The following is a 141296-nucleotide window of genomic DNA, read 5'->3' as shown; positions in this document are numbered from 1 at the left end:
CAATCAGGTTATAGTGTGACATGATAGATTTTTACAAGAATTTGAAGAAATCACCCTTGGCCATCTTAAGGGTGGGATCCCAAGGTGAAATATTGATGGTGGAAAACAGCTTCTGGCTCAGCATCTCAAAATTCAGCTGTGTTGGGACAGATGCTGAACCTTCCTCAGGGTATTGCTTTATGAAGGACCATAATCCATGGAGGACCATAATCCAGAGTTTCCCTCCCAGAACCCCAAATAGTTCTTTTGAGTTCAATGACATTTTCATCACTGATGGAAATCTGTGATGGGAGCAGTAAGACAACTGCTAAAAATAGAAATAGTGTCAGAATATGAACTGTCAGAACAATATTGCAGTGTTTATTCTACTGCATAACCTGAAACACTTGTCCTCAGTTGTTTTATTCAGTCTGTTTTGGGAAAATTGAAGTGTAATTGAAGTGTAATCTTACTCCACCAAATAGGAAAGCAAGGTTACAGGCATAGTAACTGAATTTTAATCCAGAACTGTTATAGGTGATGTAACAGGCAGTGACTGCAGCTCACCCTGCCTTCATCTGCCTACATAAAACTCTGCATTCTTGCAGTTGTGTTTGTCTGGTGGGCAGAGAGCAGGCATGGAACACTCAGAAGGTGTTTTTAGACACTCCATGGAGCTATTTTTAGAAAAGTACAATTCACCAACCCTCTTTTATGCCCAGTCAGAATGTTAATGCCTTGTCTTCAAAGACAAGTTTAAAAAGACTGTTTTACATGTCAGTAGCTCCCACGTGCTGTAACTGTGTAGGAGCTCCCAAGGTTAACCCTGGGGAGGGAGGGTGGCATCTCCTGTGACATTTGCTGTCACTTCTGCTCTCCAGGAGCAGTGCCACAAGTGGAGCACAGCCAAACAGCCGAGGGGAACCTTTTTACAGGGATGGAGAAAGGGATTTTTAAATTCCCAGGGATAGAGAAAGGGATTTTGAAATTCACAGCAGGTTTTTGCTGTGAGATCAGCAAGGTGTTAATTGGGGAGATTAGAGGCCACCTGAACATCCAGGAAGCTGAGAAATCTGGGAGGACAAGCAGCAGGGAGAGGTTTGTGTGTATTCCCAGGAGATTTAATGAATGATGGAAAAGAGAATGAGGCAGAACATGGATTTGAGTGAGGGGTTACCAGAGCCATTCCAATCTGTCAGGCAGCCTGAAAAAGCATTCAGTGCTCAATCAATATGTGATTAATGGGACCAGCAGCACTGCAAAGCCTCTCTCTCTCCCACTCCTGTTATCCTGCAATTTGAAGCATATGATTTTTATATACTGAGCACTACAAATGTGTGGATTAAAGGGTGCTGCCACTGATTAAAATTCTCTTGTTGCTACACATTTGCATTTTCTCCAGAGTACCAAAAGGGATAAAGAGGGTTTTTTTTCCCAAATAGGGAATTACTGAATTTTTTTTTTTTCCTCCAAACCCTGTTCTCCCCATCACCTTAATGAGAGCAAAAAGACTTGAAAGTTCACAAGGAGCAGTTTGGGGAAAAAAAAATTATTTTTGGATCTTGTGGTGATGAGTAACTTGTAAATGCTTTTTAAACAATGTCATTTAATTGTAAGTAGGTTATGGCTCTCATGAGGTTGCTTTTTAAATTGACCCCTTTTAATAGTGAACTTCTGTGATGTTCATTTGCCATATAAGAATTATATGAACTATTTTATTAGAAATTTAAAGTGCTAAGTTTATGTAGTTTCAAAAAGCATTTTGAAACCAACTCAGAGGGACACTAATGAACAAGGACTTGTGGGTTTTCAGTACCTCTGTGAATCTGATGCTTTACTTTTTTCTTTTGCTCTGTTCTGGTCTGACTCAGATAATCTTAGAAGACTGCTCAGAACTATTTATAGGGTCATTAAAGGGAAGTTATTATTAAAGGGAAGTATTATTGCTCTGTGACAAGATTTACAAGAAATCATGGCACTCTCCCAGCTGCATCATGGATAGCTATTCTTTTTTACAATTAACTATCTAAGTATTGCTTTGACATTTGATCTGAAGAGAGAGGCCTCAGTTATTCAGGCTGCTGATGACATATGATTGCTTTTCACTTACTCATATTTCTTTAATATGCCAAGAGGTGAAAGATCCTCTCCAATGTACACATCTGTTCATTTGGTTGAAATTTTTGGTGTAGCAATATAAAGAACAGTAACACTGACATCCATTTATGATTCCATCTCTTAATCTGTTAATCAGTGTTTACCAACCATGAGGCTGCAGCCTCTTCATTTCACCTCAGTGGCCTTTGAGCAATTTCATGTTAATCTGAATTGGGAGCTCACCATTAAATAAAGAGGGATTTGAAAAGAAGGATTTTGCTTTATCTGTGGGTTTGTTTTATATTATAGATTTCATCTTTATAAGCAAATTATACATGAAGTTGCTTTGGTTTATTAAAAAGTCCTCTTTCATTTTTTTTCCCTCATTCTTTTAGGGTGTTACTAAGGTTTAATATCTTGATTTAATATCACATCCTCATGTTTTTCAAGCAAATGCTAAACAGGAAATGAAAACAGCTTTTCTTGACAACTGAGTGCCAAATAAACTGCTACAAATTAGTCTTCAATGAATCTCATATAAACATACCTGTATTTTGTCTTGCCAGTTGGTTTTCATTTTGATACATGGATGCATGGACTGAGAATTTCCAGAACTGTGGACTTCCTTCCTAATTAATGATGTGGTTTTACTGTTGTGCAATTTAATTACTTTTGTGTTAATTTAATTAGGTACAATCCATGTTAGCAAGTCGAGATAAATTAGAGAACCATTTATAAAATAATTTTTTAAAATTAATTCTAATCTATAATTTTGTGCAGGTACTGCCAAACTCTTAAGGGGTATAAAAAAAATCCCAAACAACCAGAACCCCCAAAAATCCTTAACCAAGGTCCCTATCTTAGCAGAAACCCTTCTGTGGTACAGTTACAAGAAACAAGAAATCTTGGGCTGGTGAGTTCTTTGAATGTTTGTGACCATTTTAAAATATACTGGAGAGAGAACTTCCTGGTGGGGTTTGCTGTGATTTATGGAAAAATAATTCAAGTGTACAAGGCCATAAGTTCAGGACCACTGAGCTAATCAAAGTTCCTCTGGACCTTCTTGGAATTCCACAGGTTTGCTTCAGCTGATGAATGTGCTTCCCTGGCCTCCAGCCTAAGTGCCAGCAATTAATGCACAGAGGGGTGAGTGAGCAGAGCACTACATTCTGTATTTTAGGGCAGACATGAATTGTTTGCTGTCAGTATAAATAGGAAATGCAATGTTCAGCATCGTGCCAGCAGCCACAACACCCACCCTGGACCCAAACTGTGCAAGTGTGTTAGTCAAGGCACGACCTCACCATCACAACCATTAATTTTCCTGGTGAAATGTGTGTTTGAAGGCTTTATCCACACCTCTGTTTTCCTTGGAGACCCACAAATGTTAATTAAATGGCAGCAGCAGTTAATGCCATGTTTTCCTTGATCCCTGTCTAACATGCAGGTAGAAATAATAAAAGTTAGGATGATTTAGAGATGGAGCTGAACTGGGAAGTTTGCTGCTTTACAAGGACCTTGCCCTTCTGATATGACCATGCTGGTTCAAAAGCAAGATTGAGACTCGTGATTATCATGGATAAATTCAGAATGGTGCCTTAATAAATTTATTTTCAGAGGTTGAGTTAGTACCACAGAGAAGCACCAATAAGAGTGGGGAAAACTCCCTTAAAATGCAATAAAAAGCAAATCTGGAAGTGAGAATTAGTCTCAGTGGGCACATGAAGGGGGTGCTTTGTTCAATTTGTGCATTAGAAATTGAGATTTCTATTTAATTCATACTGCCTCTGTTAAATTGGTTATCTCAGCTGCTGAGAGTCTTCCTCCAGGCTCTCCTTTCTCTTTTATTTACATTTTGACACTGTGCAGAACTCTAGATGATGGCAACTTTTTTACCTTTAAAAGGTAGGTCCTTAGGCTGATAATTGGTGATAATTGGGAGCAGGCTCGCACAGTGATTATCCCTAATGGAACTCTGATTTCCAGTGAGTGTACCGACTCTTCCTTTCATGGTCACAGGCACGCAAATAAAAGCGAATTACAGACATTGTTTTTGTTAATAGGCTCGTTAAGTGGTCGGGATTGCTCTTGTCACTGTTATAGGAGAGGGGACAGTCTCAAGGATGGCTCTGGAAGTGCTTTCTAAGAGCCAGCTCAGGGAAATGCAGTGGTTGGTTTAGGGCTAAGTAGCCCTTTGGAAATGCTTCATTCTGGCTTAGACACACCAGTGAAGTGTCTCAGGGAAACCAGTGGCTGCTTCACCTTAGCCTGTTCCCTTGTCCTGTCTGAAAGCCCATCCTAAGGAAACCCATGATCTTGTTGAGAAGTGTCTAAATGTTGGTTTGGGGCTATTTTTTTGTTTGTTTCCTCTCCCAGTATCCTTTTCCACCATTTCAGTTACTTTCCTTTTAACTCGAGTGGTCTGGTCAGAAAGACTTCAGAAAATCAATCAGAATTGTGGAGTGCTTGTGTCCTGTTTATCTAAATTTAAATGTGGCTGGGGAGGGCTTTGTCCAGGCTCAAAGTCAGGATTCAGTGCAGGCTCCATCCTGCAACTGAGGGGAATGGAGTGAGCAGCAGGGAACAGCCTTGTGGTGTTTGTGAGGGTCTCCAGGACAAGGTGAGAAATGAGAATTTGACTCCATGTTCTCAGAAGGCTATATTATATTATATTATATTATATTATATTATATTATATTATATTATATTATATTATATTATATTATATTATATTATATTATATTATATTATATTATATTATAATATATGTTATACTCCATTATATTTATATTATATTTATATTATATTTATATTATATTATGTACTAAAACTATACTAAAGAAAGAGAAAGGGATCCATCACAAGGCTAGAAAAGAATGAATAATAAAATGACAGACACAGAGAGTCTGATACAGCTGGCTGTGATTGGCCATTAATTCAAAACAATTCACATGTTTGGATAAACAATCTCCAGACCACGTTCCAGAGCAGCAAAACATGGAGAAGCTGAGGCTTCTCATCTTCCCAGGAGAAGAAATCCTGGCAAAGGGATTTTTCAGAAAATATCATGGTGACAGCTGCCTCTCATTTGGCTGGGTAATGCATGAAATAATTCAATTGCAGAGGTGAAGATGCTCAGGGTAACAAGGAGGAGGCCAGTACAGATGAATTCTGCCTGCTGCAGTTTTCCCTCTAGACTCAGTAATTTGCAGATGGGCCAAAATCCACTGTGGTTTCACCAGTGTGATCTTTGGATGGCCTTGGCATTCTGATTTCTGAGGGGAAGAATCTGTATTCAATACCTGACTGTACAATCCTCAACGTGAACAAATAGAAAAGAACCTTGCAGGTTAACTTTTGCTGTGCACAGCCCTTTGAGTCTTGGATGAAAGGAGATTCAGGAGTTTGCACTTCAAAGTTAATCATGAAGGGAGGAAAAAAAATAGAAGGTTTGTGCCTTAAGTGAAAAAAAAAATTAGTCATTCTGTCACATGAAAAGGAAATTGCTATTTAAGGTCACTTAGTGAAATTAGCTTCAATTAAGCGTCCTTTCTAAATGCAGTGCTTGTTGTCAGAGCCACTCATCTTGTGGTAATGCCTGACCTGCTGAGTTTATGATTATTAATCTGTGTAAAAAAAAAACAACTAAAACACCTAAAACCAAACAGGTTATTATCTGTGTAATCAGCTGTTGAAAGGAGCTTTGCCACCATACATCACTATTTGTTTTGTGCTCACAAAATTGTGACTGACAGAGCATTTGTTTCACAGCTCCAGAGCTGAGTGATAGTGCTGAGGAGGTGTTTCCTCAGCTGGAAATAACTCTGAGCTGAGTTTTTGGGCTGAAATCAGAGGAGTGGAGAGAATCAGAAGCTGCTGGAGTGTCCCTGCTCTGTTCCCAGCATGTGCCTGATGGAGGAAAGCACAGCAGGGAGTGCTCAGCTTTTTCCTCACTGCAATTTCTCCAAATGCTCATTTAAAATTTGCAGGCCAAACTTCTTAAACAGCCTTTTTTCCCATTATACCTATTCCTATAAAATACCTGTAAAAAATCCAGCACTGTGGTGTCACTGTGCTCAGCCTGACACAGGGCACACCCAGCACGTTCAGCTGCTGCTCCCATCTCAGTGTTTTCTCTGTGTGTAGGTGACCCAACCATGGAATTGGCTGCTCTTCCTCCCTGCAGGGCTGGGATTCAACAGGCACCTGTGCTGTAATTGGAAGTTTTGGAGAAAATAGGACACGAGTGAGCCTGAAAAATGAGTGTTCCAGTGCTTGCATTCATCTGCCACCCTTACCCCGCTGCAAGTGAAAGAGCACAGCGATCACAGGCACATCTTGATGGCATTTATGGGTAATTATAATAATTATACTTGACAAGAGCCTAATTCTGCTGATTCTCAGAGGTGTCAGTGAGACACGAAGCGCTGCCCTTGGCAGGGAGAGGCAGGGACAGGGCTGAGCACCAGTGAGTGTTCAGTGGGATCAGTGTGGGACTGTCCCTGCCCACACTCCCAGTGGCACGACACAGGTGTCAGGGTTTGAACAGCCAGGTGTCTGCTAGGGAAGGCAGGAGCCTCCCTTGAAATGGAAAATGTAAACCTCCTCCCTCTGAATTATTATAATTTTGAAATTAAGGGGCTCTCAGGCAAAGATATGGGAGTAGGAATAGCAGTTCTGTACTAGGAAAATTAAAAATAACAAAGGCAATAGTACAAAAACCAGAAACCAAGCCACTGCCAGAGTCAGAGCAGTCCCTGTCCCCCTGTGTGTCAGGGGTGGCACAGCCCCATCCCATGGGGGCTCAGCCCTCCTGCAGTGCCAGCTGTGGCTCTGCTGGAGCAGGGATCCTGCACAAGGGGGGAGTTTTCCTCTGCAGCTCCAGGGCTGCTGCAGATGGGCCTGGGCTCCCTCTGGCAATGCAGGGCAGCAGAAGCTGCTCCTCTGGCAATGCACTGGGCAAAGGCTGCTGGGCTGTGCCAGCACCTCAGATTGGATCCAGGTAGGAATGCTTGGCTCCTGCCCTGGGCAATGCAGCATCTCCCCATGGGATGCTGGAATTGGATCAGCCCTGCAGGGACACTCAGTGGCCATGGACAGCAGAGATCTCCTGCAGGGAGGGTTGGCTGGGGGAGAGATAAAGAAAAAACTGCCCCATGGACAGAGAGAACTGCCCCAGCTCTGACACATGGCAAATAGAATACACACATATCTTACAACCCAGGACAACCAGAAGGAAAATGACTCCAAGGGAAGGAGAGGGCATTATGCATGCTGGGCTTTACTTCATGCAGAAAGCAATTGGATTTTAAGTTTGTTGGCTGTAGAAATGTTTATGATGTTGTGCAGCAAACAAATAAACCACCAGTGGTGGGGATTGTGAGGGGAAGATGCCTTAAAATGATTCAAGGCTGAAAAGTGAATGTTCAAGAGTTCTTCTTTCCTGGATCAAACAGCTTTGTGCTGAAGCACATCCTGGTGTGTTTGTAATGCTCTTAGTGAAGGTGCTTGTTTGGGAACCCTGTGCCCTTGCTGGGGGTGGTGCTGCCTCAGGTGTTGGGCAGCTCAACCTGCCTTGGCAGCCAGGTGTGCTTGGGGAGCCCAGTGGCTCTGCTGAGGATGGAACTCCAGGCTTATGGATGCACTCCTGGGGCTGGCACAAGGCCATGGACACCCAGACACTTCTTTTACCCACTCTGAGCTTTTTCTTTCACCAGGCAGGGGAGGTTTTGCTTGGCATTGGTGACTGGGCTGGTGAAAGGGTTCTGAGGGCATAAACTGGGCAGTTTTACACACCTCAGTCTGAACTGTGATGGAAAAAATATATTTGCATGTATTTATGTATTTTCTTTCTTGGCTTTCCAACAGCAGCTCACCCCCACTGTGGGTGTGGATTCACTGGAGGATCAAAGCCAAAGATTCCAGTTTGTGAGGGAGCCCAAGGCTGCAGCAACCTGTGGTCAGGAGAGGTTGGTAACAAGGCAGGTGAGAAGCAGAGGGGAGTGCTAAAATATGTAGGAGGAAAACACGAGGATTATTTTTCATATTCAGGCCACCAGGAGTTGTGAAATGATGATGTGTTGATAGGTAGCAACAGTGAGGGATCAGCAAAGCTTGGGTTCTGCTTTCTGTGGGGATGAACCTGTGAGCTGGCCCTGTGCAGAGCACAGAAGGAGCTCCCTGTGTCTTCACTGCCTTTTGAACTCACAGCATGTCATGGTGTGGTTTGGTTTCCCTCTGTGGGAACATGTGTCACTTCATTTGGAGGGGAAAGAAAGGTCATGTTGCTCCATTAAAAATTAAACTTCTTTTCAGCTGGTGGTGAAGCAGTAAGGTGACAGGTGCTCAGGCTGTGGAATAAAGGAGTGGGAATGCCCTGGGTAGTTTTAAACAGCTGAAAGTGCAGTTTGATGGTCAATATTTTCCTGAAGGGCTACATTTAGCAAGAATGATAATGTTCCCAACTCATTGACTGAAACTCTCAAATGGACTTGTTTTGTTTCTGGTGCAATTAAAGGCTTAAGATATTGATAATACTTAGATGTGGAAACTGGTCAATATTTTCTACTGGAAAGCACTGCTGGAGAATATTTGATTTGTTTTTTCCTCTATTAATATATTCCTTCCCCCTCCAAAAAAAAAAAAAAAACTTCATGCAGGAAATAAATATTGCAGAAGAGGAGAATTTTGAAGCAGAAAGGCAGTGGTTGTGCCTAAGGCAAGGAGCAGCCTCAGAGGAGGAGCCGGCATTAGCAGCTGGCTGCCCCCAGCTAATCCAGTTTGTAAATCCCCAGTCCTGGGAGCTGTGAACAGCCTGGGGCTCTCCATCCCAACCCCAGAGCAGGTCCAGGCTGTGCCTGTGGCTGCAGAGGGTGCTCTCTGCTTGTGTGCAGGCTGTGCCCACCCTCTGCCACCCTCCAGGGAGCCTCCCCAAGGTGCCCTTTGGATCTTGTTCCAACTGGCTCCCAATTAAATCCAGCTCAGGTCAGCTCTTGACAAGCAGCCTCCCTTGTAACTCAGGGAGGTTACCAGCCAGCAGATTCTTGAAATGCATCTTAAAAAGAGAAAGGTTTGGGCTGGGAGCCAAGATGATTTTTGGTCTTTCGTTATATTTTTTTTCCTGTCTCCTGCTTCCTTCTCTCCAGCAAAGCTTTTGGCAGAGCTGTGGCTCAGCTGGGAGGTTGTGGGGACCAAGAGCACAATGTTAATTAGCTGTTGTACCTTCCAGCTTGTAAAACCCTGATAGACACCCAGTTGTCATAATTAATGACCACAGAAATAGCAGAAGGGCTCTCAGACCTTGTGCTGAGGGATGTGAGCCAATTCCTCAGTACTGGGAACCAGGAAGAGGCTTGAGTGAGGGCAGGTTGTCCTGGGTGTGTGCACAGGGTGTCCTGCATCCTCCTGAAGTGCCCAGAATGGGATTTTTAGTGGGACACAGCTGCTCCCAAACACAAGCTGCTCTGGGGGAGTTTCTGAAGTTACCTCTGTGTCAATAATTATAATTGTTTTCCATTTATAAGTTGTTTGGTGTGGCACAGCACAGATGGAAGATGGGTTTAGTTTATAATTGAGTTCTCTGTAGTGTGTTTTGTACAGAGCAAAGGAAAGGAATGAAGTGATGTTGTTTGCTTTGAGGCTCCAAGTGTGAACAGTCCTGTTCTGCTGTGACAGGACACAGAGCAGGTGTCACTGTCACATTTTCTGGAAAAATCCCTTGGCCCAGGATTCTTCTCCTGGGAAGCTGAGAGGCCTCAGAGAAAAAGGAAAACTGTGTTATCTCATTTGCTTCTCCTGTGTTTTGCTGCTTTGGAATGTGGTTTGGACATTGATTACCAACAGGTGATTGTTTAATGGGTTTCATGTGAATTGTTTTTACTTAATGACCAATCACAGACAGCTGTGTCAGGGCTCTGGAGAGAGTAATGAGTTTTTCATTATTATCTTTTTAGTCTTCTGTCCATATCATTTTTCTATTCTTTAGTATAGTTTAGTATAGCATTCTTTAATATAATATAGATCATAAAATGATAAATTAGCCTTCTGAGAATATGGAGTCAGATTCATCATCTCCTCCCTACGACTGGGGTCTCTGAAAATACCAGCAGCAGGAATTGCTGCTGGGCTGGGAGAGGAGCTCCCTGTGAGGAGCAAATGCAGCTGCAGCAGCAGCCAGGTGTGTGCAGGTAACTCATTGCTCCACTGAGAGCCAGCAGGAGCTGCTGTCCCTCTCTGAATGGTTGTGGAGACTGCAGGTGCTGGATTTGGGGTCAGCTTGGGTGGGACACCATGGGAGGAGCTGGGAGAGCTGTGGGGCTGACCTGCTCTCTGCTGGATTTTGGAGCAAATCCTCCCAGCTGTGAGGACATGTTTGGAGAGGAAAAGTGTAAGAAGAACAGAGAAAGGATGGGGAGATGTTGTGGCTTTGGGGAGGAGTTCATGGCCAGCTGGAAAGGGATCAGTGGGCACGAAACTGCTCTGATTGGGCATTTGAGGATGTCTTAGGTTGGAAATGCAAGATGTGGATGTGTATTATATCAATCACCATCTGTCAGAGCTGGGGCAGTTCTCTGCTGTTCATGGGGCAGTTTTTTCTTTCTCTCTCCCACAGCCAACCCTCCCTGCAGGAGATCTCTGCTGTCCATGGCCACTGAGTGTCCCTGCAGGGCTGATCCAATTCCAGCATCCCATGGGGAGATGCTGCATTGCCCAGGGCAGGAGCCAAGCATTCCTACCTGGATCCAATCTGAGCCTGGCACAGCACTGCAGCCTTTGCCCAGTGCATTCCCAGAGGAGCAGCTTCTGCTGCCCTGCATGGCAAGAGGGAGCCCAGGCCCATCTGCAGCAGCCCTGGAGCTGCAGAGGAAAACTCCCCCCTTGTGCAGGATCCCTGCTCCAGCAGAGCCACAGCTGGCACTGCAGGAGGGCTGAGCCCCCATGGGATGGGGCTGTGCCACCCCCTGACACACAGGGGACAGGGCATGGTCTGACTCTGGCAGTGGCTTGGTTTCTGTTTTGTACTATTGCATTTGTATTTTTAATTTTCCTAGTACAGAACTGTTATTCCTACTCCCATATCTTTGCCTGAGAGCTCTGTAATTTCAGAATTTTAATAATTCAGAGGGAGAGGACTTACCTCTTCCATTTCAAGGGAGGCTCCTGCCTTCCTTAGCAGACACCTGTCTGTTCAAACCAAGACAGAAGCCTCTTCTCACTGGCTGCTCCTGGCAATTAAACCCAAGGAATTGTGTTCCACCCAAGCCAGAGCCATGGCTGGGCTGGCTGAGCACACAGCACTGGTGTCATCCCAGCAAGGCTGGCTTTAACAGCACTTGCTGGCAGAGTTCATTCCCCTCTTGGGCACATACAGCTCCTGAAGCAGCATTTGGTTCTCCTTTATCTACAGGAAAGACAATTCCAGCCTCTGTAATTAATGGCTCTGTCCTGCCAGGCTGTGGGGTGAAGCATCAGCACAGGAAATTGGCTGGGCTAAGCTGGCCTGTGCCTGGATCTGGGCTGCAGAGGCAGCCCTCAGCCAGCTGAGATGAATTGTGGCTGAGCTGCTGAGTTCATTTTTCATCCTTGGGTCTGACTGGGACACAGGCAGAGCTCCAGTGCAGCCTCATCTGTTGCAGATACCCCACGAGCTGCTGGAGATCCAGGGCTTGTTGGGCTCTGTCCCTGGGGTTACCTGTGCTGGGGTTTTGCAAAGGCATTCAGGGACAGACAGTCCAACACCACTCCCCAGGGAGATCAGGGTACAGGACAAGGGGTTAATTCTCAGGGAGCTGCTAAAAGGCAGCACAGCTGCTCTGGTCTCACCTAGCACTTGGTGGATCTCTCAGAATGTGGGTTCTGAGGTGCTCTCAGGCTCCCACACATGGTGTGCTCTGTATCCTTCCTCTCAGAAAAAGCTAATTTATTTCACTTGTGGTGAAGCATAGCCATGTACCAGGAGGCTCCTGTTCCTGTACCCCCGTGCTCACCTGCTTTTCTCTCTCTTCTTTATTTTCCTTGCTCCTTATCTCCCTCCTCCTTCAGTTTATCTCTCCTTCCCTCACCCTTCCTTCCCCTGTAGTTCCTGCTTGGCAGGGAGCTGTGGTCACCCCCATCCCCAAGGTTCAGCAGTGTCACCTTGGGCTGTGTCCCTGTATGGTCCAGCTGAGTCACTCTGGTGAGCTGAGCTTTGGATTTCTAATCCTGCCTCCTTTGCTGCCTTAGGAGAGGTTTTGGCTTCCTCACCTGCAGGGTGGGATTGCTGCTAAAACAGCCCATGGGGCAGTGTGAGGTGGATCAGATTCAGGGGAAAATAGGTAAAAATGGTGTGAAAAGTGCATATCATATGGCTCTATGCAGATATTTACCATGTGTATTTTGATGTATTGATTAGTAGTGCTGTATTAACATTTTAATAATATGATAAACGTGGTCTTGTAATTAAAAGGTAACTTTGGTAGTTAAAATAAGAACTATATTAGTGGGATTTTTTAGGAAGGGAATGAGGCACTTGCACCAGATAGCAGCCCCAGGACATGTAAATCTTTCAGAGAAAGAGAATTTATTGCCCTCTTATCAGAAGAAATGAACTTCCCGCCTCGAAGGCACTGTTAGGATTAGAAGGAAGAAGTTGATGATGACCAGACAGAATCCTGTATTTGAATGGAATTTATGCATCATGTATGAGGTGTATGAATATGCAACAGGCCATTGCTTTTAATGGTTAATCCTCTGTTAATGGGGGTCCTTTTTCGGGCTTATTTTGCCCAGAAAAGGTACTTGAACCATCTGTAACTCTTTGTATTTATTGTCTCATATTGTCCTAATTCAAATTGTCCAAATTATTATTACTCTAATTGTATTACTATTTTTATAACCATTTTATTACTCTTCAACTTTTAAAATTTTAAAAACAAGTGATTGGCGTTTTTCACAAATGGGTTATTCAGACTTGCTGGCCAGCAACCTGTTCTTGAGTTTCAGTACCTTCCCTGGGCTGGGAGTGATCCCTGCAGGAACAGCCCAGCCTCAGGCTGCAGATGGATGCACTGGGGGCCAGGTAGGGCTTCCAGAGGTGACCCCTGGCTCCAGGCAGCCCAAATGATCTGCCTTGCACCCAGGAGGGGACTGTGTGTCCATGCCCTGAAGCACAGCTGGGAGCAGGTGATGCTGCTGGGAGCTCTCAGTTATTTTTGGAGGCTGTAGGTGAGTGGGGAGCATCCAGCTCCTTTCCAGAAGCTGAGCCAGAGGCTGGCCTGCCAGTCAGACCAGCTGCAACACCTCCCTGGGGGTGTTAAACCCAGTCATTGCCCTCTCACAGACACCTTTGGAGCTCCTGTCTCCTCCCCAGCCCCTGTTGGGGAAGAGCTGGGAGCCTGAGCCTGTTGCCAAGAGCAGCCAGGAGGAGTTTGGCCCTGGGGAAATGTGATGGTGTTCACAGGGGTCTGAGGATGAGGGAAGAGATGAGGATCTGACTCCATGTTTCAGAAGGCTTGATTTATTATTTTATGATATATATTATATTAAAGCTATACTAAAAGAATAGAAGAAAGCATTTCATCAGAAGGCTGGCTAAGAATAGAAAAAGAAAGAATGATAACAAAGGCTTGTGTGTCAGACAGAGAGCCTGAGCCAGCTGACTGTGATTGGCCATTAATTAGAAACAACCACATGAGCCCAATCCCAGATGCACCTGTTGCATTCCACAGCAGCAGATAACCATTGGTTACATTTTGTTCCTGAGGCCTCTCAGCTTCTCAGGAGAAAAAATCCTAAGGAAAGGATTTTTCAGAAAATGTGTCTGTGACAGGAAAAGGCTGTGGCAGCGCTGGGGATAAGCTGCACCTCCCCAGGTTCATTTTCCTTGCTTTTAAGGCACTTATATTTGCTGTTGTTGGCACATAAGGGCTTTTTGGAGGCTGCTGAGTGCCTGAGGAAGGACAGCAGCATTTTCCCATTGCTCTGGTGAAAGAGCAGCGGAGAGGGAAGGAGCAGAGCTGCTGGAGGGGTGAAGGATGCTGAGTGCTCCCACATGGGGTGGCTTTCAGCCTGTGCACATGAGAGGGGAAGTGCATTTTACAGGAGCAGCTTTTCCTGGCACTGCACTTCATCTTGTTAATAAATCTCTTGTAACGCCTCCCTGCAGAGCCCCTCAAGGAACTGGCTAAGCTGGAGAAAGTGGAGATCCAAGAAAAGCCTCCTAATCCATTATCAGCAAATGCAATCAGGCTCTCTCCATCTGCTGTCCCAGGCCCCTGCAGCCCCACAGCTGGGAGCCAGCCCCTGCTGCCTCCTGCACAGATGTTTGGTCACCGTGTGCCTTCATGCCTCCACTCTGGTCCAGCCTGCTGTCACCTCAGATTAGTGGCTGATGCTCAGAGCCTGTACCTGCCCTCAGGAGGAGCCAGGTGGGGCTGACAGGCTGAGGCAAGCACACCTTGGCTGGAAAAGAAGTGTATGAGCTGGAGGTTTGCACAAATGAGGCAGGACTGCTGGGAAACATTCCTTGAGCTTGAGAGGAATGGTGGATTTGTCTTTACAAACCAGCTATGGGTCTGCTGGTAGATAAAACCAGCACTGGGAGATAAAAGGAACAATGGGAAGGATTCCACTGATTGATGAATGGAAAAAGATATTTGCTTTTACAAATAAACTTTAGGTTTGCTAATAAATGAAATTAGGCATTGAAAGATGAAAGAAACAATGGGGAAGAAAAACCTCTAAATTCCATAAGAATTAAAATTGAAAAGGGAGTGTTGTACATTAGAGGGAAATCTCAGGTATCAGGAATTTAAGGAAGTCTGAACCTCTCAAGTACCTCAGCCATGGGGAAAGAGAAGGGAAATGTAGCCAGGAAATTGGGATAAAAAGGAGGCTGAGCCCTCCAAAAATTCAAAAGACCTCAGGGGAATGCCCCACAGCCTCTCCCTTTATTCAAATAAAGCCAGAAAGGACTCCTCTGTCTCCTTTTTGGACACAAACCTCGGGTGTTTGTGGGTTAATTTTCCTAACAAGCTGTACAGCAGCATCAGCCTCATTGCATGGCTGAGACAGCTGAAAGATGACAGCAGCTCACGTGTTACCAGCAGCAGCCAAAGATTTCTTTGTTATAGAGCATCTTAAAAACTTTCTAGCCAATAACATATTGCTAAAACTTACAGATAATTTGTTGTAGTAGCTCTCTGGTCACAGAGAGCAACAACAGCAATGCCTTCCCAGGCATTGTTCTGGAAAAGGCTGTGAGAAGATCAGAAAAAAAAATTTAAAAAATTCTTATCTTAAGTTGCTGTACCTGGTGTTGTGAACATGTGGAATGTGTTATGGAGATTTGTTTACCAAAGGGTGGTTTCTTAATTAACCAACCAATGGTGATAGTGTTTTAATTAAAGGCTCAATCAAGTCCACCTGTAACAAAGTAGGGTATAAAAACATGGGCTTCTTAATAAAGATTATTATTAGCCTTCTGTAAATGCATAGAGTTTATGTCATTTATTACCTTTTCCTGGCCTGTTGCAGTAACAATAATTGTTTAAGCCCATCCCTAAAAACACGTGTACACTTCAAACAATGCTTGCTTGTCTGCTTTCTATTAACAATACACAATACTCCATTATTAAGCTTAAAACCTTCTACTGTCTTGCTAAACATATTTTTCTTAAAGTCTATCTAAGCCAAGTCTAAAACTCAAACTATTGTTTCATGTCCTTACTTGCTGTACTCGTGTAACTTTTCTACTTTCAGGCCTTGCAGCTACAGCTAACTCTAAGTTCTGTGCTCTTCCTGTTTCTGAGGCCTATTTTCACAGCTTTCTGAAAGTCTTCTTCCCTTTACTATTTCCCACACTGGGTGGTTCATGGAGCCACGTTAAATTTAGTGCTGCGTGCTCCAGTGTGGGAATGAGGGCCTTGTCTTGGCCAGGGCTGCATTGGAGAGAGTCTGCAGAGGAAGAGACAGAAAGAACCTCCTGTGATGGATGGGTGTGAAGGACACTGCTGGGAGTGCTGGGTTTTCCTCCCCCTGCCTCTGAATCACAGAATGATTTGGGTTGGAGGGACCTTAAAGAGAATTTCATTCCTGCCCTGGGCAGGGACCCTCCAGCAGTCCAGGCTGTGCAGGGCCCCATCCAGACTGTGCTTGGACACTGAGCTCAGGCCTGACACAGGGGCAGCATCTGGGAAACCTCAGGGTGTGTGTCAGGTCTGCAGGTGGTCACCAAGGGGACAGTCCCACCTTGGAGGAATCTGTGATCTCAGCTGGGGACCCTGCTTTGCAAGGAGGGTACAAAGATGAGACCTGACTGCTCGATGGCACCTGAGCGTGGAGCCCAGGTTTGCATGCAGGGCTGGTGGGATCCTACATCTTAGGCTGGAGCTGGGGGTGTGTGTTCTATCCCCACCTGTCACAGCTGGGGCAGTTCTCTCTGTTCATGGGGCAGTTTTTCCTTTCTCTCTCCCACAGCCAACCCTCCCTGCAGGAGATCTCTGCTGTCCATGGCCACTGAGTGTCCCTGCAGGGCTGATCCAATTCCAGCATCCCATGGGGAGATGCTGCATTGCCCAGGGCAGGAGCCAAGCATTCCTACCTGGATCCAATCTGAGCCTGGCACAGCACAGCAGCCTTTGCCCAGTGCATTGCCAGAGGAGCAGCTTCTGCTGCCCTGCATGGCCAGAGGGAGCCCAGGCCCATCTGCAGCAGCCCTGGAGCTGCAGAGGAAAACTCCCCCCTTGTGCAGGATCCCTGCTCCAGCAGAGCCACAGCTGGCACTGCAGGAGGGCTGAGCCCCCATGGGATGGGGCTGTGCCACCCCCTGACACACAGGGGACAGGGCATGGTCTGACCCTGGCAGTGGTTTGGTTTCTGTTTTGTACTATTGCATTTGTATTTTTAATTTTCCTAGTACAGAACTGTTATTCCTATTCCCATATCTTTGCCTGAGAGCCCCTTAATTTCAAAATTATAATAATTCAGAGGGAGGGGATTTGCATTTTCCATTTCAAGGGAGGCTCCTGCCTTAGCAGACACCTGGCTGTTCCAACCACATCATCCTACACCACCATACCTCCTGCTCCTCAGCTTGGACCCCACAGAACCCCACAGGGGCTGAGGTTGGAAAGGACCTCTGGGTGTTTTCTGGTCCAACCCTCTCCTCCAGCAAGGCCACCACCAGCAGCTGTCCCAGGACTGTTCCAGCTGGATTTCAGACACCTCCAAGGATGGAAACACCACCTGTGTCCCCTCAGGGGATGGCTTCACTCCATGCACAGCACAGCAGTGGGGCTCATGGGGCTGGGCCACCTCTGTCCCCAAGCTGGTGGCCCTGGTTTGCCCTGGTGGCAGTGCTGGGGCAGCAGAGGGTGCTGGGATGGAGATCTGCCAGCACAGCACCCATTTCAGTCTGTGCCAGCCAAGCCATGCTTTGTCCACCAGCCCCATGTTAACACTTGGGCACCTGCTAGCATTTCCTACTTTTCCTATTTTTTCCTGTGTCCTTTGAAATATTCATTATCCAGGATAAAAATCTGTCCCAGGTAATTTCAGGATTCAACTACACAAAAATGAGAAAAAGAGCCAAAGTAACAGCAGGTAAAGAATGGTTTAATTTAGTAACTAATTTTCTATAAAGTAATTATTTCTTTAAAAACCTGGGATTTGCTTGAAGTATCCCAATTACTTTTTTCATTATGGCTACAGAATTAAGTGCTTGTTTAATTAGTAAACATTTGGCATGCCTTTAAATAGGTTTTTAATTACATTAAAGGGACACTGTCAAGGTGTCTTTCATAATTTTTAATAGACCTGGATTTCTTTTTTCCCCTCACAGTTGGATGCAACTCCTTGGGTTTCATTGGCTGTTCCAGACAAAACCTGGAGAAACCATTTCCATGGAAAAGATTAAAAAGAGAGGCTCATTTTTGGGTTTGGAGCTGAGTTATGGTCTCCCCACCTCCCATTTTTTTAACAGCTACCAGGGCTTGTAGCCTCCTTTGCAGTCCTGAGGGTGACCCTGTGCTGACCCTCAGAGCTAAACCAGCAGCTTTTTCTCCCAAAATCTCCCTGTGCTGCTCCCGGTGCAGCAGATGCCTGTTCTGCAGCCTCACAGCTGCTCTGCTAATAAATCCCCAGTGCTCTGACTGAGCTTGATGGGAGCTCCTGGAGGAAATTGGCTCTGGGTGAGCCCCCAGGCTCCTGCTTGCCTTTGGATCCACAGCCTGCTCCTTCCCTGGGCTGGGAGGTGCTGCTGGCAGAGGCCAACCCTGAGGGAGCTTTTGTAAATTAATGGTGAGCCCCGTGGCAGGGAAGAACAATGCATCTGACTCCATGCTCTCAGAAGGCTAATTTATTATTTTATTATACTCAATGTTATATTAAAGTATATAATATAGATAATATACTTAATATATATTATCTATATTATATAGATAACAGATATTATATATATATTTATAATATATATTATATACTTTATATATATACTTTATATAATTATATATGTTATACATATAATTATATATATTAAAATATATATTATATTTTAATTATATTTTATTTTGCTCGATGTTATATTAAAGACTACTATATTATACTAAAGAACACAGAAAGGATACTTACTGAATGCTAAAAAGATAATAATGAAAACTCGTGACTCTTTCCAGAGTCCTGACACAGCTTGGCACTGATTGGGCAATGAGTGAAAACAACTCCCAGCAGAATCCAATGGAACAATCACCTGTGGGTAAACAATCTCCAAACACATTCCACACATGAGCACAACACAGGAGAAGCAAATGAGATCAGAATTGTTTTGCTTTTCTCTGAGGCCTCTCTCGCTGCCTTTCAGCTTCCCAGGAGAAAAAAACCCTGGGTGAAGGAATCATAGAATGTGAATTTGAATAGAATTTGTGACTAGAATGTGAGTTTGAGTCATAGAATGTGAATGACACAGTGGAGCTGCTGGTGCTGCTCGTGCCCTGCCCAGTGTGGGGACAGCTGGACGTGCCCATGGTCAGTGTGAGCTGGGTCAGGCTCAGAGCAGCCTCCCCCATGTGGCAGGGGATGTTTGTCTGTGTCCCCCCTCTCTGCTCACAGGAGCTGGGGCCCCTGGTGCATTTTTGGGGAAGGTTCATTAATTGGGATGGATGGGAATTGCTGCAGGCAGAGGCAGCTGGAATTGAGCAAAGGCTTCCCCTGGGTGTCCCCAAAGGGAGAGCAAGCAGAACCAGTGTGGGGTGTGTGACACAGGGGCTGCCTGGGGACATGTGCCAGTCCTTTCTGTCCCCTCTGAGCCTGTCCCTGCTCTGCTTCCCCGTGTTTTACAGGCTGAACAAGCACTAAAGTGCCTCTGGCTGAATTTCTGCCTGCATTTCAGACATCCTCGCTCTCCTCTGAGGAGCAGGAGCTGCAGGGAATGAAAATATCCAGTGTCTTTGCTGTAGTATCATTGACTTTCTGCTCTGCTGGGTCCTGGCAGGCTTCCCTGAGGCCACATCCTCCTCCAGCACTCTCTGAGCACCTCTTCTTGGTTTCCTCAAATTTTCCCCTTAATCCCATCTGTTCTCCTCCTCCTTGTCCACCTCCTGCTCCTTCTTCCTCCTGCTCTGTTGGCTCTCCACAAAGTCCTTTGCTTTTCCTGCACTGACTGTGTGCCCCCCATGTGGCCTTGAATCCAGGCCCTGATCCCTCCTGACCCCAAGCAGCTGGAGATGTGTGTCAGAACCCAGGACATCCCTCTGGCTGTCCTGGAGTGCCAGGACCCCTGCCAGGGGGCTCAGAGACCCTGGCACAGAGCCCAGGATGCCTGTGGTTTGGATTATGACCCATGGAGCAAGTTAGCAGCCTTGGATGAAGATCTGCAAGCCATGACAAATTAAGTAGAATGATAGTGAACTTATCATGGGGAGAAAAAGTAGATTTTGGGGTTTTGTAGAATGGGGGTTCAGGAGGCAAGATGGAGGGACCTGGGCGTGTCCAGCCTTTCTCCTCCTTCTTCTTCTTGGCTTCCATCTTCTGCTGTGATGTTGGCACTTACAGATTGGTCTAGAGTAGAAGCTCACTGTCTAACATAGGTGATAGGTATTGGGAAGTAATTGTAAATATTGTACATGTAGTTTTTAGTATAAAGACATAACACTGCCTGGGGGGAGGTGTGGGAATGGCTCCTGCCCCTCCACAGCCTGGAGAATCCCTGGGAAAGAAAGGTCCTGCCTGACACATCTGGAGCTGGGCAGCAGAGGAGCTACAGCCTTTCATCCATGCCCCTTCCTGGAAGGAATTGCTGCACCCACCTTTCCCAAAGGGAAGTGATGCCCTTTCCTGCTTCCATTTTCCAGGGAGACAGCTGCTGGGGAAGCACTGGAAGTGCTGGAGCTGGCAGGGATGCCCAGGCCACCATCAGGCAGTGGCAGCCCAGGGGCCCCTCTGCCCCAGGCTGTGTCCCACCCATCAGGGGACAGAGGGACCCTGGGAGCAGCTCCTGCCCATTTGTCCTGCTCAGCATCACTGTGTGGCAGCTCCCTGGGCACAGGGGATGGTGCTGTGGGCACTGACCCTTTCCCAAGTCCCTCCATGGGACCACAGAGCCTCTTTGCTTTGGGGAGTCAGGGCTGGGGAGGGCTGTGAGGAGTGGGGTCGTGGTGGGAGCCTTGCTGCTGTGCCAGTGTCCCCATGTCCCCAGGAGGTACTGGGGGATGCATGCTGGGGTGGAGGGGCACAACCCAGCCCTGGGAATGTGGCTGCCCTGATCAGCTCCGTGCCCTGTCCCCAGTGCCACAGGGAGCTGAGGTCCCTGAGCTGTAATTTCCACTCCAGCTCCCAGCACCCCTCACTGATGGAGATTTCTGGAAGGGAGCAAATGGTTGTGAACATCCACGGCTTTGCAAGACTTCCATAAAATATGAATGCATGACAGCATCTGCATAAATTATTCAAGATAATCAGGATGGAGGATATTTCCCTGGCAATTTCATGGGGGCTCCTGGAGCTTGATTGTCCCACTCGTGGGGTGTGTGCCAAGCCCCCCTAAGGCAGAAAGGGAAAGTCCTGAGCATCCCAGGTCTCCCTGTTCCTCCCCTCCCTCTCCTCACATTGCCAATGCTCTCCCTCCTGCCTCCATGTGCTTTCCCCCAGCTCCCAGTGCTATTAACACCTCTAATTAGAGCTGCTTATTGATGTGCTGCTGTTTATCTAAGTGCAGCTGATCAAGGCAGAGGAGCCGTGGAGCTGAAGTGATTCACACCCTCCTGCAGCCTGCACAGCCAGCACAGCCTTCCTGGGGCTGGGGAACCAGGAGAGAAAAATCCAGGCAGGAACCAGGGTGTGCTGCCAGCCTGCTTGGCTGGGCCTGCTCCTGTGCAAGTTACTCCAGGGAATGCTGGAATTTTCCTACAGGAGCAGCCCTCAGGAGAGGGGTGTCCCTTGTGTCCCTGCCTGCAGTCAGTGCTGTCCCATCCAGACTGCCCTGTATCAGGAAAACCTCACTGGAACTGGGGCTTCTCCAAGGAGGAGGCGTTTTCTTCTTCCTGAGGGGTCAAACAGAGCAGATCCTGGGTGAGGGGATGGGTGGATGGATGGATGGATGGATGGATGGATGGATGGATGGATGGATGGACAGGGATGGATGGATGGATGGATGGATGATGGATGGATGGATGGATGGATGGATGGATGGATGGATGGATGGATGGAGGGATGGATGGACAGGGATGGAGGGATGGATGATGGATGGATGGATGGATGGATAAGGGATGGATGGATGGATGGATGATGGATGGATGGATGGATGGATGGATGATGGATGGATGAGGGAGGGAGGGATGATGGATGGATGGACAGGGATGGATGGATGGATGATGGATGGAGGGATGGATGATGGATGGATGGATGGATGGAGGGATGGATGGATGGATGGATGGATGGATGGATGGATGGACAGGGATGGAGGGATGGATGATGGATGGATGGATGGATGGATAAGGGATGGATGGATGGATGGATGGAGGGAGGGATGGATGGATGGATGATGGATGGAGGGATGGATGGATGGATGGATGGATGGATGGATGGATGGATGATGGATGGATGGACAGGGATGGATGGATGATGGATGGATGGATGGATGGATGGATGGATGGATGGATGATGGATGGATGGATGGATGGATGATGGATGGATGATGGATGGATGGATGATGGATGGATGGATAAGGGATGGATGGATGGAGGGATGGATGGATGGATGGATGGATGGATGGATGGATGGATGGATGATGGATGGATGGATGGACAGGGATGGATGGATGGATGATGGATGGATGGATGGATGGATGGATGATGGATGGATGGATGATGGATGGATGGATGGATGGATGGACAGGGATGGATGGATGGATGATGGATGGATGGACAGGGATGGATGGACGGACGGACAGGGATGGATGGATGGATGGATGGATGGATGGATGGATGGATGGATGGATGATGGATGGATGGATGGATGATGGATGGATGCTCACCACAGGACACTCACGAACACAGGCACCATGTGGGTTTGAGCACTGAGGCAGGATCCAAACCCCCAAAACCAGCTGGACACGGGGTTTTACCCCACACTGGGGTGCTGGGGGGCACAATCCTGCTCTCTCCTCCCAGGGCAGGGATCTGGGGGTCCTGTGTGTCTGCACTCCATAAAGCCACCCCCAGGTGAGAGCAATTCCTGATGCTGAGGCAGCGCTCCAGGCACCACCTGCTCCTGCTGTGAGCAGAGAGAGGAAGGATTAGCACAGCTCTGTGAAAACACACCCTTGGACTCTGCCAGGGGCTGTGCAGTGACCTGTGTGTGCTGAGCCAGCTTTCCTGCCTCCCTCACTTGGTCTGAACTCAGCATCTCCTCCTGGGCCACCAGCACTGACACAGGCTGGGGACACTCGCCTGCAGGAGGCAGATTTGGCTGTCCCTAAAGCATGGCAGCCCCCTGGCACCTCTAACAGCCATCCCAGGGACAAGAGGAGAGGCTGATGTGCACCAGGATTGCTTCCCTTCCCCCTTGCCATCAGGGTTCATTAATTCCTCACTCGGTGAAGTCTCTATTAATAATGGCTGCAGGATCTGGCTGGGAAGCTGCGTAATGAGATCCTCTGCTGGCTGTTCCTGAGCTGCTGTGATTGTGTTTGGAGGACAAAATTCTATGTGGATTAATTAAAATGAAAAACAAAAGGGGAAAGGAAAAAAAAAAAAAGAAGCAGGGTTGTTTGAATTATTTACTAGTTTCCAGGAGACAAAGCAGTAATTGCAAGTGTCTTATTGCAGGTGTTTGGAGAAGGAATGCTCCCACCTCTGGGCAAGGAGCAAAGGCTGGTTATTTACTGGTGTGGAGGAGACTTATCAATCCTCTTTAAGCCCAAGTGCAGCTCCAATTGCTCCTCAGTTTGCTGATTCTGATTTTCTCCTTTTCCTTTTGGAAATCCAGAAGACAGAGGCTCTGAGAGAGCTTTGATGTGGGTAAATGTGGGAACAAGCTCTGCCAGCCATGTGCTCTTCCCTCCTGAGCTAGGAAATGGAGAGAGAAAACCTGAAACCATCCTTCCCTGAGGAACTGCCTGTCCTCTGATGGCTTTTCCCCCTGCCAGGGCCCCTCTGGGTGACACAAATGCCACCATGTGCTCCTTGTGGTGCCCCTTTCTGGATGCCTGTTGTGCCAGGGGGATGCTGAAGGAGTGGAACCACCCCATTTTGGGGCAAAATGCCCTTTGGGAACGAGGTCTTGTCCCTAATGGACACATCTGGGCTAGATCCAAGCCCGGGGAGAAGCCACCACGTGCTGTGTCCCAGCTGTCCCACGGCACTGGGGTGGCTTTGGCCGTGCCCTGGGAAGGAGGGCTGGTTCAAAACCAGCTGTTCCAACCCTGGCTTCCTTCACAGAGCCTCTTAGCTGATGGATCAGCAGCATTTTAGGGAATTGCTCTGTGCTTTTACTGCTCTTTTACTCAAGTGCTGCTCCCCTTGATTGCCTCCGTCCGTCTCCTTTCAACCCAGGGCCTCGGGAGCCGCCTAATTGATTTCAAAGGGATCAGGACTTGCTGGAAATTGAGTTTTGCATTCCTCCCTGCCTCTGTGACAGAGCACCTGGCAGCTCCAGCCTCGGCTCCTGCAGCAGTTCACCTTCACTGCCTTGTCTGCAGGAGAAGAAATATAGAAAAGAAAGAAAAATGAAGGAAAGAGGTACAAAAAATTCCATTTAGCAATATAGGGCGTGATCAATATTCCTTTGTCTCCATATTTAAATTGTGATCCTGCTGAGCAGAAACAAGTGGAGCTGCCTTGCTGCAGATGAGAAGTTAATCTTTAAAGCCAATAAAGATTTAGGGCAGTGTAATTGCTTTAAGATTTGATGATTAAGGCTATTCAAACTTTAAGTTTTTAACCAAAGGACCTGGATCCTTGGCAATGGAGATGAGATGAGGAGGGAACCCACGGTGTTGCTGTGTGGCCTGGGATGGGGGACCCTCAGGAGGGGACAGCTGGATGCTGCCTGTCCCCAAAAGCACCCCAGTGAGTGGAGAAGGTGAAGAGGAGTGGGATGGGAAGAGGAGATGATGCTCTGTAGGAAAAGGGGACCAGCCCTAATGGGGGATCCAAAGCACAGCACCCCATTCCCTCCCCTGCTGGATGGAGGGCAGAATTAAACCCCAATCTTTTCCACTGTTGTGATTTTACAGTGTTGTTGTTACAGGAAGGGAGCACATAAGGGATGAGGTAGATCATTATGTGCTTATATTATCAGCAGTGAAGCAAAGTCTCTTAATTCCTAATTCTACCATTGTCTGACACATTTCTTTGTGCATTTCCTATTCATCCATATTTTCCCCCCTTGGTCTCCACTAATAGAAATTGCTTTGTTGTTCAACTCAATTTCACTCTTGACTGGATTGAAATATGCTTATTTCCTTTCTAAAATAATAATAATAATAATAAAAATCTAAAATTATTTCCACTCATTGTATGTGAAAAGTGAACATTTTTCTTCATGAAGTCTCTCAGGTTTGAATGTCTGAGGGTTTAGAGGTTTATTTTCTCACAGTCTAATTGCATGATCCCAGCCATAGCTGGGGGCTTTCCATTTGTTTCACCATGAATTTGAATAACTCAGGACAGTTTAGGATTTCCTGGATTCATTTTGAAGTCTTTTGGCAGAGAGGTGGCTGCAAAATGAGACTTCTCCCACTCTCAGCCTCCTGACACAGCAACAGGGCTGTGAGTGCTGTGCAGCAGCCCCGACCCTCCTGCAGTAATTAAAAGGCTGGAGGCTTCTTCTCACCCCTGACCTGATTTTCTTTAATTACAGCTGAAGCTTGATATATCTTGTCCCTCTTAATTTGGCTGAACCTTCCTCCTGCTCCAGCACTGGCTGCTCACTGCAGGGACTCACAGCCCCTTGCAGGGGGCTCAGTGCCCTGCTGGGCTCATTTTGGGCTGTTGGAGTGAGCCCTGGGTGGCTGGGGAAGTCCTTGTGGATACAGGAGCCTCTTGGGGGGGTTACAGCTCTCCCTTCTCCCCTTCTTCAGCCCCATGTGAAGCACTTTTCACCTTGAGCTCCACCCTGTGCACGGTGATGCCCCCAGGTCAGTGGGTTTGTTCCCCAGGGGATAAAATCTATCCTCATCCTGTGGGGTGGCTGGGGGAGCTCCTGGACTCTGCTGGGTCAGGACTTGTTATCCAGGGGATAAAATTCATTCTTAATCCTGGGGAATGCTGGGGGAGCTCCTGGACTCTCCCATGTTTGTTCTACAGGGCATAAAATCCATCCTCATCCCATGGGAGGGCTGGGGGAGGTCCTGGACCCTACTGGGTTTGTTCCCCAGGGGATGAAATCCATCCTCATCCTGTGGAATACTGGGGGAGCTTCTGGACTCTCCCAGGCTTGTTCTGCAGGGGATAAAATCCATTCTCATCCTGTGGAATACTGGGGGAGCTCCTGGACTCTCCTGGGTTTATTCCCCAGGGGATAAAATCCATCCTCACCCTGTGGAATACTGGGGGAGCTTCTGGACTCTCCCAGGCTTGTTCTGCAGGGGATAAAATCCATCCTCATCCCATGGGATGGCTGGAGGAGCTCCTGGACTCTGCTGGGCCAGGGTTTATTCCCCAGGGGATAAAATCCATCCTGTGGGATGGCAGGGGGAGCTCCTGGACCCTGCTGGGCTTGTTCTGCAGGGGATAAAATCCATCCTCATCCTGTGGGGTGGCTGGAGGAGCTCCTGGACTCTCCCTCTCTGGGCAGGCAGCACTTGCTGCAGGAGCTCAGGATAACGTGCTAACAAGCCTGGGAGGCTCCTCCAGAGTGTTTTTCTTGTCCTTTCGATGCTAATCCAATGGCTGAGCAATGCATTGTCCTCCTGGGACCGCACCGGGCTGGGAAATGTGCTCAGCTGAGTGTGACAGAGAGGCGGGGGGGAGAGGCAAACCTGAGCTGGCAGCTCTGAGAATCTGCCTGGCCAAGGGGCACATCCAGCCCTCGGGGATGACTTTCCCTGCTCCCCTTCCCGGTGAGGGCTCTCGGGGGTGTTTAGCCTCAAACAACCCCAGCCAAAGGGAGGAAGGATGCTCTGTCCTCTTCAGGAGCAATGGTTCAGCGTTTCCCACCCTGCCCTGCTGCTCTCCTTTCCCCTGGGCTCTGTCCCTTCCTTGCTGCCTCCTCCCTGCCTGGATGGAGCTGGGCAGAGCTGCCCAGTGGGGGAATTGTGCTCCCCAGGGGGATCAGGAGCTGTCCCTTAATGCGATCCCACTGCACCTCCCTTCTCTGCTGCGCACATCCTCCTCTCTCTTTAATTTTTAATTGCTGCTCGTGTTTCCTCAGAGCGTCTCCCTTTGCAGCCGGGGAGCCAGGAGCCCTTTGTGACCGATAAAGCTGCTTCAGGTTTTCCTTTCACCTTTTGTGTTTGCTTCTCGGTGATGCCGGGGTCGTTGCTGGGTTTAATTAACATAGTGAGAGAAATGCATGAGTTTATTTAAGCAGGAGGAGAAAGGGAAATTCAGCTTCCCCGCTGCTCTCAGAACACATAATCCTATTGGGAGCTGAGGAGTGATCCCTACATCGATTATTCTCCTCTGCTGAATTAGCGAATTAGCAGCTAATGGAAGTGAAGGATTCACAGTGCTGACAGGCTGCAGGAGCAGGAGCTGCCCAAATTCCCCTGCAAGGCAGCGCTGACAGCCCTGAGCTGTCGGGAGCTGCAGAATCCCGGGTTCTACTCCTGACCTGGCTCTGCTCCTCCAGCAGAACCTGAGCACAGGACGGGTCCTGGCTGTGCCACCAGCGCTGGGGCTGCAGCACCCCTGGGGATCCCGGGCTGGGATGCTCCTCCTGCTCCCCAGTGATGCTGAGAGCCCATCTGCTGGGGAAGATGAAACAGGAAAGCCTTATAAATATGATTGCCTGGCAAAAGATTTTGAGAATATAGAAACTATAATTGAGATTGAAATGAAAGCAAGCTTTGAGATACCTCAGTTACTGAACAACTGGAAAACAATGGTGTGGCCAGCTGAAGGTAATCCCCTTTTGATGGAACAACACCCTCTGCTTGCAGACAGCTCCAGGGGTCAGAGCAGACCCTGCCAGCTTGGCAGAAGGGCCCAAAGAGGAGTTTTTAGAGTTTAAAATGTAACACAGTATGGTAATGTAGTGATTCTTATAAGCTGTATGTAAATGCTATAGGATTTGTATCTTGTACTAGATTGGTTAGTGAGAATTAGAATATTCAGCACAGAAGAAGATTTATGGTATTGTAACGGGAACTTTGCTCTCTTCTGCTTTTACTCTCTCCCCCTCTCATCCTCTCTCCCCCTCTCTCCTCTCAGTCCTGCTCTGAGCTGTGGCTGGCAGCTCCCAGCAGGGCCCTGCCCCCAGGCCCTTTGCAATAAACCCCAAGTTCCAGTCCTGGCTGCAGAGATCTCTCATCTCTGTCCATCCTGACTGCCCCACCCCCTGACACTCCCACACCCATCCTGAGTGCTGGGGGCTGCAGCACCCCTGGGATCCAGGGCTGGAATGCTCCCCCTGCTCCCCTCAGGATGCTCCCATGGGCTGGGGGCTGCACCCGGCCTCAGCCCTGCTGGGTCTGCCCCCGGGGATGCCTTCAGGCAGTGCAGAAGTGCTGAACATCACCCCTGGGCTCCCAGCTGCTGCCCCTGGGCAGGAGGGGACAGAGATCGGTGTCTGTCTGGTGGTACAGCCCACTGGGACCCAGCCATGCAGCTCCAGGGAACAGAGAGCAACTCCAGAAAACAGCTCCAGGATCAGAGAACAGCTCCAGAAAACAGCTCAGAGGCCAGAGAACAACTCCAGGGAGCAGAGAACAGCTCCAGAGAACAGAGAACAGATCCAGGGAACAGCTCCAGGGACCAAAGGACAGATCCAGGGAGCAAAGAACAGCTCAGGGGACCAGAAAACAGCTCCAGTGAACAGCTCTGGGGACCAGAGAACATCCCCAGGGACAAGAAAACATAGAAAACAGCTCCAGAAACCAGAGAACAGCTCCAGGGATCAGAGAAGAGATCAAGAGACCAGGGAACAGCTCCAGAGAACAGCTCTGGGGACCACAGAGCAGCTCCAGAGGTCAGAGAACAGCTCCAGCGATGAAAGAACAGATCAATGGAACAGAGAACATCTCTGGGGACCAGAAAACATAGAGAACAGCTGCAGGGACCAGAGAACAGCTCCAGAGACATGAAAACATGGAGAACAGCTCCAGGGAATAGCTCCAGAGAACAGCTCCAGTGACCAAAACACAGATCAAGAAACCAGAGAACAGCTCCAGAGAACAGCTCCAGTGACCAAGGAGCAGCTCCAGGGGTCAGAGAACAGGCCTGTGAACTGGAGAACAGCCCTGGGGAACAGAGAGCAGCCCCATGGACCAGAGGGCAGGTTCTGGCACCCTCGTGGTTGGTGAATCTCCCCGGGGCAGTGTCAGGTGCCCTCTCTCTGCTGCCTGTCAGCTGAGCAGTGTTCCTGCATTTCAGGTGTTGAGGGAAATGTTGCATCTTCTGCAGGCTGCAGTCAGAGGGACTTCAGGCTGGTGGGTGGATCCTCAGCACCCACATTTCCTGCTCTGACAGCAGCAAGGCCACCCCTGCCCAGGGGTTTTGCTGCCTTCCCCTGGTCCCTTTCAGCAGTCTCGGGGAGCATCCCGTGTTTGGGGATGCAAAGGTGGCTTTAGGACACTGCCATGCCCTCCCTGCTCTTTGCCAGTGCTCTGAGGAGCAAATGGAGGGGTTTGTTTTGGCTGCCTCTGGCTGGTGATGCTCAGTGGCACAGGAGATCCCTCGGAGCCTCTCTGCCCCGTTGAGCAGAGCTGGGCAGGGGCGTGAATGCAGCAAAGAGGCTGAGCCAGCGGTGGAGCCGAGCTGTTTGTGTCAACAGCAGAGCTCCCTGTCCCCAGCAGGGTCGCCTGGGGGGACAGGGGATTACAGTGCCTAAGTGATGCTAATGCCCAAAGCACTTGGGCACGGCAGCTCCTGCAATCGAATTATCTCCGTTATCTCAAGGGCAAGGCTGTGTGCCGGCAGAACTTAGGGAAGTGCCTTGTCACAGCACATTACAGCTCCAGGGCCTGCTGGCATTGTCCTGCTCTGGGATCACTGCTTGTCCACGAAGACCCAGCAGCCTGAGGCTGGAGAGGGGGCTCCAGGATGGAACATGGGCAGAGCCAGCCCCAGGCTTTGGGAAGTGCTGAGAAGGGTCCTGGGCTGGAGTGGGGAGGCTCTGGAGGGTCCTGGGCTGCTTTTGGACCCCCAGCACATGGGCACTGCTCACAAAAGCCCAGATGAATCTGTCACTGTGGCTTGTCTGGAGGTGCCCCAGGTCCAGAGAACAGCTCCAGGGAACAGAGAGCAGCTCCAGGGAGCAAAGAACATCCCCAGGGATGGTCCCTCCTCCCCTCAGTGTCACTCAGCGTCATTGAGCAGTGATGTGTGTGCATCGGTGACCTTTGCAATAATTTTATTTCTGGTGGGTTACAGCCCCCCTGCATTTATTACCCCTTTCCTGCAGCTGTGGTGACCCAAACCATGATGTTCTGTGAGGGGCTTTGAGGGGCTGCACAGTTACCAAGGATCAGCTCAAGACCCCCAAGGTCTTTTGCTGGGTGTCCTAGGGTGGCTTTATGATGCTTGTGTCCCCATTGTCTGTTCTGTTTGCGCTGTTCTGCACCTTTAAGATTGATTCTGAGAATAAAGGGGGTGAGAAGAAGTGTGGAGTTTGTTAACAAAGCTAATAACAAAGAGTGGTTCAACAATTTTTGTTAACCAGACTTATTTTTTAATAACAGAGTTAATAACAAAGTGTGGCTTTCAGAAGCTGCACTTGCTCCTCCACATTCCTTCTCCTGGACTGTGTTGTCTGCAGCATAGACAGACAGCAAGACAGAGCTCTGCTTTGCTTTTAGTTATTTTTTAGCTGGCTGAGGCAGAGAAGTTCCCTGGACTGTGGTTTGTCTTTTTCTTGGAGAAAAACACCAGGAGCTCACACCTGTGGCCCACTGGGGCCTGGATGTGGCATTTCCAGTGCCAGAGGGACTGATGGAGACTGAGCAAGCAGAGCCACACCCCACCACAAGGACTTTCTGAGTTTGCCATCTCTTCAGAACAGTGAGAGGTTCCATTGTTTACTATTATTCATTTTCCATGTCTGTGAGTACTTTGCATGTTAAATAAACAGTTTTTAATTGTTAAATAAACAATTTTTCCACTTTTTTCAAAGGAGGTTTATGTCTCCCAAACCAATAGGAGGGAGGGGCCACTTGAATTTTCTTTCTACAGGGACCCCATTTGGAGTTTTCCTCCCAAATTTGCCCTAAACCAGGACACTGGGGCAGTGGTGCAGGTGAGTCCCATCTCCCAGAGGATGCTCTGGTGCTGGATCTGGAGCTTTGGCCCTGCCCCAGCTGCAGGCAGGGCTGGGGAGGGGCAGCCTGGAGCCTGCAGGGGATGCTCCATGTCAGCCTCTGGGTGAGCAGGGGCTCTTACTGGTGCCAAACTGGTTTATTTGGGGCAGCTGGCTGCTGAGTTGGTCCTCTCCATTCCCTGCTGCTGCTGAATTCAGAACAACAAACAAATGTGTGTGTGTGTGCAGTATAACTTCAGCATATTGATTTTTGGGGCTATTGCTTCTCAGCTGCCGAAGAAGATAATTCACTCCTTTATTACCATCCTTGGATTGTAGATTTATCCCTCTAAACAGACAGAGAGCTGGTAGTTAATTAAGCTTTTGTTTCAAGCAGCAGCACAGGGAAAGGATTGGCTGCTGCAAAGCTTCTCCTTGGGGATGAGGGCCCTGGGGGGTGGGCAATGCCACATCCCCATCCCTGGGGTGATGGATCTGTTCTGGTGGGACCTGGGAGCTGCAGAAGTAACTCTGACTATTGCTCCCTTCTGGTCCCAGCACCCTGCCAGGCTGTGCATGGAGATTGACAAGAGCAGATTGCTATTTTTATTTTATTTTAATTATTTTATTTTAGATTTAATTTTTAAATTTTAATTAATTTAATTTAATTTAATTTATGTTTTAATTGTTTTATTTTATATTAATTATTTTATTTTATATTTTAATTATTTTATTTTATATTTTAATTATTTTATTTTATGTTATTTTATATTATTTTATGCTATTTTATTTTATTTTATTTTATTTTATTTTATTTTATTTTATTTTATTTTATTTTATTTTATTTTATTTTATTTTATTTTATTTTATTTTATTTTACTTTATTTTCCTGGCCAGTGCTGCAGGAGGCACCTGGAGGAAGCCAAGGTGGCTGAGCTGCCTTCTGCCTGCCCAAGAAACATCCAAACCCTTTGGGCGTGTTTTCCAGCCCAGGATCAGCTCTGGAAGGAGGAATGGGAGGACACCATCTCCTCCCTGGTCCCTTCTCCCCTCAATATCACTCACCCCTAATCCTTAAATATTTAATTTGTGGTGCTTTGCCACACCCCAGACTTTTCCTGCTGGGAAGCTGCTGCCACTGGGAAGAGCTGGATTGGCACGACCCAGAGCTTGTGGGATGTACAGAAGGACTTTGGGGTTATCCTTATGGAGGTCAGAGGGTCCCACCCCACAGAATTCCCCCCTCACTGAGCCCTGGTCCCCCTGCTCTGCACTCCTGGCTGGGATGTTCCCTGTGCCTCCCGGGCTCTTGGGAAGGCACAGCTGGATCCTGGCACACGCCAGGCAGTGCCCTGGTTGCCCCACCACCCACTCCATGCAGTGTTTATGTGCACGAGGAAGATTTCCAGCCCCCTGGAGCTGAGCTGATCTTGGAAAGAAGTTTTGGGATGAAGGGCTCTGCCTCCTGCTGCCAGCTGGAGCTGGGCTCTGGAGGGCAGCACCAGATTTTGAGGTGGTTTTACAGCTCAGGTGAGCAGCAAGAACCCCTATCAGGAGCTGGGAATGGAGTGAGCAGGCAGGAAATCCTGGGTAGCAGGATCCCCACAGCACCTTCACCAGGCTGCTGCTCCCTCCTTGCCCAATGGGCAGGTGAGGAACACCAGGTGGCTTCTCCAGAGGAGCCCAGGTGCTCCCAGCTGCACCCAAAAGGGCAGGGACAGAGCACCCAGCTGGTGTTTGGGCTCTGCCTGGTTGTGTCCATGAGGTCCCCACAGGATGGGCTCCAGGGAAGGGTGTCCTGGCCAAGGTGACCTGAGGGTTTGGCTTGGCAGTGCTGGCTGCTGCTGCTGCTGCTGAGCCACACTTGCTGCAAATCCTCAGTCTGTGCATCCATCCCTCTGCATCCTGCTGGGATCTCACCCAGACCTGGTGTGGCAATGGCTCCTTCCCTGGCCCCTGCCCACAAAAAGTGTGGATGAACACAAAAATCCTCCCGCATTTAAGAAATCCTGGAGGATATGGTTTTGCCTCTCACTTCTGCTTGGGAAAAAAAAGTGCTGTTTTATGAGGAAAAATTCTGGTTTGGGGTAAATTTCCAGCTGCTGTCCCTGAGCTCACTCATGGCTGGTGCTGTTGCAGCTTCATGCTCCCTGGAGCTTTGCTGACCGTGGTTTCCACTGGGGAGAAGGAAGCACTGTGAGCATCTGGGGTGCCATTGGAAATGCAGTACCACAGCAGCATTTCCTTCTCAATCGGCCCCACAGGAAAACCCTGGGATTTCACACTCAGAGAAAACCCTGGGGTTGCACAATCAGGGTTAGTTTGTAGAGCAGTGGGTGGCTGGTGCTGGGATTCAGCACTTGAGGTGCAGATCACTAAGCCAGGCCAGGCAGGTGCGGCTGGAGGAAAATGGGATGGAGAGAGGTTGGGGAAGACCCTGGGAGGAGAGCATCCCACGGTGGGCAAGGCAAAGGGACATCTGTGTCACCCTGTGCTTTATGGTGCCTGTGGTGGTATCCAGAGCAAAGAGGGACAGCCAGCCATGGGGCCAGCGTGGCATGAGGGACTCTGTTGGCACCACAGCCCCCAGCCCACGGCCTGGCCCTGTCCTGTAGGGGGGACAGCATTGTCCTTCCAGGCATCCTGTGCTCACCCCCGGGTGCTGCATCCCTTCCCTCACTCCCAGTGGGTGCACCCATCCTGGCTGGGGTTGCAAATGGGACATCTCTGGGCTCTGTGCACACTTGGCTCCTTTAAGCCCCAACTTCTGCGAGGTTTTTGTGCTTGTCACCTTCCACAGGAGAGCAGGAAACACCTCTGCTGAGCTCAGCACTGCTTCTCCTGCCTCAGCTCTTTGTCTTCCCAAGGACACCGCCCTGGTCCTCCTGGCAGCCCCCAGGAACACACGGGGACTTTGGGAAGCCACGTTGTGGCTGTGACTGTGCCCCAAGAGTGATGGGGCCGCAGAGCTGCAGCTTGGTGCTGTCAGAGACTCCAGACCCGCCTTTCCCCACAAGGGAGCTTTGCCCTGCTCCTAACGCCCCACAAATCAAACATCACCCGGGCACGGTGCTGGGCGGCATTTCTGGGCTGCCTGTCCCCTCAGGGTGGCAGGCAGAATTGCCGGGTGGCATTTCTGGTCATCCCTGCCTCCCGGGGTCCCCACGCCGGGATCCGTCACCTGCGCGGGGATGCTGCCGCCGTCTCCGCCCAAACCCGCTTATCTCCCCCACAAAACGCCACCCCCTCACCTCGGGGGGTGTCCATGCCCACCTCCCCGTGCCCCGCTGCCCGAGCCCCCCTCCGCGGGCGCGGTAGCCGCTAGATGGCACGCGGAGCGCGGCGGAGCGCGGCGGAGGCTCCGCGGGGCGGCGCGGGGCGGAGCGGAGCCGCAGCGCGGGGTGCGCGGAGCGGAGCGGAGCCCGGGGGCCCGGCCATGGGCTCGGCCGGCAGCGGGCAGGGGCAAGGCTAGGGCGGGGGGGGTCCCCGCAGCGCCCCCCGCCCCGCACAGCCCCGCTCGCCGCCGCTGGGGGGGTGCGGGGCCGCCCCCTGCCCGCAACTCCGAACGATGATCACTGTCAACGCGGATGGCAAGATAATGGTCAGGAGATGCCTCGTCACCTTGAGACCCTTTAGGTAAAGTTGGGGTTTCCTCCTGGCGCCGCCGCCTCGCCCGGATCCTGCGGGCGGGGAGTGAACGGTGCGGGGGCTGCGGCTGCGGGGCTCGGGCTCCGTGCGGGGATGGAGCCCAGCTGGGGATGGCGGGGATCGGGCAGGGATCGGGGCAGGGCTGGGGATGGAGCCCAGCTGGGGATGGCGGGGATCAGGCAGGGATCGGGGCAGGGCTGGGGATGGAGCCCAGCTGGGGATGGCAGGGACTGGGGCAGGGATCGGGGCAGGGATCCGGCCAGGGTCCGGGCAGGGCTGGGGATGGCAGGGATCGGGGCAGGGATGCGGGCAGGGGTCCCAGCTGGGATTCGGGCAGGGATCTGGGCAGGGATCCGTGTGGGGCGTGCGGATGGAGCCCAGCTGGGGATGGCGGGGATCGGGCAGGGATCGGGGCAGGGCTGGGGATGGCGGGGATCGGGGCAGGGATCCGGCCAGGGTCCGGCCAGGGATCCGTGTGGGGCGTGCGGATGGAGCCCAGCTGGGGATGGCAGGGACTGGGGCAGGGATTGGGGCAGGGATCGGGGCAGGGATCACAGCTGGGATGCGGGCAGGGATGCGGGCAGGGATCGGGGCAGGGATGCGGGCAGGGGTCCGGGCAGGGCTGGGGATGGCAGGGATCGGGGCAGGGATGCGGGCAGGGATGCGGGCAGGGGTCCGGGCAGGGCTGCCCGCGGGGCACCGTGCGGCTCCTGCAGCTCCCGCTGGCCGCCGGTGTCTCCGGGGTTATCGCGGGGCTGCTGCCGCTGGCTTTTATGGGAACGGCTCTCGGAGATGTTGGTACTCGGGGGGATTCGGTTCCTCTGCTTTGAGCGGGCTGGTGCAGCTGGGGATCCCGAATCCCACCGTGAGCTGGCAGTGGAGCTGGGTGTATGTCCAGACCTGAACCCCTCCGGCTCCAGCGCACCCGTACCCACCCATTGCTTTCCCCCCTTGCTGTAACTCCCCATTTTTGCTTCCATGCATTCGCTTCCCCTCTCCAGCCCTTGCTCCCCGGCTTCTTTGCTTCGCTGCTTAGGTTGGTCCCGAGCTTGAGATGTTGGGAGATGTTGGTGTTCCGATGGGGAGAGGGACCAAAACCCCTTCGAAATAGAAGGGAACGTGCCGGGGGACGAAGCTCCAGGTGGGGCCAGCCCATCCCAGCGGCTTCCAGCGCTCCCCGCTGTGTTTGGAGCTCTGGGGTCACCGGAGGGATCTGCTCGCTGCCTTTTTGCTTGGCCCGGGTAGCGCCTGTCGGGAAGGAGAACGGGCTGGGCTTGCACTCAGGTGTCAGAGGTTTTCTGCCTCTCCTCGGGAGCTGCTCGGCTCTGCTTGCCTGGAGCGATTTCTGCTGCTGGATGCCGCGGCACTGCCCTGGGACTGGGGAACTTGGCCAAGGGGATGGCACAAAGAGCTGGCAGAGGTGTGAGGGCTCCCAGAGCTCAGGGGTGAGCACTGGCAGAGGTGTGAGGGCTCCAGAGCTCAGGGGTGGAGCAGGGTGTGACTGTGAGAAGGGCACACTGACCCCGGGGGATGCTCTTTGCCTGGCTGTTTGCTCTCCTAACTGGGTTTGAGTTCCACAGTGAGGAGGTGACTGGCTGGAGCATCCCTGTGCCCTGGGCATCACCCCTGAGGCAGGGGAGCCCCATCTCCAGCAGTGACCTGGGGTCAGGGGAGAGCACAGGGAGTGCATGGCAGGGTGATCACAAACTCCTGTTAGGGATGAGGATGAGTGTGGGTGAGGGGTTTGTGATGGCTGGATGTCTCTGGTGCCCAGGTGGAGAACTTGCACTGTCCTGGCCGTGTGCCCTGGGCTGGCTTCTGCTCTCCAACCAGTACAGCCCAGTGTTGGTGCCCCTGGAACCAGCAGGGTTACCTTGTTTTAACATCCAGGCTCTCCCTGTGCAAGAGGAGGAATTCCCAAGCCCCTCTCCTTACTGTCCCACAGTGTCCAGGACCTCTGTCCCCCCTCCCTGCTGCTGTCGTGCTGGGTGTCACCCCCATGCCACAGTCCTGTGTCACCTTGCTCCCAGCCCAGCGTGGGCGAGTGTTGGCACTGCCCAGCTCCAGCCTGGTGCAAATCAGCTCCGCTCCCCTAACATCAGCACCCCCCATGCTCAGCTGTGGGTCAGGGATGACCTCCAGCAGTGGGAGAAGGTCCTGGCAGCCAGGATGGGCCCTGTAAAAGGACAGGCTCCCTGCTGCTGGCTCGGGGAATCCCGTGGTGCCATCGGCAAACAGCACGCAGGAAACCTGATCCTGTGCACCAAAACATTTCATTAACCTCCCTCCAGACACACTTAGCAAAGCAATGCAGAGCCCTGAGCTGGGAGAGCACCTGCAGAGAGGGAGCAGATCAGCCTGGAAAACCACAGGAATGGCCAAGGGTGGCTCTGACTTCATCTCAGCAGCAAAGGAGTCTCACTTGTGATGGTGAGAGGCAGGAGAGCTGGATCCAGGCAAGAGAGCTGGATCCAGGCACAAATTCACCCAGGAGCCCTGGCCCAGCTCGCCCAGCTCTTGGCTCTGTAGTTCTGTTCACCAGCTGGGAACCAAAGCCAGGCTTTCCGTGGGATGTGACAGTGGCCAGTGAGAGCTCACTCTGGTCCCTGCATGGATCCTATGGCTGACCATCAGTCCCACAGCACCACAAGCCTGTTTGGCTCCAAACAAAAGGGGTTTCAGGCAGAGGAGTCATTCATCAGCCTGACTTCTGCTGGTAGGAATGGTGGCTCAGCTTTTGGGAGTTGAAAACTTGTCTAACAAAAGGTGTTACCTGACCCTGCAGCCCTGGGTTTCCCCCTGCACCTGTGCAGGATTCTCCTGTGGGTCCCAGCTGGGTGATGTGGCACCATGGGCACAGTCCCAGTGCCACATTCCCAGTGCCACAGCCCCATCCTGCTGGGTGCTGCTGGCCTTCCTCCCCCCAGCACATCCCAGCTCAGCACTCAGACCCTCCTGGTCACATCCAGCCTTCAGTTCCATGGGCCAAAATCCTCCATGACTGGGGCATCACTTCCAGTTTTCATTTAAGACTTGAGGAATTTCACTTTCTTTTCTTTTGGGCACCATGCCAGAGCCCAGAACTGTGAACATTTCAGTTTGGGGAGGATGTGGAGAGTGACTTGGCACCAAACTGTGCCAAAGTGATGAATTAAACGTGACATGGATGACAGGCAAAGCCAGCGTGCAGGATAGATGTTCTTTGGTCCTTGGAGCTCCAGAGTCTTTAGGGAGTTAGTTTTGATTTTGGGGGAGAGAACCCAGTGCATTTGGACCATTTGGGATCTGGTATGTTTTACATACTTTTTTACTTTACCACAGATTTGTGGTAAATTTGTTTTCTGTATAGGGAGTTTCCACTCAGGTGAGTCTGGGCATTTTTATTCACCTGGAGAACAGGAGCAAAAGTAAAGGATTTGGGGTTCTCAGGCTGACAGCCCAGCCCTGCACCATCCCTGCTCCCTGGAGCACTGCTCTGGGCTGGATCCACTGATCTACCAAGGACAGCAATTCACTAAAGCTCCAATTCCTCTTTTTTCTTTTTTTTTTAATTTTTTTTTTGAAAAAAGCATCTTGCATCTCCCCTACTCCCTCTGTAATCCAGTCAAAATGAAAAAGGTTTAGTTTCCTAGGGAGATGGTAGAGCACAGATCACCTTTGTATCTTTTTCTTCCCTTCCCCTTTTTCTTTCTGCTCAGTGTTTGAGGATCCCTCCTTGCCAGACTATAATTATGAAGATTAAAAAGCATCAACAAGGTCTTGCATAATGATGAAGATATTGTGAATAGGAGGTGTGAGAGCAGGATCAGGGCTGGGTGTTTATTGAGGTGATGCTTTTTTAAAATGCCCCTTGTGGGAGAGGACACCAGGACAGGGCCATGGGTGGGTTTTGGACCAGGATGGACCCTGGGGTGCAGGACCTGCCTGGGCTTTCCTTCAGCTTATTTCTCCTCCAGCCTGCTGTTGTCCTCTCCTGCCAGGGATGGGACAGCGTGCCCCAAGGGCAAATTCAGCCCTCCAAAGCCAAGCTGGGTGCAGTAATCCCCTCCAGGGTGCTCCTGAGAGCCTTTCCCAGAGCCAGCCCTGCGCTGGGCTCAGGCTGTGACAATGGCAGATCATGCACTGACGTCCCCAGATCACCCCCTCTCCAAGCTATTTATGGGACACCACGTTACTCTGCAGCATCAGGGACGCTCTGCTGCCTCCACAATCACCTCCCTGCTGGAGCTGGACCACAGCTCTCTGCAAAGCCTCCTCCCAGGCAGCTCTGGAGGGGCTGAGGGCTGGATGGTGTCTGTGTGCACATCCCACAGCTGCCTGCTTCATCAGCATCTGCTGGAAGCAGCTCCACTGCTCACTGCTTGTGTGGGGCTGTGCCTGCAGGGATGGGAGCCTGGATCAGGGAGTGCACAGTGCTTTAGGCAGCTTGTAGAAACTTCTTTCCACTCCTCTAGGGATGGCTCATTCAGAAATAAAGGGACCTGAGCTGGTCCAGGCTGCACAGGGATGTCAGGCAGGTCTAGTGATGCACTTGAGCATCCCCTCTGCCAGGTGGCTCAGCTCACCCAGGTGGGTCAGCTCTGCCAGGTGGGTCAGATCCAGCCCTCCCAGCTCCAGCTCTCCCAGCTGGGTCAGCTCCCCCAGGCTCAGCTCCCCCAGGCTCAGCTCCCCCAGGCTCAGCTCTCCCAGATTCAGCTCTCTCAGGTTCAGCTCTCTCAGGTTCAGCTCTCTCAGGTTCAGCTCCCCCAGATTCAGCTCCCCCAGGCTCAGCTCCCCCAGCTCCAGCTCCCCCAGGTTCAGCTCCCCCAGGCTCAGCTCCCCCAGGCTCAGCTCCCCCAGGCTCAGCTCTCCCAGATTCAGCTCTCTCAGGTTCAGCTCTCCCAGATTCAGCTCTCTCAGGTTCAGCTCCCCCAGATTCAGCTCCCCCAGGCTCAGCTCCCCCAGCTCCAGCTCCCCCAGGTTCAGCTCCCCCAGGCCAGCTCTGGCCTGGCTGTCAGGGAGGGTTTGTGCTGGTGCTGAGTGTGCTGCTGGCAGAGCTCATTGGTGCTGACAAGCCCAGGATGTTGCTTTTCTCCCTGATTAGGTGGGAGGTGAGAAGGGGATGGGGAGCTGGGCTGTGCTGCTTGCCCAGAGCCCAGAGCCAGGTGCCCCTGATCCACTGGGGATGGGGCAGGGCTGATCCACGGGGATGGGCAGGAATTAGGGGTCTGTCTGCTGTGAGCAGGCAAAGGAAGCCTTTGCTCCTGAGCTGGCTGCTGCTGAGAGTGAGGCTGCCCTGGATCTGGGGCTCAGGTGGTGCTGTCTGTGTGACAGCAGCATCAGAGCTGCCTGCATGGAGGTGGGGAGCTCAGGGGATCCCCTGCCAGTGCCCAGGAGTCTCTCCAGGCAAGGCAAGCCTGGCTGTGCTGTGCAGGGACAGCAGGGAGCTGCCCTGGGAGCTCCTCCACCAGATCTCCCTGGGGAAGCCCAGCCCTTCTTGAGCTGCTTGACCTGGTACTTGAGCTCTCCACAACATCTCCAGTCACTAACAAGGGCTTTGAAGCAGGTCACTTTATTTGTTAGCCCTTTCCAGCAGCAGATAATTGCAGTGCTGGCGTGCTGCAGCCCAGAGCTGAAGGCTGCTCCTACTCCTCTGCCTTTCAGCTGTGCAGGAATGCTTAGATGGAGGCCTGGGGGCTCCTCTGGCCCTGGAAAAGCCAGGGTGGCTGTGCTGTGGCAGCTCCTGAGCCCTGTGGAGGATGCTGTGAGCTTGTGGGAGAGCTGCAGGCTCCTGTCCTCCGTGCTTTGCTTCCCTTTAGCTGAAAGGCAGCAATGCCAGGGCACCCCTGAGGGCTTCCTCAGCTCCCTGCCCCTCTCAGGATTGATTTACCTGTTACAAACCTGTTGTTTCTCCAGGCTGGCTGGGGTTGCCTTTTCTCTTTCTCCTCCTGGAGATTTCCCCTGGGTTTGAGATCATGCTGCTGCTCTGGGAGTGTCACACTGACACCTGGCAGTGGCTCTGCCAGGGCTTCTCCTTTTTTTTTCTTTTTTTTTTTTTTTTTGTGGCTGCTGGAGGCTGCTGCACCTCCAAGGAGTCCTGGGGATGATGGCAGCGTCTCTGAGCAGTGGAAGGAGGCCAGACATCCATCCCTTGGCACAGAGCACTCTGCTTTTCACTCCAGGCTGGCACAGAGCTCTTGCCCTCAGCCCTTCCACCCCCAAAAGAGGGACTGGCTGAATTTGGGCAGAGCAGGAGCAGTGCTGGGAGCTCCTGTCCCTCCTGGAGGTGACATCCTGCCCTGTGTGTCCCCTGGGAGCCACTTCCCTGCCAGCCCTGGGAGCAAAGCAGGGATGGGGTGGCCCCGGGCCACACGAGTGCAGGTCCCTCTTGTCCCCTTGTGCACAGGGGACACAATGACAATGCTGCTGGCCTAGTTACAGGGGAACAAAAGGCTTTGTATAAAAAACTAAAAGGGGTTTTTTTTAGATCCTTTGGGAGGAAGGGAAGGTAAAGGTCTCTCTTTACTCCTCTCTCCCAGAGGAACACAGGAATTGTTTATTGTAGTGGTTCCTGTGCTCGGGGTTGCTGGGCTGGCCCTGGTGGAGCATCACGGGGCAGTTGTGGTCTGGCTCAGCCTCCCTGCTGAAGATGCAGATCCTGCACTCCCCCTGAGGGCAGTGGGGGGTTCCTCCAGGCCTGCATTGGAGAGGCTGCAGGGATTTCAGAGGGGGCTCCCAGGCAAAACCCCCTGCTCAGTGCCAGGGTTTGTGTCCTGGGCTCTCTGTGAAGCACACAAGGCTCTGGGGTGTGGGGCTGGGGCTGCACAGATGCTGCTCTCTGCCAGGGCTGGGTGGGCTCAGGGATGGAGCTGGGATTGCCCCAGACACCCAAAGCCTCTCCTGCTGCTGTGCAAGGGATTTCCCCAGGGCCATGGGGCGCTGGGGCTGGCTGGCCTCACACCTTGCTCCAGCTCTGCTTTCTCTCCTGCAGGATTTTCGTGCTGGGCATTGGATTTTTCACACTGTGCTTCCTGATGACATCCCTGGGAGGGCAGTTCTCAGCCAAGCGCCTGGGGGACTCCCCCTTCACCATCCGCACCGAAGGTGAGCACGGCCCCACCGGCCTGGCCTGGCCCCTGAGAACAGCCAGGGGAATGCCAGGGAGGCAGGAACCTGCCCTGCAATGGGAAATGTAACCACCCTCCCTCTGATTATTAGAGTTTTGAAATTACAGGGCTCTCAGGCAAAGATATGGAAATTGGAGTAACAGTTCTGTACTAGCAAAATTAAAAATAACAAAGGCAATAGGACAAACAAACAAATAAACAAACAAAAAATCAGAGTCAGACCATGCCCTGTCCCCCTGTGTGTCAGGGGTGGCACAGCCCCATCCCATGGGGGCTCAGCCCTCCTGCAGTGCCAGCTGTGGCTCTGCTGGAGCAGGGATCCTGCACAAGGGGGGAGTTTTCCTCTGCAGCTCCAGGGCTGCTGCAGATGGGCCTGGGCTCCCTCTGGCCATGCAGGGCAGCAGAAGCTGCTCCTCTGGCAATGCACTGGGCAAAGGCTGCTGGGCTGTGCCAGGCTCAGATTGGATCCAGGTAGGAATGCTTGGCTCCTGCCCTGGGCAATGCAGCATCTCCCCATGGGATGATGGAATTGGATCAGCCCTGCAGGGACACTCAGTGGCCATGGACAGCAGAGATCTCCTGCAGGGAGGGTTGGCTGGGGGAGAGATAAAGAAAAAACTGCCCCATGAACAGCAGAGAACTGCCCCAGCTCTGACAGGTGGGGACAGAACACACACCCCCATTTCCAACCTAAGATCCTCATGTGCTGCCCCCACGTGCACAGCCCAGCTGAGCTGATGAGTGCCAGGGATGCAGGAGGATGGTGCTTGGATCTTCCATTCCCATGGGTGTAGCCATGATATTTTCTGAAAAATCCTTTCCTTAGGATTTTTTCTCCTGAGAAGCTGAGAGGCCTCAGGAACAAAATGTAACCAATGGTTATCTGCTGCTGTGGAATGCAACAGGTGCATCTGGGATTGGTCTCATGTGGTTGTTTCTAATTAATGGCCAATCACAGTCCAGCTTTCTGGATTGTCTTGGTCAGTCACAAACCTTTGTTATCATTCCTTCTTTTTCTATTCTTAGCCAGCCTTCTGATGAAATCCTTTCTTCTATTCTTTTAGTATAGTTTATGATATATATCATAAAATAATAAATCAGCCTTCTGAAACATGGAGTCAACATTCTCGTCTCTTCCCTCATCCTCAGACCCCTGCAAACACCATCACACAGGGGTCCTTCCTGGCCCTTTGGGGACTATCAGGATGGCTTAGAGCCCTGTTGGCCTCTCTTGCCACGTGTGGCTTTGCCCTGTGGCTCCAACCTGGCTGTGCTCATACCCAGAGCTGTGGCAGGTGGGGCTGAGTGCTGGGCTGTGGATGCTGACCCTGGCTCACAGCAGGAAATGGGGAAGCAGCAGGATCAGAGCCTCAGCTGGCAGCAGTGTGGGTGTGTGGGCTGCCCCTGGTCTGACCTGTGGAGGATCTGGCTCAGGTGCTTGGAGGTCTTGGTGGGTTTGAGCACTTGTGGCCTGCAGGGAGTGGGACTTGCTCCTTAGGGAAGGGGAAATAAAAGGCCTTTGTGGTTTTATGCAGGTACTGAAATGTAGAAGAGAAATATTCTAATTTTTAGCAAGTGTTATGTTGTATTTAACACCTCTTTTGGTGAGACACAAAGTCAGCCCAGGAGACACTTCTGTGGTGGGACAGGCATGGCCTGCCCCTGCTCTGGGAGGACACTGCTGCCATGGCTGAGCTTCCCCTGGCTTCTTGTCTGAGACTCCAGCCAGGTGAAGTGCACAGAGGGAACTGCCCAGCTTGAGCTGCCCTGAGCAGGGTGAGATGGGCTTGGTCAGGCCACCGTGGTCTTCTCCTCCTCCATACCAGAACCCTGGGAGGATCTGAGCTCCACAGCCTCACCCAGGATGTGATTTTGGAGTATTAAATCCATTCCTCGAGGTGCTGGAAGAAGTGCCAGCTGCTTCCCTATGGGAGGAGAGGGATAAAATGGTGTTTTCCAGCAGTTGGATGGTGCTAAACCTCTTAGTTGACTTTCCAAGAGCTGTTTTTGCATCCTGTGGCAGCTGGATCTGTGTTCTCCCTATGGATGGAGGACATGATGGCTGATGTTCCTCCCCCTCTGCTCCTCTAGCTGCTCCCATCACCAGCTCCATTCATCCCCTTTCTGATGTCTGGTGTTTTCCTGGTGACCCCAGCCTGGAGCAGGTGGCAGGGTCAGTGATTTTCAGTGCTCCTGCCCTTGCTCAGGGTAGGTGTCCCCATGAGGAAGGTGGGTTTATGTTCCTGTCCCCAAGCCAGGCACATACCTGGTGAATGAAGTCTGGTTTGAGGGGATTTCTTCCTTCCTGGGATAAGAAACAGCACAAGGAGAGTGGGCAGGAGCCCCCAGACCAGCACCTTCTCCAGACCTGGCTTTTGAGGAGGGGGGCTGTGAAAAGATTGCAGAGTTTGAAATGAAAGGTGTCACTGTTACAGCTGCCCTGTGGCCCAGAGGAGCCCCAGTGTCCCTGAAAGGTTTGTAGAGAGCTGAAGGAAAGGCAGAGACACTGATGAGCTGTGGGGCCAGCTGAGCTGTGGCACAGGTTGTGCTGCAAAGAGCAGCAAAGGTTTCCAGAAACCTGCAGAAGCACCTGGGGTCAGCCCAGAGGGCTCTAAAACTGGGCTGAAATAATGGCAAAAATGGCAAAAAGATCATTACTCAGCTCTTCACCCCCTTTCTGGATGCCTTGGAGTGGCTTCTCCCATCCTTATCCTTAATTTAACCCAGACCTTTGAGCCCACTGGCTGCATCCTGCCTGTCTCTTGTTTCCTGGGAGCAGTGTCAGCACTGCCCTGGAGCTGGGGCAATCCAAATCTCCTTTCTCAGGCCCTCACCCCTCAAATCCTCCATGTTCAGGGGTTCAGGTGATGAAATCAAGGTGTGTACATGGGTTCACCCTCTTGCCTGAGCCTCTCTGGCTCTGCTGAGGGCTGTGAGCGCCAGCCTTGGCTGCTTTGCTCCAAGGTGGTGCAGGTTGAATGCTGCTCCTGGTAATGCCTGACTGGTCACATTTAAAGAAGAAAAGAAGTAAATTATAACCTAGGTCCTCTAATTTTTCAAGGTTTTGGTCTCTTAGCTTTCTAACTGGGTAAGGCAAATCCTGCTTTGTTAGAAAGCTCAAAAATTCGATGCAAAACCAATTTTTTTCCCTATATTCAGTGGCTTTGCCAAGCAAACTATTGCTTCCAGATGAATTGCTGCACATTTGGCTGTTGTTGTGCTGCTTATTGGGGAAGATGAGCTTCATTCATGGCCTCACACACTGGTTTTAAACACAAAGCATCCTCTCTGCTGTCTCTGGAGGAAGATGCTGGAGGAAGGTTGTGTTCTTTGTCCCCAAAGCTTGGCAGGCACAACCTGAGAGGTTTTTTCTCACTCTTTAGCACCTGGTTCAGGTTTTTGGGGTTCAGTCCTTCCTGTCACAGCTTTTACAGAGGCTGCCGTGGTTCCTGCTGTGCCAGTTTTATTTTCTGAAGTACCTGCTGCCTCCCAGGCTCAGGATGAATTTTGATTTAGGAGTGAAAAGGGGTAATAAAAGCATAAAGAACCATTAACATTCCGCCTGGCCACGGTGGGGTGTTTGTAGGGACTGGCTGTGGGTGCTGAAGGTGCTCCCAGGGGTGAGTAACCCCCAAAGCAGAGTGGCACCAAGGCTCAGGAATGTCCTGGCCAGGAGCTGGCCAGTGTCACCACAGAGCTCCCTCTGTCCCCTGGGAAAGGCTGTGGCTGTTGGGGGGAGGATCTGATCGCTGGGAGAACCAGGAATCCACCCATGGCCAAGGCAGGAAGGGCGGTGGGTCCTGGGCAGCCTCCCTGGGAATGGGAAATGGGGAATCACAGCCCCATGGGAGATGGGAAAATCCATCCCTGCAGACACTGGGGTGAGTTAGGGCAGGGCTGACCCCTGTGCTTGGAGCAGGAGCTGAGGAGGAGCTCAGAGGCTCTCCTGGCTGAGGGGAGGTGCAGCTCACGTGGAGTGAGCATCCATGTGCTGCTTATTAGCACTGTGAAGCCTCCAAAGGTCTGTTTGAATAACAAACTGGCATTTAATTAACATGTGTTCTGGATCCCAGGGAAGGCCAGGAAATATTCCTGGCAGTGGTGGTGGCTGTTGAGCACACAGTGCTGGGCTGGAGGCGAGCTCAGAGGAGCAGCTTAATTGTGCTGGGCTGGTGATGAGCCCTTGGTGTGATGAGGGATGGGAATCTGCACAAACCAGCGACCAGGGCAGAGGTGCTGGGTTTGGCCTCAGCTTTGCCATGCCCAGGCCTGAGTGTTTCCCAGGAATGGGCTCCTGGTGGGGAAGGAGCCTGGTCCCTGCTCCCCCTGGACTCGTGGAAGGGCCCTTTGGAGCATCATTGATGAACTGGTGGGTGTTGCAGGGCAGCTGCCATCCCCCTCCACGTGCTCTGGGGTGTGCAGCTCTGCACTGCAGCTGGGGTATAAATGGGGTGGGCTTGTGGTGAGTGTCAGCTCCTTCCTGGGGCTGAGCCCAGCTTTTGAGGCTGTTTGTGCTGCTCCTTGTCCCCAGGGTGCTGCCGGACCCAGCTGAGCAGGGGAAGCTGCCTGTGCCCTTCAGTGCCTGCAGAGAGCTGGGGTGTGAGAATCCAGAACATCCCTCTGGCTGTGCAGAACGGCCAGGACCCCTGCCAGGGGCTCAGAGACCCTGGCACAGAGCCCAGAACACCTGGGGGTTTGATTATGATCCATGGAGCAAATTACCAACCTTAGATGAAGATCAGCAAGCCACAACAGTTTAGGTAGAATAATAGTGAAGTCATCATGGGGCGGAAAAGTAGATTTTGGGGTTTCTGAAATGGGGGTTCAGGAGGCAAGATGAAGGGATCTGGGCATGTCCAGCCTTTCTCCTTCTTCTTCTTGGCCTCCATCTTCTGCTGTGATGTTGGCACTTTTGGATTGGTTTAGAGTAGAAGCTCACTGTCTAACATAGATGATAGGTATTGGAAAGTAATTGTAAATATTGTATATGTAGTTTTTAGTATAAAGACACAACACCACCCTAGGGGCAGGCAGAGTGCCTGGAACTGTCCTGCTGGACAGACCTCAGCAGGGCAGGAGAAAATTTTTTACAGATAAGATACAATAAACAACCTTGAGACTGAGAACTGAAGAGCTCTGACTCCTTCAAGCACCAGGCTGGGAAAAGAGACTTTCAACATTCTCGGGGTTGCAGCAACCCAGAAAGACCCTGAGACTGGGGGATGTCAAAAAATTATTTGTTTTAAAATCATCCAAAAAAATCCTTTGGGTTGTGGATGGATGCTGAAGTTCATGGTCCAGTTTAGGCTGAGGCTGTTCCTGTTTCTCCCTGAGTGACCTGCCCAGCCCAGCTTTGAGCCTCAACTATTGCAATTCAAAGGGAGGGAGACATGAAAATGCCCCAGCCCTGCCCAGAGCTTTCCTGGCTCCTGAACTGTGCGAGCAGCCAGTCATAACCAAAATAAACATAGATGTGAGGCAGGAGCATGAACAGGAGAAATGGATAATGTCACAGTCCAGAAGTTAATCCCATTTAAAATTCGATTTTTGTATGTGAATACCTTTCTCGGAGGCTCCCTCCAAAGCCAAGTTTCTTGGTGTGTGCCAGAAATCATTCTTCAGATGGATTCTCTGCTTGGTGATTCGCTGCAGCAGAGGCTTTGCATCTTAACAATAAATAAAAAAACCCTTCTGAAATGCAAGTTATTTTATCCTAATCCTCTGCTGTCAAGTAAACACAGACAGAGGTTCCTTTGTTTTGAAATGGCCACTGAGAGAATTTATTCTGCAAACAAAGATGTAGATAAAAAAGGGAAACAGAGAAGTCTATAAATTTTGAATGTGGGAGATGCTTTGGAAGGGCTCTAGACTCAGGAGATTGAGTTTTCTGTGCCCTCTTCTCTCCTCTCATTTAGAATTTAATATGTTTGATGATCCTTTTTTTCCCCCAAGCATCTTCCTTGCAGTTGTTTTACTGCCAGAGTCAGGGGGCAGGAGGCTGCTGCTGAAAAAGCACCAAATTCTGTAATCCTGGTGCTGGGTTTGGCTGTGGTCCCTGGGCCCGTGGCTGTGCCCCAGGCTGGATTTGGTGGCATGTGCATCCCGCTGGTGGAGCTTGCTGCTGCAGGGCATTAGCCAGGGAAAACAGGTTATTAAGTGTTAAAACGTGATTAGATGTGGCTGGAATGGTGCCTGCAACTGCTCTGGCTGCTTCAAAGAATCAAAAGCCTTTGGATTCCTCTTGGTTCCTGCAGGGTTGGGTGTGAGGTGCTGGAGGAATTTGCTGCAAGCCCAGGGGAGGTGTGGGACAGGTTCTGAAACGGCTGGAGCAGAGCTCTGCCCTCGTGCTGGGCTCCTGCTGCCTGCAGAAGGCTCTGGCTTGATTTCAGCTCACCTTGCTGGGACTCTGATAGAAGCATCTGAAGTGGCTCACAGGTATCTCTGTGCTTGGGGTCACTGCTGCAGCAGTGGTTCTGGTGCTGAGGTCCTGGAACCTGCTGCCTTTGGGAAGTGGGGCTTTGCTGAGCTGCTGGGGTTTGTGTTTGCTGCTCCCATAACTGGTTTTCCAACCTGTGTTTAAGTGTTTCCTGCTGCTCAGCTGCAGAGCTCAACACCTGCCCTTTCCCACCCCAGCATCTCCAGCTGGTTTCCTGTGGCTGAGCACAGCTGGGCTCCTGTGCTGTTTCCTCCACTGCTTTGGGAGCAGCATTGGTGGGAATGGGATGAAGGAAGGACAGGGGTGGGGAAGAGCTGGTTTTAGAGCACAAGCTGGAAAACAGAAGCAAGGAGAGGTGAAGCTCAGCCTCTACAAGGCTGTTGCACCTTGTGCTAAGTTGCTGAGATGTGTTTTGGGGTCTGATCTCAGGGCTGCAGGATATGGACCCTGATGGGGTGATAAGCAGCTTGGGGGTTAGAACAGAGATTTTCCCAGTCCTACAGCATCATTGCAGCTGGGCAATGGTAACTCAACCTGGAATCTGTCTGGAGGTGGGCAGTGCAGCAGCCCCTGCAGTGACTCCCCATGGTCTGTGATCCAGCAGAATAGCAGGTCACCAAAGAACAGCTTCTGCTGCAAAAAGATTTGGTTATTTACATTCATTTTGGAGGGAATAAAAATAAATGTAGAAAAGAAAAAATATGTAAATATATATATATAAATATAATAATATATAAAATGTGGAAGCCTGACCTTGCTGGCTTGGGGTGTCTTGTCCCACATGCAGACCATGGGGAGCACTGAGCACTGGTGGTGTCACAATGGCTCTGGTTTGCCACGTTGGGCTACAGGACTCAGGAGAGATCCAGAGCCACCAGCCAAGGAGTGTTGTGCTGCAGATGGTGTGGAATGTCACCTGGCAGGAATCCTGCCCTGTTCTCCTCAAACCCTCTCAGTATTCAGCTCTGCCTCTCCTGCTGCTGCTGCTTGCTCCAGTTCCTGGAGTCTCACCTGCTTAAAGCGATTTCTTCCACCAGTGAACATAGAAGAGGGGAGAGGGAAATGGTCAGGGCTGTGCAGCACAGCTGTAAGCTTTGGTGTTTGTGGTTTCTGTTTCTCTCCAGAGCAGGGGTGTTGTGGAGGGGTGGGAATTGAGCTGCAGATGGTAATGCTGAAGGTTGCTCGGGGTTTTGTAGGGCATTTTCACCATTTCAGAGCCACAGCACCGTGAAGCAGCGGGATCTCATGTTATTTCAATGCCTTGGATTGCTCCCTGAGGAGAGGAGCAGAGAGGCCAAATAGAAATGTGAGAACCTACATGATCTCCTCAGAGGGGTCCTTTGCTCCTGCTCCCGGCTCTGCTGCTTTTCCTTCTGCTCCAGCAGCGTCCCAGCTGGGTTAGCATGGCCAGGTAACATCACCATTTGTTCTCACAGATGAGGCAGAAAGGTCAGGCTCGGATTTGCCAACCATCAGAGTGAGCTTGAGTAACTCTGTCATCCCCCTTGCAGTCAGCTGTGCTGGGAGGGGAGGAGGAGGAGGAGGAGGTGGAGGTGGTCTGTCCATGATCCCGACCCCCTCTGCACTCTCTCATTGTGAGGGCTGACAGCAGAGGAGGGCACAGCTCAGTTCAGCTCCATCCTGGCTGCTCTGAGATGCTGCTCAGCCCAGTAGAGCTTTAAAATAAAACACAGGTGTGTTCACCCTCCCTTATTGCTGTGCTGTGAGGGCCCCGATGAAGGAGGAGTGATGAGGAGGACTCCATCTTATCAGAAGGCTAATGACTTATTTTATTATACCATATTATTCTGTACATCTAAAACTGAACCTGCCAAGCACTCAACCCTGCACACAACTGCAGAGAATCTCGTGACTGTCACCCAACAGTCCTGACACACACACCTGGCCCTGACAGGCCAAGGAAACAAAACACCATCACTGTGGGTAAACAATCTCCATATTGCATTCTAATTTGGCACAAACACAGGCACAGCAAAGGATGAGAATTGTGTTTTCTTTCTCTGCTGTTCAGAGAATGTGAAACCCAGAAATATTCTTGGGAAGAATTGGTGCCTTGCTTTTCTCTGAGAAGAGAAATGTGGGGCTACTCTCCCTCTCTCTCAGGAAAGGTAATTTTTAGGAGCCATTTGCAAATTTGGGTTGCTGCCACTTGTGACAGATCCCAGTCAGTGTCTGGGCAGAGCACACAGTTATTCTGACAGGAGCTTGTGGTGGGCAGAACACCCAAAAGTTGCTTTGTGGCTTTGGGAATCCCTTTTCTTACCTGCTCTGGCTGGGGAGAGCACCTGGGAGTGAGGGCTTGGGCTGCTGCCTCCTTGAGACACAGCCCACAGACCTGTGGTTCCAGGGATGTTCCTGTTCCCTTTGCTTTCAAGTGTGGCATTCACATCCTCTGGAAAAATCCCTTCCCCCGGGATTTTTCTCCTGGGAAGCTGAGAAGCCTCAGAAAAAATGAAAACAATTCTGATCTCATTTGCTTCTCCTGTGTTGTGCTCATGTGGAATGTGTTTGGAGATTGTTTACCCACAGGTGATTGTTCCATTGGATTCTGCTGGGAGTTGTTTTCACTCTTTGGCCAATCAGTGCCAAGCTGTGTCAGGACTCTGGAGAGAGTCACGAGTTTTCATTATTATCTTTTTAGTATTCTGTAAGTATCCTTTCTGTATTCTTTAGTTAGTATAGTATTCTTTAATATAATATAGTATCATAAAATAATAAATTAGCCTTCTGAGAACATGGAGTCAGATGCATCATTCCTGCCTTTGTTGGGACATTCCCAGCAATACACTATTCAAGAAATCATGTGAGTTATAAATTTATCTTGCTGCCTTTAATGCTCAGTGGAGGCGACAGGAGAACCCGTTGTGAAGGCTCGTGTGAGCAAGTGACAGTGACAGGGGAGGGAGGGATCTGGGCAGGCTCTGCTCAGCAAACAGGGGCACTAATTATCCCCAGTTTCTTCCTGAGTGAGTTATGAGCCTCTCCTGGGCTGCTGGTGTCATGTTTTGATGTTGTCTGCTGAGCAGCCCTGGATGACTGCAGCGTTTGTGAGCAGCTTGTCAGGATCAGCGGATGCTGGAGCGTGTCTCGCTGGCAGAGCCCAGGATGCTGCTCCAGGAGGAGGGATGAGACTCTACTCAGGGTCTGAATCCAGAGTTTGCTTAGGTAAAACTCCCTCAAAAGACAGGAGGTTCTCCTCTAGTGGGAAATGAATTTGTAGAAAATTTTTAAAACTTGATAGAAGGTTTATATAGTGTGTATTTAGATGTAAATTTTAAGATAACAAATGTTGACTTAGAAACATTATGGAATAGGATAAATTTGTTAAGAGTACTAAGAGTAACACCATTGTTAGGGTTTTTAAAACACCTCTCAGTGTTACCCCATCTCTAAATAAAAAAAACTTAATCCAACACCCTCTCCCATCCCCTTTTCCTGCACTGCCTGGGGTTTGTTATCCAGGCTGCTTTCCCAGGTGCCAGGTGTGGGTCTGAGTGTGGTGTCACCTCCCCAGCACCAGCTGGGACCTGCAGATCCTGCACGTCCCCAGTGCTTCCTCTTCCTGCATGCAGAGCTGGATTAGACTTTCCTGGAGCCTGTGGGTGCCAGCCAGGGGGAAGCCACGTGGAGGAGCAGGCTGGGCAGCTCCTCAGGGCTTGGGGCTCACTTCCAGCCTCTCTGCATCCATCCCTTCCAAAGCACTCCATGGATCCTTGGAGGCTGGAGCAGCCAGCTGATGCTGGAAGAAGTTGTGTGGCTGGTGCCAAGTGGAGCTGGCTGGCTCTGGGAGCATCTCCTTGCTGAGGAGCTGGGAGCTGATGGGGTTTTGATTTCTCCTGGGGCAGCAGGGTTGGCTCTGGGGCTCCCCTGGAAATGCTGAGCTTGGCACCATTTGTAAGAGCCTGAATGAGAGATGTGGGGCTCCAGCTGCTCTCCAAAATGCAGTTTATTGTATCCAAGGTGTCACAGCAGCCCAGGGTTGTGGGTGGCAGAGCTGTGCCCACAGCTGTCAGTTCCAGCTGCAGGCAGGCCTGGACACCCTTTGGGTTTGGTTACAGTGCATTATAGACTTTTCTTTGCTGAGCATCTTAATACAGTAGAACCAATCTATCCCTTAACTTTTACCTATAGCCCATCATAACTACTATAATTACCATATTCATGTTACTATTCTCCAATCACTCAAAGTTAGTACATTACAGTTTAAGCTAGAAGTTGTTTTTCAGTTTTCTTGCAGTGCAAAATTCTGAGACCTTTTTCTACTTGCCACATTTGCTGCCTTGTTTGCCTGTGCTGTCTTTCTGCTTGGTAAAAACATCTTCTTGTTTGAGGTGGGTTTATCCTTTGCTCTAAGCCATAAAAACCCCTTCTAACTCACACACCCTTTGCCTCCTTGGTTATCCAGTCAGACTGGCTCAGCAATTCTTTTCTTCTATATCAGACTCTACATTCAAAAATCTTTCTGCTAAGCACACATATCTGTGAGACTTGTCAAACTTTCATCCTTCCCAGCCCTGTTCTCTTCCTTCCTTGTCCAGGCATTGGTGGGGAGAAAGGAGTTAAGGGAGACACCAAAGCCAGGCAGAGCCCAGCTGCAGGGTGAGGGCTTTCTGCCCCAAACGTTGCCTTTTGCCAGCTCCTGCTGGATGCTCAGCTGGCCCAAGGGCTCTTTGAGCAGGTGACACAACACCCTCACTGTGCTGGGGTTTCACCCCATGGCCAACACAGGGGTGTCCTAAATCTGCAGTTTTCTGGGAGGAGACCATTGTTTTTTCTGGGTCGATTAAAATCATGTGGCCTCTCCTCCTTCTGCTGGTGTCCCCACTTCAGCCCCAAGCTCTGCACCCATCATTAGGTGCACTGTGCTCCCATCCTTGACCGACTTGTGGAAAGGGAGTTTAAAGTGGAGGTGTAAAACTTTACTGCCCTTATTAAATTGGTGTTGCAGGCAGGGAAATGAGAGCTGTTGAAATAATGAAAATAAAGGCATCCCTAGGGCTCAGCGTGACACTGGATGTTCCTGCCCACTTCTGTAGGGATGTGCAAAATGCAAAATGCAGGTTGGTGCTTTGCAGGGCACAGAGGGGTAAAGAGAAGTGTCAGGGCTGCTGTTGCAGTGGTTAAGGCTTAATCCACCCTGGGAAAATGTCTCTTCCTGAGGAAGTGCCTGTTTCATGCAATTACTGCTCAGAATTGAATGCCTGCAGACTTCTAGAGAAGAAAAAAAAATTATTCCACCAAACCTATTGGAAAATGGAAGTGTGAATTCACACATCTTGCAGTGGGGCAGCAGTGATGAGGACCTTGGAGCAGGGATGTGTGCTGGCCCCTTCCCTGCTGGCCCTGTGTCAGAGGAGGCTGGAGCAGCTTCTTGCTGCCCTGGCACTCTGTTATCTCCATAAGCAGGGACACTCAGGGAATGATTAAATCAATTAATTGATTTTCTATAGCTCATAAGGAAGTCAAATGGCATTTCCATCAAGTTGTGATGAGCCAACACCCCACCATGGCCAGGAGGAATGTAAATGGCTCTTTATGCTTTTATTACTCCTTTTCACTCCTAAATCAAAATTCATCCTGAGCCCGGGAGGCAGCAGGTACTTCAGAAAATAAAACTGGCACAGTGGGAGCCATAGCAGCCTCTGTAGAAGCTGGGTTTTCCCATTGATTTATTTGTTTCTCTGGCTTAAACGAGAGAGCAGGGCTCAGTTCAGCTTGAGAAGAGATTAGCTGAGGCTCATCCTGCAGCTCTGCCAATGCCCCCCAGCTCTGGCCCTGCTTTGGGCTCTGCTGCTGCTTGGAGGGTCTGGCCCCTGGGCTCGCTGGAGACTGATGGGTTTGGAGAAAGGGATGATTTATTTGCCCCTGGAAGCAAAGTGGCAGGATGCCCAGCACTGTTTGGCCAATCTTTTTGGCTGGAGGAGAAAGGGTGATCATTTTAGAAGTGTTAAATGAGTGAGTTCTGAAGAAATCACCTTTTGGGGCAGCTGTGAGTGTGGCTGTGAGCTGGAGCAGTGGGTGTGCAGGGCTGGAGGATTGATGGGGGTGCTGAACCTCCTGGAGCCGTCCCTGGCTGGTTTTGGGCTCTGTGAGTGCTGGGTGCAATCCTTCCTTCCCTGCAATCCACGGGGCACTGGCTCCTGGCAGCACAATTGTCCTGGATGGGCAATGGGGACCATCAGTAGGAGAACATAAAATGCTGGTGCCCTTGGAGAGACTCCTCCTGTAAACACCAAGAGCCCCCACGAAGGTTGGTCCCTGCCTTGTGGCTCTGTGGCATCACTCTGGGGCTGTCCCTGTCCTGTGGGACCTGTCTGTGCTGCTTTTCACCTCAAACTGGGGGTCTCAGCTGCAAATCCAGGCTCCAGTTTGCCCCCAGTCCCAACAGCATCCAGCCCAGTGTGGGGTGCAGCCATGCCCCAGGAGCTCTGCTGTCCTTTGGGCTTTGCTACAGCAGCTGCCCTTCATCCATCCCTGTGCTGGAGCCCTGGTGTTTTAGGAAGCAATTTAAAATCAATGTTAATCTTGTAATTTGGAAGCCTGTCCTGCAGTGTGAGGTGTTTGAAGCGCTGCAGAACAGCTTAAAATGCAATTTAAAATAGTGCTGGCTGGCAATAGAGAAGCAACTAAAAACTCCCTGCTGCTGTTCTTTTAAAAGAAAAAGTGAAAGGGGGATGAAAAGGAGGAAGAAAGATGCATTAAAAAGATATATTAATACAGATAAAAGCTGAACTGCAGCTTGTGTTGGGGCTGTGTGTATTCATCCCTCCTTCCCCAGCTTCCCAACTCCCCCAGCCCATCTCTAGGGGAGGGGATCCAGCTCCCTTCACCTGCAGTGATGGCTCAGGGCAGGACTCCTGGGACTGTCCCCATGTCCCAGAGGGGACATCAGGTCCCTGGTGTGTGTATGGTGGGGTAAGAAGCAATAAATTTGGGGGGAACAGCTCTGGGCTCTCCCTTGCAGCAGTGAAACTCTCCTGACTGGGAGTGTGAGTGTTTGTATTGTTCATTTTCCTGCCTTTTCTTATTTGTATGGAAATTGGGAGCAGACATGTTTGGGTGGAGCTGCAGGCTGTTCCTGCAGGGATTCCTTTGGGATGGGAGGCAGCTGGAGGGGTGGAAAAGCATCAGGACCCTCTTGTGCAGGGTCAGCTTGGGGTCCTGCAGCTGAGGGAGGGAGGAACAAGACCCCAGACCCAGAGGGGCAGGGACAGGGACACCTTGGGGTGGTTTCCTCCTCCAGGAAGCCTCTGGGGCATCATGCCAGCAGGAGAACCTGCACTGTGAGGGGCAGGGGCTGCAGGAGGGAGCAGACATGCAGCTCATTGCTCCTGAAGCTGTTGGCTGTGGATCCCCAGTGAGAGGAATGGTGGATTTGTCTTTACAAACCAGCTGTGGGTCTGCTGGTGGATAAAACCAGCACTGGGAGATCAAAGGAACAATGGGAAGGGTTCCACTGATTGATGAATGGAAAAAGATATCTGCTTTCACAAATAAACTTTAGGTTTGCTGATGAATGAAATTAGACATTGAAAGACGAAAGAAACAATGGAGAAGAACCATAAATTCCATAAGAATTAAAAATTAAAAAGGAGAGTTATACATGAGAGGGGAATCTTCAGTGTCAGGAGTTTCAGGAAGTCTGAACCTCTCAAGTACCTCAACCAGTGGGGAAAGAGAGAGGGAAATTGGGATAAAAAGGAGGCTGCATCCTCCAAAAATTTGAGAGATCCCAGGGGAATGCCCCATGGCCCCTCCCTTTATTCAAATAAAGTAAAAGGAATCCTCTGTCTCCTTTTTGGACATAAACCTCTGGTGTTAGTGGATTAATTTTCCTAACAGAAGGATGTGGCTTTGCTGTTGTTTTAGATGAGCAATGAGATGGTTGGCTCTCACAATTAAGGGGTAAATGTTATGTATATGTTCAGAGAAGGTTTGTAGATGTGGTTATGTCACTGTAATATGTCCTCCCTCTTGCATTGTTATCATGGGATGGCCTTGGTATTTGGGGCATTTGGGAGGGTTGAGTTGTTACTATGGCAACACCTGACCTCCAACCAAGGTGTAAAAAAGTGATCTGCACCTCTGGACAGCACGGAAGGAGACAATTGACTCCCTCCTATATCTCTAGGACTTTAGGAGTGGCTAGGGATATCAAAGGGGGAGCATCCATTTTGAAGAGGAGCATGTGGCTGGTAGTCATGGGGGCTCCCAGTGCTGTAATTTTTCATTATTTAGTCCTTTTGTTGCAGTTTTTGTTAAAGTTTAATAAAATTTTAAAAAGTGAGCAGTCGTTTCTCACACTGTGACAGTCTGGGAGTGAGATGGGCAGAGCAGGGCCTGGCTTTAGGGGTGGCATGAGGCCTCCAGGAGAGATTTTTGGGGCTGAACAGGGTTATTTCCCACCTAATGGTGCTGCTTTGGGCAGCAGGGTCTGGCTCTCAGCAGGGAGAGAGGGGGACATTTGTCCCTCTGCACCATGGAGCCCAGGCACTGCAGCTGTGGGGGGCTATAGGAACACAGGGGCGTCTCCTGAGCCCAGGGAAGGGTTGCAATTGCTGCTGTCACACGGGTGCACCTGCAGAGCTGTCTTGGTTTGGAAAGCCAGGTGTCTGCTAAGGAAGGCAGGAGCCTCCCCCGAAATGGAAAATGTAAACCCCCTCCCTCCAAATTGCTATAAATTTGAAATTAAGGGACTCTCTAGAAAAAAATATGGGAGCAGGAATAACAGAAAAAGATAAAACAAACAATGCAGTAAACCAGAACAACACTGCCAGAGTCAGAACCCAGCCTGACACCCTGTGGGTCAGGGTGCTGGCAGCAGAACCATTGGAATTGTGGCTCAGCCCTCCTGCAGTGTCAGGGGTGGCTCTGCTGGAGCAGGGATCCTGCAGAAAGGTGCAGTCTCTGCCTCTGAAGATCCAGGGCAAGAGGCAGCTGCTGCTCCTCTGGGGAATCCAGTGCAGAAGCTGTGCTGGTGTTCCAGAACCTCAGATTATATCCAGGTAGGAATGCTTGGCTCCTCCCTCTGGGCTCTCATCTCCCAATGGGATGCTGTAGTTCTTATCAGCCATGCAGGGACATTCAATGGCTGTTATCAGCAGATGTCCCCTCCTGAGGGAGGATTGGGTGTGGAAGAGATAAGTTAAGAGAAGTTAAGAGAAGTTAAGAGAAGACAGCTGCCATCCAGATGGCAAATAGAATGCATCTTGCCTTGCAGTCTGGGACAAGAGCCCTGGGTCAGGTCCTGCCTGCCCTGGTTTTTGGGATAGCACAGAGGGTCTGACAGGCTCTGCCTGCCCAGGGATGCAGGGAGAGTGAGGGAAAACACCCTGAGGCTGCACACTGGCACAGCAGTGCAACAGGGGAGGCATCAATCCAGGAGCAGGTGATAGCAGGTGGGACATAATCTACTTTACCAGCCAGTGGCTTAAGGCTGCTTAATTTGGCTGTTTACCAGGAGCTGCTTTACTGCCAGTGCTCCCAGGGCTCAGCAGCAGATCAATGGTGCTGCTGGAGCTCTGCTGAAGTCTCCACCAGCAGCTCTTGAGTTCCTTCATGGGCAGCTCCAGCTGTGTGGCAGCTCCCTGAGTGCCTCCTGGTGCTCTCTTCCTTTGGGGCACTGGCCAAGCAGGTCTGTGTTTTCTCTCTATAACTTAAATTAGTAAATCTGGAGCAGTTTAATGGCAGATGTGGGTGGATTTGCTGGCAGCAATAACTGGCTGGGAGCCCATGCTGGGGAATGGGTGCCCTTAAGGGGTGCAGCCACCCTGAGGGACCTTCTCCATCCCTGGAGCAGCTTCCCCAAAGGGATGGAGACAGGAGGGGGGCATTGCTGCCAACCTGAGCCTGGCCTTGGGCTCTCTTGTTTGCAGTTAGAGCTGGGTCTCTGGGCTGTGATTGCAATGGATTATGTGTCAGAGTTAGTCCTTGGCTAGTTGGCTCTTTGCTCTTTTAATCTGCTTGAATCAAAATCGATTGTGAAAGTAAATAGAGGAGCATCAGAGGGGCAGGCAATCAAAGGGCTGGGGCTTTGCTCCCTGGGGAGATGCCAGGGTGGATGGGATCCCAGGACAGCCCTGGGTACCACCCCAAGGAGCTGGGCATGAGGTCTGGGTCTGCCTCAGCCCCACTGGAGATCCTCTGCTTTCCTCTGCAATAAATCTCTCAAGATTGTGCTGCCCTTTTGAGAGGTTTAAGTAGCCTGGAGTTGTCCTTTAAAGGAGGAAACCATGGCAAATGATGCTTTAGATTGAAATTAATTCAGCTGGTATTTTCAATGGACATAGGTAATATCTCACTGTGTCTGAGCTCCAGTACCAGCAGGGGATTTGCTGTTGTGGGATGGCCAGGGAGGGCTGTGACACATCTGAGAAGGGAGGGGACCAACAGCCAACCAGCCAGGTTATGGATATTGGGAATACAGTGTGGGATTGTATTTTGGAGGAGACTCAGGGATGACCTCATCACCCTCACAGCTCCTGAAAGGTGCCTGTGCTCAGCTGGGGCTGGGCTCTTTCTCCAGCAGCACTGACACAACCAGAGCACACAGCCTCAAGCTGCACCAAGGGAAATACAGGTTGGATAGCAGGGAAAACGTTTTTTACAGAAGGAGTGATAAAATTCTATTGTGGTAGGGGTCCCCCAGCCAGGGAATAAAGAGCTTTGACTCCATGATTTCAGGAGGTTGAATAAAAGCTTTATTAAGCTATACTATACCACATACTATACTAGAGGAAGTTTTTCACTGTGAAAGTGATGAGACACAGGAACAGAAAAGGCATGGATGCACCATCCCTGGAAATGCTCAGGGCCAGGCTGGATGGGGCTCTGAGCAGCCTGATCTAGTGGAAGTTGTCCTGGCCCATGGCAGGAGGGTTGGAACTGGGTGATCTTTAAGGTCCCCTCCAACCCAAACCATTCTGATAACATGAAGGAGTGGCCAGGGAGGAAAGGAGATGCTCCTTTCTCAGCTGCTCTCCACTCCTGCATGGTCAGAGAGCTGCAGACACACAGAATATCCTGAACTGGGAGGGGTGCACAAGGATCACTGAGTTCCACTGAACCTCACCTTTGAGTTCAGGTTGGCACATGCAGCAGAACTGCCCTGACTGCTCATCCTGCTCCTATTCTGGAGGTCCCATGGCAGGTACTGGCAGGGGTGACGCCTGCTCACGGCTGCTTTCACTCCAAGCAGGTATTTTAAAGACAAGTGCATCATTAGTGAATTCCCCAGGGTTTCACCCCATCCAAATTTGAGCATATTGGCTGTTGACTATTCCACTGGTTTCACAGAGAAGCTATTCCTTCTTCCACAAGACATCACCCTTAGGGGTTGCTTTCCTTTTTTCCCCTGATTTCATCCAATTACTTAGCTGTGTGCTCTTCAGAAGCCCCATAAATAATTCTCCTCCCTCTGCTGTGTTTACCAGCGTGTCTCATGAAATCCAGTAAGATATGATTGATTGCAATCATTATTTCCTAGTGCTGCTATGAAAACCTCTGTCAGTTCAGTGATTGCCTGGAAAGTGTGGCTGCCACTCAGGAAAACTGTCAAAACCCTGTCATACTTTAACAAACTCCAATTAATCTATTGGTTGGGTTTACTTGTACTTGCTGTCCCATCATTGCTGATTATCAGGGGAAATTAGAATATTTTTCCTTCCTAATTAGCAGCTTGGTGGCTTTGTTTCTTAAAAGAAAGTGGTTTTCAGCACTGTTTAATTTTTCAGAACTGTTTTACTGGGGTTTTGTGCTGTTCAGGTGGGTTTGGGTTTATCCTGGCAGTGCTGTGGGTAAAGTCTCCTTGGGGATCTTCATCCCTGGCTTTAGGGAGAAGCCTGAGCTCCTGGCCAGGATCTTCTCCATCCTCTGGATCCCCGTGCTTGGCTCAGGCAGCTGAGCAGCCCTGGGTGGGAGTCTGAGTCTCTGTTCCAGGTTAACAAATTAATCCTGGCTCTTGCATTTTTAAAAGAGTCGCTTCAGCACTTTTCCTCCTTTCTTCTGGTTTTAATGAGACACACTTTCCAAGAGATGTAATAATCATTGCCAAAAATGTCAAGTCGTTGTTAGCTTCCTTAAGCTGCTGGAAAAATAACAACAACAACAAAGCCCAGGAACAGAAAGAGAGAGGTGTTGATGCGGAAGAGCTTCGACTTCATCTCCAAGTGCCAGGGGAGGGCTGGGGGAGATGTGTCCTGCCTCAGCTCTGCTTTCTGGCAGGCTGCCCCAAAAGATAATGCAGGGAAAGCTGGGATTTTTTTTTTATTACTATTTTTACTTAGTATTTGGTTTTTTAAAAAAATTTCTTTATTTGAGAAGGAATATCTCGGCTCACTGTTGACAGCAAAGCTCAGAGCTCTGCTCTCAGAGCATCCTGCAGTGGCTCAAAACCAGCTGGGAATGGGATGGTGGCAGTGACAGGAGGGGAGATCTCAGGGAAATTCAGGGAAGCCACTGGGAATGTCAGGGGCCAGAATGCCTGGTGGTGGGTGCAGAGCTGGAGTTGTGGCTCTCTGGGTTCCACAGGGAAATGGATTTGTGCCCTGGTGGGAATATCCTCATCCCTCATTAGTGATTTGGGAGCAGAGCTGTCTTGTCAGCTGAGCTTCTGTGATGAAGCCTTGGAGCAGCATCCTTGCCTGGACTGCCAGGAAATCTGCATCCCCACTGCCTTCCCAGGCACAGTCTCTGTGTGTTCCCAGCAAACTGTCACAACCTGAGCCCCCAAACAAGCTGACATCCAAATCCCCAGGCCAGGATGGGCTCCATGGGAATCTGGGGGTGCTGGTTTCAGCCTCTCTGGCCAGCTCTAGGGGTTGGGTCAGGTCTTTCTCCTGACCTCCAGCCTCACCCACTGCAGCACAAGAGAGATCAGTGATCACTGTCTCATGCAAAAACTGAGTTTAAGGTCTAAGCTCTGACCTGCTGGCCATGCTGGGATGTCAGAGCAGGAGCAAATTCTGAGTAGAAATGTCCATTTTGGGGGATGGTCAGTCCTGGGACGGACAGAGGGTGCTGGGGGCTGCAACCCATGAACACAGCCCAGCTGTGGGAGGGATGTCACTGGAATGGGCTCAGTCTTTGGACAAATAACTAAAGTGGATTTTCTGATTTAAGCTCATCCAGAGCTGTTCTATTTCCTTGGCTGTGCCTTTTCCTGATTTGCTCAGCTGTGTTTGGGGCAGCCCTTGTCAAAACAGAGCTCCAGGTTCCAAAATTCCACTTTTTTACCTCCCCATAGCATCTTTTAATTGCAGGCTCATTAGTGCTGCTGCTCTTCAGTGGGACAGGCTGTGACTTTGGTACCACCCAGGGGACAGGGTGACCTTCCTGGTAGGTTGGGCACAGGTGGCTCCTGCATTCCCAAGTCCACCCAGGAAAGTCTGGGGCTGCACAGGACCTTGGGCACCCACTGATTGAAGCAGAAGTCACTAACTTTTTGCCATGGAACTGAGGGAATGTCTGGGGAAGAGCCCAGTTTCAGTTTCCATGAATGGTGGCTTGTCCTCTTTTTTTTTGAGGAATTGCTTTTGCTCTCAATGTTCCTTCTGTTTTGTTAGATAGAGTCAGGAAAAATAATGTGCTGCTGATCATCTCAGCCAAGCATGGAAGGCAGCCTTTGGCAAGGTCTGGCTGGCCCAGTGTCATCTTCTTGGAGGGGTTAAGGGTTGGCTCAGAGCCCCGTGTTCGTGTGCCCTGCCACAGTGATCCAATGTTATCCCAGTGCCTGCTGGGGTCAGAGCCTGGCACAGGAGTGTGGGGGGCTGGAGCTGCAGTGCCAGTGCTCCTTCCCTGGGAAGCTGCCTGTTGGGGAAGGTGAAACAGGAAAGCCTTATAAATATGATTGTCTGCAAAAGATTTTGAGAATATGGAAACTGTAAGCGAGATTGAAATGAAAGCAAGCTTTGAGATCCCTCAGTTACTGAACAACTGGAAAACAATGGAGTGGCCAGCTGAAGGTGATCCCCTTTTGATGGAACAACACCCTCTGCTTGCAGACAGTTCCAAGGGTCAGAGCAGACCCTGCCAGCTTGGCAGAAGGGGCCCAAAGAGGAGTTTTTAGGGTTTAAAATGTAACACAGTATATTAACGTAGTGATTCTTATAGGCTGTATGTAAATGCTGTAGGATTTGTATATTGTACTAGATTGGTTAGTGAGAATTAGAATATTCAACACAGAAGAAGATTTATGGTATTGTAACAGGAACTTTGCTCTCTTACCCCTTTTTACTCTCTTACCCTTTTACTCTCTTTCCCTCTCATCCTCTCTCTCCCTCTCTTCTCTCAGTCCTGCTCTGAGCTGTGGCTGGCAGCTCCCAGCAGGGCCCTGCACCCAGGCCCTTTGCAATAAACCCCAAGTTCCACAACCTGGCTTCAAAAATCTCTCATCTCTGTCCATCCCAACTGTCCTACCCCGATGCTCCTACACTGCCTTCCCTGGGAATCTGCCTTCCCAGCCCCTGGGAGCTCTGGCTGAAGAGTGGGTGAATTCCTGCGGGAGCAGGGATGGAGCTGGGGCTGCAGCTCTGCAGCAGCAGGAGCTGTCACGGTGCCCCTGATCCCAGCATGCTGCACCCTGCTCCCATCTGAACACCCAAACACCCACACCAAGGCCTCTGTGCTGTTTCACGTGCTCAGCCAGCTCCTGTGGGGAGGAGAAGCCTGTGCCAGGGCTGTCCCTGGCACAAAATGCCATTGGGATGCCCTGATCCATCCTGCCACCCTGGCTGTGCCAGGATAGGGAATCCCAAACTCCCTCTGGCTTTGCAAGACTGGTTGTGCCTCTGTTTGGAGGTGCATGAGGTGTCCCTAAGTCCTGATAGCCACCTGATAGCGACCTGATGGGCACACAGGACATCCAGCAGCTGCTTGCCTTCCCAGTGCCACCCCCCCGACTCCTGCTGCTCCCTAAATTAAATATGTGCTGCCTCTTGGAAAGCACATGAGAGTGGAAGGGCAGAGATAAGCTAAATGGGAGAGGTTCAGGGGATTATGCACTGATTAAGTTATTACCAATGTGAAATGAGCCGAGCTGAGATGAAACAGGAGCTTTATTTTCTGTTCCCTGGCTCTGGGCTCGCTGCCTGTCACTAGATGGCAAATCAAGCTGGGAGCAGGAGCTCCTGGATCCCCCTGTGCTTTCCAGCAGGTCAGTGCCATGCACACCCATGGGAAACAGTGTTAAACAGGGCTGGGAATTGGGGGCCTTCCCTGCTGGGGGGGATTCTGAGATGCAGCACTTGAACTATTTCCAGTGCTGGGTCACCCACCCCAATGCAGATTTGGGCAGAGAATTTCTTCTTTTCTGTAACAGGAAAATCTGGTGCTGCTGGGAGGATGTGTTGGGGGAGCACCACCCCTTTGATTGGTTTCCCATGTTTTTCCTTAAGCATCCTCTGCAGGCTGCTGTCAAAGGCAGGATGCTGGGCTAGGTGGGGAGTGAAAAATAGAAGTGCCAAATGAAAGGCTGTTTGCTTGGTGCTTGGGAATCAAGTCAGTTTGCCATAAGCCCTCGGGACTGTGACCGTGTTCACAGGGGTCTGAGGATGAGGGAAGAGATGAGGATCTGACTCCATGTTTCAGAAGGCTTGATTTATTATTTTATGATATATATTATATTAAAACTATACTAAAAGAATAGAAGAAAGGATTTCATCAGCAGGCTAGCTAAGAATAGAAAAAGGAAGAATGATAACAAAGGCTTGTGTCTTGGACAGGGAGTTTGAGCCAGCTGAGTGTGATTGGCCATTAATTAGAAACAACCACATGAGACCAATCCCAGATGCACCTGTGGCATTAACCACAGCAGCAGATAGTCATTGTTTCCATTTTGTTCTTGAGACCTCTCAGGTTCTCAGGAGAAAAAATCCTAAGGCAAGGATTTTTCATAAAATGTGTCTGTGACAGGGACAGGCTGGATCAGGTGCATAAGTCAGGAGTTCATGCCTGGTGAGGGGGCTGCATCCAGGCTGAGATAACCCCTGGCTATCCTGTATTTGCTGTCCCATCACTGATGGGACTGGAGGAGCCCAGCTGGATTTGGGCAGGGGTTTACCCTGCTTGGCCAGGACGATGGGGCTGTGGGGCAGAGCCAGGGAGGGGACATGGGGACAGCAGGGCACCGAGATGCTCCAAACACCACTGAGCCCACCCGTGGGAGCGGGGAGCACAGGGGCAGGGGCAGGGGCAGGGGGTTCCATGGTGGGGTGTGCCAGGCCAGGCCAGGCTGGCTGTGCCTCAGCTCTCTCTGTGTGCTGCAGTGATGGGCGCGCTGGAGTCCCGAGGGGTGCTGCGCAGGATGAGCGACATGCTGGAGATGCTGATGAAGAGGATGGACATCCTGGCCAGGCTGGAGAACAGCACTGACTTCCACAAAGGGGATGAAGCACGATTCCCTCTGGACAGGTCAGTCAGACCCTGTGGAGCAGTGCTGGGGTGGGGGCTTTGCAGGAGCAGAACACCCCAATGTGCTGAGCTGCTCTGAGGGTGGTGGGACCCAACGGGACTGGGGGCTTGGGGCAGATCTTTTTTAGTCCCATTTGCCATGTCTGGAGCTGTTTCTTCTGGGGTTTCTGAACCGACTGTGATTTTTAGGATTAGTGGTCACACCCCCAAGCTTGTCAGAGTCCAAGAAGCATTTGCACTACGCTCTCAGGAACACGGTGTGATTTTTGGGGGTGTCCTGTGCAGGACCAGGAGCTGGACTCAGCGATCCTTGTGGGTGTTGTTGTGATATTCTATGATTCCATGATTTCCTGAAGCAGCTGTCCCAGCTGCAGGTGTGGCAGTGTCTGCACTGCTGTGCTGTGGTGCAGCTGGAGGTGGGACTTGCTGAGCATCACCTGGCCTGTGGGATGTGCTCCCTGAGCTCAGGACACTTGCTCTGTGCCTGTACTCCTTGGGTAGCTGAGGAGCTGGTGGCTGTTTAAAATCCAGGGCTGATGTGCTCAACCTTGGACTTGAGCAAGGTTTAAAACATGCAGAAGGGCTTGAAATGATGCCCTGGCTCCCTGAGATGCACATCTCAGCTGGCAGCGTGAGAGGTGCCATCAGACCTCCCTGTCGTGGCACACTGATTCACTAAAAAGACATTTCCCTGTGCTCTGGGAGCCTTTAAACATTCATTGATACTAACTGGAGTGTCAGTGCACAAATGGTAACTGGTGGTGGGGGAGCAGAGATGAAAAACCACAGGGGCAGCACTTGGGACAAACTTGGCAGTGTGGAAAAGATGCCAGTGTGGATTTTGCTCAGGTGGAGCCTCAGGTGACACAGGAGAGGTGGATGGCAGGGATGTGACATGCAGGGGTCACCCCTGCCCTGCTCTGTGCTGACAGCACAGGAGCTGTGCTGCATCCCTCATAACATTCCCACCTCCACCTCCTGCCACCACTGTGCTTTTCCCTGCTCCCATCAGCATTTCCATCCCTCTCCCTCGCTTTCCTCACGAGCCTCTTTTGTGGCTATAACAGAAAACAGTCAGTGAGCCTGTAATTAAAGGCTGAGCTCTGCCACAGTGCCTGCACACCTGAGCTAGAGCTGCAGGGCAGCCGTGGAATGCGTGGTCCTGCCTTTTATGTTCCATCATTTCCAGCACTGAGAAAATATAATTTGCCTCAGCCATGGTAGGTGCTGGGATTTTGTTGTTCTGGGGCTGGCTGGTACCCAAGTGAGTGAGATCACCAATAATCCCAGAGAGGAGTGGACAGGACTATTACAGCCAGCCACTGCAAGGTGCTTGCTCACATTGAACGATTTTCTTGGCCAGTCTTGTGTTAAAAGAACCACTAATTTCAGGTGATGGTTGCTTCTCTACACCAGCAGCCAAGACAGAAACTTAAAAGTGTTTCTGTGGGCTGGCAGCAGTGGCTGCAGATGGGGATTTGATGTTTCAGATCTGCTGTGGGAGTGATGGCTCTGGGGCCATCACCTGGAGAGAGGATGGGAGCTGATGGACCCACATCAGAAGAGCCTCAGGTTTTGTGTGTGTGCTCAGATGGGCCTGAGCTGGGGGCTGAGATCACAGATGTCTTAATTTGCAGGAATGGAAAGTCAGGGGCAATGAGTTTATCACCTTTTGCTCCTTATAGTTCACCCCTAAAGAGAAATCAATTCTCTTCACCTGATTCTGCATCCAAACCCATCTGTCTCCTCTCCTTGTTCTCACCTGGCCTCTGAAGGTCCCACTCTGGGGACAGAGCATCTCCAGGTGGAGCAGCCACCACAGGGGAGTTTCCTGTGGGTGGGATTTTGCTATGGCAGTCCCTAATGAAGCACTGGCAGCATTTGCCAACCCTTGGGAAGCGTTTCCTGAGTGCTCCCTTCCTTCCCTGCAGCCCTGGCTCTGGCTGAGGGCTGTGCCCAGAGGGGATGGGATGTGCTGGAGGTGTCACTGCTGTTCTGGGTCTCAGCAGGTTTGAGTGGCTCCACCTCTTCTGCCACAAGTGCTGCCTCATCCAGGGTGACCTTTCTTGGCTTCTCCTGGTCCCTGCTGCCCCCTGAGGGGTGCATGAGGCAGCTGGAAGGGTTCAGAGCCATCCTGCTCTGAGCAGAGCCCGGCTCTGTGCTGATCCCACAGCTCTGGGTGCTCTCTGGAGCTGAGCAGAGCATCCCAGGGGGAATCCAAAAGCAGCTGCTGTGGAGCCCTGTGGAGTCAGGGAGCTGAGCTCCCTGTCCCTTTGAGGGTGACCAGCTGCAGTGCTGGGGACCCCTGTGCTGAGGTGGGATTGGGCACCTCCAGCTGCACCAGGACCCAGCAATGACTCCTGGACCTGGATCAGCCCCACAGAGACACCCAGGAGCTGCTCCTCGTTAGGATCCCGGGATTCCACCCAGGGCTTGTCTCCTTCCCTCCCTGCCTCTGTCTCTTTGATCACCAGTGACCGACTTGAGGCTGTCAGGGAAAGATAATACAATTAAAGGGTGGTAATTTCAAAGGGATTTTACTCTTCAAAGCGTCCCTGCTTGGCACTGCTGCTGCCTTCGTCTCCTTCCCGCTCTGCACAGCTGCCAGCGTGGGCTTTGTGGTTCCAGTTGCTCAAAAGTGGATTAATTCCTGTTTTTACAATTCCTCTCCTGCTTAAGGCTGGATCTCCAGTGGAATCAGGAGGGCTGGGTTTTGCAGAGCTCCAGCTGAGAGGAAGGAGGTGAAGGCTTTGCTGAGCTTTATGGAATAACCTGTGAGCACTGTACCACTCCAGCAGAGGCTTGGGGTGGCTTTACCCCTTGGAAAGTGCAAGGAAAACTCTGTATATGCAGGGTGGCATTAATGGCCTGCCTTGGAAAGCCTCCCAGCTTTCCAAGCTGCAAAATCTTTCTTGCTCCACGGGGGCCGTCTCATTGAATATTCCACAGGTGCCTCCATTTCCAGCTGATGAAACTCTCGGAAAACCCAAATGTCCCACTCCAATTTTCTTCCTCTTGGAAGAGCTGCCCAAAAGTTTTGTGGGATGGCTGCACCTGTGAACTCCAGGGGTTGCTGGATCCCTTCTCCAGCCCTGCCTGAGCTCCCTGCTGCCTGCATCCTGCCCGTGCTGGGAAGGGAAGGATGGAATCCCTAACGAGGGCCAGCAGGCTGCCAGTCAGCTGCAGGAAAATCAATACTGCTGTTAATTGAATGCAACCCTCGTAAATCATCAGAGGGGAAGGAAATTAGGAGTACTCATGAAAGCCTCCTGGAGAGCTGTTTACTGGGCAAGGGAAATATTAGTTTGCAGGGGAAGTGTTGATCTCTTGCTGAAAAGTGCTTAGGAGGGAGGGGAGGAGGGGGTCTGAAGTGGCTGACCCAAGCTGGCACTGTAACCCAGCAGTGCTGGGGCTTGGAGAAGCCCTTTTCCAGGAGCTGGGCTGCCCCTGCCCACCTCATCCCCCAGGGACATGGCAGAGGGGAAGGCTGGGGTCTGCAGCGCTGGCATTCCTGGTCAATCCTGTCCCCACGTGGTGGTTAGCCTGCAAAGGGTGTTATTTGCTAACGACTGATTAATCTTCAAGCTTAATTACTGCCAAGGCTCAGTTAATTTCCACACACTTTAAGTATTTGTTCTTGTAATCATTACATGACTCCATATTCCCCCAGTAATTAAAAGTCTCGCAATATGACACTAAATGGATGATGTTCCTGCATCCTGCCAGCCTGGCTCTATTAATTCCTGAATTGTTGCTGGTGGTGAGGTGGCTGCAGTGAAATCACTGCCAAGGCTGTGGTCTCCTGCAGCCCAGGTGAGCCTGGAGCAGCCCTGGACCCCTCTGAGCGTTGCCTCCCATCTCCTGAGGGGCTCAGAGGGGGCAAAGCTCTTCAGAGCAGCCCAGGCAAGGTGAGACCACCCTGTGGTCCAGCCTGGCTTTGCTGGGTGTTGGTTCTGCTGAGCAGGAGCAGGGGTGCATCAGGAGACAGGAGCCTTCCTCCCCAGCACTCACCTTCCTCACAGGTCCCACAGCCCATTCTATCCTGGCAGAGGGGATGAGTTTTCCCTTACAGCTCCTGAGGATGTCTCCAGCCTGGCCCTGGATGATTTCACAGAATTCACAGAATCTCTGGGCTGGAAGAGACCTTCAGGATCATTGAGCCCAACCCAGCCCCAACCCCTCACCCAAACCCTGGCACCCAGTGCCACATCCAGGCTTTGTTAAACACACCCAGGCATGGGGACTCTACCACCTCCCTGGGCAGCCATTCCAGAACTTTATCACCTTTTCTGTAAAACACTTTTCCCTGCTATCCAACCTGTATTTCCCTTGGTGCAGCTTGAGGCTGTGTGCTCTGGTTGTGTCAGTGCTGCCTGGAGAAAGAGCCCAGCCCCAGCTGAGCACAGGCACCTTTCAGGAGCTGTGAGAGTGATGGGGGCAGCCCTGAGTCTCCTTTTCTCCAGGCTGAGCACACCCATTTCAGTGTTGCATGGAGAGGATGGGCACAGTGTGGGGACTCACTGCTGGTCTGGAGTCCCCATCAGGCTCAGGAGAGGACATAAATGGGGGGAATTCAGGCCTGGGCAGCTGAGATAAATTGCTTTTCTCTAAGGCAGAGCAGGGAGGTGGCTCTGTACTGCTAGCAGGTCAGCAGGGTCCATCCATGCACCCCACATTTCCAGAAGGGCTGTGGCCTCATGGAAGAGCCCCAGAGCCCAAATGGTGCTGGGCATCACCAGCATGGTGACAGGACAGGTGCCAAGGTATGCCCAGGTCACTCACACCCTCCCCTCCTGCTCCCAGGCTTGCACCTCCCCAGCACCTCCTGCTCAATTTGCTGACATTAATTCAGCAATAGGTTTTGCTTTCTGTTTATTTTTAAATTCTATTTTTGTTTTAAATATTTATATTTATAATTTTATATTTATATTTCTTATTTATATTTAAGTGATATAATATATTTATATTTATATTTATATTTATATTTATATTTATATTTATATTTATATTTATATTTATATTTATTTAACGTTTAATAATTAATATTTAATATTTATTTCCATGCCAAAGCATTGACACACTGGAAACTGCTTTATCACAGGGCTGGCAAATGAGGCTTCTTGAATGAGTGAGCACCTGAGGCCAAGTGCAGTCACTGCTGTTTTTGTGCTGTGGTTGTTGTTTTTGGGTGGCTGCACAGGGGCAGGGCTGGGCAGTGGTGATGTGGGGCTGCCTTTACCCAGCCTGTGTGTCTGCTTTGCCCCACAAGGAAAATCAGAGCCTGTTAACCTCCAGCAGATCCCCTGATTTTGGAGCAAACAGAGGGCCAAAATACCCCTGCTAAAATGAAGCAGAGCATGAGCACCAAACACACAGCTGGCAAAAAGAACAGGGGGCTGAGGAATGTATCTTGCTCCAGGGGATCCTCTGCCCCAAGGATTCTGATCACAGCTGGTGCTTTTGGGCTCACCTTTAGGCAGGTCCCTCTTATTTAAGCCTGTGAGGCTGGCAGTGCCTTCCCAGCTCACTGAAGGGGTTTCTCCCAGCCTGTAGATAAATATATCTGATTTATGCCCCAACAACGTGGTGATCCCATAACCCTCCTTTTCATGAGCCCCCGTGTTCCCATAAATAAACCCACAGCTGCCCAGGCCTGTGGCTCAGCCCAGTTCTGCTCTGAGGGTCAGGAGGAAAATGAAGGCTTGGGCTTGTGGTTCAGCTTTGTGTTCTGCTTGGGGAAGATCTCAAAGCACTTTGAGAGTATTGATAAAATATACAGCATTGATAAAATAATTTAATTATTGGTGTTGGTTATACTTTGCTGGCTGTGCTGGTGAGCTACAGAGTTTGGTTGGAAACTGGTTTTCATCATTTTTTTCATGAAGTTTATTGCCAGCTCACTGAAATGTCAGTGTCCCCCCCTGGGGTGTGCAGCCATGGGCTTTGGGTTAGCTCAGGGCCTCCTAGAAAAGTATTTGTGTGAGAAATATCACCCACAATCAACTGAAATGAATATAAATGGAAGTGCTTTAGTGAGCTAAATGCTCCTGTATTTATTATGTGATTTATTATGGAACTTGGTGTTGGAGCAGTTCAGTCAGGGCTCTGCCCATGCATCATCTGGCATTTGCTTCAAAGGAGTTTCCAAGGAATGCTCCCATCCCAAGTCATGTTCTCTGGGGTATTTTCCCAGGGTGAATTCCCAGTGAGTGCAAACATGGCCACAAAAGAGTGAGCTCAGGTTTTTTCTCAGGTGTTTGTGGAGGGGAGACTGAGCTGTTTGTGTCACCCTGAGGTGGAAAACCTTGGGGTGTACAGAGACCCCAGAAATTACACTGGGGACAAATGCTGTCCTTTAGGGTTTTTTTTTAATATTTTTATTTCATTTGACTGGCAGGAGCAGCCTGTGAAGAATAAACCCACTCCTCAGTGGCATGGACCTTCTCCCATGGGCAAAGCCAGGTGCCACATCCCTGTCCTTGTCCAGTGTCAGAAAGGCACCAAGGATCTGAGGGACCTGCAGAGCCCACTCCAGGGGGGAGCAAAGCAGCTGTGCCTCAGCCCCTGCACTTTTTCCCTCCAGTATGACTCTAAATTTCCACCATGCTGATCATAAGCAGAGCTTTGGGCTTTTGCTCTGCTCCCTGGGGGTCTGAGCCTTTCCCAAGTGGGGCAGGATGTGAACCCTCCCTGCACATCCCAAAACAGCACGGGGTGTGCTGCCCTCCCACCACAAGGACCAGCACTCATCCAAGCCCAGGGGAGTGCAGAGATGAGGATTAAATCCAGGGTTACAAGGCCAATAAACAGAAACTGCACAGCTGAGCCTCCTGAGCCACTGCTGCCTCTCGTGCTGCACCTCCTGTCTTGGGGTTGGTGGTATCAGGGGACTGTGACACAAATTTCAGAGCATCAGCCCCCCAGTAACCCCCCTGGCTCTGTGTCCTGCCCTCTCCCACATGGGCAGCCCTGGCTTCTGGATTTTTGGATACAAACCATCTCAGAGGGGATGTGGAGATACACACCAGGGCATGGATCTCCCAAAAATGTTTTTCCTCCAGCATGGATGAGTTTTACTTGTATTCTCTTATGTTAGTGGAGCAAAGCTTTTAATTTCTCCATCTTCTTAGATGTTTTAATGACTTTTTTTGTTATCCAGCACTCTGATGAGGGCTTTTCCCCACATCCCAGCCACCAAGTTGGTGACTTCCCAGAGCTGGGTGACTCTGAGTGTTTCCCATTGGAGGGGATTGGGGACAAAGGGACAGATGGATGGATGGGAAGAGCAGCCTGAGCCCTCATGGTGACCTGCTGGAGCTGCCCTTGGGGCTCATTTTTCCTGGAGATGTCCCAGCTGTTTGAACAGGCAACACCTCACAAGCTGCAGCAGGAACCAGGAGGACAGGAAAGATCCTTTTTCCCTTGGCATTCCCTTTCCCTTCCCTGTGGTATTTCAGCTCCCTGGCCTGGAGACTGAGGCTGCTGTGGGGCTGGATGTGATTTGTGTCCTCAGAGCAGTGAAACAGCAGCACCAGCCCTGCTGCTTTCTGATCTGCTTTGGGTCTTTGGGAAAAAAACTTTAAAAAATATTTAAAGAGGCAAATGGCAGCACAGACACTGGATGTGAGCAAGTGGAAATCCTTTGGTAAACTGCTCTGTGCAAATGCTGAATTTGTTGATGTATTATCTTCAGAACATCTGCTTTTCTCCATCTGTATTGGTCTTCCCAAAGCCATGGCTTTCACAAGTTAATAGCAAGAAATATCGGATGAGCAAGCAAATATGTTTAGGGCTTGTATTATGAAGACAACACACAAAGAGAAAGAGATTCATCTTTTCATAATGCCACTTTTATAAAAGGCAATAAAAATACAGTGGCTTGTAAAGGGATAAACAGGCTGAATCCGAGCTGGTGCTGCAGAGTTGGGGACAAGAGCAAAGTGAAGGGAACCAAATTAATGCATAAAAAAGTGACAGAAAACCCAACCTCTGGCTATATTCTATGGCAAATGATCTGTCAGTGGGGAAAGATACATCTTAATAGCAGTTTTTGAAAGGAGATGAATACTGTATACAGAGCATTATAAGGCACAGTGTGATCTGAATCTTAATCAACGGGGGGAAATATAAATCTGCAAATAATAAAGACGAAATCTATATTGATGGTTAGGAGTTAAAATATTGTATTTGCTGTAGTAAATGGTTTTAAGGTCCCAGGGAAAAAATTGTTCTAGGAAAGCTGTGGTAATTTAGTGTAGTTTCAATAGCTGGCACAGTGCCAGCACATTTTGGTGGCATTTAGCATGTCACTATGGAAAAATTTAAAAAGCAGGAAGGGAAAAGGCACAAAGCTGCTCCCTGGGCAGTGGTGGTGCTGGAGGAAGGGAGATTCTTTTTCTGCTGGGCTGGCAAGGGCTGTGCTGGCATCCTGGCCTGGATCAACCACGTGGTGGGATATTCCTGCTCTGCTGAGCTATTGTTGAGCAGAACAAACCACTTACCTTGTCCTTCCTGGTGTCTCCAGTTATTAGCAACAAGGCATCAAACTCCTACGAGGCACACAGAACCTTTTCGCGTTGGAGATACACCTTTAAATGCCTTATTTTCTTGTCCCCTGCCTGGGTGACAAATTGCTGTGCTGATAGTTCATGTAACTTATGCTTAACCTGCTTGTCACCTCCTTAATGCCTCACATGAAATTTGCTGCTCCTGTGATGGCCTTGTTACCCAGCAGATACAAACACTGGAACCTGTCAGTGCTCCTAGCTGGGAGCGTGGCTCTTCTCCCCAGGTGTGAAATCCCTCACTCAGAAAAACCCCACCAGGGCTTGGAGGCATCCAGTTTGACATGCAAGGGTGAGGAGCATGGGAGATCTGAGCCTGGTTCTGTGTTTCAAAGGGACTTTTCTACTTTTCTCCCTCTCCTTTTGATGCCTCAGGTTTAGCTTTTCTGTTTTTCACATTCTGTGCTGCTTTAGTGTGTGGGTCTGAGCTTCATTTGAGGGGATGGTGAGCTCTGTGCACAGAGCAGGGAGACAAAACAATTCCTGCTCCAGCTGGGCACCAAGGACAAATGATCCAAATCTCAGGCCCAAGAGCACAAACACCGTGGGCTGGAGAGAGAAAAACAAGGATGGGACTGGATGGGCTAAAGCTGGAATTGGACAATGAACTGCAAGATGCAAATGGGGCAGAACTTATAAAAGTGAGAGACCCCGTGCCCGGCCGTGCATTTTGGAGCCATTTTGGTTCATCTTGGGTGCAGCCCTGGCTGGGCTCTTGTGCTGCCCAAGGTGGATCCATGGAGGCCTTTTAATAAACCCCTACTTTATTCTTTAACTCTGAGCAGCCTCTGTTCTAGGTCATCCTTCTCAAGGCATCACTTTCATATGTTCCAGGAGTCATGGTGGACATTTTTAGTGTCCCTTTCCAGTAATCCTCTGTGTTTTGGGGAAAGCCTTGTGGTGCTCATGTGATCCCTGCCTTGTTTGGAGGACTGGAGTGTGATGCTCAGAAATACGCTTTGCATCTCAGGGTTTTGAGGTGAAATCTTTGTGTTTGGGGAGCAGCTGTAGCTTCACAAGAGTGGGGCAAGGTGGGACAGAGCCTGGGTCACTCCATCACCCAGCACTGCGGCTGCCTGGCAGGACAAGGCTGAGCTGGAAGAAAGCCATTTATTTAGGATAACGATCCTGATTTTTGTTTGAGCATTTTTGTGGCTGCCCAGTGCTCAGCCCTGGCTGAGCTGAGGTCTGGAGGTCATCAGTGAGGAGGTGAGGGCTGAGGTTGCTGTTGATTTTTGAGGCTCACCTGGTTCCTTGGGTGTTTGGGAGGAAGTGAGGATTGGGATAAGTTCTGGGAAGAGGCAGAAGCTGGACTGTGAACTGATCTAAGTGCTCTGAAGGGTGAGAGCAGTGCTGCTGTGGCTGTGATCATCCTCTCTCCTTGCCATGAGTGATGGAGAAACCTGGGGAGCATCTTCACCAAGCCCACAACCTTTTCCTGTTGAAAACAGGAGTTTGGGCTCACTGGTTCTAAATTCACAGCATCCATGTGATGTTTCCTCCTAAACTGCCCATCCCAGGTGTTTGCTGAGTGCCTCTGCATCACCTGTGGGGTCTGAGGCTGCTTGCTGGTGGAAAAAGGGTTGCAGAAATGGGGGTTTGTGAGCTTTCAGACCAGGACAATTTTATCTCCTCGGAGCCATGCTGACAAGCAGAGCTTATCTCAGGTTATTTTTGTGCCCATATTTTCCCAGGGCCTCACGAGCAGCGTCCCTGCTGCACTGGTTCCAGCAGGATACCTGGGGTTTATTCTCTGCAAAGGTTGGAAGTGACTTGGGGGCAATGGTGTCCTCTGCATTTAATTATTATTTCTTAAAAGCCCAAGATCAGTGGCTCCCTGTGGAGATATGCAGCCTGAATATTGATGGTCGTAAACCATGCCAGAAGGAAAAATGTGAGCTGCTCGCTGCTGGCAAATGGACTTTAAATCAACAAGCGAAGCAGTGTCGGTTCATAAAACCAGGATTTTTTTAGCCTTGAGGACAGAAGTACTTTAAATCCCAGCCTTTGGGTTCACTGATCTGCTGGAGAACAAACATAAAACTTCACCATGAAGGACCTGACATCAGCACATATTTTTTGTGCCATGAGTATTCAAGGTAGCCCTTTTGGTTTTGCTCACTGCATGTGACATTCCCCTGTATTGTAACGACCTCAGCGGCAGCAGGAGGGAAAACTTATAACCCAAACACTGCAGAAGGGAAAATTATTTACTGGGATAACTCGTGGAGATGTGGTGTCTGTTTGAGGTGGAAGTGGCAGGTATCTTAGGTTGGAAATGCAAGATGTGCTAGGGGTGTGTATTCTATTGCCATCTGTCAGAGCTGGGGCAGTTCTCTGCTGTTGCAGTGTGATGCCCCCAGGTGTGCCAACCTTTCCCCTCCCCCTTTGCCCTCCTGCTAAGAGCTGTCCATCAACCTTAACATTCCAGCAAGGGCGTCGTGTGGTTGGCAGAAGTTCAAAAGATGCCCCTCAGGTCTGGGCTCATTGGCCTGTCCAAGTGTCTGTATCCCTTGAGCCTTCCCCTCCTCACACCTGGTTGGCCCCTACCTGTCCCTTCCCCTCCCCCTGTCCCTGTGGCTTAAAAGGACACGAGACCATGCGGCCGGGATTCTATTGTGAGCTGTTACCACATTCAGAGGTCTACCATGCTGAAATAAAACTCTGGATTAAGACTCTACGGCAGAATCCTCCCCTTTCTCTCTTCACCGTGCCTGAACCTTTTCCACCAGAGGTAAACTGAGTTTCTACTATGCCTGGATTTGTTCTGAGTGCCCAGCTGCAGCATCCAGCCGGCCAAAGGTGTCTCTGAGGTGAAAACACCACAGCTGCAGCCTTTGGTCCAGCAGCAAGGGTCAGACATGCCCAGGCACACCCCACCTGGAAATATTGGGATTAATATTCTATACTCTGCTGTTTCTTGGGCAGTTTTCTTTATCTCTCCCACAGCCAACCCTCCCTGCAGGAGATCTCTGCTGTCCATGGCCACTGAGTGTCCCTGCAGGGCTGATCCAATTCCATCATCCCATGGGGAGATGCTGCATTGCCCAGGGCAGGAGCCAAGCATTCCTACCTGGATCCAATGTGAGCGTGGCACAGCCCAGCAGCCTTTGCCCAGTGCATTGCCAGAGGAGCAGCTTCTGCTGCCCTGCATGGCCAGAGGGAGCCCAGGCCCATCTGCAGCAGCCCTGGAGCTGCAGAGGAAAACTCCCCCCTTGTGCAGGATCCCTGCTCCAGCAGAGCCACAGCTGGCACTGCAGGAGGGCTGAGCCCCCATGGGATGGGGCTGTGCCACCCCTGACACACAGGGGGCAGGGCCTGCTCTCACTCTGGCAGTGCTGTTTTGTATTACTGCATTCTTATTTTTATATATTTTTAAAATGTTTTATTTTTTCCTAATAAAGAACTGTTATTCCTATTCCCATATCTTTACCTGAGAGCCCTTAATTTCAAAATTATAATAATTCAGAGGGAGGGGGTTTACATTTTCCATTTCAAGGGAGGCTCCTGCCTTCCTTAGCATTCACCTGGCTGTTCACACCAAGACACAGGAGAGGTGCTGGAGTGGGAGGGCTCTCTCCTTGTCAGGCCTGGCAGGCTCCACTGCTGATTGATGGAGGTCTCTTTGCCTTTTTCCAGCTCACACCAGGTTTTAATTGACACTCAGCCTCTTCACAGGGCTATGTTTTCCTGTTCACACAGTGTGTTCCTTAGATCAGTTCAATGGGGCTGTTCACCCCGGACAGTGTTGATTTCAGGTTTGATTCCATGGAAGCATGTGCAGCAATCCAGACTGGTTGGATATGACCTCAAGCCTTGGTGGAAGGTGCCTGTGGGCTTTCCTGGGGCTGCAGTCCCCAGCTCAGCCTCAGCTCCCTGTGCCTGCACAGCCCTGGCTGCTGCTCCTTGCTGGAAATCCACTCACTTGAATCTCAGAATCACTGAGGCTGGAAAACACCTCTGATATCATCGAGTCCAACCATTAACCCAGCACAGCCAAGCCCATCACTAAACCCTGTCCCTAAGAACCTCATCTGGGTATTTTTGGGACACTTCCAGGGATGATGATTCCATTGCTCCCCAGGCTGTTCCAATGCCTGGCCTCACTTTCAGTGAAGAAATTTTTCCTGTTATCCAGTCTAAACTTCTCCAGGTGCAGCTTGAGGCTGTTTTGTCTTGTCCTATCACTTGTTCCTTGGGAGGAAAAACTGATCCCCACCTTTGTGGATGGGCAGGCTCAGCACATCCACATGTTCTGTGTGTTTTTCATCACTCTGCTCCAAGCCCATGAACTTCCTCTGCAATCCTCAGTTTTACCTTCTTTTCTCTGTATTTTTATTACTTTTCTCTTTTTATTTTCAGCACAGCTTCCTACTGCAAGAACACTTATCACAGTAGATTTTCAAACACAGCACATATAAAATAAGAAAAAACATTTTTTTGCCAGTCTATTTAATATTTTCCCCGCATAAAATGCACAGGTGGATCCATGTTTAACAGCACACTTCAAAAAAATGGCAGAATATGTATAAAACACTGATTTAAATAGGTTTTCAATCAAACCTCGGGGAAGGCAGTGACTTCTTTGCCTGTCAAATGCTGCACCAGGCATTCCTGTTTTTCTTCCTGGAGCTAAGTTCAATCTGCTGGGTATGGATTTCTCTTTGAGCACCTCTGAGTGTCACCACTGGGAGACTGTGGTATTTTCTGAGACCCCTGTTGAAGGGAGGAAAGATGAATCTGACTCCATGTTCCCAGAAGGCTAATTTATTATTTTATTATATTATTATATTAAAGAATACTATACTAAACTATACCAAAGAATACAGAAAGGATCTAGAAGAAGGCTAAAAGATACTAATGAAAAACTCGTGACTCTCTCCTCAGAGTCTGACACAGCTTGGCCATGATTGACCATTAAGTAAAAACAATTCACATGCTGGATAAACAATCTACAACCAGATTCCAAAGCAGCAAAACACAAGGGAAGCAAATGAGATCATATTGTTTTCATTTTTCTCTGAGGCTTCCTGGCTTCCCAGGAGAGAAATCCTTGGCAAAGAGATTTTTCAGAAAATATGACAGTAACAGGAGACATCAAGTTCTCAGGGTTGATTTGGTTTCTTTCCCAGGTTCCAGCCAGCAGCTGGGTTGATGGAGAGGATCCAGGCCATAGCTCAGAACGTGTCGGACATTGCAATAAAGGTGGATCAGATCCTCCGGAACAGCCTCCTGAATGGGAAAGGTCAGTGGCCCTGGGGGTCCCCGTGCCCCAAACCCCCTGAGTGTTGTGCTGTGCCCATGGGAAGGTCCAACCATGACAAATTTGGTAAAAGTCCCAGAAATGGAGGCTGATCTTGAGGCTGCCTTCCTTGGGAAACTCGTGCGTGACAAATCTGAATGGCTGTCAGGAATAAATGCTGGAGAATTAAATGCAAAATTAAAGGTGAGGAGCAGTGCACAAGCACCTGGATAGAAAAATTTGGTGGTTTGGATCCAAATTTATAGGGGCTGGGATTCAGCACCAGGAGAGGCATTCCCATCCCCCTGTGTCACTGCTGGGCTCTGCAGATGCTTCCCCACATGCCTGTGTGGTTATTTGGGTTAAGGCTGAAGATCCTTCCACTGCCTTTTGCACCTCATGCTTTTCAATTATGGGCAAAGGAGGACTTAGAGGGGGGCTGGTGGCTTTTATTGGCCCAGCCACAGAGGGAGAAAAGATCCTGATGCCATTTTAACCACAGGGGCTGAGTCTTCTTCCAGCAGCTCAGCAGGACAGCTTTTATTGCAAGTTTATAGCATAAAACGTTGTCAAGTCCTTGCCTAGATCCTGCAGCCTGCTCACAAGAGTGGGGATAGGTGGAATTTGGGGTCTGGACCAGGCAGAGGGCGCAGGAAAGTGCTGGAAATGGATTTGCTGAGATTTAGAGAAAGAGAACATTCCCAGCATTGAAGCAGGGTGGTTTTCTCTGTTTCTTTCCTGATTTGGGAAGGATGCTGAAGATGCTTCACATCTTGATGTCCTGCTCCATCCAGTGGCATGGGGCTGTCTGCCAGCCCAGCTGCGGCACCAGTGAACAAGCTTGGGGGCTGCCAGCCTTGTCCCATCCCATCCCATCCCATCCCATCCCATCCCATCCCATCCCATCCCATCCCATCCCATCCCATCCCATCCCATCCCATCCCATCCCATCCCATTCTCCTCACAGCATTTCTGGCTGCTCCTCTGTCACACCCCAGCTCTCCCCATGCCCAAATTGTCTCTCTGCAGGGATGGAAGGCAGGAGGGATCAGTGTGAGGTGCGCAGGGACCCCAAGTACCCCGACTGTGCTGGGAAGGTGGAGGTGAGTTGGGGTCCCCTGTCTGGGAGAGGGTCTCCAGCTGGGATGAGAGGGCCCAAAGCAGTGACCCTGGGGGTTAAACTGGGAAGGGCTGTGGGGAATGGGATGATTTCCAGGATAAAATGATTGTTAATGTTGGAAAGGTGCAGCCCATTGAAGGAGGAGCAGCAGAGCCAAAGGTGTGGAAAGCAAAGCAGGGCTGTGCTTTGAAGACAAAACACAAGGGAGGTGTCCAACCTTCTCTGGCAGCTTTTGCTACAGAAATGGGATTGTTTTCCCCCAGTAATACCCTCACCACATGTACCTTTAGCTGGAGGGGTACAAAGTCCTGAAGCCACAGGCTGCAGCAGAATCAGCTGCGGGCCCACCTCTGCCTGCAGCCCTCCCTGCCTGCAGTCTGTGTGCTCAGTGCCAGAAGCACAGTGAGGAGGAAGCTCTGGCACATCACCTCTGAATATCTGGAGCATTCCCTGGTGCCTGGGGAATAAGCCCAGCACTGCCCAGAGCAGCACCTTGTTCAGGTGGCCAGAACCTCCATCTCAATCAGTCCTGCCTGACCCAGCCTGCTCTTCATACTGGAATGCAGCCTGGCACTTGGCCCAGAGCATGATGGCTTTGTCAGAGAGCATATTTACATCAACTAATTAAAAGCATTGCCCTTTTCCCTCCTCTTGCCAACCTGCTTCAAGCTCAGGCTTCTGCAGGGCCCAGTCTCCCTGGAAAGATGTTGAAGGGTACAAGAAAATTATGTGGGGGGGTACAAGAAAATTATCTGGATTTTTCTGTTCCAGAGGTGTTAGCCATCCTTTCCTTCCACAATTTGAGTAAATTCAGGGTGTAATGCAATTGTGGAAGGCTGTAATCCCATCTCCCCTCCTGGTGATTGCTGTGCTTTACAGATTGGGCACAGCAACCTGTCCCTGAGCAGATTTGTTTTTGTAGCTGAATTAGGAAGAGGCTGGCAAGAGCCATTGTGGGGGATGATAAATCACTGCTCTGGTCCCTGGTTATTCTCCTCTGTGTGAAATCATCCCTGGGGACTGCTGGCAGATCTGTCTCCTGCCCTGCTGCTCCAGGGGCAATGAGATCAGCAGCTCCCCAGCAAAGCCAGCCAGAAGAAATCCCTGTGGTGCATCATTTCCTGGGGATTAAGGGCTGTGCCCCCAGGGAAGGCTGGAACCAGTGCTAGAAACCCAGGGAGCCCCAGCAAACCTCCCTGCTCTTCCTCTGCCCCACATTCCCTGGAGGCCCTGAGTGGGTGAACACCAGCCCTGTGGCACTGGGGCTGGGTTTGCAGTCCTTTTCCACCCTCTGCCCTTCATTTTTATCTCCCAGACAGAGAAAGGGGATGGAGAACAGAAGTTTTCCACAGCAGGGGCAGCTGGCAGGGCTGGCACAGCTCCTCCACGAGCCTCACGAGTTTCTTTGCCCCTTGCAGTGGATGAGGGCCCGCTGGACCTCTGACCCCTGCTATGCTTTCTTTGGTGTGGATGGCACCGAGTGCTCCTTCCTCATCTACCTCAGCGAGGTCGAGTGGTTCTGTCCCCCCCTGCCCTGGCGGAACCACACAGTGGCCGTGCCCTCGCCGCCGCCGCCGCCACGCGCGCAGGTAAGGTGGGCCCAGCCCGGCTTCTGCTGGGCCAGGGCCTTTGTGGGGAGGCATCAGTGGAAATAAACACTCAGGTTCAGCAGGGCCATGATGCCTGACGTGGGTTTTCACAGAATCACAGCGTGGTTGGGGTTGGAGGGGGTCTTTGTGGGCAAGGAACCTTGCAGTAGAACAGGTTGTTCCAAGGCCTGCCCGACCTGGCCTTGAGTGTGTCAAGGGATGGAGCATCCACCACCTCTCTTTGCAACCTGTGCCAGTGTTTTATCACCCTCACCAGGAAAAGTTTCCTCCTTATAACTATTCTGAGTCAGCTCTCTCAGTTTAAAGCCATCACTCCTTGTCCTGTTGCAACAGGCCCTTGTTGGGAAGGATGAAAGTTTGACAAGAAAGTCTCACAGATATGGATGCTGGGCAGAAAGATTTTTAAATGTAGAGTCTGATGAAGGAATAAAGATGGAAACAAGTTTTGATATAGAAGAAAAGAATTGCTGAGCCAGTCTGACTGGATAACCAAGGAGGCAAAGGGTGCATTAGTTAGAAGGGGTTTTTATGGCTTAGAGCAAAGGATAAACCCACCTCAAACAAGAAGATGTTTTTACCAAGCAGAAAGAGAGCACAGGCAAACAAGTCAGCAAAGTTGCAAGTAGAAAGAAGGTCTCAGAATTTTGCACTGCAAGAAAACTGAAAAACAACTTCTAGCTTAAACTGTAATGTACTAACTTTGAGTGATAGGAGAACAGTAACTTGAATGTGGTAATTACAGTAGTTATGATAGGCTATAGGTAAAAGTTAAGGTCTAGATTGGTTCTACTGTATTAAGATGCTCAGCAAAGAAAAGTATAGAATGCATTGTAACCAAAACCAAAGGGTGTCCAGGCCTGCCTGCAGCTGGAGCTGACAGCTGTAGGCCCAGCTCTGTCACCCACAACCCTGGACTGGTGTAACCTCTTGGATGGAATAAACTGAATTTTGGAGAGCTGTCTGTAGTCCTGCATCACTCATTTCAGCTCTTACAGACCCTGCTAAAAATTCTGTCCCTGTCTTTTTATAAGTCCCTATAAGTATGGAGAGGTTGCAAGAAGATGTCTCTGGAGCCTTCTCTTCTCCAGGCTGAACACCCCCAGCTCCCTCAGGCTGTCTCCACAGCAGAGATGCTCCATCCCTCTGATCATTTTTGTGGCCTCCTCTCATCCATGCCTTTCCTCTGCTGAGGAATCTGGGTTCTTATGAGGAGCCCTTGGTGCAGCGGGATCCCCCTGGGATTTGGGGCATGAAGTGGAGGAGCTGCCACAGCTCCAGGGGAGCAGGAAGGTCTCAGATCACCTCTGCTGAGATGGACAAACCTCCCCCAGGCCGCGGGGCAGCCCAGGGGCTCCTCTGGCTCCTCCTTCCCTACACTCACCATGCAGAGCGTGCTCCTTCCCTAGGCAGTGTTCCGGAGGGACCTGGCTCGCCTGCTGGAGCTCATTGGCACGGGCAAGGAGTCCCTGAGCTTCATGAAGAAGAGGATCCGGCACCTGGCCCAGCAGTGGCTGCGGGCGGCGCGGCGCCTCGAGCAGAGGCTGGCGGGACAGCAGCGGGACCAGAAACACGTACGGGGACACTCGGGGCAGCTGAACCCAGCTGGGAGGGAAATTCATTTATGGGAGTGTGTGGGTATTGTATTTACAGGGTGCCCCGATGAAGGGAGGAATGATGAATCTGACTCCAAGTTCTCAGAAGGCTAATTTATTATTTTATGATACTATAGTATATTAAAGAATGCTAAACTATACTATACTAAAGAATACAGAATAGGATGTAAGAATAATAACATGTAAGAATAATAAATGTAAGAATACTTACAGAATGCTAAAAAGACAATAATGAAAACTCGTGACTCTCTCCAGAGTCCTGACACAGCTTGACCCTGATTGGCCAATGAGTAAATATAACTCACACCAGAATCCAATGAAAAAATCACCTGTGGGTAAACAATCTCCAAACACATTCCACATGAGCAAAACAGAGGAGAAGCAAATGAGAAAAGAATTGTTTTCCTTTTCTCTGAGGCTTCTCGGCCTCCCAGGAGAAAAATCCTGGGAGAAGGGATTTTTCCAGAGAATGTGAATGCCACATGTGGGTCTGTAGGGTTGGTCTCTTGTTCATGGGCATGGCTTCACAGGCATTTGGGATGTGGCAGGACTGGTGTTGCTGAGCAGCGGGGTGGATTTTGGAAATGGGTCCTGGTGGGTGAAGATGCTGTCTGGCTGCCATTGGAGTGTGACAGATCTCCTCTGAGGATAAGCTGAGGTTCCTGGCCCTCCTGTTGATGTTTCTGTTGTGCCTTTGGCCCCTGTGTGCAGGGAAATCCAGCTCCAGCCTGTGGTTCAGACTGTGATGTACATGGAGAGCACAAGCCAGGCCCCAGGACACAGAGTGGCAGTCAAAGGGCCAAGCTCTGGCCATTGGGTCTGTGCTAATTGGACATGGCTCATTTGCCTGCACACCTGACTGAGCTCCCTGAGTAATTACAGCCTGCAAAGGAGCTGGAGGGAATCAGGGACCATAAGTCATTCTGGGCTGGAAAACCCAGATTGTCCCTCTCCCCAGTGCTGACCTCTCTCCTTGTCTCTGCAGATCCTTGTCCATATTGGCTTCCTGACAGAGGAGTCGGGGGATGTTTTCAGCCCACGGGTGCTGAAGGGAGGCCCTCTGGGTGAGATGGTGCAGTGGGCTGACATCCTGGCTGCCCTCTTCATGCTGGGACACAGCCTGAGGGTCACAGTCTCCCTGAAGGAGCTGCAGAGGTGAGTGCTGGGTTGCATCGAGGTCTTGGGTGGAAGCAGCAGGTCTGAGAAGGCTGGGGGAGGCTCTTTGCCCACCTGCATCTCAGACAGTGCTGGTGCTGTACTGCACCACCAGTGTCATGGCTAGGAGACATCCCATCCTTCTGCATGCCAGCAAAGTGGGAAGGACTGATGGTGATGCTTTGCATGGAGCTGGTGTGGACACATCTGGAGCAGGGCTCTGCCTGGTGGCTTCAGTGCTGGATCTGGGCAGGATGGTTCCCTGCTGCCAGCACAGCATCACCTGTGTCCCCTGACACCTGCCTGGAGCTGGCCATGGGAAAGCTCCCTTTGCCAGCCCCTTCCCCAGGGATGCTCCCTGCTGGGCTGGTGGCCAGGTGGCTGCAGGATGCAGGTGACCTGCAGGTCACTGGCTCTTCCCACCATGCATGGCTGCACTCAACCCCTGGGGCTTTGCTGGTGGCTGAGGAGTTTCCTTCCTTTTTTCCTTTCTCCTTTTCCTTTTTCCTTTCCTTTCTCCTTTTCCTTTTCCCTTTTCCCTTTCCTTTTGCCTTTTCCTTTTCCTTTTCCTTTCCCTTTCCCTTTCCTCCCTTCCACCTCAGGAGGTGCTGGGGTGACTTGGGGACCTGTGGGGGGATTTGCTGCTGCTGGAGGCACTTCCACAGAGGGATTGTCTCCTTCTGCCATGGGGCAACACAGGATGGCAGTCTCCAAGAGGGACCAATATTAGATGGAAAAAGAGGTAGAAGCTAACAGTGGGCCCTGTTCCTCTCTGCTGATGCTGTTCTGTTATTACTAGGCTGACATTGGTGCCTTCTGTCACCTCATAAGGTTTGCTCCTCTCCTGATCAGAGGGCAAGAACCAAGGAAATTGCAAATTAGATGGGTTATAAATCAAGAAGAGCCTGAAGCTGCCTCGGAGACTGGGCAGGCTTTGGGAGATGCTAAGCCAGCATCAACCACATAATGAGCCATGCTGAAAAGGGAGTGAAAAAAACCCAACAATCCTGGAGAAAAACAACAAAACCCCCCAACCTAGCCCTTGCAGCATTCAGAATTAATGGATGGAATTAGCTCCTAACTAATTAACTTTAAAAAAATCCCGGTCTTAATGCAAGAGGCAGCATCTCCTCAAAGAAGCGGGAGTGACATGCTAAATAACACCCGTGTAGTCAAGGATGAAAGGAGTTAATGGCTGGGAGGGGTGTGTTGTTGTTGTTGTGCGGTTCTTGTTTGTGTTTTATAATGACAAACCTCCTGGTGGTTGTTTAGGGAGGCGGGGAGCTTTTGCAGCACCCGGTTCCCTCTGTGAGTGACTCTGGCTGGAGCTGCCCTGCTGCCTGGAGTATTTTGCCTTTGCCAGAAGCCTGGGAGCTTCCACGTCACTTCTCAGTGATGAGAGCTCCTCCTCTGATGCAGATTTGGATGTGTCCCTTGGGACTCCTGGGAACAGCAGCTCTGTCTCTTCCCCTGGGTAGCTGAGATGGGAAGTCAGCGAGCCGGGCTGGGGCTGCACATCTTGCCCTTCTCAGTGTCCAGGAACTGTCCCCACCTCCCAAACAGGTGTCCTGTGCCTGCCTTTGGTGATGGTTTAAATGCTGGACACCCACATTGAGTGATCACTTTCATGTTGATGGTGTTAGGAAAATTAATCCACAAACACCAGAGGTTTATGTGCAAAAAGGAGGCAGAGGAGTCCTTTTACTTTATTAGAATAAAGGGAGGGGCCATGGGGCATTCCCCTGGGATCTCAGATTTTTGGAGGCCACAGCCTCCTTTTTACCCCAATTTCCCTCTCTCTTTCCCCATTGGCTGAGGTGCTTGAGAGGTTCAGACTTCCTGAAACTCCTGATACCAGAGACTCCCCTCTAATGTATAACCCTCCCTTTTCATTTTTAATTCTTATGGAATTTATGGTTTTTCTTCTCCATTGTTTCTTTCATCTTTCAATATCCAATTTTATTTATTAGCAAACCTAAAGTTTATTTGTAAAGGCAAATATCTTTTTCCATTCATCAATCAGTGGAATCCTTCCCATTGTTTCTTTTATCTCCCAGTGTTGGTTTTATCTACCAGCAGACCCACAGCTGGTTTGTAAAGACAAATCCACCATTCCTCTCAATGGGCTGGGATGAGTGGAGGGGGGAGCTGGGGATGTAACCACGTCCCCTCTGTCCCTTTGGAGACCAAGCCCAGCACTTGGAAGGTCACCACTGTCACCTTTGTGCAGTCCATCAGGAGATGGGTTAATGTGGGTGTCACAGGGGGGCAGAGGTTCTGCCCAGGGGAGGAATGAGTGGTGCCAGCTATCCTGGTGCTGGATCCTGCAGATCTCTCAGTGACATCCCTGCTGCTGGGCTGCTGCTGCCTCTGAGGAGAGCTGGGAAAAGCTTTTGTGACCAGGAGCGAGTGGGAGGCTTAGCAGAACATGAGTAATTAGTCCTGAGGTGTGCTAAGAGTTAATCTTGGGCTCTTCCTTACAGCCTGGAGGTGTTTTACCTGGAGCCACAGCTTTGGGCAGGGGTTGCAGAGAGCCAGGGATGCACAAAGGGCTGGAGCTGGGCTGGGGGATGCAGCAAAGCTAAATCCCTGTCCCTGGGAAGTGGCAACCCAAGCACTCTGATTCCTTATCCCTCCTGCCCCCTGCACCCCCCTGAAGCAGAAAAGCTTTGCACCTCTTTGGACTGAGGCTGAATTTGTCCTCTCCCATCCTGGCTGTCTCTTGCTGACCTTGAGCAGTGTTGGGGTGGGTTTGGGGGTATTTTGCTCCAGCAGTGTGAAACATTGACTCCATCCTTGTGTATTTTTCTTTGGCAACCCCTGCTCTTTTCATGGCTAGGAGCTGTAGCTGCTCCAGCCCAGCAAAGCCTTCACTAGAGCCCATAAATTATTCAGCACAGATTAACCTCTCTCCTGGTTTGGACTTTTTTTTTTTTTTTTTGGTCTCTTCAAATTTCTGAGCTGATTTTTCTGTGTGTATTGATCATTGGCAAGGGATCACTGGAAGATTTGCCTGCATACACTTATACACTTCAACCAGTGGTGATCTGAGAGCTGTTCATGATTAGCATCTGTATTGATTGCAATGCAGCAGTGCCTGGAGGTGGTCTGGAGTGGGTCAGGAATGTTGAGGATCAAGAAAATGAAGGAGGAGAAGTAAGGCCCTGGTCAAAAAAGCTGGTGATGGAGGGCTGGGGGTGAAAACATGTTGGGAGTGTGACACCCATGTGTGTGCTGGGCACCTCTCCCTGCCCAGCAGTGAGGGCCAGGGGAGTCAAATTCTTCTTCCTCTGGTTTAGGGACTGATGCTAATCTGGAACAAAGATAAGGAGCTCAGGGAATCTGCAGGCTCCATCCCCAGCTCAGCTCAGCACTGTCCAAATGTCCCTGTGAGGTCTGAGATCACAGATTGGTTTTTCAGGGCCAGTTTATTTGGGTTATCTTTTACCCACTACAGACTTTCAAGATCTGTGAATTCCCTACCCAGGGGCTATTTTTTCTCCTGTAGTTGAGCTAAGTGCAGGTGTTTATTCTCCTTTGGACTCGCAGTGAATTTGTGAGCTGCTTCTGGTGCCTCTGGAGAGGTAAGGGGTGAATCACAGGGTATCTGCTCCCTTCCAACCCAAACCATTCCGTGTTTCTCTGTGCATCTTCCGAGAGGGAAAACGAACTGCAGAGAGCAGGGAGCCAGGAGCTGTTTTCTCTCTGAGATTTGTGCTGGGTGGGCAGCCAGCAGCATTTTGAGCCTTGTCTTGAAGCAGGGAGGGAAGAAGCTGAACCCCAAACCTGAACAGCAACACTTGATTCTTGCTGAAGATCCCTGGTGCTGTGTTGGTAGCCCAAAAGTGCTTTCAGGGAGGTGAGAATCCAGGCCAGTGTTGGTGTTGTTGCTTGCTAGGGGAGGAGTGGGAAGTGCCTGAAATCTCTGAGCTGGGTTGTTAATGAGGCAGCTCATGAGTAGATGCTGGAAAATTACAAGCAGCACTTTGGAGCAATGGCTGTGCCCACAAAAAAAGCTTTAATAAACTGAGGCTTTTCCTCTGGAGCACCTGTGCCCTGGGGTCAGGCAGGAAGGATCCTCTCAGCCTTTTTCCCTGGGAGGAGCAGCACAAGGGGCACTCCTGGATGCTCCATCTCCTTCCTTCATCCTTGAGCCATGGGAGTGGTGATCTTGGCATGTCCAGCTGCTTTTCTGGGCCTAAGGGAGAGGCTGGGGGAGAAGGGGCTGCAGAGCTGTGAGCTGCTGGGGAGTTCAGAAAAGCACTGAAAGGTGATTTTCTCAATGGTCCCCTCGAAATTAACTGCTCATAAAGCAGGACAGAAAGTCGAAGAAAATGGGATTTGATGCCTCTTGGGGTCAGGGCTTTACAAAGCATTCCTGGAGCTTAATTGCTCCTGTGTCAAGTTCTGGACTCTTAATTCTAGTCCTGGCAAAGTGCTGGATTTGCAGCACGTGCCTGTACCCTGTGCTGGCAGCCCTTTCTTGCTGTGGCCAGTGTGTGGTTTGGGTGCTGAGCCGCCCTCCCTGTGCTGGGGTGGGGAGGATGGAGCCTTGGAGCTGTGGTGGGACTTGGCTCTGCTCCCCCTGCCCCATCCCCTCTCAGTGCCTGGCACACAGTGAGAACTGTGATTTTCCTGCTCTTTCTGTGCTCACTGAGGTGTGCTCAGGCTGCAAAAAGGGCTGTTCAGATGGAAACACCATGTCCAGAAAGCACATTTCTGATTGTCTCCTGGCAGATTAAAGCCATCTTTCTGTCTCACATCTGTTCACATGAAAACCTGCACCGTGCCCAGGCTCTGGCTTCACTCCCCTCGCCAGCTGGCAAAACCAGTCCTGCTGTTGTGTGGGAGAGAAAGGAACTGCTTGTGGAAACAGCCAGAAGTGCCTGGTTCCGTGTGATCCTGATGGAGCTGCAGGGAAAAGCTGTGGATTGATCAGCTCTGCACCACTGGGGAGGAACTTTCAGCCTTTACCAGGTGCTCCTGGTACTCAAATCCAACCTGGCTTTGGGCACTCCCATGGATGGGACAGCCACAGCTTCACTGGGCAGCCTCTGCCAGGGCCTCACCACCCTCACAGGGGAGAATTTCTTCATTTTTTTGGAGCTGCTGGAGCAGCTGGGACAGCAGGAGAACAGCCCATCTGTCCCAGGGTCTGCCCAGGCACTACCAGCACGTGAGTGCTCAGTTTCTGCTGCTCCCTGCAGGAATCCAAGTATTGATTTCTCCTTTCCTGGGAAGTTCCTTCATATTTGCTGAATCTCCAACCAGAAAGAAGTGTTTGTTCTGGCACCGTCCTGTGCATCTCCAGGTCTCAGAAATAAATAAAAGGATTACTGAACTTCCTCCCTGGATGGGTAGGGCTGTGTCATACAAGATCAATGATGGACAGAGAAACAGTCCAGGTGCACCTTGCAAAAGTGAAACCATTGCAGGTGCTGAAATTGCTTGGAAATCCTGATTTCCAGTGAGTGTTCATTCTAGCAGGGAAAGAGCTGGGGGCACAGGGCAGGCGGTAGGATGTTCATTTTGTGGCCTTAGATTTGCACTTGTTGGTTGTGATGGGGTTGTCACAGACCTCTGGGAGCTGCTCAGGCCTGGCTCTGGCACCTTTAATCCCTGGATAACATCCCTGTGCCTGCTGGGCTCTTGCAGCTGAGGGAGCAGTGAGAACAGGATCCCTGCTCTGTTCTCAGCCTTGCTGATGGCAGCAGATGTGGGCAGAGAAGATGCAATTAAATATAATACAAAATATTGGCCCAGGCTGCCAGGAGATGCCCACGAGATCCATTTAGTGCTGGATTTCTTAGCACCAGGAGTGATAATGCAGAAAGAAACTTTGGGTTAATTTGAAAATAGGTCAATGGGATGTAAAGATAACCCTGCAGTCATCTGACTCCAGAGCGCCTGCACCATGCCCAGGGAGGGGACGGTCCCCTGGCTGATTAAAGTACCTCTGAGAGGAAAATAGCAGGACAAGAAGCTGCTGGAGATTTATTCTGGAGTAGGCACAGCTGGTGGAGGCAGCTGGCGGAGAGGCGAGCTCGGCATCCGCTTGGATCGGAGCCGCTCCGGCTGCTCCCTCCCGGAGAGGAGCCAGGGCTCAGCTGATCCAGGATTTGGGATGGGACAAACCTCTGGATCACCAGCCAGAGGTGCTGAGCTGGTCACCACCCATGGCTGGCCTGGGAGGGGAGGTTTCCCCAGCAGATCCCTGGGCTGTGCTGGCGGCGAAGGCGGCGTTTGCGCTCATCAATTTTATTCGCGTAATTTCAAGCGCCATTAATAGTACATGGCACGAGGAAAAATCAGGGAAATTGCACTCCAACCATGAGTGAAATTGGGTTTAGTAGAAAATTAGTTGACTTAACTGGCAAATGATGAAAGCCTGAATAAAGAATGTTTAAATAAGAAGGAATAAAAAAAAAAAAATTCTCCCCCCACCCCCATCTCAGAGGTGCAGGCTGGATTTGCATGAGTGGAATATTAAAATCAGTGGTGATAAAGTGTTTAGGGAGGATAAGGGGGGTAAATGCAGAGATGTTCTGCTCAAAGCACTGCTCCTGCTCTCAGAGCTATTCCAGCCACGCAGCCATGGCACAGGGAGTATAAATGGATGTGGCAAGTCCTGAGCACCTGGAGAGGGGATGTGTGGCAGATTGTGCTGCTGATGGGAGCTGGGAGAGTCAGACCTGCTCTTCCCAACTGGTGGGAACTTTTTTGGAGGCTTCAGTATGAGTTACACTAATTGCTGCCTCCTGCAGCCCCTCGTCAAGCTTGGTTAGGGCTTCCTTAAATTACAGATTATTTTGTAGTGCAGTGGCTTGTGTGACATGCTGCAAGCACAGTGTAATGGTTTGGGGATTTTTAGTTAAATACAAGGTTTATGGATTGGTTCCACCACAGTGCAGGTTGGTGTAAATCATTGTTTGTCTGTGACTGAGGAAAAAGCAGCACTGTGTGAGCAAATGTGTTGTTTAGAATTCCATCTCTACAAAATCCTGGCTTAAAAATTCCCCTTCAGCCTTCCCGGGAGACTGAGTCTCCTTGGTGCCCTATTTATTGTACCGAGGTGGCTGTGGGAGGTGAGAGCCTTTCTATTCCTGCCATCTTCCCAATCAGTCCTGTCGTGTAAAATTGTGCATAAAAGTGACAAAACTGCAACCTGTTCCCCCTGCAGCATCCCCGGCCAGGCTGCCCTGAGCTGATGCTGAGATTCCTTGTGACAAGAGCAATGAAGCAGCTGCAAAAGCAGCTCTTTGTCTTAAATTGAAATTCTCTGTTTTTCCTGCCTTTGGCCAGCAAAGCTGTTCCACATTTACACATTTTCTGGAGTCCCTGTCATGGTCAGGAGTTTGGGGTGACCCTGCACTGGGTCAGGTTGGTGTCAGGTTGGGATGGGGGTTGGAAGAAGGATCTTGGTGCTCAGTGCTCAAGGACTTGGAGACACATCAGAATCACAGAAAGGTTTGAGTTCAGAGGGACTTTTAAAGCTCTTCTGGTCCAAACCCCTGCAATGAGCAGAGGCATCTTCCTCCAGGTCAGGTTCAGAAGAAGAGGGAGGTGTGGCCAGGAGCCAATCAAGAGCCCTTTATCATATTTCTTATGGCCAACAAATTTCTGGCTCTGTGTGGCTCCTTCTGATGTTAGTGAGAGACTGGAGAGCAAATATTTGTGACAGTTGTGTCCCTTGGTTTTCCCTGGATGGGAAAGCCATTGATTCCCTCTGGAAGCAGCCATGGGATTGAAAGGTGAAATGCTGAAGGGCTTGGCAAGGGCTGAGGACCTTATGGAAGTGCTCCTCAGAGGATGGACCCTGGGGCCATGGGTCCATTTGAGCTTCAGCTGAGGAACAGATAAACCCCAGGTAGGGCTGGAAAGGGAATTCTCAGGTTCAGAAGGGAAAATGCTGAGAAATTGAGAGAACCAGTAAGAGAAGTCACAGAGAAGGAAAGATTCAAAGCCTGGGAGTTTAAAGCCTGACCAGAACTTTTATTCCTTAAAGAAGAGAAAATACATACAGGCATGGCTGGGATAAATCCCATCTCCAAATAGAGGTTTGGAGTAAGTGAAGAACCCAGAAGAAAACAAAGACAGACGTCCTGGCAGGCAGGAGCTAAGGGTGAGATTTCACAGTGTCTGAGCTCAGACTTGTGAAATAAACCAGGAATTCCTCAGCCTTGTTGGAAGGACTGAGAATGGAATGGGACAACTGCGTGGTGGGAGTGAGACAGCCTGGGTGGACCAAAGCAGCTCAGCTGTTTGGTTTTCCATGAGGATGCTGCTGCTTTTTGGGTGTGAGTGGAGTTAGCAGGATGAGGAATTATCATCTTTAGGAGGAAAAACAAAATACAGGAGCATTAAAGCTGCAGAGTGAATCAGCCTCTGAGCAAACTGGCACTGGGAAATCACAAGTACAAGCAACGTGGATTTTTGAGAAACCTGCTGAAGCTGGAAGGTGTCACAGGGGTGGTTTTTTTTTTTCTGAGAAGGAGGAAATATGGTCCAGACAAGCAGATGGGCTGTCAGGCTGACATCAGTGGTACACTTGGTGGAACAGCTTTGGAGAGAGGGATTCATCAGTTCACAGAGGTAATTGGAAATGGAAGGAGACACACCACAGGTTTAGCAGCCCTGTATCTTGCTGGATTAATCACATCTCACTCTGGCAGCGAGGTAACTGATGGTCTTGATAAAGAGATTAGTGTCAGTCGAGTTTATCTGGATTTTCATAGTGCATTTTATCCACTGGAGGAGGGCAGAAGGGGTGAGTGTGGCTGTTTGTAAGGAACTGGCTGGAAACCCCCTGAGTGAGACCCAGGGCCCAGCTGCCCTGTTTTGTGGAATTATTTCATAAATGGGACCAAAAGTGAGAAATATGAATGAAATGTGCCCAGCATCCAAGGACAGGCATTGCCAGCAGAGGCAAGGAGAAGCTGAGAGTGCTCTGGGATGTGATAGGTAGAGGAGTGGAATAAGAGACATTCCAGGGTGTGCTGGGAGGGATGTGGAGCTGGGAACAGGGAGCTTTAGGCTCAGCTGGGAACCTTGCAGGCAGAGAGGAGAGGAAAGATGTGGCTTTACAAGTCTGTCACTGGTGTGACTGCAATGAAAGTAAACGAAATCTGGTGTCTTCAACAAGAGAGGTCCAAGGGAGGGTGTGTGGGGACTGGGATGCTGGAGAGCCCTGGCTGGGAATGCTGTGCCTCACAGTCCATGTGGGAGGAACAGGAGCTCAGCTGGAGCAGGTGCAAAGATGCGGAGGGACCAGGACTCTCCAGATCTTTGGCCTGGGAAATAAAAACTGGGGCGAGGAGAACCATCTGCCTCCCCTCCATCAAAGAGGAGCTGTTTGATGGCTCCTGCTCAATGCCCAGCAGGGAAAGGAGTGTTGGTGCTGGGGGCTGACCCCTCCTGCTTCTCCCCAGTCACTTAGGGGTGCCTCCAGGACGGGGGAACTGCCCCCTGACCAGTCCTCTGCCTTTTGACCTGATTTACACTGACTACCATGGCCTCCAGCAGATGAAGCAGCACATGGGGCTCTCCTTTAAGAAATACAGGTAAGCAAAGCCACTGCCTGCTCTTGATCTCCATTTCATTAATTAGCAAGCAAAGACTAATGGCCAGCCCAAGGAGCCAGACCTTTTGATTTTACCTTTGATTTTTACCTGCCTGGTGCCTTGCTGTGTCCCCTGCTGCCACAGCATGAGACATTCTGAGCCTCAGGTATTTAGGATAAAACCTCAATAAAAGAGAGAGAGTTGGGGAAAGACCAAATCTTGCATGTGTGCTTCCATTCCATTCCTGCAGCCAGGGGTGGGCACAGCATGGAGGGGAGGCTGAGCCTTGGGAATTTGTAAGGAGCCCTATCCCTGGCTCCTTGAGCATCAAGACAAATGTCATCATCCCCTGGTACATCACCAGCCTGGAAAATCTGCGATTTAATTTAGTGCTGATAGACCTGCTATTTATTACATTTTTTCCCATCTCTTCCACTATCCTACACAATTTTATTAGAGAGAAAAATGACAAGCTGCGTTATTGCTTTTATTATAAATGCATTTCCTTTGCATTCAGCTTGTTTTGCTCTTCCCTTGCTTGTTGTTCCTCTTCTGTCCTCAGCCTTGTGCTGGTAGTGCCTGCCTCAGCATTCCCAGGATATTGGGAAAGGCATTGATAATAAACTTTTGGGAGGTTCATTATTCTCACAGCTGTCGGGCAGCTGAGGGTCCTGCAAAGGGAAATTGTCCTGCAAGGAGGGAACAGTGCTGGGAAGGGCTCCTTGGGATGCTGCTGCACCCTCTTTTCAGGAAAATTAATCCACAAACATCAGAGGTTTATGTCCAAAAAGGAAACAGAGGAGTCCTTTAACCTTATTTGAACAAAGGGAGAGGCCATGGGGCATTCCCCTGGGGTCTGTCTAATTTTTGGAAGATGCAGCCTCCTTTTTATCCCAATTTCCTGGCCACATTTCCCTTCTCTCTTTCCCTATTGACAGAGGTACTTGAGAGGTACAGACTTCCTGAAATGCCTGAAACGAAAGATAACCCTCTAATGTACAACACTCCCTTTTAGTTTTTAATTCTTATGGAATTTATGGGTTTGGTTTTTTAATTCTTATGGAATTATGGTTATGTTTCTTTCATCTTTCACTATCCAGTTTCATTGATCAGCAAACCTAAAGTTTATTTGTAAAGGCAAATATGTTTTTTCCATTAATCAATCAGTGGAATCCTCCCCATTGTTTCTTTGATCTCCCAGTGCTGGTTTTATGTACCAGCAGACCCACAGCTGGTTTGTAAAGACAAACCCCTCATTCCTCTCCCTCTGCTCGGGGTGCAGACAAGGGGTCCTGGGGACAGCAGGTGTCCTCAGGGGGTGTGTGCCCCGCAGGTGCCGTGTCCGGGTCATTGACACCTTTGGGACAGAGCCAGCCTACAACCACGAGGAGTACGCCACGCTGCGCGGCTACCGCACCAACTGGGGCTACTGGAACCTGCAGCCCAGCCAGTTCATGACCATGTTCCGTGAGTGCTGGTGCCTGGGGGGCTGCCTAGAACAGGGGCTTGTCACAACCTGCTAGAACAAACGGGGGTCGTTATTGTGAACTCTTGCTGGAGTTCAGGCTTGTAAGAATCCGCGTCTCTCGGGCTGTTGTTTGAGTCCACTCCAGCTAGCTGTGGATCCTGGCTCACACGGTCTTACATGGACAAAGCAAAAGATGGGAAACGCTCTTCTCCACGTGGGGACAAGTGTCCCCACTTCATTATTATTGCTTATTATTTATTTATTTATTATCAATTTATTATTGTTTATTAGCTTGGGAGGAGACACTTCAGGCTCTGGCGACCTCCCAAGTGGAAAAGAGAGTGTGACATTCTTGCAGGGGACCTTTATACCCAAGGAATGGGGGCGGGGGAAGAGGACCATAGCCAATGAGATACCATTGAGGAGGGGTGATGGAAGGGGTAACCAGGGGCCAAACCACCAGGGGGTACAGCACAGGAGTGCATGAGGGAGAGACCATGTGATGGGAGAAGGGAAATAACAATCTACGTGACTTAACATACTCAGTACAAATTTCCAATCACCCAGTGCTGTAGCAGGCCCCAGGGAGTTGGCTTGGGCCCAGTGGTGGGCCAAGGCTTAACAGTAGGAGTTGCTGAGTCATGATGAGACAGCAAAATAAGCTCCTGTCTTCTGCCTCTTGAACCCTAGCTTATCTCTGTAACCCCATAGGTCATTTTGCCCCTAACCCTTACTATTGGACAAGTTTGGATCCTCCTATACCCTATAAAAAGGGGCTGTTTTAGCCCATTTGGCAGAAGAAGAGCTGTTGCTGGAACCCTTCACAGACCCCTCAATAAACCATTGCTGTGGAACTGCCAGGACCCTTCTTCTCCTCTCTCACATCTGCTTCTACCCCTAGCCCTACGGCGCCCTAAGCAAGCAAGCAAAGAGCTGAAATCCTAAGAGAGCTGAGAATCCCTAAAGAGCTGAAATCCACTAAGCTTGCTTAGGGTAGCCAGCGGCTACGAGCTGACTGGGTATTCGGGCACTCTGTCCCCAAGAGGGACTGAGTTATCCAGATGGGCCTGCCTTGCTCGGGGCTAAGCCTGATAGGAGGGCTGGGGGCCCTTCACAGTGCAGAACAACAACTAAATAAACTATTTAGTGCAATACAACACAGGCTGTCCCCAGCAGGCTGCACACGGGTCCCAGATGTCCCACACGGACAGACTGTCCGAGCTCCCAAGCAGTTCTTAGCCGCAGGCAACCTTAAGTGAGATCAACTCTTTAGTGATTATCAGCTCATTATGATTTCAGCTCTTCAGCTTGCTAGGTGGCTAGGCAGGCAGAGGCAGGGAGAGAGAGGAGAAGTCTGTGTGGGGTTCCACAGGAGCATCTTTATTGATTCTTCTGCGAAGGTTCCCAGTGACAGCTCTTGTGACCGTGTTTGCAGGGGTCCGAGGATGAGGGAAGAGATGAGGATCTGACTCCATGTTTCAGAAGGCTTGATTTATTATTTTATGATATATATTCTATTAAAACTACTAAAAGAATAGAAGAAAGGATTTCATCAGAAGGCTGGCTAAGAATAGAAAAAGAAGGAATGATAACAAAGGCTTGTGGCTCGGACAGAGTCCAAGGCAGCTGACTGTGATTGGCCATTAATTAGAAACAACCACATGAGCCCAATCCCAGATGCACCTGTTGCATTCCACAGCAGCAGATAACCATTGTTTACATTTTGTTCCTGAGGCCTCTCAGCCTCTCAGGAGAAAAAATCCTAAGGAAAGGATTTTTCATAAAACATGTCCGTGACAAGCTCTTCTGCCCGAGCTGGGCAAAAGCAGCTCTTTATATAGGATTCAGGGGTTTTGGAAATGGTCCAATAGCAAGGGTTAAAGGAAAGTCTTAGAGAGAGATAAGCAGGGGTCCAAAGGTGGAAGAAGGGCTTCCAGCCCAGTCACCATGACTTGGCATTTCCTATCTTAGGCTTCTGACCACTAGGGAGCCCTTGCAGGCTCAGGGCCTGCTACAGGTCATGATGGTTTGTTCACTGATTTCAGAGTGCAAAAACTACACAGAGGGGATTTCAGTATCAATCAAAATGAATGCACCTTTATTGAGTGCCCACAGCAAATGGGATAGAAGGGTTGGAAAGGAGATACAGGATAGAGAGAGAGAGAGAGAAAGACAGAGGGTGCTGTATTCCCACCCCTGGGGACATCCCAAAAAACATCTCTCCAGCTGCCTGTCTCCTCCCCTTGGTGCCCACAGCTCACACCCCTGACAACTCCTTCATGGGCTTCGTGTCGGAGGAGCTCAACCAGACGGAGAAGCAGCTCATCAAGGCCAACAAAGTCAGCAGCATGGCCGTGGTGTATGGCAAGGAGGCCAGCATCTGGAAGGTGGGTGTCCTTGGGCTGCTGGGGTCAAGCCAGGCAGGCAGGGGTAGGCACAGGCAGGGCTGGGAGGTAGCCCCAGCCTCTGGATCTCACCCTGAGCTGTGGAGGGGCAGATCTGGGTGTGTTCATGGAGAACCATCCTTGTCCTGGTCCTGGGGGAGGAATGGGACACATCCAGAACCTCCGACAAACAGGGAGAGGCTGGTGGGACACCATTCCCTGCGCCTTGCTCTGGGTGATGCTTCCTCCCAGCAGGCTCTGAGGCTGAGGATTTCATATTGATGATTTTATGTAATTAATTACAATGATTGCCACTTATTAATTGCAGTGATTGCTGCATTATGATGGGGATAGTTGGTGTCTGCTTTCAAGCACTCTGTGAAAAGGGGTTGTGCTCCCCGAGCCTGAAACACCTGTGGGTGTCACTGCATGGGGACAGCCCCTCCAGCCCCCCAAAACACCCCCCTGCATCTCCAGAGGGGCTGTGCATGCTCCCCCCACCTTATCCAGAGCTAGCAAGCTGCTTTTCCTTCCAGGGCTGTAAAAAGGAGCTAATTCTCATTGTCTGTTGATTTATTTCTATTTTTCCCTCTGTGCACCGCCTGGGGCTGCTCCAGTTGCAGGTACTGTACCACACCAGCTGCTGCTGGGCTTTGCCTCTGCTCCTCTTCTCGGGAGAGAAAAGGTTTTTGTCAGACTCGACTTTGCCTTGACGTGGGCTGGGTCCTCTGGAGCTGCTGGGATTGATGTGGGTTGATGCAGTGGGGGCTGTACCTCCTCCCCTTCCCAGCTTTCCTGATTAGCAGCTGCTAATTAGCAGAGAAGCTTGTGGTGAGCCAGGACCCAGCCAGGCTGTCTCCTCTTTACTGATGTTTGTGGGCTTTCCATCCCTGTCCAGGTCTGACAGCAAATCCCCCCTGCCTCTGCCTGGCTTGAGGGCTCCCTAAAAGCCCTACTGAAACCCACTAAATCTCATTTTAGGAGAGCTGCAACATCTTGTCTTATTTTTCTACCATTCCCCTGCCCTTTCTTATCCAGAAGTTTCCTTGGAGCTTAGTTAAGGTAATTTGGGAAGGCACTAAAGAGAGTTCAAACCCCAGAATGGACATTTCCCTCCACCCAGGGTGCTACAGGCATTTGCTGTTTTGAGTCAGAACTCACAAACAGCATCAGTTTTCCCCAAACTGCATATTTGGGGTCATTTATTGCTGGGTGAAGAGGCTGGGGCTCCTTGAGGCCAGGCTCCCTGGCCTTTGCTTCCCATCTTGTACACTCCATGGAATAAAAAATGGAATAGATGAGTTTTTCCTTATTTTGAGTGATTTTGAGGTCTAGAAAGGCACAGACCACCTCCATCTTCTGGAACCAGGTGCTCATTTACCAGCCTTGGACCAAACACCCTCTCCAGAGCAGGATGTTTTTGACATTTAGAAACATTTCATTAAACCTCCCTTCCCTTTATTTCTCATTTCCTACCCCTCTGAACTTCTTGCCTCTGGCTCACAATAGGAGCTGGAGTTTTAATAAGCTGGGAAAGCCTTAGAGCCTTGGAGGATTCCAGGGATCCATGGCTGAGGGCAGAAATTCAGCATTTGAGGAGGCTTTAAGGCATCATACACAGAGTTTCCTCAAATTCCCCATTTAGAACTCCTTAGTCCCCCTGGTCTTTGCTCTTTTGGGGCTGTTGCAGCACTGGAAAATCCAGCATCCAAAGGATGGGCCCTTTGTGGTTTATTGAAGCAAAAAAATTCTCCAGTAAAGAAATTGTTAAAAAGAAAGGCTGCTTTGGAGCAAAAGGAGGGAAGCCTCCAAGAGAAGAAAATTGATGACCCCTTTCATTTTCCAGGTAGTGAAATGGGATTAAATCTGAATAAGAAAATCCTTGGAATTTATTACTTGGAATAAGAGGCTATTAGCAAGTTCAGATTCCTTCTGAACCCTCTGAAGCCTTTAATTCAGCAGCTCCAGAGTGGAAGTTGCCCTTGGAGGGGACAGGGGAGGCAGGAACCTGATGATCAGAGTGATGGATCCTGCAGCCATTGGGTCTCCCAGGAGCCTGGGGCAGTCCAGGATGTGTTTCCAAGGAATGAGGAGGATCAGGTGGGGATTTTGCACTGCTGTGGGTCTGCCTGAAGCATGGCAGGTGCTCTGGGACAGCAGTTTGAGAGTTAAACCCCCCCCATAACCATGGGGAGGAGGTCAGACCCATCCTTTGGTGTAGTTCACATGCCTGCCTTCCTCCCCAGGGCAAGGAGAAGTTCCTGGCCATCCTCAACAAGTACATGGAGATCCATGGCACTGTTTATTATGAGACACAGAGGCCACCTGAAGTGCCAGCATTTGTCAAGAACCACGGGCTGCTGCCCCAGCACGAGTTCCAGCAGCTGCTGAGGAAGGCAAAGGTGGGTGAGGCCATGCCAGGAGCCTGTCCCCCATTACCTGTGCTCCTCCCAGGCCTGCAGGCACTCACAGCTCCACGAGGATAATTAGGCAGGAGCCAAGCAGAGCACATTTCAGATCAAGATGTGTCTGAGGAGTTTCTCCTTGCAGACTGTCCACAGGCAGAGTGCAAAGTTTCCTCATTAATTCATTTATTGCTGAGTGGGGTGGGTTTGTTGGGTTTTTTTCACCTTATAGCTGTGATAAAAATAAACCAGATTCTTGGAGTGTGTGGGTGTGGGCACATCCCTGTTACCTTCAGCTGCTGCCTGGAGGAAATATTCCTGATTTACCAGCCCAAACAGCTGTGGCAAAGCAATGTTGTTCCATGCAGGGCCAAGTCATGGTTGTGAGCACCATGGGGGATCTTGCAGCTCCTGGAAACTCCATGGATGTGCAAAGTGGGCTGTGGTTGATGGACTGGGGTTGTGTAGCCTGGAGAAAAGGAGACTCAGGGATGACCTTATCAACCTGTACAACTCCCTGAAAGGTGCCTGTGCTCAGCTGGGGCTGGGCTCTTTCTCCAGGCAGCACTGACAGAACCAGAGCACACAGCCTCAAGCTGCACCAAGGGAAATACAGGTTGGATATTAGGAAAAAGTGTTTTACAGAAAGGGTGATAAAGTTCTGGAATGGCTGCCCAGGGAGGTGGTGGAGTCCCCATCCCTGGGTGTGTTTAACAAAGCCTGGATGTGGCACTGGGGGACAGGGTTCAGTTGAGGTGCTGGGGCTGGGTTGGACTCGATGATCTTGAAGGTCTCTTCCAACCTGGTCATTCTGTGAATTCTGTGAAAAAGGGGAATTTTCAGCATAATTTGTTGAACCCCACTAGAGGCTTGGTGTGCAGGAGCAGAGCAGCAGAGAGGTGATGCTGGTGGGTTTATCTGGGAGGTTTCCCTGTGGGAAAAATCACTCAGTCTCGGGGCCCCTCGCTGGTCACAGTGACCCCGAGATGTGTTAGAAAGTCTCTTTTCCCAACCCGGTGCTTGAAGAAGGAGTCAGAGCTCTTCAGTTCTCAGTTTCAAGGTTCCTTATCTATAAAATATTTTCTCCTGCCCTGCTGAGGTCCGTCCAGCAGGACAGTTCCAGGCACTCTGCCTGCCCCCAGGGTGGTGTTATGTCTTTATACTAAAAACTACGTGTGCAATATTTACAATTACTTTCCAATACCTATCACCTATGTTAGACAGTGAGCTTCTACTCTAAACCAGTCTAAAAGTGCCAACATCACAGCAGAAGATGGAGGCCAAGAAGAAAAAGGAGAAAGGCTGGACATGCCCAGATCCCTCCATCTTGCCCCTTGAACCCCCATTCCAGAAACCCCAAAATCTACGTTTTCACCCCATGATAAATTCACTATTATTCTACTTAACTGTTGTGGCCTGCAGATCTTCATCTAAGGTTGGTAACTTGCTCCACGGGTCATAATCAAAAGCAGAGGCATTTTGGGCTCTGTGCCAGGGTCTCTGAACCCCCTGGCAGGGGTCTTGGCTGCTCAGGGGGGTGTCCTGGGTTCCAACAACTCAGCAGCTCTGTGTTTGTGCCTTGCAGCTCTTCATTGGCTTTGGGTTCCCCTACGAGGGCCCGGCCCCACTGGAGGCCATCGCCAACGGCTGCGTGTTCCTGCAGGCGCGCTTCAACCCTCCCCACAGCTCCCTCAACCACGAGTTCTTCCGCGGGAAGCCCACGTCCCGAGAGGCAAGTGTGGAAAACACTCTTCACTACTGGAATATTACCAATACAGCTGGATGGGACATGCCTGAGCTTGACTGGCTCTTGGTGCTGAACCAAACAGCGGCACTGTGGTGTTTCACCCCAGAGACACTTTTGGCCACCTGGATGTGTGGTGTTTCACCCCAGAGACACTTTTGGCCAGTTGGATATGTAGTGTTTCACCCCACAGACACCTTTGGCTGGCTGGGTGTGTGCTGTTTCACCCCACAGACACCTTTGGCTGCCTGGGTGTGTGGTGTTTCACCCCACAGACACTTTGGGCTGGCTGGGTGTGTGGTGTTTCACCCCACAGACACTTTTGGCTGGCTGGGTGTGTGGTGTTTCACCCCACAGACACTTTTGGCTGCCTGGGTGTGTGGTGTTTCACCCCACAGACACTTTTGCCTGGCTGGGTGTGTGGTGTTTCACCCCACAGACACTTTTGGCTGGCTGGGTGTGTGGTGTTTCACCCCACAGACACTTTTGGCTGGCTGGGTGCTGCAGTTGGCGCTTGGGGACAAGTCCAGGCCTGCAGGAGCTCTGGTGGTGGTGGGATGGAGCTTCCCCCCATAACAGGGGCTGCTCCTCAGGTTTCCCTCTGGTAGAGAAGCTTTGAGGCGATGGTGAAGGAAAGGAGTCGGTTCTGAGGGAGGGTTTGGATCCAGAGCTTTATTCTGGCCCTCAGGCCTCTGGATCCAGCACCAGCTCCAACAGAACTCCCTGAGCCCGTGGCTGCTGCTCCTTTAACCCCGGGGAGAGGGGCAGGGAAGGGGCAGGGAGGCACCAAGCAGGTACATAGAAGGAGGTCTCAAGGGACAAAGGACACCTGGGTGGCCCAGTGCCCCCCAGGGGTAGAGGGCATCCTTTGAATCTGCCAATCACTCGAGGCCCTTCTGGAATTCCAGGACTGACAGACAGTGCTGGGAGGGGAAAGGAGAGGTGACCGACACACCTGGGAGGGAATCTGCAGGGGAGGTTCTGAGGTAAACCCTGAAATCACAACAGTTCACTCTGCTGTAAACATTTAGAAAGTTTAATAAGGGACAATAGGAGACAAAGACAATAAAGCAAGGATTTACAGCCAGGTGCCTCTTTGCACTCAGCCAAGAGCACACCTGCTAATTTGGAAACACCCTTTATTGACCATTTCTATTGCATCAGCCTATGACATATTCATAAACAATTTAAATACAATATATTTATGTTGTTTTATATTTACTGTTATATTTATATTGTTTATGAATATATGCAATGATGCAATAGAAATGGTCAATAAAGGGTGTATCCAAATTATTTATATTTACATTTACATTTATAGCTATATTTATATTTATGTTTATATAATTTAATATTCACTATTATATTACTATTGTTTTTATTTTTATATTATATTTTTAATATTTACTAATAGTAAATATTAAAAATATAAATATAATAGTAAACTTTTCTCCAAACTAGTTTACATATTCCCAGAATTGTTTAGCACAGCTCCACCTCAGATCTGCCTTTTTAGAGCATGCATATTCCTTGGCTGTGGTTTTAGTCCATTCTTATCATCACCTTCAGTTTTGGGCTTTACTTTCTACCAATAGTAAGTGTTGGTACTTGGCATATCAGTAGCAGGGTCCTCATCATATGTTCCTTGGATATTATCCCATCCAAGCAGGTATTTTAATACAAGCATATCTATATCAGCTATTTCTAAGTTTCAGTTAACAACAGAAATAAATCTGTATCTTTATAGCAAAGTTACTTTAGCCCTGCACATATGGAATCCATTTTAATATTTGCAAAAAGCCAATATTATAATATATATCTATAACACAAGTGTGGTGTGGGGGCTGCCTGGAGCCACCCTCTTGGCACCAGGCCTTGGGCCAGCTTGGGGAAGAGCAGCTGTTAGGCTGAGGTTACTTTTTTTGGAGCAAGATTTCCTCTGAGCATGTCTGCAGATGGGGTTCCTGTTTGGGGATTTGCCTTGGATAGAAGGGGCTGTGCTGTAGGTTTGGGGTTTCCAAGGAGAAGGAGCAGGAAGCAGGAGCCTCCTGCAGACCCCCAGCCCCTTCCCCACCAGCCCAGACCCACAGATCCCCACACCCTGCTCCCAGCCCAGGGCAATGCCCCCTGCTCGTCCCTTTGTGCCCCCAGAGGGACACCAGCACCTGCACAGTGTGCCAGGGCTATGAAATCCCTCCCAGGCTTGCCCAGCGCTGGGAATTCAATCTAAGTAGAGCAGGAACTCTTTAAAAGTTAAAGGCTTGGGAAAATTGCCTCTTTTATTATTAATAAAGTGGATAATGCAGTGCAAGGCTCCCTCACCGAGCAGGGAGTGAGCTGGGGGCTGTGCAGCTGGGCTGGGCTGTCCTGCCCCCCTGACTGCCCCATGCACCCCTGAATTTGGTGTTAATTGTGCAGCTGGGCTGGGCTGTCCTGCACCCCCTGACTGCCCCATGCACCCCCAAATTTGGTGTTAATTGTGCAGCTGGACTGAGCTCTCCTGCCCTCCTGACTGCCCCATGCACCCCCAAATCTGGCGTTAATTGTGCAGCTGGACTGAGCTGTCCTGCACCCCCTGACTGCCCCATGCACCCCCAAATTTGGTGTTAATTGTGCAGCTGGGCTGGGCTGTCCTGCCCCCCCTGACTGCCCCATGCACCCCCAAATTTGGTGTTAATTGTGCAGCTGGGCTGGGCTGTCCTGCCCCCCTGATTGCCCCATGCACCCCCAAATTTGGTGTTAGCACCCATCTGGGAGGGGCTGGGGCTGTACCTCAGCCTGGAGCCAGGGTGAAGGCTGTGAAATGCCTCGGGGTGTTTCTGTGCTGGAGGGGAAAGAGGTGATCAATCTGCAAGGAGAAAGATGAGAAAGGACAGCAATGAGGGGGATGAACCCCACAGCTCCTCTCCTCCAGCTGGCAGGGGCTCAGGCCCTTCTGAAATCTTTTATGGTGCCCCCAAAACTTTCAATTAACCTTCCACTATATTTCATAGTATCAAAAACAATAACCAACTCATCATCACTCCATAACTAGCTCCAAACAAACATAGAATTAACCCCAGAACTAACCCCCCCTCCCCAAAAAAAAAAAAAAAAAAAAAACCAAACAAAAATACAAACCTTGATGATAAATCATTGTTTTCTGCTCAGCAACCTCTTTCTTCCCTTCCCAGAGGAGATCAGGGCTGAACAGGCACCTCAGGGCTGAAACAAAAGAGGTAGATCTCCAAAAATCACCTGTGTGGGCAGCCCAGGGAAAAGCAAGGAGGTCAGTACCTGTGGAGTACCAGTGTGTGGGCTGCCCATGGCATCAGGGTGAAGCAGCTTCCAGCACTGCCCTCTCCCAGTGCCAGCCTTTCCCAGCCTTTCCCAGCCTTCACTGGCAATGGATTTTCTCCCTGCCTTGTTTCTAGAGCTGGCAAACCTGGGAGATGTGGTGCCTTCACACAGTTCCTGCTTTGGGGGTTTTTACCATCCAGACCCACAGAATGGCTCAGGCCAAGGGTAAATTGTTCCTGTGGTACAGAGTGGAGACATTGCAGGCAGCCAAAGGAATTCAGTGGTGTTGGGAATGGGGCACCCCAACCCAGTGGGAATTACAGCACATCATCCTGAGGCTGGGGAGCAGCTGGATTCAGAGGAATCCATTTTCCAGCACTCCCTATTGCAGTGGGTCAAACCCCACTGTGTCTGTGAGGCTGCTGCTCCTCTCTGCCAGCCAGCTGTGAGCAGGAAGCTGCAGCCATTTCAGCAGGGATTGCAAAATCCAGCTGGCACCTCTGTGTTTCAGGTGTCCTCCCAACACCCATATGCTGAGGACTTCATTGGGAAACCCCACGTGTGGACTGTTGACTACAACAACTCTGAGGAGTTTGAAGCTGCCATCAAAACCATCATGAGGACACAGGTGGGGCTCAGAGCAGTTTTGGGGTGACCTCCCTGCTGCTGGGTTTGGGCAAGTGTCTTGGTTTGAAAAGACAGGTGTCTGCTAAGGAAGGCAGGAGCCTCCCTTGAAATGGAAAATGTAACCCCCCTCCCTCTGAATTGTTATAATTTTGAAATATAATAATAATAATAATAATAATAATAATAATAATAATAATAATAATAGTTGTTATTATTATTATTATTTTGACATTTTGCTCTCAGGCAAAGATATGGGAATAGGAATAGCAGTTCTTTAGTAGGAAAAAAATTAAAAAGAAAATATAAAAATTACAAATGCAATAATACAAAACAGCACTGCCAGAGTCAGACCATGCCCTGCCCCCTGTGTGTCAGGGGGTGGCACAGCCCCATCCCATGGGGGCTCAGCCCTCCTGCAGTGCCAGCTGTGGCTCTGCTGGAGCAGGGATCCTGCACAAGGGGGGAGTTTTCCTCTGCAGCTCCAGGGCTGCTGCAGATGGGCCTGGGCTCCCTCTGGCCATGCAGGGCAGCAGAAGCTGCTCCTCTGGCAATGCCCTGGGCAAAGGCTGCTGTGCTGTGCCAGCACCTCAGATTGGATCCAGGTAGGAATGCTTGGCTCCTGCCCTGGGCAATGCAGCATCTCCCCATGGGATGCTGGAATTGGATCAGCCCTGCAGGGACACTCAGTGGCCATGGACAGCAGAGATCTCCTGGAGAGAGGGCTGGTTGTGGAAGAGATAAAGAAACCTGCCCCATGGACAGCAGAGAACTGCCCCAACTCTGACAGAATAGAACACACACCCCCATTTCCAACCTAAGACACCAAGCAGCAGCAGATGTTGGAGCCTGGCTCTCCTTTTCCTTTCCTTTCTCCTTTGGATGTTTTGGTTCCTTCCTGCAGCCCCAGGGGCACAGGTGCTCCCACCTTCCTTTGGCATCATAGGTGTTTCCCCAGAATCCCCTGGGAATCCTGTGGGCAGGCCTGGAGCAAGGGGAGGCTGAGATAGGGTTTGGGAGCAGCAGGCTGAGGTTGCTGCAGGTGGAGAGCAGTTCTGGGAGCTGGTGTGATAACAAAGATAAACCCAGAGAGCTGCAACCCTCTGCACCTGCCTTACCCCCACTTCACTGATTGTTTCCTTTGGACAGAGCAGATCAATGGGAATAACTTCAGGAGTTGCCTCTGTGAGGAAGGGGAGAACCCAAGGGAAGGCAGCACTCCTGCTGTGCCCACTCTGGAAACACTCCTCATGAATATTTAGCTCCCTCCCTGTGGCAGGAGCCTTTCAAGTTGTCCAAATTATTAAAGTCTGTTTTCCTGGAGGGGAGGAAAGTATTGATAGCCATTTTTTCTGGCCATTTGCTGAATGAGAAGGGTCATCCTTGCTTTTCCCTGCATTAGAAGCTGCAGAGGGGGATGCCTGTGGCATTCAGGTAACGTGGCCATGCCATCACCCTGTGTCTCACCTCTTCCAGGGTGATTACTGCAGCTTTTCACCTCATGTTCATTTTCTCTGTGAGTTTGTAAAGACTCATCAAACCCAACTTAAGAAAACAGTTGTTGTTCTGCAGATTCATTCCCGTATCTCCATTAGAATTAAATTAAAAATAATGACATCCCTGCTGCTGTGCTGCCAGGCCAGCTGTCAGAGCTTGACCCTCCACCATCTGGGCTGGAGACAGCCCTGAAGTGAAGGAATTGCTGTGGGTGGGAGGCTGGGAGCTGTTTTGGGAGAGAGAAGCAAATTTTCACTTTTTCCTGAAGAGAAGAAAGAAAATAGTGAAGCCTGGTGCTGCTGTGCTGTTAAAATGATTAAAGAATGGTGAGATTGAGGATGGAGGAAAGGGCTGTGCTGGTGCCTGGGCAGCTGAGCTGTGCTGCTGCTGTGTTGACTGGATGGGCACCAGGTCATTTAGGTGTTTAATGATCAGGTTAAAAATGAAAGAACTAAAAAGGATTTCAGGGAAGGGTTTTGTGGCATAATGGGCACTGGGCAGGAGGAGCTGGTGTCCAGAACTGGGCACTCACTGGAGTGAGCAGCTGCTGTGCCCATCCCTGGTGTGCCCAAACCAAGCTCCTGTCTCAGCTCTTCTCCTCATTCCCACTGTCAGGAAAATTAATCCACAAACATCAGAGGTTTATGTCCAAAAAGGAGACAGAGGAGTCCTTTTACTTTATTTGAATAAAGGGAGAGGCCATGGAGCATTCCTCTCTGGGGTCTCTTAAATTTTTGGAGGATGCAGCCTCCTTTTTACCCCAATTTCCCGGCCACATTTCCCTCTCTCTTTCCCCACTGGCTGAGGTACTTGAGAGGTACAAACTTCCTGAAATGCCTGATACCAGAGATTGCCCTCTAATGTATAACCCTCCCTTTTCATTTTTAATTCTTATGGAATTGATGGTTTTTCCCCATTGTTTCTTTCATCTTTCAGTATCCAATTTCATTTATCAGCAAACCTAAAGTTTATTTGTAAAAGCAAATATCTTTTTCCATCCATCACTCAGTGGAATCCTTCCCATTGTTTCTTTCACCTCTCAGTGCTGGTTTTATCTACCAGCAGACCCTCAGCTTTTTTGTAAAGACAAATTCCTCTCACCACTCTGGGATCAGGACCCCCACTCTGTAGTGCCCTCCCACAAATCATCCCAGCCTCTGGAATTACCCTCAGCTGCTGGAAGTCCTAAATTTGCCTCAGATGAACAAATCCAGTCACTGAGGCCCATTTGCATTGTGACACGAAGTCACTCTGGAGAGGAAGAGATTCCTTCCCACCAAGGAGTTAATCCCCTACTCACCTCTCTGGGGTTTTGAAGAAATTGTAGAAATCCTCCCAGAGCAGAGCAGGGAGTGAGTGTGAATAACTTACAGCAGCCTCTTCCCACCCCCCAATCCCCCCCACCTTTTTTTATCTTTTAAATGGAAAGGTCTGCTTTATTAGAGATGCTGTCAAGGCAATTAAGCCTAAAAATTGACCTAGCTTACAGGTTTAAAAGCCTTATTATGGGCTTTGGCTCCAGGGGTCCATGGGTATCTTGTCTTTAAAATACTGTTTGTTACAGCAGGAATTGAAAACAAGGGCATTAGCAGGAGGAGCAGCAGAAATATTGTAGCTGGGCAATTTAGTGTTCCTGTTCCCAGCCAGTTACTGGAGTTCAGAGAAATTATTTTACTGACTCCTTTTTTTTTCCCCCCCTCCAAAGGCAAAATGGGGTGTTCTGTTATTGGAATATCTAATAAATTTGTCTGTGTTTCAGAATAACCACCATCAATTTATTTTTTTTTCTGTCAAAACATTTCATTTCAAAATTACTGGAATGAAATACTATGGTTTTGTTTCCCATCTGCCTGCCTTTGTTTGGAAATACCCTGCCAATTTATTGAAAGGAGTGCTGGATCTGAAATGATGCATTTCCCTTTGCTTCACTAACTCAGACAGATTGAACCTGAAACACAACATTTTCCCCGTGAAAACATTGAAAATTGAAAACTGACCTGAAATTGATTTTATTTAGGGATTTTTTGTTGTCGTATGACTGAAAAATCACATATCCCACAGATGTTTTGCATCTTCTAGGGCCAGAACTCAGTAAGACATTTTTGGGGATTTGACATCTTGTGGGAAAACTGGCTCTGCCATCAGGTGGAAGCTGTGCTGGGAGCCTGTCTGGGAATTTGGGAGCTGGTTGATGAAGCTGGCAGTAATCCTGGTGTGGTCGAGCTGACAACAAGCTTTGGTCCCAGGGGGATTTGCTGATTCTCAGCAATATTTTAATGTCACTGCAGCACCCCAATTTCTCCTGCTGCATCCTGGGGCAGGCTGTGCCATCCCAGAGCTGCTGCTGGGCTGGCAGAGCTCCCCTGGCTGCTGGCTGTGTGCAAACAGAGCAGTTGGGATGCAGCCGGCGTCCCTCCAGACCCAGTTCTGCCTGAAAGAAACTTCTTCCTTCTGGAGGCAGAGCTGAATCGTGCCTTGGGTTTGCAATCTGTGTTTTTTCCCCCCCAAGAACAGCCCTTGTGCTGCCCTCTCTCATCCTTTTGGAGGTGGCACCCGTTCCAGGTCACCCTCCAGCTGCTGGGCAAGGTTTTTGGCAGGCTGTGACTCTGCCATTCATCTCTCTGGGAGCAGTTCTGGGTTTCCCTGATGGTTTGCATCCCTGAACTATTTATAAGGAAGATTAAAACCAGGCAAGCACCAAACCCCTCTACCCCAGAGATCAAATCTCAGCACAGGAACAGGGGGCAGAGAGACAAGAGGTGTCCCCTTGGGACAGGAGATGCTGGAGGTTTGTCCCAGTGATGGATTCTCTCTGTTATCCCGGGGTGAGAGGCTGGAGAAGGAGAGAGGTTTGCAAGCACCACCATTTTCTGGGCCTTCAGCTTTTCCCATTGTCAAAACCAGTCCTCACACAAGCAATTTAATAGACCCAATATTCTGGTGTAGTGAAGGGAGAAGGCTTCATTATATTAAAGTCAAACATACAGGACTATAATGGAAAATTATACATTTCAGACTATGCCTGAAAGAGCGGCACATTAAACATCCCAGTGAAAATAGCTGGTTAAAATGTTCCAGCCTGCTGTTACGTGCCAGCACTGAATTGCATTATTTTTCTACTTATTTGTCTGATGACATTCAGATTTTTTTCCACCCTGCTTTCTTTTCCTTTTGAATGAAGGATACTTCATCCTCCCTTGCAGCTGGAAATGCAGGGCTCTCATGGTGGCATTCCCATGGGACACCATTCCCATGGTGGCTGATGGAGAGAGCACTGGGGCTGGGAAGCTCTCCCAGCTGAGGAAAGGATGGCAAAATCCATCTTTCCAAGCCCTCCATTCCCTCCATGCCATCCCATGCATCATTCTGCAGGGATCCCCACCTCAGAACCCCCTCCTCCTCCTCCCTCCCAGGGCTCTGGGGACATCCTGAGCTCCCAGCTTGAGGAGTGCCATTAACAACATGGCTGTTGAGAAGAGGCTGAGCCTGTCAGATTTTAATTAAACAATTATCTCCTCGAAATTGGCATTTTCTCAGTCCTGAGTGCACGAGCTGAATCCTAACAAAACCTGGAGAGGAGAGCAAAGGGAAGGAGAGCCTTTGGGGTCCCCCCTGAGAGGGAAAGGAGCAGGGGCTGCACTGGGCTCCTGATGCCCAGGGATCCCCCTGGGAGCCTGTGGAGAGGTGGGATTGCACCTGGAGCATCACCTCTGGATACATGTGCAGGCACAAGGAGGGTTTGTGTGATGTGCTGCAGCGTTTTGGGGGACGAGGCTGTTTCTGGAATTATATCTGCACTATGCCTGGCAAAAGGGGGTCCTGGGAAAAGCCCCCCCATGAAGGCAGTGTTGGGATGAGACTGAGCACTGGTGATGCTGAGCAAGGGGGGGTTTATCTCCTCCAAACTGATCCCAGGCTGCCCCAGCCTGGCTCTGAAACTGAGACAGGCAATTTTGCTTTCAGAGGACTCTGCCCCAGTTAACTGAGAGCCCATCAGGAATTCAGAGGCAGGATTGGTGCCTGTCACTGTGTCAGCCCTGATTAGCGTGCACATCTGTAATTAGATGAAGCAGCTGTGATTTCCAGCCTGCCTGAGATCTCAGGTGGGATATTTATGGCAGGGAAATGCTTAGAGGGTTCTCAGCAGACTGAGCCTTTGAGCTTGGTTTTGACAGGTACTTCAAAAGGAAATAGCTATTTTGGAGGTGCAGAGCTCAGAAAATAGAAGCAGCAGTGTTTTCTGGATTAATTATCTATGGGTGGTTTTGCTTATAATCCTCCTGAATAAAGCTCTGCAGAGATACACAAGGGGAAGGGAGGTCCCAGGACTGGCACCAACCTCCTGCACCTCATGTAACATCTCTGTGGAAAATAAGGAAGTGTGGAAAAATATGTCTTCCCAGGGTGGAAAGTTCCTTAAAAAAATAATTTTTTAAAGATTGCTCTTCCCTTGCCCACAGCTGCAGTGAGTTTTGTGAGCTGGAACAGTTCATGCTTTAGTTTGAAGTGACCTATTGGATGAAAACTGATTTGATTGTATAACTTACTAAAAGTGGAGAAAAGGGAGATTAAAGTGGAACAGGGATGATTTCATTTTCACCAATAGGTCAAACCCAAAGTACTCCTCTCTCTTTATCACTTTATAAACCTCTTGTGAGGTTTCTCCTGCCCTAGGATTCTTCCCTGCTTGCTTTGGTGGACAGACACGAGTCGTGGGCTTTGGTGGGTGGGAGAGCCATGCCCAAGGTTCTGCTGTCTCAGGGGCAGGGCAAGGCTGTCCCCAGCTGCTGCCTGTGCTCTGCTCTTGCCCTTCACAGGTGGACCCTTACCTGCCTTACGAGTACACCTGCGAGGGGATGCTGGAGCGGATCCACGCCTACATTCAGCATCAGGTTGGGGAGAATCCCTGTCCTCCCTGGGGAGCCATCTCTGTCCTCATGGCCAGCTCTCCCTCTTCTCCCTGGGGAGCATCCCTGTTCTCCCGTGGGCATTGTGCAGCCAGTGCCCTGATTGCAGAGAGCACCAGGAGATGGGGCTCAGGGAGGTTTGTCACAGGCCAAAGGTGCTGGGGGTTGGTGGTGGACACCTGGGGGTGCTGGGGCTGGGCCCTTCTGCTGCAGGGAATGAGGCAGCACTGGGAGAAGAAGAGGTGAGAGAAGCAGAGGTTCATCCCCCACAGCAGGAGATGCCATCTATGCATGCAGGTGACCTCAACCTGACGAGCAAAGTCATCATCCCAAGTGTCCTCCTGTCCCACCAGCAGCCTCCCTTCCCCACTCAGAGCACTGACCTGTTATCTTCTCTACCACCAGGATTTCTGCACCACATCATCTCTTCCTCTGTCTCCCAAGACCAAGACTCCTGCTATGCAAAGCCCTCCAAGCCCGCTGGCGCTGTCCCCCAACTCCACGCACCTGGTGTGGTCCCCCAGCGCGGGCTGGGCCCCTCAGGTGTGGCCCCCGGTGGCCTCGCTGCAGGTGTGGGTGTCGGAGCCCCAGCACACGTGCACGGACACCTGCCGGCGCCACGGGCTGGTCTGTGAGCCCACCTTCTTCAGGTTCCTCAACAAGGAGGAGGTGTTTCTACAGTGAGTTGGGGCCTTCTCAAGGAGCTTGTGGGGGGCCACCAACCAGACGATGTTCCCTTTGCTCCCCCCATCCCCTGCACCCATTTTCCTCATGTTCCCCCTCCCAAAATCCCAGTGATGAGCCCTCGTGCCCACATGCTCCCTGTTAGCTGGGATTAGCCAGAAAACTGAGGTGGGCATCAGCAAAAGCCCCAAGGAGCAGCAGAACTGCCCAGTGTGGATTTTAACACCCCTCCCCTCCCAGATGGAGCAGCAGCACTGGCACTGCCCTCCCACCAACCCTTCTCAACTGATGAGTCCCTCATCAGGAACCTCCCCAAGAAGGACAGAAACCCTTCAATGACCCCCTCAACGGCCACTCACCTGACCTGCCCACCTTGCCTTGGCCCCCAGGCTCAGCACTGAGTATGAGATGAAGGCAGTGCAGGCAGGGCTCAGCCTCACTCTTCAGCTGGCAGCAACAGCGTTTCCAGGCATGGTTCCGCCTCTTTCCAACCCCATTCCTCTCCACCTCCCGCGTGCTCTCTCCTTTTTAATGTCTCTCTCTATAAAAGTGCATTTTGAACACACAGTGGTGAAGTTCTAATAGACTATAAATCTGCCACCGGGCTCTGTGCTGCTCTCTGGGCAATTTGAATGCGAGCGTTGCCGGAGCTGTCACGCTGGTCAGGCAGGCGCCGCGTGTCCCGCTGACATTTTTATGTGATAAATTACAGCTGGGGCCTGCCTTTCACTCTTTCCTCCTGCACATCCTCCTCCAGACCTTAAAATGAGCTGGCTCAGGGACTTGTCAGCTGAGAAGGGTTGGTGGGAGGGCAGTGCCAGTGCTGCTGCTCCATCTGGGAGGGGAGGGGTGTTAAAATCCACACTGGGCATTTCTGCTGCTCCTCGGGGCTTTTGCTGATGCCCACCTCAGTTTTCTGGCCAATCCCAGCTAACAGGGAGCATGTGGGCATCCCCTGATCCCCTGTCCCTTCCAGGGAATGTATCTACAGTAACATACAATAACATAGAATGTTATCTACATCCATGGAGCTCTGTCCATGGACAGAGCTGTTGGTCTGCAAGGGGCTGTAAGAGACCCATTGAACTTCATGAGCTGGAAGGAACCCACAAGGACCAATGACTCCAACTCCTAAGATTTGGGTGGGGTTTTGTGGGTGATTCTGAGCCATCTGTGGCTTGGGATGATCTCTGGGCTGCAGGGTTGAGTTGCCAGGGTCTCCCCTTGGTCAGCAAGGGGCTGTAAGAGACCCATTGAACTTCATGAGCTGGAAAGGACCCACAAGGACCAACTCCTAAGATTTGGGTGGGGTTTTGTGGGTGATTCTGAGCCATCTGTGGGTCGGGGCAATCTCTGGGCTGCAGGGTTGGGTTGCCAGGGTTTCCCCTTCTTGCGTGGCGTGTTGGGCTGGTGACAAGCCCTCACATGTAGCCAGGGGGTGGCAAACACAGATCAGCAAAGGAACCTCCCCAGGAAGGACAAAACCCCTTCAATGGGTGCTCACCTGACCTGCCCACCTTGCCTTGGCCCCCAGGCTCAGCATCGCGTGCGACAGCACCGAGTACGAGATGAACCACCTGTACCCCGCGGTGGCCGAGAACGTCCGCGAGTGCTACCTCCAGAAGGAGCCGCTGCTCTTCAGCTGCGCTGGTCACCACGCCAAGTACCGGCGCCTCTGCCCCTGCCGCGACTTCCGCCAAGGACAGGTGGCTCTGTGCAGGGACTGCTTGTGACACGGCGTCCCCACCGCCCGGGGACACCGGCACCGGGTGGCTTCTCCTCAGAACTCCGCGGCGGCCGAGGAGCTGGGACGGGTCCCTCGCGGTGGGTGAGCCGGGGCTGTCAGACTCACCCTGGGGCTGTTTCATGTCAGACTCTGGGGCTGTTTGATCCACCAGCCAGCTGTGAATGACCCTGTCCTGAACTTTGGAGTCATTTTCTTCCCGAGGAGCATCGTCCGAGCGCATCCTGGACCGAACCCACCTGGACCTGGTGGCGCTGGGATGGGGTAGTGGGGAGAGAGGGGCTGGGGGCACCCTTCCCCTCCTCTGGCGATGGGACAAGCCACCAGCAGACTGCAGTTTCAGGGTTTTCATCTTCTTCAAGCATCCTCAGTTGTTTTATTTATTGATTTTTTTAACCCTCCCCCTGACAAGTGGTAAATTAAAGGGGAATCCACACCCAGCCCTTCTGTGGGAGTTCTTGGGCAGAGCTGCATTGAGGGGGGACAGGGGTGATGCTGGTGGCTGTTGTGGGTGTGGAGCTGAGGGAGGACAAAGCACAAGGAGAGTGGCTGGGTTTGATGGGCACAGTGGGGCATCCCTCGTAGCCCCAGGAAGAGACAGTGGTGGGATGGGGCTGTGGGAAAACTGCTGCTCCCCAGGCAGGGCAGAGGTGCCCAAAGTTATCCCCCCAGCCTCCAGGCTGCTCTTCACCCTGCTGGGCCATTCACAGAGCTGAACATCCCCCCAGGGATGGTTGCAGGAGGAGGTGAGGACACAGGGGCTGCTGAGTGGGCAGAGGGGAGGATGTGCTGCAGCACATGGAGGGAATTCCTGATGGGCACTGACTGAGGGCAGAGCAGCTGAAGAGCAACATCCTGACTGTGTGCCCCAGACGCTGACAGCACAGCAAGAGGTGAGCTCCAAGCAACCATCTTCCATGGAACTCTTTGCTTCTTCAACTTCCCTTGGTGCTGTTCCTCTTGCTTTGGGGGTGGTTCCCCCTCCGCTGCCCATGTGTCCCCTCCTGGCACATCCTCTGGCTGGGCTGGTGCTGGCTGGGGTGACCTGGTTTGTTCTTGTAGGGCTGCTCACCTGGGCAAGGAGTTGCTGTAAGGTTGGTGCTGAGCGCTGCTGCTGTTTGCAAGGTTGAATGGGGAGATTCCTGCATGCCATAAAACGTGGCTGGAAAATCAGGAAACTGGAATTTCAGCGCTGGAAACTCCTTCTCAGCCCTTCCCTGCATGGAATCGCTCCTGGCCTGGCTGGTGAGGGAGGCTGGTGGGGTGGCAGCCTGACCTGGCACTGTCCCTGCAGGAATTGTCCCCTCTGGCTCGCAGTGACTGATGGAGAGCAGTGGCAGGATGAGTGCAGGAGGTTGCCCTGGAGCTGGAGCTGTGCCACACCCCTGGCACCTCCAGCCTGTCCTCCCCATGCCAGCTTTTGGGAGAAACTCTCATTCCTTCAGCTGAGCTGCAGCATTGGGCAGAGCCCTGCCACCCTCACCGTGTCCCTGCTGTGTCACCACAGGGTGCTGTGTCACCACAGGGTGCTGTGTCCTCTGGGCACCCCCACGTGAGCCTGGCCACATCCTGCTCTGGATGAGCTGGACACACTGCTGTTATCCCAGAGCAATTTATCATCTTCAGCTCCCAACTGCGTGGGCAGCCTCCATCCTGCCTGTGACGCCAGCCCAGGGGAAGGATTGATTAAGTAATTTTTGTGTCTTGCAGCCAGCGTGTGTCTAAATAAAAGCAGCACAAGGCTCTCTGTGCAGAGCTGAGCAGCAACACCTCTCCACAGCACCTTTCATCTCAGCCTCAAAGCATCTCCTGGCACAGAGTGCTGCCAGAGCTGGGTGGGCAGGAGCTGGCCTGGGAGAGGCACGGGGGGTCTGCCAGCAGGAACCACCAGCAGTTCACTTCCCAGGGTTGTAAAAACCAAATAAAACTGGATTTTATAGGAGATCTAAGCAAGTTTTAAAGACCAAGAGACTCGGGATGCCTCATGAGGCAGCGCTTGTTACACATCAGCTCCCTGGGCAGCTTTTTCCACAGTTTCTGCTCAGCTGCTTTTAAAATAGCCTTCACCTTTCAGCAGTGCAGCGCTGCCTCCCACTGCAGAGAGCCCCAATTATCCCCTGGCAGGAGAATTTTTCTCCAGGCTGAAATAAAAGGTGGCTGGCTCACCTTCACTGCTGTCATGGGAAATAATGATCTGTCTGGAACCTGGCTGGATCTCAGCCTGGAAATGTGGGTGGTGGGGCTGAGTGAGGCTCTGCTATTGCCTGGCATGTCTCTGCCCCATTAGTGGGTACTGAGTCCTGCTCAGGGGCTGCCTGAGGAAGAAAAAGCTTCTCCTTTGGCCTGTTGGTGATGAAGCATCACTCATGGATGTTGGATGTAGCGGGGACCAGAGTGTGGGTGCTGGGGCAGCCCCTCCTGCCCCATCCCACATGCCTTGGTATGTAAAATCCCATGGTGGGGCAAGCTGGGGGATGGGCTGCTTTGGGAATGCCAGTGCTGGGTGTTAACATCACTTTTGGGTGCAGAATCGGCATCAAAATATTTGTGATGTGGGGGGTATGTGTGTGCCAGGGGCAGCCTGATGTGGAGGTGGCACCAAGGAATGGAGCAGCTCCTGGAGGAGCTGGTGTGGGACAGAAAGGACTTTGTCACCTGGAAATGCTTTTCTCTGCCCTGGCTGTGCCTGGTGATCACTGGGGCTTCCCAGCTGCCTTCCCAAGCTCTTTCTGAGCAAGTCTCCAACCTGGTCTCCCTGGCCAGGACACATTTCCATTTGGAAGGGAGAGCTGAGGATGCAAACATCAAATTCACAATTTATTAAGCAGGAGCATGAAAGAGATTTGAAGGGAAGCAGAGCCACTGCCATATGAAAGAGGTTCTAATTCCCACAGCTAATTGCAAAGAATAAATCCCTGGTGGGGAGAGGGAAATGGTGTCAAAACTGTGAATAAACCCAAACAAAATGGAATGAGAAGTTGTCAGCTGCACTCTGATGCTGCTGGCTGGGACAGTTTGTTTAACAGCCAGAGTGGGTTCATGGGGAGCCCCTGGGGTCACCTCAGGGGTGGGGTTGGACCTTTTGATTTCCAGATTTCTGGTAACATCCACCCAACAGAGTCTCCTGGAATGTTTCAGATTTTTTTTTCAAACCTGTTTTCTGGCAGCTGTGAAACCAGGACAGGCGTGTCAAAAGAATGATATTGTTCTGGAAATCCATTTTCCTTACCTAGAAATGAAGCCAGGGGTGATTTATGTTTCTGAGCCTCACTCTTCTTCTAAATAATTACACCCAGAACTTTCTTTATGGAGTTCATTTGGTTTGGTTTTTTTTTTTCCTCCCTATTTTTAATGTTGCTGGCACCAAACCCTTCCCCTGCCAGTTCAGGGTGGGAAGGATGGGTGGTCCCTGCCCTGTGTCCCCTCTCATCATCCTGGGTACCCCCATTGTAAATGCAGGGCTACTGATGAGGGGAGAGAATGATGCACTTGACTCTGTGTTCTCAGAAGGCTAATTTATTATTTTATGATACTATATTACACTAAAGAATATTATACTGTACTAAAGAATACAGACAGGATACTTACAGAATGCTAAAAAGATAACAATGAAAACTCTTCACTCTTTCCAGAGTCTCGACACAGCTTGGCCCTGATTGGGCAAAGAGTGAAAACAACTCACAGCAGAGTCCAATGAAACAATCACCTGTGGGTAAACAATCTCCAAACACATTCCAAGTAAACACAATATACTGTACTAAAGAATACAGAAAAGATACTTTTATAAGTATAAAGATATAGTATATCTTTTTAGTATAAGATATACTAAAAAGATAATAATGAAAACTCGTGACTCTCTCCAGAGTCCTGACACAGCTTGGCCCTGATTGGGCAAAGAGTGAAAACAACTCACAGCAGAGTCCAATGGAACAATCACCTGTGGGTAAACAATCTCCAAACACATTCCACATGTGAGCACAACACAGGAGAAGCAAATGAGATCAGAATTGTTTTCCTTTTCTCTGAAGCCTCTCTTGCTGCCTTTCAGCTTCCCAGGAGAAAAACCCTGGGCGAAGGAATTTTTTCGGAATTTTTTCATTTTTTTCGATGTGAATGCCACATGCTTGTCCTGCAGCAGCTCCTGCCCTGCAGAGCCAGCCTGGAGCAGCGATCAGGGCTGGAAATCACAGCCAGGGGACCTCTCAAGGCTGCTCTGCTCTTATCTCAGCCTTTATTAGCAAATGGTTCAAGCAGCTTTTCCCTCCTGATCCTGCGCTTATCAGCTCCCAGTAAAACAGCAAATCGCATCCCTGATGTGGCCGGTCTGGGCAGCAGAAACCCATTTATTTCCCCTAACGGGTTTATCAGCAGATCAAGGAGCTGCTGAAGATGTAAGCACCGTGGTTATTTCCCCAGGTGATGGATCTCACTGCCACACAGCCTCCAGGAGCCTGACAGGGATGGCTGATGGACCCTGCTCGGCGCTGCTGCCTCATGGATCTCAAGGTCTTGCTTTAATTGAGTCCTGTCTTCCTGATGGCAGGGTTTTTCCTACCTTTTTTTTTGGTTTTTTTAATATTAGTTTTCCCCTTTTAGGATGACTTTCCCAAAATAAATGAATGCATTTCATCTCCTGTCCCCTTCCCTCATCTCTCCCTCCCTGTGGCAAACCCAGAGCTGTGAAGAAAGTGAATAAATTGAAAATCAGTCCTCAGACTTACTGGGTGAAAAGAGCAGCAAAATCTTCTGCCTTTTTTTTCTTTCTCTTTCTTTTTCATTCTTTATTTTACTGTATCTTGTAGAAGGGACGTGGATTGGGGGTGAAAGTCCTTTTCATGGCTGTGGGGCTGAGCATTCCCGTTTTCATCAGCTCCAGCAGTGGTGCCCAGCCACACTCATTGTGGCTCGTTAGTGGAAAGCCATTAGAACTCGGGATCGATATTTTCTCGGCAGAGATAAGGCCCATTCAATGTTATCCCCCAAGGCAGGCACACAAATACCAAGAACCATCCCCAGAGCAGAGCAGAAATGCTGAGGGAGCAGCTTCTCCTGCCCAGTGCCTGAAGAAGGGACAGGAGGGGACATCCCCCAGCCCAGGGAGGGTGGCAGCTGAGCCAGGACCCAGCCCTGAGCATCCAGCTCCTCTGGAGAGGGGGAAATTAAATCTGGGGAGAGAGGGGAATGTTTGAAGGGATTTGATGGCTCTGTGGGGTTTGGCCTCCAGCCAGGGCTGCTTGGCACAGGTGCCACTGCTGCCTGCAAAGGGCATCAGGAGGGCAAAAATAAAGGAATGAATGAAGTGTCCACTGCCAAGCCCTGGCTGATGGCTCTGGAATGCCAGAGGAAAGGGGCTGGGGGGTGTCCCCATCTCCTCTCCATCTTTCACAGGGCTCCCACCACCCTTCACCCTCTGGAACTGAGGTTCCAGCAGAGACCAGTTGGAAACAGGAGAGAAGTTTGTTTTTAGTGTTGGAGAGAGCTGCCAGAGGTATCAGCTTCTCTCTAAATATAAACCAGAAAACAGGAAATAACGATCTGTCCTAATTTAGTGCCTTTCATCTAAGGATTCAAAGCATCTGACAGCATCACTAAGAAATAAGGGAAGACTTTGCAACCTGCATGGAAATGCAGCCACTCCAGAGCTTTGTGTGCAAAGCATTTCATTTTCATTTTGTGCTGAATGTTGCACTGCAACCCCTCACTCCCAGCTCCAATTCCTTCCCAAATTCCCCCAGTTTGCCATCACTGGGACTGGGACCTGGAAGTTCAGCCTGGCAATGAGTGATGCTCTTGCAGCTTGACACCATGCACAGCTGGCTCAGAGTGTGGAGGAGTGTTTATTTAATGAATTGATTGAATTAATTAATTTTCAGGAGAGTGCTGAGAAAAATAATAGGGATCTCCAGCAGCTCTGCCAGCTGTCTGGCTGTGTGCAGCAGTGGGAGCAGGGCAGAGTCTGTACATGGAACAGGGAGCACAGCAGGCCTGGACAGTGCTGGGAATCACAGAATCATGGGATGGTTTGGCTTGGAAGCTTTAAAGCTCCTCTCATTCCAACCTCTGCCATGGGCAGGACCCTTTCCACTGTCCCAGATTGCTCCAAGCCCTGTCCAACCTGGCACTGGACACTTCCAGAGATCCAGGGGCAGCCTCAGCTTCTCTGGGCACCCTGTGCCAGGGCCTCACCAGCCTCACTATAAATATTTTTTTCCTTGTATTCAGTCTGAAATGACCCTGCTTTAGTTAAAAACCACCATCCATTGCCTTATCACAACAGCCCCTGCTAAAAAGTCTGTTCCCATCTTTGTTATCAGCTCCCTTTGTTATCAGCCCCTGCAAGGGGCTCTGAGCTTTCCCTGGATCCTTCTCCTCTCCAGGTGAGCGCCCCAGCTCTGCCATCCTGGCTCCAGAGCAGAGGGGCTCCAGCCCTTGGAGCATCTCCAGGGTCTCCTCTGGACCCTCAGCCCCCCCTTGTCCTTCTACAGAAGCTGTAGCTGGGGAGATCCTGGTCTGCACTTCCAGCAAGGCTTTCCTCAGGGAAAGGCACCCCTGGTACCCCTGGCTGCTGCACAGAGCCTGGGCACTGGAGCTGCTGCTTCTCCCTTCCCTGGCATTCCTGGCATTCCCAGTCCTGCTCAGTCCCACACTGAGCCCCTGGCTGTGGTTTGTCCCACATCCCTTGCTCTCACCAAGTCTGGCACACCAGGATTTCCTTTCCTGGTTTGCTCTGGAGACAGAGGAGGAGCCTGGCAGGTGTGGGGGTTTTACATCCCATGGCTCTGGAAGCAAATTCCCCAAGGAACAGCAAAGGTGTGCTGGGATGCTCCCAAAGGAGAGGAATGCAGGGAAGAGGCTCCACCAGATCTACCTGCAAGGTTCCTCAGCCACCAGACTCTCAGGACATCAACAAGAAGACATCCCTTGGCTGTCCTCAGGCTCCTGTGACATTTCTGCCCCTCTGCAAAATCTCATTCAGATTTGGCACTGAGGTCTGAGCCCTCTTGGTTCCTGTCCCCACGCTTTGGTGTCTCTGCTTCTGGGTCAGACAGTGGCAGTGCTAAAGTGGAGCCCCTCAGGCTGTCACCAGCAGTGGCACCCCAATCTCTGTGTCACCACACAGCAGTGACAGCAGTGACAGTTCTCTGCCCTTCCAGGTGTGGCCAGGCTGGGACTGGGATTGGGAGCAAGAAGTTCATAGAAGAAAAGTGGGAGGCAACAGATTTCCACACTTAATTAACTCACCAAATGAATCCCAATTAGGAGCTGTAATTGGGGTTATAATGGTTAATCATCTTTCCCCCAAGCCACAGCTGCACTATCTCCCTTAACTGCATCACAAAGGGGAGGAGGTGCAGTGATGAGTCCATGACACCAGAGCTGCCACCCAGGGGTCCCCTGGGGGAGGGGATTGGGCCTGGTCCCTAAATCTGCTTCTCCTCACCTGGGGGACAGGTGAGGGGACACCCCTGTGTGACCCAGTGTCCCCTGACTGAATTCCATCAGCAGCACTTTTTAGGAATGCTGCAAATTCGGCTGCTCGAGCTCCTGTTTGAGCAGGTTCCTTCCAGAAAACCAAAGTGCAGGGACATTTCAGGGACTCCCCCACTGCTGCTTTGTGCTGCAAAGAGCCTGGCTGAGAACATCTGCTTGTCCTCCTTTTTCTGGGCACGTTAACCAAGCAGTGCCAGGTGGCCTCAGCAGGGATGTGGAGCAGCCCTTTCCTCCTGCCTTGTTCTGGATCACATGAGGGGCTCTGGACCCCTCTGATCCCAGGGGCAGCTCAGGATTGTGCCCTGCCTGCCTTCAAACCCTCCTTGCTTCACTCCTGCTCCCTAAATCCCACCAGCAAAACCCCTAAACCCCTTCCCAGCACCCCTCTCCTTTGGGAGCATCCCAGCACACCTTTGCTGTTCCCTTGGGGAATTTGCTTCCAGAGCCATGGGATGTAAAATCCCCACTCCTGCCTGGCTCCTCCCCAGGCACTGGGAAGGATTCTGCCAATGCTCTCCTGAAAATTGGCCAGGAAGCTGAAAGATGAACTCCTGGAGAGGCTTCTCCCCAAAGGCTGGCTGCCAGCATGGCCACAAGGGAATCTTGGATGCCCAGGGTCCTGCATGCATCAGAGCAGCCAGACAAAGCTCCATTAAATACACCAGAAAGGACAAATTCACTGACAAAACCACACTGCCAACATTCAGCAGCACAGAAAATAGAGGATTATGTTCCTTACATTTGGCTCAGCATCATCCAAAGCTGCAGAGAATTGTGCACCACAGATCTGGGGGTTATCTTCCTTGGAAGCCTGTTCTGCTGCAGAGGAATGCTGCTTCTCTTCCTCCTCCTCCTCCTCCTCTGGCCACCCCAGCACAGGCAGAGCCTTCTCACCTGCCCACCCCCAGCTCCTCCATCACCCACCAGGGGCTGAGGCAGTTTTGTAGCTGCTATTTTGGCTGGGTGTTTTTGTTGTAAGTGTTGTTGAACAGGAAAAATAAAAACTCGAGGCCCCTGGTGGTATTTTTAGTCCCGTGTTGGTGACTGGCTCAAAAGCCTCAGCAGGACTGTAAAATAAAATTAATCTGCATCTGCCGTGCGTCACTTTTACAAAGCTTGTCTCTCCTTCTGCTGCCACGGGGATGGTTTGCAACCCTCAGCTTGGGAGAGAGCCAAGTACCTGCCAGGCAGCCCCAGAACACAGACAGCACTGGGGAGCCAGCAGGGATGGGGTGGGGGGCGGGCAGAGGGAAGGAATTTGGATTTTCCTGGAGTTTGCAGGAAGGTTGTGCCTCATCTGCCTGCCCAGGTACCCCATGGGCTCTGTCCCTGCAGGTGGAGGGAGCTGCACTGGTTGTACTGGTTTGCTGGCAGGGCAGAGTGCTGGGGGAAACTGGGGGATTATTGTAAATGCAGGTCCACTGATGAGAGGAGAGAATGATGCATCTGACTCCATGTGCTCAGAAGGCTAATTTATTACTTTATGATACTATATTATATTAATATACTATATTATATTAAAGAATACTATACTATACTAAAGAATACAGGAAGGATACTTACAGAATGCTAAAAAGATAATAATGAAAACTTGTGATTCTTTCCAGACAGCTTGGCCCCAATTGGCCAATGAGTCAAAACTCACACCAGAATCCAATGAAACAATCACCTGTGGGTAAACAATCTCCAAACACATTCCAAGTAAACAGAATATACTACACTATACTAAAGAATACAGAAAATATACTTTTATAAGTATAAAGATATAGTATATCTTTTTAGTATAAGATATACTAAAAAGATAATAATGAAAACTCGTGACTCTTTCCAGAGTCCTGACACAGCTTGGCCCCAATTGGCCAATGAGTCAAAACTCACACCAGAATCCAATGAAACAATCACCTGTGGGTAAACAATCTCCAAACACATTCCAAGTAAACAGAATATACTACACTATACTAAAGAATACAGAAAATATACTTTTATAAGTATAAAGATATAGTATATCTTTTTAGTATAAGATATACTAAAAAGATAATAATGAAAACTCATGACTCTTTCCAGAGTTCCAACACAGCTTGGCCCCAGTTGGCAAATGAGTCAAAACTCACAGCAGAATCCAATGGAACAATCACCTGTGGGTAAACAATCTCCAAACACATTCCACATGAGCACAACACAGGAGAAGCAAATGAGATAAGAATTGTTTTCTTTTTTCTCTGAGGCCTCTCTTGCTGCCTTTCAGCTTCCCAGGAGAAAAACCCTGGGTGAAGGGATTTTTCCAGAGAATGTGAATGCCACAGGGGACGTGCTGGGGTGCTCTGGGAAGCCCTGGCAGTGCCCCACCACTCTGGATGGGGAGCAAGGAGAGTTATTGCCATGGAGGGTTGGAAACTGACTGCCATGGAAACCAGTCTGGAGTTTCTGGGGGCATCCCACTGGTCATGGGTGATCCATGTGGCATGGGGTGGCTGTGGGGGGTCTGAGCCCCACTGCATCCCCCCCATGGGTTATCAGAGGCCAAACTGGAGTAAGAAGTCCCCAAAGTGGAGAAAGAGCAGCCCAGGCTGGAGTAATGTGGTGGGCCTCTCTCCTCAGGGAGGCAGCCTCAGCTGGGCAGGGCTTGTGGCCCAGACCCCCAGGTTTTGGGGGTACACTGGGGGGCTGTGCCCCCCCAGGGCTGGGCTGGTGCCCAAGAGCTCAGCCTGCCCTTGCTGGGGCTGAACACAGCTCTCATGTTCACTGTAACCTCAGGACGCCCTTTAATTTTTAATGCTTCAATAAAACAGTAATTACAAACACTGGAATTGGTGTTTTTTTAAGCAGAAAGTATTCACTTCCCAGAGTTTAATTATTCAACAGAAATTAAGGAGAGTGGGGCTGGATCCTGCTGGCACTCTTGGCTTTTCCTGCTCCCCATCTGTTTTGCAGGGAGGAGGGCTGGGGGCAGGATGGAGCCCATCTCTGGTGTGTCAGGGCTCCTCAGTGCCTTAAAAATCCAGGGCAGAGCTGTAGGGGGGCACCAATGGGCTGGGCTGGGTCAGGCTGAGGAGAGCTCTGGGGGGCAGAAGGAATACCCCCCTAAATGCAGCGTTTCCAGCTAAGGTAGGGCAGCATCAGAGCTCTCTGGGAGGTTGGAGTCTGCTGGGATCTGAATTGATGCCATTGGAGTCTGTGCATTGACCCCAGTGGGGATCCCAGGGCAGGTGGCACCTCAGGAGGTGACACCATCACCCAGTGCCTACCCCTTGTGACCCCCACCCAGTGCCTGCCCCCCTCCCCTGACCAGGAGGGGAATCAGGAGCTCCCAGTCTTTGTTTTCTGGAGTTTTCTGCAGCCTGGGCTTTGCTCTGAGTTCCCTGGGAAGGTTTCAGGCTTGATTTTAATCACTGTGCTCCAGCATGGTGGAGTTTAAAGCACCTGTGATGGGAATGGTCTGTGGGGAGATCAGGAGAGCTCCCAGGGGTGCTGGAATACAGCAAAGCAGGGCCTTGGCAGGGCCTGTGGATTTGGGCTGGCTGATTTTGGAACCCACCCTGCATGGGGTAGCAGTGGGGTTGGGAAAGCCTCAATGGAGGAAGGCATAGTGGGGAAACCAGGGATAAAATATTCCCTGTGAAGAGTGGAGGGGATTTGGGGGGGGTCCTTGTGTCGCAGACATCTTTTATGAAAAATCCTTTCCTTAGGGTTTTTCCTCCTGAGAAGCTGAGAGGCCTCAGGAACAAAATGTAACCAATGGTTATCTGCTGCTGTGGAATGCAACAGGTGCATCTGGGATTGTTCTCATGTGGTTGTTTCTAATTAATGGCCAATCACAGCCCAGCTGGCTCAGACAGAGAGTCTGAGCCACAAACCTTTGTTATCATTCTTTCCTATTCTATTCTTAGCCAGCCTTCTGAGGAAATCCTTTCTTCTATTCTTTTAGTATAGTTTTAATATAATATATATCATAAAATAATAAATCAGCCTTCTGAAACATGGAGTCAGATCCTCATCTCTTCCCTCATCCTCAGACCCCTGTGAACACGGTCACATCCTTGTGCTGGGATGGGACCTGTTTGGGTTTTCCAGTTTCTTGCACCCACATCTCACACCTCAGCCCTGATCCCACATCCACAAAGCCCCTTTTCTGTATAGGGTACCCTTTGCATTGTCCCACCCCAAGCCACAGGGGAAGGGCTGCAGGGGCTGGTGCTGATGGTGGTTTAGGGACCCACATCTGCTGGCAAAGCAAGTTGTTCTTGTTAACATCCACAGTTAACTGTGGTAACTTCAGTGGTGAGCAAACCTGCCTGCAGGGAGATGGAGAGGTGGGAATGGCTTTGTCAGGGCTGGGGGATGAGCTGAAGTGAGTGGGGTGGGGATGATGGCTCTGCTGATGAGGTGCTGGGGATGGGGAAGGAACGTGGGCTCATTTGCAAGGGAAATGAAATTATCACCTGCTCTGTCTGCTGTCCTCACAGCCAGAGCCTGATGAGCTGTGCCTGGAGGGGGCTGGAGATGGGTGACCATGAGAGCACCCTGGGGTGGGGGCCCTCTCACAGATGGGGCAGCTGCAGCCCCCCGAGGGGTCTGGGGTGGTCCACTGTCCATCCCAAGGGGCCTGGGGTGATCCCCTGCCCTCCCCAAGGGGCCTGGGGTGATCCACTGCCCATCCCAAGGGTCTGGGGTGATCCCTTGCCCTTCCTGAGAGGTCTGGGGCGATCCACTGCCCTCCCTCAAGGGTCTCAGGTGACCCACTGCCCTTCCTGAGAGGTCTGGGGTGATGCCCTGCCCTCCCCGAGGGGCCTGGGGTGATTCCCTGCCCATGGGGGGGCCTTGTTGTCCCCTTGGGCACCACTCTGCTCCCCTGGCTCTGCTGTGCTGTGTTCAGGGCAGGTCCCAGCCGTGGATGGGGTCAGCCCCTCCTGGTAGAGGGGTGGAGATGGTGCTGATCCAGGGGGATCCCCACTGAGCAGGGAATCCTGGCGATGCCCAGGGCTCTCAGACTGTGCTGTCACACAGATTCATGTCCCCAGGTGGGTCCCAGCACATGGGGTGGTGGCTTTGCCACGTGCTGGGAATGGGCAGGGGGTGTTTCTCCCCCTGGTGGGGCAGCAGGACCTTCCCTTGGTGGCCCTGCCAGGGACAGAATGGAAACAGCTTCCCCCCCCCCTGAGCTGGGGGTGCTGCAGGGCAAATATTTTCTCATTCCCATCCCATAGAGAGCCCATAAGTGGTTCCCAGATGGGAACACAACTCCCAGCTCTCCTGAAAATTTCCTGAAAATCCTGAAAATTTCCAGAAAATACCTGCCAAATCCAGTTTGTCACATTCCTCTTACTTTAAACATCCAGGAGACACAACTGCAATATTTCACAGTATCACCATGGTACACTTTGCCAACCTTTTGTGAACTTCCTTAGTTAATTAAAAAAAAGGCAAATCAAAGAAAACTCTGAAATATAGATAGGAACATTTAAACAAATACAGCCCCCTGAGCCACCTGAGAGTTTCTCAGGGTGGGTGGTGTCTGCTGGCCTGGAAAGAGAAGGGAATTGGGCTTGGAGGGGCAGCAGGGAGAGGGGAGGGTGACTGAACTGCCTCACTTGATGAGCTATGGCAGTGCTGGCCTGGTGAGAGACCCAGCTGCTGCTCAGAGAGAGTTCACAGCTCTGCCACCAATCATTTGGGGCATTTATTCGGCTCTAACTTTGATTTAACTTCACTAGATTATAAAGAACTAAAAGTCATTCCAAGGCACTTCACTCAAAGGGGAAAAAAATAATAAAAAAAAAAGCCCAAATGGGGTAGTTTGATGTTGTCAGAATGATTTTCCACTCCTTCAAAATAATCTCACAAAACTGACCCAGATTTTACAAGGCACTGCAACTTTCAAAGTCCTGCCTGCCTGTGCAGGAGATGAGTCTGTAAAATATATATTTTTTTTCTTTCTTTCTCAGTAATTTCACAGAACCTGTGCCTTGCCTCATTCCTGGGGGATCCCTGAGGCTGTGATGCTTTGTGGGAAACACGATCCAGCCTCGTGGCTCATCCCAGAGCTGAAAGCTGCTGTGGGGCTCCCAGGAATGGGGTGAGATGCTCTGGGGAGAGGCTGCAGAGTGGGAAGAATGGAAAACCCCAGGTCACAGCGGGTGTGACAGCAATGCCCTGCCCCAGCTGCCTTGTGGAAGAGCCTGTCCTTGGTTTGTGGGCAGCTCAGGCTGACTCAGGTGTGGGTGGAGATGAGCAGAGGGTGAACAGTAATTGGTGACCTTGTGTTCTTGTGCCTGGAGCAGCAGGGAGAGCTGTGAGCTTCCATTTGGGAGAGGCTGGGCAGCAGGCTGATGGAGAGGCTGGGTTAACTGCTGCTTCCTTCTTTATTCAGTTGATTGCTTGGGTGCTGGAGAAGGAGGAAAAGGCAGCCCTGGGCTGAGAATTCAGAGAACCAGCAGGGCTGGCAGGCTCTGTGCCCCCAGCCATGGGCTGAGGGACCCGTGCTGGCCACTGTTAATGTTAATAGTTAATGCTCATGAATTGTCCCAGTTTCATGTCCCAATTTTCCTGAGTTAATGATGATTGTGAGTGGATCTGGCTGATCCTCCCAGGGTCCTGCAGCCATGGGGGCTGGCTGGATGTCCTGGATTGCCAAGCAAATTATATTTGCCATCTGTGTGGCAGCTCTTCTGTTCAGTGGGCAGTTTTCCTTATCTCTTCCACACCCACTTCTCCCTCTGAGGGGACACCTGCTGATAACAGCTACTGAATGTCCCTGCATGGCTGATAAGAACTACAGCATCCCATTGGCAGATGGGAGCCCAGAGGGAGGAGCCAAGCATTCCTACCTGGATATAATCTGAGATTCTGGAACACCAGCACAGCTTCTCCACTGGATTCCTCAGAGGAACAGCAGCTGCCTCTTGCCCTGGATCTTCAGAGGCAGAGACTGCACCTTTCTCCAGGATCCCTGCTCCAGCAGAGCCACCCCTGACACTGCAGGAGGGCTGAGCCACAATTCCAATGGTTCTGCTGCCAGCACCCTGACCCACAGGGTGTCAGGCTGGGTTCTGACTCTGGCAGTGTTGTTTTGGTTTACTGCATTGTTTTTTTTAATATTTTTATTTTTTTCCCTATTAAAGAACTGTTATTCCTGCTCCCAGGAATAATTAAACCTGAGAGCCCCTTAATTTCAAATTTATAGCAATTTGGAGGGAGGGGGTTTACATTTTCCATTTCAGGGGAGGCTCCTGCCTTCCTTAGCGGACACCTGTCTCTCCAAACCAAGACAGTGGAGGAGGGCAGAGCTGTGGGATGATTTCCACAGCTCCCAGCTGAACAGCCCAGCTCATCCTGGGGTCACCAATCTGTGGGTGCAGAGTGGCAAAAAGCACAGCTGTGGGGAGGGGTAAAAGGGCATGGTGAAGGTTTGGGGGCAGTCCCAGGCTGCTCTGTGCCCCATCCCATCCCCAGCTGGGCTCTGTCCTGCTCATGGGAACCCAAGCACTGCATTCCCTGGTGGAGATGGAGCCCAGGAGCACCAAGGAGACTTTGGGCAATGACAGGAAGTGACAGGACAAGGGGGAATGGCTTCACTGCCAGAGGGCAGGGATGGATGGGATATTGGGAATGAGGAATTGTTCCCTGTGAGGGTGGGCAGGCCCTGGCACAGGGTGCCCAGAGCAGCTGTGGCTGCCCCTGGATCCTGGCAGTGCCCAAGGCCAGGCTGGACAGGGCTGGGAGCACCTGGGACAGTGGGAGGTGTCCCTGCCATGGCAGGGGTGGGATGAGATGAGCTTTAGGCTCCCTTCCAACCCAAAGCACTCTGTGATTCTCTGACAGCATTCTGCCTTTAAAGATGCATGGATGTTTCCAAAGGAGATTGCTGTAGGCAGGTGCAAAGTAGGCAGCTACCTTCCAAAAATGGGGAAGTGGAGAGAGAGAGGAAGATAAAGAGGAGCCAGATGAAAGCAGGGGCTGTGCCAAAAGTGCCTTCTATTTATGATCACACGAGGTCAACAATAATCCCCACAGCTACGAGCACATAAAAATTGATTCTTTCCTGAAGAGATTGATGGATTCGTGGTCAGGACACATTCTCTGATCCTGCTGCCCTCCACACAGCTGGAATTTATGGAGATGGTGTGTGCTCCTCTGTAGAGGTCTAAATAGCTTCTCAAAAAGCAACCACTTTCAGTTCTGACCTGGGGTCCTGGGAAGTTGCTGTAAATGAGGGAAATGCCTCCTCCAGCTGCTGGGCTATGTGTCCACAGCTGCCTGCTGGGGCTGAGGCTCTTCATCCTGCCTCAAATCCCAGCCTGAGGTGAGTGGAGTGACGCTCACCCCACACACCCAAATTGTTCCCAAAATCTTTCCTGCTCTTGCACAAAACCTGGGCACGTGGGAGAGGTGGCATTCCCAGGGGTCACTCCCACAGCTGTGTGGTGCAGACCCTGTGAGGCTGAAGGCTCTTTCACTCTCTCCCAGTGCTGCTGTGGCAGGGAAGAAGGGCTAAGCATTTCCAAATCCTCCATCTCCTTCCCCAGCTCTTCCCAAGCTCATCTTGCTGCTCAGATGTCAGCTGGAAATCTCCCTCACTTCTTTATTTTGAAAATACCCAGCTTTAAAAACCGTGGTGTTTGAAACCACTTTGTTTCCCACAAGTGGCAGGAAGCTACCAAACAAAGCCCATTTATTTTTCACAGCCTCATCCCTGCAGCCATTAAATCCTCAGCACTCCTGAATTCCTGGGAAGTTTTCTGGGTAGTGCCAGGGTGAGAGCAAAGAGCACACTCTGTAATATCCCTGGGAGTAGTTTGTGCCCTGTATCTTCCATCTGGTGAACAAACAGCTTTAGGTGTGCTCAGAAGGCCTTTCTGCAGGTGCCTCTGCAGAGTTTTGATGCATTTTGAGTGTGTTACATAAACTGCTGCCACACAAAGGGATCCCAGTGCTGGGGGCTTGGGAGGTCGGGGAGGGATGGGCTGATGGGGCTGTGCAAAGAGAATCGATGCCAGGCTTTTTAACAACCACACAGGTATTGAACACAGCTTTTTAAGGGCCTTTCAGGCAGCAGTGGGCTCCCTCTGTGTGATGTGCTGGGAATAGGGACCTGTGGGAGGGCTGGTTGCCATGCCCAGAGCCTGTTTGGGGTTTGTCCTCACTGTCTCCAGGGTGTTCTCCAAACTGCAGGGTGAGCCTGGATTGTGGTGTGATAGATGAGCAATGAAATGGTTCACTCTCACAATTAAAGGGCAAATATTATGTATATGTTAGGAGAAGTTTTATAGATTTATAGTTTGTTTCCTCCCTTTTCCATTGTTATCAGGGGGTGGCCTGGGTTTGGGGCATTTGGGAGGGTTGGCTCGTTGCTATGGCACCACCTGACCTCCAAAAAGGATCTAAAAGAGTAAAACTCCACCACTGGACAGTGAAGAAGGAGTCGATGGACAGAACTTTGGGAGGGGCTAAAGGGTTAAAAGGCAGAACATCCATTGTGTAGATGAGCACATGGTGGGAAAAATCCTCTGCTCCCACAATATTTCCTCTATTCAGTCTTCTGTTGTATTTTTGATAAGGTTTAATAAACCTTTTCCATTTTTTGGACGTGAGCATCGTTTCTCACCGTGGCACTGGTGGAGCTGCTCTGCTCTGGGCTGTGCTCCTGCCCTGCCTCCCCTGCCCAGGGCTCTGCCAGGAGGGTCCTGGGGGTTTCCTTCACCTCTGGTGTCTGTGCTGCCTCCAGCCATCCCCTCGTGCTGCTGGAGAGAGAACCCCAATGTAAGAGCTGAAAGGAGAGCTGTGGGGCTCCAGGCTGCTCTCCAAAATGCAGTTTATTGTACCCAAGGTGTCACAGCAGCCCAGGGCTGTGGGTGACAGAGCTGTGCCCACAGCTGTCAGCTCCAGCTGCAGGCAGGCCTGGACACCCTTTGGGTTTGGTTACAGTGCATTCTAGACTTTTCTTTGCTGAGCATCTTAATACAGTAGAACCAATCTATCCCTTAACTTTTACCTATAGCCTATCATAACTCCTATAATTACCACATTCATGTTACCATTCTCCAGTCACTAAAAGTTAGTACATTACAGTTTAAGCTAGAAGTTGTTTCTCAGTTTTCTTGCAGTGGAAAATTCTGAGACCTTTTTTCTACTTGCCACATTTGCTGCCTTGTTTGCCTGTGCTGTCTTTCTGCTTGGTAAAAACATCTTCTTGTTTGAGGTGGGTTTATCCTTTGCTCTAAGCCATAAAAACCCCTTCTAACTCACACACCCTTTGCCTCCTTGGTTATCCAGTGAGACTGGCTCAGCAATTCTTTTCTTCTATATCAAAACTTGCTTCCATCTCTATTCCTTCATCAGACTCTACATTTAAAAATCTTTTTGCTCAGCACACATATCTGTGAGACTTTCTTGTCAAACTTTCATCCTTCCCAACACCCCAGCACTGTGGTGAAAGGACAGGGAAGGCAGGACACAGGGGGAGCCTGTGTCAGCCTTCCAACCTCAGGGTGTCTTAGGGAATTACCCAGACCCCATTGCCCTGGCATTTGAGCATCTTCACATTTTAATGGCATTTCCCCTCTCAATGTTAATGGCCTTTTTTCTTACAATGTACACTGAAATAGGGGCAGAGAGAGAAAAAAAAGGCTACACAGGGGACTGAAATTTAGCCAGAACATGACTGTTTTCTCACATTGTCTCTGAAATCTGCTCTCTGCTCATTTTCTGAACTAAACTGTATCAAACACAGACAAAAAATTTACTACCAACAGGCTCCTTGCATGGCAGATTTGGCTGAGAAATCAAAACCTGACAGGCTCTGGAGTCCAGTCTTATTTTCTGATTAGGCAAAAGGTTATGTAGTAGCTATTTATTATTCTGTGGTGGAAGAGACTTCATTTTCTCTATGCTCTTAATCCACCAGCAGTCATCAACATTGAAAGAGCTCCTGAAAGTACCCAAAACCCATTCTGCTAATTTCCCAGCCCCCAGAGTCAGCTGGAAAGCAGCTCAGAGCCAGGAGAGGCGGAACACGGAGCAGCCTGAGCATGGGCAGGGATGCCAGGCTCAGAAATCTTGGTGGAGATGTCCCCGTTGCTCTGACAGGGGTGCCCCTCACCTGCCAGCTTAGGATGGGCTCCACAGCTCTGCACACCTGGGGCTCAGTGTCTTGGACGGGACCATCCCCGTGATGTTCCCCAAGCTGTCCTGTGTTGGGGAAGGTGAAACAGGAAAGCCTTATAAATATGATTGTCTGGCAAAAGATTTTGAGACTATAGAAACTATAAGCGAGATTGGAATGAAAGCAAACTTTGAGATCCCTCAGTTACTGAACAACAGGAAAACAATGGCATGGCCAGCTGAAAGTGATCTCCTTTTGATGGAACAACACCCTCTGCTTGCAGACAGGCCCAAGGGTCAGAGCAGACCCTGCCAGCTTGGCAGAAGGGGCCCAAAGAGGAGTTTTTAGAGTTTAAAATGTAGCACAGTATGGTAATGTAATGATTCTTACAGGCTGTATGTAAATGCTATAGAATTTGTATATTGTACTAGATTGGTTAGTGAGAATTAGAATATTCAGCACAGAAGAAGATTTATTGTATTGTAAGGAGAACCTCACTCTCTTACCCTTTTACTCTCTCACCCTCTCATCCTCTCTCCCCCTCTCTCCTCTCAGTCCTGCTCTGAGCTGTGCCTGGCAGCTCCCAGCAGGGCCCTGCCCCCAGGCCCTTTGCAATAAACCCCAAATTCCAGTCCTGGCTGCAGAGATCTCTCAGCTCCATCCCAACTGTCCCATTCCCCAGTGCTCCTACAGTCCTGGAACAAGGATCCCTTCCCCTGCCCAGGGAGCCTCCAAAGCTGCCCTCAGGTGGGGAAAAGGCAGGCAGCTGACCTGATCTCCTCCTTGACACAAATTCCAGCCTCCTTGGAGCAGTGCTGAGCTTCCTCTGTGAGCCCGTGCTCACAAACACTTCCTTGGAGGCTGCTGCCTTTTCCAAGCTTTCCTGGCTGGAAAATGCTGCTGTGGGTTTGCTGCTGCCTCCATCCCTCCCTCCCTCCCTGCTGGCAGCAGTGCTGAGCAGCCCCTGCAGAACATCCTCCCCAAGGCATCACCTTCTCCACACACCCAGCTGCCCTTTGGCTCGTGGGACCTGCTGGGAGACACAAAGAGGGAAATGCCAGGGAGCCCCGGGCAGCCTTGGGCTTTAAAATGCCATTTTTCCTCATCCCCTGGTATCCCCCTGCTCAGAACAAACCCTCCTGCTGCTGAGCAGCAATCCCACACAAATCCTTTGGTCTAAAGCTGCTTCCCAGAGGGGGTTTAACAAACCCTGGTGATGCTGCTCTCACTCCCAGCACATCCCAGCACCAGGAACTCTGTGTTTAACAAACCCTGGTGATGCTGCTCTCACTCCCAGCATCAGGAACTCTGTGTTTAACAAACCCTGGTGATGCTGCTCTCACTCCCAGCATCAGGAACTCTGTGTTTAACAAACGCTGGTGATGCTGCTCTCACTCCCAGCACATCCCAGCACCAGGAACTCTGTGTTTAACAAACCCTGGTGATGCTGCTCTCACTCCCAGCATCAGGAACTCTGTGTTTAACAAACCCTGGTGATGCTGCTCTCACTCCCAGCACAGCCCAGCACCAGGAACTCTGTGTTTAACAAACCCTGGTGATGCTGCTCTCACTCCCAGCACAGCCCAGCACCAGGAACTCTGTGTTTAACAAACCCTGGTGATGCTGCTCTCACTCCCAGCACATCCCAGCACCAGGAACTCTGTGTTTAACAAACCCTGGTGATGCTGCTCTGGCAGGGGTGAGCAGAGCTCACCACTTCAGCTCAGTGCTCCCTGCCAGGCTGGCAAAGGGGCTCTTGCTCCCAGTTTAACCTCCTCCTCCTCCTTCCTGCAAGGGAGTAAACAGAGAAACTCCTTTCCCTTCACCTCCAGCCCTGCTCCCTGAGCTCTGGCTGCCAGATGGAGCGAGCTGAGGCTTTTCTGCCCCTCTCTGCTGCCAGTGTCACGGCTGTGCTGCTGCCAGGGGAGGGGGAGCCTCTCCCAAGCCTCTCTCCAGTGCTTTGCACCATCTGCACGCGAGCCCAGGGGCTGGGCCAGTTGCTCAAGGCTCTGCCTGAATAAGCAGCATCTCTGCTGAGTGTAAAATTGGAAGCAAAGGGGAGCTGGAGCAGAGGCAGAGGGGCTGTGTGAATGTGCTGCCTCCCCTGCACACAGCCAGGGCTCATCTCCAGAGGATTGACTCTCCTCTCCATCTCCTTTGGCTTTTGATGGGTGTTAAAAGCAGCGTGGCCTCAGAAGATGCTGTACACAGATTTATGGTGCTGTAAGTTACCTGCTGCAGGAGCCCTGGCAGGGATGTTTGCTGCCTGCAAAAGCTGTTTTGCTCATTTTCTTGGAGGCTGTTGCAGCTTTACAGGGTTTTGATGGACCAGGGAAAGCTCAGCCTGGGCAGGATTGACCAGGGGAAGTTCAGCAGCTGTGAATCCTTGTGGGATGGCTGCTGGTCCCAGCATCACTGAAGGAAGGGACACAGGGGGGTCCTGCCCATCACCTTCCCCTTGGGGCTGAGCCCCTGGCCATGGACAGCTGTGGGGATGTTCCTGTGTGCTGTCACCCTGAGCCACATGAGGACATCAGAGAGGTCAGGACCACCCAGAGTGGGGTAATCTGCAGCCCCCCTTGGCTTATTTCCAGAAGGAAATAATCCAATTTGCCCCACTTGTTAAGATTTTGTTCACTTTTGAAGAGCTTTGTTCAGACTGGAGGAGGGGGTGCTCAGGAAATGCTCTGTGCAATGTGGTGAGAGCTGAGAGTGCCTTCCCTGGAGCTCAGCTCTGTGAGCAGCAGAGGGCCCAGCCCCTGTGCTGCAGAGAGGATGGGGAGCCCTTCCTCCCCTGCTGTTTTCCCAGTTTTAAATGAAAGCTGGGATGCTGCAGGAGACAGTGATGGTGCACATGGCCCTGTGCAAAGTTCTGCTTTGGCAGCTCCCACAGGATCCACAGCTTGAGGGCTGGGACCCATCACAGGAGGAAAAACAAAATCGTGTCTGTGTCAAAAGCAAGAACTGAATCTGCTCTGCTGATTTCCCAGGTGAGGTCTCTGCCAGTGTTTAAAAAGGATAAATGAGACGACCTGGATAATTACAGGGCTGTCAGCTCCACTTCGATTCCGGGCAAACTGATGGAGTGGCTGATGTGGGAATTGATTAATAAAGAATTAAAAGAGAATAACAGCAGTAAATGAAAGGAAAAGGCCTCAGTGTCTATCAACAGGTTGAAGGCAGTGGGATTTGCAGAAGCAGCTTTTTGGGGCAGAGCTGCCTGCTTTGGAGGGAGTGGGTTTGTGTGAGGTGTTTCACTTGGAGCACAGAGTGGACATCAGAGTGACCATCAGAGTGACCAGCCCAGCTGGACACCACCATGGGCTCCCAGCTCCCTGTGCCTGTACCTCCATCCCAGCTCAGCCTGTGTCCCTCGGGACAATCTGAGCTCCTTCCAGCACTGCCACATCCTCCTGGCCAGGTATGGACACAGCAGAGCTGCTGCAAGGTGAGCAGAGCACAGAAAACACCAGGAAACCACCAGGAAAACACAGGAAAACACAGGAAAACACCAGGAAAACACAGGAAAACGTGTTCCTGCCCTGCTGGCTGCAGCACTGTGCATCCCCCCGTGCTGTCCTGGTCTCCTGGCAGGCAGGAAGGGATGGCAGCATCCAGGCAGGATCCATCCCTGTGCTGGCTGCAGTGCTTGCCTCCTTTTCCAGTTGCCATAGGAACAGACGAAGGCCTTTAAAGCATCGCAGTGGGGAGCGTGTCTGGGTCATGCTGTGGAGCAGGCAACCATTTTATAGTGATAATAAATCCAGGGAATTGGGAATTTGGCCGAAGTAGCACGCAAGGAAAGGACTTGAAAAGGCAGAATGGAGATAAATGAATGAAAATCATTTTGTGACGAATGGCCACGCGTTGTGCTGGACCTGACTGAAAACCTTCTCTGGAGCTCAGCAGAGAGGAGCTGGGAACACAGATTGGGAGGAATTATTTGTCCCTGAAGCCTGAAGATAGAAAGGCAAAGGCAGCACCTGAAAGTGTTTAGGGACTATTGGATTTCAAAGCCTTTGGTTATTGTCAGTCCCTGCTCTGTCTGGCTGTGAGTTACTGCTGGCCAAAGATTTAACATCCCTCCATTTGCATGACAGCAACCAGAGAGGCTCCAAATCATCAGGGATGAGAGCTGGCCAAGCAGAGACAGCCCTGTGAAGGTCACCAAGAATCTGCTGGAAGGGTCTGCACAGGGGAATGGGGGCCTGGGTGAGTTCTGCAGGTCCCTGAAGGTCTCCCCAGGCACTGCAGGGCTGGGGGGTCTGGGATGTCTCTGGGGTCCTGGGGAGCTGCTGGGGCAGCTGATGTTGGGAGCAGGTTGGATTCTGGATGTTCTCCTGTGGTGTGGAGCTGCTCTCCTGCTCCAGCCTGGGACCCTGTGTGGGTGCTTCCCTCCATCCTGGCAAATTCCCTCCCTTTCGTGCCAGATCCATGGGCTGTGCAGCTTCTTCCTGGCTTTGCTTCCCCTGCCTGGTGAGACAGAAGCAAAAACTCTGTTCCAAAATGTTCCTTGCTGACAGAGCCCAACCTGTCTGTGTTATCAGCAGCTTTATCACACCCAGCTCCCACTGCAGCGTGTGGCAGCAGCAGAACAGTGGGCAGTGGGTGAGGGAGGGGGTGGCAGGTCACTGACACATGGCAGCAGTGTCCTCACACGCCCTAAGGAGCTGGGGAGCTGAAAATGGGTGGAATCAAACAAATCAGGCAATCTCTGTGTTCTCCCAGCCCTCGGAGCTGTGGGTAAATGCAGATCCCCTGTTTGCCCCAGCCTGGCACTGCTGGCAGGGCACAGTGAGCTCTGGGAGGCCCATGCAGATGTCCCCCTCTCCAAAACCATCTGCATCCTCCCCCTAATTGAGCTGAGATTTGAAACTCCTTTTATGTCACCGTGTCCTGTTGGCTCAGAGCAGCAGAATTTCTCACTGGTTTAATCACCTTGTTATGTCAAACAAGTTTGGGTTATTTTGGGATGGCTGGAGGGTGCCAATTTGTACCTCCTGGCAGCACAAGGCCCATGCTTTGCCTTAGCACTTGTTCTTGGCAAGACAAAGAAAGCCTTGAGTGCCTCATACAGCAAACAAGGCTCCTGTGGGACCTGGGACAGCTGGTGCTGGTGCTGCTGCTTTCAGCTGAAGCCCAGTTTGGTTTAACAAGGCCATGGGAAGAGCTTGGAAGTGGCTGAGCTGGGCTTGGCCAGAGCCCAAGTCAGGCAGGCACCAGAAGCTGCAGCAGCTCCTTGAGCAGAGACCAGGCTGGGGACCTGCAGAGGGGCCTCTGACCCCTCCCAGACACCAAATCTCTGCTTGGGAGCTCCAGCAGAGGGAATTAGACTCTCCTCATGCTTCCATTATCCCATCCACAGCCCTGGCTGGTGAGCACTTTTCCCTGTGCTGGATGGAGGCATCTCCTCACTTTCCTGGGGGCAGGAGGAGGATGAGGAGAAGAGATGAAGCTCAGGTCTCCTTTTGGAGCCATGGCAGGGGACAGATGGAGGGGACAGGGCAGGCACAGCTCTGTGTGGTCCCACTGCAGGCACCAGGCTTCAAATGGGGGCTGGAACCTGGCCCTGCCTGCCCTGGGGGGCCTGGGGGTCAGCACAGAGCTGGGGGCACACGGGCACTGCTGTGGGTGGGGGTGGCCCTGTCCCTGGGCTGGCCCAAAGCAGGGAGGGTCTGCAGCAGCCCTGGGCTGGCCATGGAATCATTAAGGTTGGAAGAGACCTCCAGGCCCTTGTGTTGATGCCTCAGGTTTTGGCTTTTGTATTTTCCAGATTCTATTCTGCTTTAGTGTGTGGGTCTGGGTTCACATGAGGGGATGCTGAGCTGTGTGCACAGAGCAGGGACACAAAACAATTCCTGCTCCAGCTGGGCACCAAGGACAAATGATCCAAATCTCAGCCCAAGAGCACAAACACCATGGGCTGGAGAGAGAAAAACAAGGATGGGACTGGATGGGCTAAAGCTGGAATGGGACAATGAACTGCAAGATGCAAATGGAGCAGAACTGATCCAAGGGAGAGACCCCGTGCCCGGCCGTGCATTTTGGGACCATTTTGGTTCATCTTGGGTGCAGCCCTGGCTGGGCTCTGGTGCTGCCCAAGGTGGATCCATGGAGGAGATCCTTTCAATAAATCCCTGCTTTATTCTTTAACTCTGTCCGGCCTCTGCTCTAGGCCAGCCTGCACAGGGCATCAGTGTCCCACAGTTAACCCAGCAGATGCTCAGCTCCTGGAGCCAGCCTGGCTGCTGGAATGTGGGTGCCTCACCCAGAGGAGACGGCTGTGATTTTGTGATTTTAGGATTTCTCTCTCTGGCCTCTCTTGCTCAGAGATTGCCTCTCCCCCACACCCAGCATCTGCCCATGGCCTGTTGGGATGCAGCAATGGATGCCAGGCCAGGAGGCTGTGCCACATGTGGGTGGCTGTGGCACTCATATTTTCTGGAAAAATCCCTTTACCCAGGATTCTTCTCCTGGGAAGCTGAGGAGCCTCAGAGAAAAAGAAAAACAATATTATCTCATTTGCTTCTTCTGTGTTTTGCTGCTTTGGAATGTGTTTGGAGATTGTTTACCCACAGGTGATTGTTTCATTGGTTTCATGTGAGTTGTTTTGACTCTTTGGCCAATCAGGGTCAAGCTGTGTCAGGACTCTGGAAAGAGTCACAAGTTTTCATTATTATCTTTTTAGCATTCAGTAAGTATCCTTTCTGTATTCTTTAGTATAGTTTAGTATAGCATTCTTTAATATAATATAGTAACATGAAATAATAAATTAGATTTCTAAGAACATGGAGTCAGATTCATCATTCCTTCCTTCATCTGGGAACCCCACTAATACAACAGTGGGGGAGCTGCAGTGTCCCCCCTTCCCAGCAGCTGTGACCAGGGAGGCCCTGGGCTCTCTGAGCTGCCCCTTGAATCCTCTGTCTCTTCCCAGCAGCTGCTGGGAGCTATTCCCAAACAAACAAAACCAGAGGGCACCTCACAGTGCTCTCACCCCAGCCCTTTCCTTGGAACAGGAATAGGCAAGGGGAATGTTTGCTTTATTTTGGGATTTCTGTGCTTCTCCAACTGCACACGGTGGCTGCAGCTATTTTGAGGTCCCCTTCCTTCCCTGCCATCCCCAGAGGCTCCTCGCTGAGCAGTGGAATAGAAAACAACACATTACTGCTACATTTTGCTGAGCTTCTCTGTTTCATATGAAAGGAAGATGCTCTGGAAGCCAGTCCAAGCCAGAGATGCCAGGAAGGAATTGGATTTTTTCCTGAGTGTCTTCCCAGGATGCTGCCACAGCCAGTGGGGAGGTGCCCCACCCTGACCCTGCATGGCCTCTGGGCTGCCTCAGCTCCTGCTAAAACCCAAAATTCTCTCTTCAGAATTCTCTCCATCCACTCCAAAGGGACTCCTCTTCCTCAAGAGCATGGGAGCCTGGCATGGAGGGATGTGAAGCCTCCATTGCTTCATTCTGGGAAACACCCAGGTGGTGGCAAACTGAGGTGCCAGGGGGTCTTGGCATTCTGTGGGACTTTGGGATCCTGCATCCCTGGGCTCCCCACAGCACCCTGCCAGCATGGGAGCAGGAAGGTGGATCCAGCTGCCATCCAGGAGGGAGGGATTTCCAGCAGGGACACAGCTGCTGCCCCTTCTCACCTCATCCTGCTGGTGGGATGCCTCCATGGGAGGATCCCTATGAACATTTTCCTACAAAACTTGCATATCCTGCCCATGAAAAAACTCAGGAAGGGGTGGATTCAGGGGGCCAGGATCCCATCTCCCCACCCCAGGGCTCTGGGCCACCCATCAGTGCCTGAACTTCAGGGGATGTGCAGCAAAATGGAGCATCAACCATGAGTCTGCTGTGTTTCTGTGCCCCTGGCTCTCCCCAAATCCCACCTTTCTCTCCCTGACCCTGGGATTCAGGAACAGCTGTGGGACAAGTGTCTTCCCAAGCATGTGGTGTTGAATGGAGCAGGGACTGGGGAGGATTGAGTGATCTGGGCAGCTTTGGGCTCTTATCATTTGGATTTTTTAATCCATTCTAGGCACTTGTAATTTAGGATTTTTAATCTATGAGAGTTCAGCGCTGTCTTAGGTTGGAAATGCAAGATATGCTGGGTGTGTGTGTTCTGTCCCCACCTGTCAGAGCTGGGGCAGTTCTCTGCTGTCCATGGGGCAGTTTTTTCTTTATCTCTCCCACAGCCAACCCTCCCTGCAGGAGATCTCTGCTGTCCATGGCCACTGAGTGTCCCTGCAGGGCTGATCCAATTCCAGCATCCCATGGGGAGATGCTGCATTGCCCAGGGCAGGAGCCAAGCATTCCTACCTGGATCCAATCTGAGCCTGGCACAGCACAGCAGCCTTTGCCCCCTGCATTGCCAGAGGAGCAGCTTCTGCTGCCCTGCATGGCCAGAGGGAGCCCAGGCCCATCTGCAGCAGCCCTGGAGCTGCAGAGGAAAACTCCCCCCTTGTGCAGGATCCCTGCTCCAGCAGAGCCACAGCTGGCACTGCAGGAGGGCTGAGCCCCCATGGGATGGGGCTGTGCCACCC

The 141296-nt window shown here is 50.7% G+C and overlaps 2 protein-coding genes across 2 annotated transcripts in view; both read left to right on the top strand.

The window, feature by feature from the left end:
* Window positions 1-2833, top strand: part of MFSD11 (major facilitator superfamily domain containing 11) — a 17891-nt gene extending 15058 nt beyond the window's left edge. Inside the window, exon 14 of the mRNA XM_077188239.1 lies at window positions 1-2833. This exon is cut by the window's left edge and continues 853 nt beyond it. The gene's annotated coding sequence lies outside the window, so the exon portion shown is untranslated.
* A 31464-nt stretch (window positions 2834-34297) lies between these two features.
* On the top strand, window positions 34298-114600 carry MGAT5B (alpha-1,6-mannosylglycoprotein 6-beta-N-acetylglucosaminyltransferase B). The gene is made up of 17 exons (XM_054645317.2): window positions 34298-34578; window positions 41561-41673; window positions 64416-64560; window positions 78257-78369; window positions 79396-79469; window positions 80905-81075; window positions 82503-82667; window positions 83695-83864; window positions 93293-93424; window positions 94758-94891; window positions 97149-97279; window positions 99523-99678; window positions 101267-101413; window positions 105216-105332; window positions 111643-111717; window positions 112138-112412; window positions 113951-114600. The coding sequence occupies exons 1-17, from the start codon at window positions 34511-34513 to the stop codon at window positions 114147-114149; spliced, it is 2385 nt and encodes a 794-aa protein (XP_054501292.2). The 5' UTR covers window positions 34298-34510; the 3' UTR covers window positions 114150-114600.
* Window positions 114601-141296: the final 26696 nt, after the last annotated feature.

This window comes from Agelaius phoeniceus, chromosome 19, assembly GCF_051311805.1.
Source record: "Agelaius phoeniceus isolate bAgePho1 chromosome 19, bAgePho1.hap1, whole genome shotgun sequence".
Classification (NCBI taxonomy): Eukaryota; Metazoa; Chordata; class Aves; order Passeriformes; family Icteridae; genus Agelaius; species Agelaius phoeniceus.
The sequence above is the reverse complement of the archived record's forward strand: the minus strand, read 5'-3'. Positions and strand labels throughout refer to the sequence as shown.

Bases quoted from the DNA above. Each gene is read 5' to 3' on its own strand.
- MGAT5B (XM_054645317.2), top strand. From the start codon at position 34,511: ATGATCACTGTCAACGCGGATGGCAAGATAATGGTCAGGAGATGCCTC. The intron at 64,561-78,256 runs GTCAGTCAGACC...TTTCTTTCCCAG, and splicing joins GCACGATTCCCTCTGGACAG to GTTCCAGCCAGCAGCTGGGT. The intron at 99,679-101,266 runs GTGGGTGAGGCC...TGTGCCTTGCAG, and splicing joins AGCTGCTGAGGAAGGCAAAG to CTCTTCATTGGCTTTGGGTT.